Source organism: Erinaceus europaeus, chromosome 13 (genome assembly GCF_950295315.1).
Source record: "Erinaceus europaeus chromosome 13, mEriEur2.1, whole genome shotgun sequence".
Classification (NCBI taxonomy): Eukaryota; Metazoa; Chordata; class Mammalia; order Eulipotyphla; family Erinaceidae; genus Erinaceus; species Erinaceus europaeus.
The window spans coordinates 58,921,164-59,065,342 of NC_080174.1; the positions used below are offsets into that span (position 1 = coordinate 58,921,164).

Below are 144,179 nucleotides of genomic sequence, written 5' to 3' on the forward strand. Positions count from 1 at the left end.
AGCCGTTGTCTCCGCGTCTCTGTTCACCACCGTGAAGCTAGCCGGCCCGGCAAGAGCCCCGGAAATTTTAACAACAAGGAGAAGAGAATGGGGGGTGGGTGGGCAGGGAGAAGCTGATGGAAAAATCTTCCAGGCCTTAACATCTAAACAGCTGGAACAGGAAACTGGGAAGGCATTCCCTGAAACCCAGTGATGCAGTAGCTTTTGCATTGAGGCTGAGGGCTAGTATACGGTGTGCTTTCTGATTGGAGCTTGACTCTGAAAATGCAGCCTCAGAGGGAGGTAACTTGCTCAAGGTCACATAGTTGGCTAGTGGTATTGGATCCTGTTCTTTGACATTGTAAATATTATTATTTGCTGTTCCTGGGCATTGCACACACATGATTTCAATACTCCTGGGTTGATTTTTAAGATTATTGTTGCTTTAAAAATAGGCAAAGTCTTTTCATTATGTTATCTGCCCAGCCCATTTTCATTTTATTTGTTTCATATGAGAGAGAGAGAGAGAGAGAGAGAGATGCTGGGAGCTGGGAGCCTCAAGCATACTAGTCCTGAGCTCCAGCAGTTGGGTTTTCTTTGTGGTAGACAGTTCACACTTGCTGTTTCTGTCTCTGTATTTCCTACTTGCTCTGCCACATCTGTAGTCTCATTCCACTCTCAGCACTCTGCTGAGACTGCTCTCACCAAGGACATTATCCTATCTGTCTGATAAAACATTTGATAGCCTATCTATTCCTTCAATTATTTATTTATGGTTTCTCCTGAACAAGTTTCATTCTCTCTATATATCACTTTTATTAGTGACTTAATAATGATTTACAAAATTATAAGATAACAGAGGTATAGTTCTGCACCGTTCCCATCATCAGAATTCTGTATTCCCATTCCCTCCAGTGGAAGGTACAATAGTTCTCCCAAGATTGCAGATATGGGTTGACTATTATTTCTTTTTTTAAAATATATTTTATTTATTTATCAATGAGAGGTCTAGGAAGAGAGAGAGAGAGAGAAAGAACCAGACATCACTACGGTACATGTGCAGCTGGGGATCGAACTCCAGACCTTATGCTTGAGAGTCCAATGCTTTATCCACTGTGCCACCTCCCGGACCACTGACTATTATTTCTCTAAGTATCTGTCTATATTTATATATATTTGCCCATTTTCCCTGCTATGGCCCTGCCCTCTTTTTTCTTCCCAGTCACACCTACCTGAATTACTACTCCCAAATGTCCTTTCTCTTTTCCTTTTCTCTCCAGGTCCTCATGGAATTGGTGTTCAGAGCCCTCTGGTCATCTTCCTCTGTAATTTCTCCCCTGCTGGGAGTTTGGACCAAACATTTTTTTGGGGGTGCAGAAGGTGAAAGGTCTGGCTTCCGTAATTGCTTCTCTGCTGGACATGGATGTTGGCAGGTCGATCCATAACCCCAGCCTGTTTTTATCTTCCCTAGTGGGGTAGGGATTTGGAGAGGTAAGGTTCTGTGATATATTGGTGAGGTCATCTGTCCAGGAAGTCAGGATGGAATCATAATAGCATCTGCAACTTGGTGGCTTAAAGGAGGTAAGATATAAAGCAGGTCAAATGATTAATGAACAGGAACCAAAAAGTAGGAATAGAGCCATTGAGAATAGGGATCTTAGGGTAGAAAAAACTGAGCAAGTCAGTTTTAGGTATGGTCCCGGGAGCCCTTGATTTTTGTAGTTTTTGCTTGAGTGTGATAGCTAACGTGGAGGTGAACAAAAATATTGTCTGAGAAGATGGTGTCAGAGTTGAGAATCAGGCTAGATAGTTGGATTAGGGCAGGGAGTTGCTCCCCAACTTGAAGAAAAAGATATCTGAATAAAATGAACTGTTTACTTCATCCACCTGACCCAGGGCCCATATATATTTATATTTAGCACAGAACCATGTGTAGCATCTGCATCCCTCTTGGTCTGAACTCACAGTTCATGGTCATATCTGGGAACATTCTATGCTGTACTCATTTTAGGACCAGTCTTCCTCTAGTGGCAGAGTAGAATGACCCAGCCTCCCTTCAGAGGGTCCTCACCATTGCGACCTTATAGTACTCCTTCTGCTCTCAACTCGACAGGATGATAAGCCATTTTCTTTGGTGAGCTGTACCTGTCTGTCTTAGTTCACCAGGCTCCACAACCCCATGAGCTATATGGTCTTGGTGTTGCACTGAATGAGACTGTGGATTCTGAGTACTGGGAGGCAGAGACCATATCTGCCTTGTTTATTGTGGTTTCTAGCACAGGCTCAGGATGCAGGAGAGACCCCGAAAATATCTGTTGAGGAAGTGACACCAGAACTAGTTTGCGTGTTTCATGCACACTGCTTCCTATAAAGCACAGGTGGGGGATATCTGGTTCACAGGCCCTGCCGTCTTTCCAGAGTCCTTTACTTCGGTGCAATGGCTTTAATTTCTTTTCTTTTCTTCATCTTTTTTTTTTTTTTTTTTGGCCTCCAGAGTTATTGCTGGGGCTCGACGCCAGCACTACGAATCCACTGCTCATGGAAGCTATTTTTCCCATTTTGTTGCCCTTGTTGTGGTTGTTACTGTTGTTGTTGGACAGGACAGAGAGAAACAGAGGAGGGGAAGATAGAGAGGAGAGAAAGATAGACATCTGCAGACCTGCTTCACCACTTGTGAAGCAGCCCCCCTGCAGGTGCGGAACTGGGGTTCCAACTGGAATCCTTACTCCAATCCTTGAACTTTGCACCATGTACGCTCAACCCACTGCTCTACTGCCCAGCCCCTGGCTCTAATTTCTTTAGACAGGTGTGGCTTAGAGACTGTGGATATGAGTTTGATGCCAGACTTCCACCTTGACAATTTTAGATTATTGTGATGTTGGGAGTTAGAAATGTGAATATTTCAGCTTCTCAGTCTGTAGACAAGGGGCAAAGTGGTGCCATTTTATAGGGTTGCAGTGAGTCATAAATGAAGTAATCTAGAAAACATACTTCAGATGCTCAGAGAATGTTATTAACGGTCATCTCAATTTCCCTTTGTTTTGTCTGCAATACCTATAATAGCCACTAGATGGAAGCAGTGGCACTCTCTAATTCTAATTTTGAATCTAATCTGCAGAGGCTGGTCTCTTATTTGCTCTCACTTACCACAGTTTACAATTCTTATCTATAATTTCCTTCCTCCCTTTTCTTCTCTTCTCCTCCACCACCACTTCACAGGTTAGCACTTATGTTGTGTATGTTTTTATTTTTTTTATAATTTTTTTTGCCTCCAGAGTTATCGCTGGGGCTCGGTGCCTACACTACGAATCCACTGCTCCTGGAAGTTTTTTCCTTTTGTTGCCCTTTTCTTTTTTTTTTTTGATCATTGTTGTGGTTATCATTGTTGTCACTGATGATGTTGTTGGATAGGACAGAGAGAAGTGGAGAGAAGAGGGGGAAGACAGAGAGGGGGAGGGAAAGATAGACACTTGCAGACTTGCTTCACGCTTGTGAAGCAACTCCCTGCAGGTGGGGAGCCAGGGGCTGGAACTGGGATCCTTAATGCCAGTCCTTGAGCTTAACTCACTGTGCTACCTACTGCCGGACCCTCTGTTCTATATGTTTTAACTTTCTGTCAGTTTTACCTCCCTTTGATAGATTCTCTGACACTTCTTTCCCATTCTTCACTCACTAGGTGGGTTGTACTTTATGTCTGTGAAGCCCTGGAGGGCAAGACATCCCCGGGACATTATTCCTACAAAGAGCACACACACTTAGTGTTTGTTAACCGACCTGTCTTTCTATCCCCCCCCCCCACTTAAATTAGCCGTGTGACCTTGGGAAAATCACCTGTTCTGTCCTTAAATGAATATTAAAAGAAGGTCTCCTTCATGTTTGTGGTGAAAGTCCTGTGAGGAGTCCCAGCCCAGGCTGTAGATCCAGTTACCAGGGTCACCAAACACGGCCACCTGCCTACCAAACTATACTGGGGGAAGAGATGGGGCCCCATGATTGTAGATTCATCAGACATAAACTCAACAAAAAATTGAGAAAAAAATAGGATTTTCAGGGAGTTTTAAAAATTAATTTCTTTATTGGGGAATTAATGTTTTACATTCAACAGTAAATACAATAGTTTGTACATGCATAACATTTCCCAGTTTTCCATATAACAATACAATCCCCACTAGGTCGTCTGTCATCCTTCTTGGATCTGTATTCTCCCCTCCCACCCACCCCAGAGTCTTTTACTTTGGTGCCAATTCCATTTAAAAATTCTAGTCAACAGGACACAGCAGTATATTAAAAAGATTGTTCATCATGACCAAGTGGGGTTTATCCCAGGCATGCAAGGTTGGTTTAATATATGTAAATCAATCAACGTGATCCACCACATCAGCAAAAGCAAGACCACAAAACACATGGTCATATCAATAGATGCAGAGAAAGCCTTTGACAAAATACAACATCCCTTTATGATCAAAACACTACAAAAAATGGGAATAGATGGAAAATTCCTGAAGATAGTGGAGTCTATATATAGCAAACCTACAGCCAACATCATACTCAATGGTGAAAAACTGGAAGCATTTCCCCTCAGATCAGGTACTAGACAGGGCTGCCCACTATCACCATTACTATTCAACATAGTGTTGGAAGTTCTTGCCATAGCAATCAGGCAGGAGCAAGGAATTAAAGGGATACAGATTGGAAGAGAAGAAATCAAACTCTCCCTATTTGCAGATGACATGATAGTATATATAGAAAAACCTAAGGAATCCAGCAAGAAGCTTTTGGAAATCATCAGGCAGTACAGTAAGATGTCAGGCTTCAAAATAAACATTCAAAAGTCAGTGATTTTCAGGGATTTTAAGCTTTATACAAGAAAAGTGAGACCACACATGCTGGAGTACGGGGGTGGGGGTGGGGTGGGGGTGGGGGAGGGGTGAGTGGGGGGAGAAGGAGGGTTACTTAAATGTTGCAGCTTCCAGGTAGGCACAACAACTTTCATGGATTTCTAAGGCCCTGCCTTCACTTCCATTCTAAGCCACACCCACACTTGTTACCACTCCCATTTCTGTCCCTGCTTTGATGCTTAACAAAACCACAGCTGTTCCTGTCATCCACATGCTGTTGCCCATCTGTGCTCACTCCTGTCACTTGGCCCAGCTGACAGCATTTAATATGGTTTTCTCTTTCTCCAAAGGCTCATCTTTACCAAGTAGAGCCTGAAATTTACTCAGTGAGCTGGCTGAGTGTCATTTGACTGGAAAGCACAGCCTCAGCTTCCCTATCTCTGAAACACGTTCGTGTCTTCTTTCTCCCCATCGCCTCTGCTTCCTGATATCCTAGCTCAGTCTGGAGTGGGGCAGAAGGTCTGGTCCTGGCCAGTCCCAATGGACCTCTGCACACTGGTAATAGCTCTGTTTGAGTGATCCTAGCCATTATGCTTTTCCCATGAAAGCCTGGAAGCAATGTCCTTTAGGATGGTCTTCTAGGAGTGAAATGTCACCATCAAAGAGTTTGAGCATTTCAGGAGCTCATGTAAGGCACACGTTCATAACATGGTTTCTCTGTGGGTTGAATACATTTACTCTTTCTCTTTATTTACTATTTATTTTACTTGAAAGGACATACAGAAATTGAGAGAGGAAGAGGAGGTAGAGAGGGAGAGGGAATGAGAGGCACCTGCAGTGCTACTCCACTACGTATGAAGCTTTCTCCATGCAGGTGGGGTCTGGGGTCTTGAATCCAGGTCCTTATGCATGGCTGTGTCATGGCCCACTCCCAAATTCTTTCGACTTTTAATCCTTTTACAGTGTAAAGAGTGATGGGGAGGAGGATCCCAGGTTTCTGATTATAAGGGGATTAGTCCCACTCTGCATCCACCACCAAAGTTTGGGCTCTATCCCCCGCCTCAGCAATAACCACAGTTTTCTGTGCTTTCTTTTTTGCCAGATGCAAGGCCCTTAATCCTTTCTTCCCATTGTTTGCAGGCACCCAGTAATGGGTGTTATTTACCGAGTAGCTAGCAAGCATCATAGTTTACAGAACTGATCTCATTTGAGCGCACATGGTGCAAAGCGCAAGGACCCGCGGAAGGATCCCAGTTCGAGCCCTGGCTCCCCACCTGCAGGGGAGTCACTTCACAAGCAGTGAAGTAGGTCTGCAGGTCTTTCTCTCCCCCCCTGTCTTCCCCTCCTCTCTCCATTTCTCTCTGTCCTATCCAACAATGACAACAATAACAATGACAACAATAAGGCAACAAGGACAACAAAAGGGAATAAATAAATAAATAAAAAGAATCTCATTTGACTTTTTTCAGCCTTATCCAATTAGAACTAGTCTGCTTATTTTACAGAGAAAGAAATAGACTCAGAAGTGCCTTGCCCCAAAGATGAGAAGGTGGTAGGCCCTGCATTGGCACAGGGTCTGCTTCACTCCAAAGTTCTCCACTTTTCTTATTAGTACTACACAACAATCTCACCAATCAACCAGCAAGCACTATGTTAGTCACTGGGAGACTAGGAGTCAAATGTAGTCCTAGTCTTCTAGACACATTATTTTCTTTACATCTTTTAAAAATATTATTTATCTTTTGGGTAGAAACAGAAGTCTAGAGGGACGGGGAAATAAAGAAGGAGCGACAAAGAGAGAGACTTGCAACATGGCTTTTACTGCCTGAGGTGGGCACTGGAGGCTTGGACCTGGGTGTTGGAGCATTTTAACATGTACCGTCTACAGGATGCACTGCTGTCCGGCCACTAACATGGTATTTCATTATATGAGACTTATTTATTTAGTACTAGAACACCGTTAAGATATGGCTCACAGTAGTCCAGGAAGTGGTGCAGTAGATAAAGCACTAATTCTCAAGCATGAAGTCTTGAGTTCAATCTCTGGCAGCACATGTACCAGAGTGATGTGTGGTTCTTTCTCTCTTCCTATCTTTCTCATGAATAAATAAAATACTTAAAAAAAAAGATGAGGCTTATAATTGAATTTGTGACCTCATAGCCTCAGGCATGAATGCCATTTAAAAAATTATTAGAGACTTAATAATCATTAACAAGATTATAGTTTTTTAAAAATTATCTTTATTATTGCATAGAGACAGAGAGAAATTGAGAAGGGGAGAGGGAGATAGAGAAGAGAGACAGAGAGATACCTGCAGTCCAGTTTCACCATTTGTGAAGCTTTCCCCCTGCAGGTGGAGACCAGGGGTTTGAACCTGGGTCCTTGAGCACTGTAATGTGAGTGCTTAACCAGGTGTGCCACCACCTGGCCCCCTCAAGTTTATAGTTTTACAGGGGTACAATTCCATACAGTTTCTACTACCAGAGTTCTGTGTTTCATTCCCTCCATTGGAAACTTTCCTATTCTTTATCATTCAGGGAATATAAACAAAAATTCTTTAATTTTTTATTATCTTTATTTATTTATTAGATAGAGACAACAAGAAATTGAGAGGGAGGGGGAGACAGAGAGGGAATGGAACAGAGAGACACCAGTAGCACTGCTTCACCACTTGTCAAGCTTTCCCCCTGCAGGTGGGGACCAGGGGCTTGAACTTGGGTCCTTGCACACTGTAACATGCACACTTGCACACTGTAACATGCTCTTAACCAGGTGTGCCACCACCCAGCCCCTGAACAAAAATTCTTTTTATTTTTTATTATTTTTTTTATTTAAGAAAGGAGACATTAACAAAACCATAGAATAGGAGGGGTACAACTCCACACAATTCCCACCACCTGATCTGCATATCCCATTCCCTCCCCTGATAGCTTTCCCATTCTCTATCCCTCTGGGAGTATGGACCCAGGGTCATTGTGGGTTGCAGAAGGTGGAAGGTCTGGCTTCTTTAATTGCTTCCCTGCTGAACGTGGGTGTTGACTGGTCGATCCATACTCCCAGTCTGCCTCTCTCTTTCCCTAGTAGGGTGGGTCTTTGGGGAAGCGGGGCTCCAGGATATATTGGTGGGGTCATCAGTCCAGGGAACTCTGGTTGGCATCATGCTGGCATCCGGAACCTGGTGACTGAAAAGAGAGTTAACATACAAAGCCAAACAAATTGTTGAACAATCATGGACCTAAAGACTGGAATAGTGCAGATGAAGTGTTGGGGGGTATTCCCTGCATGCTCTTGTGTACTTCTGCTTTCGCGTATATATATTTTCCCTGGTTTATGGACACATGTGAACAAATGCTCTGTCTCAGGGGACCTGGTCTATATATAGGTTTGGGGACTTTATTGGGGAGTGTACTACCTGGAATGGAATTAGAGAATACTATGAAAGGAAATGTCTCACCTGAGTGATGAAGCTGAAGGGTTGTTGTTCCACACCTGAAGTCTCTGGACACAGTCTGAAGTGAAGCATGCTGGGGTGGCACTCGTTGTGTTGATTAGGTTGCGATCGGCAGATGCAATATTATTTGATATGGATTGAGAGAAGCATGCAGGAAAGTGGTCCCCCCCTAAGGTTCCAGGACTGGGGGAAATATAGGCTCTATAGTGGGAATGTGAGGTTCCTGCTGCCTTAGGGGACATATGATCAATATTTCCCCTTTCGTATTAATTAAATAGTGGTTTATATGACTACACTTAAATAGGAGTGTACTTAAACACTATTCCCACCACCAAACTACTGTGTCCCATCCCCACCCCACCCCCCCGAAGCCAAATGTCCACCCTCCCCCTCACCACAGGGTTTTTACTTTGGTGCCCTATTCTTGATTTAATCAGATCCTGCTTTTAGTTTCCCTTTCTGTTCTTCTTTCTCAACTTCTGTTGATGAGTGGGATCATCCCATACTCATCTTTATCTTTCTGACTTAGCTCACTTAACATAATTCTTTCTAGCTCCGTCCAAGATGGGTTAGATAAGGTGGGTTCATTGTTTTTAATAGCTGCGTAGTATTCCATTGTGTATATGTACCACAGCTTTCTCAGGCACTCATCTGTTGTTGGGTACCTGGGTTCCTTGCAGGTTTTAGCTATTATGAATTGTGCTGCTATGAACATAGGTGTACACACATCTTTTTGATTGGGCATTATGGAATCCCTGGGGTATATCTCCAGGAGAGGAATTACTGGGTCATATGGAAGGTCCATGTCTAGCCTCTGGAGAGAGGCTGGACCAATTTACATTCCCACCAGCAGTTCAGAAGTGTTCCTCTGTTCCCACAGCCTCTCCAACATTTGTTGCTGCTTCAAAAATTCCTTATGGGGTGCAGAAGGTAGGATTTCTGGCTTCCGTAATTGAAAAGCTTTTTTTTTTCTTTAAATAACTGTTAGACTAGACAGGGTGTTTTAAAGCTTTTAATCTATGCATGAATCAGGTGGGGAGCAGGGGGCTCCAACTGGGATCCTTATGCCAGTCCTTGTGCTTAGCACCACCTGTGCTTAACTTGCTGCACTAACACCCAACTCCCTGATAAGGTAGATTTTATTTCTAAAAGTATTATTAGAGAAAAAGAGAAGTCAATTCCTCGGGGACCAGGGGTTGGTGAATCTGGTTAAGCACACATTGTACTAAGCGCAAGAACCTGCGCAAGGATCTGGATTCCAGCCCCCGGCTCCCCACCTGCAAGGGAGACACTTCACAAACGGTGAAGCAGGTCTGCAGGTGTCTATCTTTTTCTCTCCTTCTCTATCTCCCCCTCCTCTCTCAATTTCTTTCTGTTCTATCCAATAAAATGGCTGCCAGGACCAGTGGTTTCACAGTGTGGGCACCCAGCCCCAGCGATAACCCTGGAGGCAAAAGACAAGGTTAAAAAAATAAGTTGATTTCATTACAACTAAATTAAAACAGGGACCATATAGCAGTTCTTGACATGTAGATTTATGATGTCCTGGTTTGCCCATGAATAAAGCCCTAAAACCTGCACAAAGCGAATGCTTAGTACTGTGTTATGCCCCATCCGTGTATATTCTGAACTTGTTCAGATGTGATGCTTTGTCTTCCTACAGAAGCTTGCTCTGTATGTGTTCCCCAACCCTGCCACTGTGGATGAAACTACTACATAACAAATGAAAGAAACTAAAGGCATGTTTTCTCACTGTATTAGTTCTGACTCCATACATTATGATATAGACATATATTCAGTAATGATTTGCAATTTATATAGCATATTTATAAGCATTTCTAAATGATGTTCATGCTGTAGCTCCCTGATAGAAGTAGCCAAAAGCAGGGTTTGAGTTTCAGACAATGGAATATCCCAAGAAGATTCCAGCAATGCTAAGCTCAGGACTAACCTATGTACTGGTGAGCCACTTTCTTCGATTTAGAAGATTTGGCCTTGAGGGGTGAATTGGAAAGTCAAGTCATGCTGATACAGGACATTGTATACTCATTGGATGACGTGTCTGCTTTTGACCTCTCCATCCTTGTAGAATTTGAAAATTCTAGGAGAGGAGAGACAGGACAGCATGGTTATTGGAGCTGTCCTGTCATAGTTACTGGAGAGCAAGTACTTCCCTTTGGTTACTAATCTGTCAGTTTGGGTGCCACTCTTGTGACTGAAGGCATGATGCTTCATGATGCTGTCCAGGGCCATCAAAGAGATGTGTTCAGTGATTTCCAGATGTGGATCTTGTGTGGTGAGCTTCTCCCATTTGTCCTGCAGCAGGAGATAAAGACCATCCCTATACACAAGTCTGTCTGTTCTTATTTCTCAAGGTTTTTCTTTTTCGTGTGTGTGTTCCTTGGGCTTGGCACACTCTTCCAAGTCATGAAGGCTTTTGTTTGAACCTCAGCTTTGCCTCTGATTTGCTTTGTTGACTTTGAACATATATGACTTTATCACTAAATCTCAATGCCCTTACCAGGAAGACAGGGATAATAATACCAAAGTCTTAAAATTGTAGCAGTATGAAGGGACACAATGAACTGTCACAGAATAAATGCTTAGTAAGGCATTTGCTATCACTGTATTTGCATGTTCATCTTTGGTTTTAATTTTAAAATAGAAAGCAGGCAAGGGGACAAGTGTGAGAAATGATAGCAATACATTACTCTGGAAAGTGTGAGCATAGCCACATCTGGCTTAAATCCAAGTTGAACGATGTACTAAGAAGTAACTTTTTGAGGTGATCTCATGTTTTTGAACCCATTTTATTAGCATGTCTTTGTGAATAGAGCTGAGGTCCTTTTTTTGTAGAACTCCTTGCGTAGCTCTTGGCACCTAACAGGTGATCAATAAAGAGCACCTCTATCATTTTCTCATGTTTTGCATCCTGTAAGTTACATTAATCCACATGGAAGCTAGGAATCTTCTGTCCTCTTTAGTACTGTGCTGGATTCCTATTAGTCACATAATTCAACTTTCCCCACCTCATTAGGGCAGGTGCTAATGGTTTAAAGTATAGCTGTTGACATATAGATACAACTTCTCATGTCACCAGACAGGTATAAAAGTGCTCCCCTCCCCAATCCGATGTCCTTTTCTACCATTATGCATCAGGACTCTAGTACCTCTCCATCCTATCCCTACCTCTTCTTTCCCAAAGTCCTTTGCTTTTGTGCAATATGCCACACATGTTTCACTTTTTATTTTCCCTTATTGTCTTTGTTCCACACAATGAGATCATCCAGTATTTGTCCTTTTTTGGTTTTATCTCACTTGACATGATTCCCTTAAGTTTTATCCAAGAGGGAGTAAATGATATAACTCCATCATTTTTAACAATTGTGTGTAGTATTCCATTATGTCTATATACCACAACTTTCTTAGACACTCATCTACTATTAAGTTATCTAGGTTGTTTCTGAATTTGGGTTATTACAAATTGTACTGCTATGAACATAAGTGTGCACAGATCTCTTTGGATAGGTGTTTTTGTTTCCTTTGGATATATCACCAGGAGAAGGATTATTGAATTATAGGGGAGGTTTATTTCTAGCCTTCTGATAAGGCTTCAGACTGTTTTATCCATAAGGTTTGGACCAATTTACACTCCCATCATCAATGTATAAGAGTTACTATTCTTGCACAGCCTCACCAGCACTTGGTGTTTCTGTCTTTTCAAATGTAAGACATTGTCATAGGTGTACAAAAAGGGGAAAGGGTCAAAGAGCTCCAGCAAGGAGAAGAGAATGGGGGGTGGGTGGGCAGGGAGAAGCTGATGGAAAAATCTTCCAGGCCTTAACGTCTAAACAGCTGGAACAGGAAACTGGGAAGGCACTCCCTGAAACCCAGTGATGCGGTTAGTTTTTGCATTGAGGCTGAGGGCTAGTGTACGGTGTGCTTTCTGATTGGAGCTTGACTCTGAAAATGCAGCCTCAGAGGGAGGTAACTTGCTCAAGGTCACATAGTTGGCTAGTGGTATTGGATCCTGTTCTTTGACATTGTTAATATTATTATTTTGCTGTTCCTGGGCATTGCACACACATGATTTCAATACTCCTGGGTTGATTTTTAAGATTATTGTTGCTTTAAAGATAGGCAGTCTTTTCATTATGTTATCTGCCCAGCCCATTTTATTTGTTTCATATGAGAGAGAGAGACAGAGACAGAGATACATACACACACACACACACACACACACACACACACACACACACACACAGAAAGAGAGAGAGAAAGAGAGAAAGAGAGAGAGAGGAGAGAGAGAGAGAGAGAGAGAGAGAGAGAGAGAGAGAGAGAGAGAGAGATATGCTGTATCAAGGGTGGAGCTGGGAGCCTCAAGCATACTAGTCCTGAGCTCCAGCAGTTGGGTTTTCTTTGTGGTAGACAGTTCACACTTGCTGTTTCTGTCTCTGTATTTCCTACTTGCTCTGCCAAATCTGTAGTCTCATCCCACTCTCAGCACTCTGCTGAGACTGCTCTCACCAAGGACACTATCCTATCTGTCTGATAAAACATTTGATAGCCTATCTATTCCTTCAATTATTTATTTATGGTTTCTCCTGAACAAGTTTCATTCTCTCTCTCTCCATATATATATATATATATATATATAATTTTTATTAGTGACTTAATATTGATTTACAAAATTATAAGATGACAGAGGTATAATTCTGTTCATTATTTTTAAAATTTACATTTCCATGATTGTCAGTTACTGATCATTTTTCCTATGTCTGTTGGCTTTCTGGATCTCCTTTTTGGAGAAGATTCTGCATATGTCCTCCCTCCCTCCATTTTTCAGTGGGATTGCTTGCTCTTTTACAGTTGAGTAAACCATTATTTCTTTAACTTGGACCTAGAAGTGGTGTGTCTCAGCTGCCAATCTGAGTATGCCTTTTAGTTGCAGGAATTGCTCTCTCACCCACTTTCTGTTCATAAGTTACACAGTCTGCACTCACCTGTGGCTTGGTGAGTTTTTTAAAAGAGATCCTAGTCATATTTTGTTGAGTTTTCAAGTGATTTTTATTGGTCTTCCTAGTTGGTTGGAGAGAGCAAAAACATGGCAGCTGCTACTCCATAGCCACACCCTTATTGATTTATTTTTACTTTTGTTTCCTTGAAGTTGGACTTGAATCATCAAAATATTTTGAAAGCTTGCATTAAAGAGAGTTCTGCCAACGTTTTTCTCTAAGTATTTGATAGTTTCTGCCCTAATACCCAAATCTTCCATTTACTTGGAGCTTACTTTTATGTGTGGTAAAATACAGTGGCCCAGTTTCATTCTTCTGCATGTTTCAACCCATTTTCCCCAGCACTGTGTCTTCCCTATGGGATATATATATGATCTCATGAAAGTTTATGCACCCTGCTTCAAATTATAAGATGCTTTCCAACATCTCACATATTTAATCTAGTTTATCATTCAAGCTTTAGATTCAGACATTTTCTTTAGGAATTCTTTCTTGACAGTTTCCAAGCATGGAGCTTTCCCCTATATTGTCTTCCCTTACATTTACCCCCAGTTGTAGTCACTATGATGAATCAATTCCCAAGTAGACAAAATGAAAGCAGAAGCTGTAAAGGATTTACATAGTTGAGCATAGCTTTCTGAAACAAAAGTAAGAGTAAGTAGTGGTAAAAGGGAATGCAGAAGGGCCAGGTGGTGGCATGTCAGGTGGTTGAGTGCACACATTACAGTGCTCAACAACCTGGGGTTCAAGCCCTGTGGTTCTCACCTGCAGGGGAAATGCTTCATGAGCAATGCAGCAGTGCTGCAGGTATCATTCTCTCTCTTTCCCTCTCTCCTGCTTGTCTCTCAATTTCTCTTTGTCTCTATCCAAAACAACAATACAAAATAAAATATTTTTTAAGTGGGAGATGCAGAAATATTCTCTGTCTACCAGGAAAGTCTCTTTTCCTGAGTTCAGATGAGAATGGAATAGAAGACACACATACCAATACTGGCTACAATGAACTTGTAGACAAGAGCAGCTTGGGAATCTGTAAAATAGAACAAAGGAGACAAAAGATGACATTAGCTGAAATTACTGATTAAATAAGAACCCTTCTATAAGCTTTCATATGCTTCAGAGGTAACACAAAGAGAGTGCATGGTGACCGGAATTTTACCCCCTTGATCCCCAGTCTCAAACAGAAACCAAGGAAGCTACAACTATAGGACAAGGGAACTTGTTATTCTCTCTATATTTCCAGCCACGGTGCCTGGAAATACAAAATTATTGTGAATAGTAGTAGGAAATCATATGGTTTCTTTTATGGAGGCTGAAGTGGGCCCAGGACATAAAAATCAAGTGTAAAATTTGTGACATTTAGTTTTTGCTCCTTTTCAGATATAGACATAAAGTACCACTACTTCCAATAAATTTGCATTTCTTGGCACTGGCAGCAGAGACATGCAGAGGAAGAGCAGTAGAGAGAAAGGCTGAGCCAAAAGCTGCTGAAACCAGGTCTCCATCTTTTCCAAAGGTATTGAGCTCTGAAGAATCTGGGAGATCTGATGAGTCTTCCTACCCCAGAACCCTCATAAATGTTAAGGAGATTCCCTTTTGCCAACATCAGGCTCTACTGAATGGTAAATCTGGAGAAGGGGAAAGATTAGAGGAAGGAACAGCCTGCAGGTTGGAAATTATTGGGATGTTGGTCCATTGGCCTAATTTCTGGAAGAACCAGATTTTCAAACTGGTGTTGTGTGCATAGCAAATAATGACCTCACACTTCCTTTATTGATATCAGAGCTGAGATTCCCATCCACTCACCTTTCTTCAGGTTCACAGTATAATTGCACAGAAAGTACAGTGTTCTCAGATATTCCCTGCCTGTATATATGCACAGTCTTCCTTTCTCAGTATCTCTCACCAGAGGATATATTCTTATTTTTATTCTATTTTATTTTATTATTTTTTGCTGCCAGGATTATCACTAGGTTTGATACATATATGATGGATCCACTGCTCTGGCAGTCACTTTCCTCCCTTTTTTTTTACTTGATAGGACAGAGAGAAATGGAGGGGGTGGGGGAGAGAGAGAGACATACACACATACACAGAGGAGAGACATCTACAGCAGTGCTTCACCACTGGTGAAACATTTCCCTTGCAGGTGAGGACCAGGGACTTGAACCTGGGTCTTCACCACGGGAATGTGTGTGCTCAACTAGATGCACCATCTCTCAACTTCAGAGGGGTACGTTTTTAAACAATTATTAAATCTCCACTGACACAACATCATGGCCCCAATGTCTACATTTACATTGAGATTCATTCTCAGTATTGTATGACTTATGGGTTTGGCCAGTTTGATAAACGTATAATCACACATATTCACCATTATGGTACCATGCATAATTATTTTACCTCCCTAAAAATCTTCTGTGCTCTGCTTATTCAACTGACCCAGCTCTTCCTTTGGTAACTACTCATCTTTTCACATCTCTAGAGTTTTGCCTTTCCCTGAATGCCATGTAACTTGAATCATATGGCATGTAGATTTATCAAACTTACTCCAGGAAGAAACAGAAATCAAGATAATGACAACTGGGAGTCAGGCGGTAGCGCAGCTGGTTAAGCGCACATGGCGCAAAGCGCAAAGATGGGCGGTGTAATGAATTGGGTTCAAGCCCCCGTATCCCCCCCACCTGCAGGGAAGTCGCTTCACAAGTAGTGAAGCAGGTCTGCAGGTGTCTGTCTTTCTCTCCCCCTCCTCTCTCCATTTCTCTCTGTCCTATCCAATGACGGCAACATCAACAACAACAATAATAACTACAACAATAAAAAAACAAGGGCAAAAAGTCCTAGCTATGACCATGGAATGTGAGTTCAGACCTACAGAGGTGCAGAGGTTACACAGGCCCCTGTGCTGAACATGGGCCCCAGATCAGATCAATGAAGTTTATAGTTAAGGGTATTTATATATTCTTCCTATTTTTGGGAGCTACTCTCTTCCCTGATCCAGCTTTCTAGTCCTATTTTGAACTCTGACATTATCTCCCCAGACAATATCTTTAGCTCTCCTGTATGTTAGCTGTCGGGCTCAGGCAAAAACTAGTGAAGTTATGGGCCCCTTGGAATATACCTAAAATAGACTTCCTAGCTTCCAACGTGAAGGCCCCAAATTTCATCTGATATATATATATATATATATATATATATATATATATATATATATATATATATATATATATTTTTTTTTTTTTTTAAAATATTTATTTTATTTATTTATTCCCTTTTGTTGCCCTTGTTTTTTATTGTTGTAGTTATTATTATTGTTGTTGTCATTGTTGGATAGGACAGAGAGAAATGGAAAGAGGAGGAGAGAAAGATAGACACCTGCAGACCTGCTTCACCGCCTGTGAAGCAACTCCCCTGCAGGTGGGGAGCCGGGGTTCGAACCAGGATCCTTATGCCGGTCCTTGTGCTTTGCGCCACCTGCGCTTAACCCTCTGTGCTGCAGCCCGACTCCCTCATCTGCTATATTTTTAACTCAGGATTCTGATTATTAAACAATTTGTTTTGCTTATATCTTAATGCTTTTCAACCACCAAGTTGCAGATGCTTCCATGATGCCAACCTGAATTCCCTGGGCAGATGACCTCACTAATGTGTCCTGGAACCACACCTCTCTGCTGGGAAATTGTGCCAATGCAGTCACATCTGCCATCTTGTCCCCTCAGGCTACTGCTAGTTCCTGCGAGAGTTGGGACATTCTCAGAGTGCCTGTTCAGCCATGTTGTGCCCTCAGGGCATTGTCTATATTCCCCACGATATTTGGAGTGCTTTGGTTACTCCTCCCCCCTCCCATTCTCACAAGAGTTATTATCCTATCCTGGAATGCTATGGTTACTCCTCCCCCTTCCCATTCTCTCGAAAGCTGCTCCTATAAAAGCCTTTCTTCCGCACCTCGCTCTCTTGCCAGCGCTTCACTCCAGTGTTCAGACGCAGGAAAGGTTACTGCGTGAGGCGGCCATTTTCGCTACCTCCACGTGGCCCAACATGCTTCTCTAGCACCCAACTCTGAGGTGCCAGCGCAAATAAAGATTTGTGTTTCCTCTTTGCTCCAGACCCCTCCTCTCTCTCTTCTCTGAGGCCTGCGCACAACAACACCTCTCCAGAGCCCTGCCCCACTAGGGAAAGATAGAAACAGACTAGGAATATGAATTGACCTGCCCATGTCCAGTGGAAAAGCAATTACAGTTAGCCAGACCTCCCACTTTCTGCTCCCTATGGTGATCCTGGGTCCATACTCCCAGAGGGATAAAGAATAGGAAAGCTTCCAATGGAAGAGATGGTATATGGAACTCTGGTGGTGGAAAGTGTGTGGAATTGTACTCCTCTTATCATTCAGTCTTGTCAATTATTATTAAATCAATAATAATAAGAAGAATTTTCACTGATCGCTGGTGGTAGTTCAAAGGTATTGTCACTTTGGAAGACAGTTTGCTACATTTTTACAAAATGGAATGGAGCATATGCTCAATATATGTACCCTTGATATTTGAAGACATAATTTGCTTTCTTCTGGCCTGTGGTACACAGGGGATCCAGGAGAGAATAAGGCAGCATACAACAAAGGTTATAGGAAGTTTATTGGAATAGACAAGTTAAGAAATAATCACCAAGAGGAGGGTGGACAGTAAAAAGGAGTCATGTGCCTCAAAGCTGAGTCAAAGAGAGGCATGTTAGCAAAGACAGCAAACTTGCATCAGGGGCAGATTTCTATCCTACTCACCTGCGGGGTGTGGAAATCTTTTCTTTTGGTATTCAGAATGACTAGAAGCTGACTGCTAGTTTTCACACCTGTAAATGTCTTAAGCCTGGGTTTTTCACTGGCCTAGTTCTGAACTGTTACAATTCTGTCAGCTTGGCAAGAATCTTACTTATAACTTTATGCCATAGTAGTATTTACCCAGATTAACTGAAAAATTATATCCCCACAAAAATTGTGCAGGTTTAATCAGAATTGTGGAAATTTGGAAGCAACTAAGGTGATCTTAAATGATTGAAAGAGCAAACTGATTTGTTTCTAGCCCACATAATAGAATATTATTTAACAAAAGGATTCATCAAATCATGAAAATATGCAGAGGGACTATAAATGCTCATTGCTAAGCTGAGAACATCAGTTTGAGAAATCTACAGACTATATGATTCTGTCTAAAAGCATTTTGGAAAATGCGAAACCATGGAGAGAGTAAAAAAGACCAATGGTTGTCAGAAGACTGAGGAAGGTAGGATAGGGGCTTTTAGGGCAGTGAAAATTATCCTGTAGGACATTATAACACATACAATTATACATTTGTCAAAACCTATAGAATGCAGAAAACCAAGAATGAATTCTAATGTAAACTATGGACTTGAGCTAATAACAATGTATTAATAATAATTCATCAATTTTATTTTATTTACTTAATTTCTGGTTATTGTTGGGGGTCTTACACATGATTTTATTACTCTGAGCAGATTTTGTTCAGTTAGATAGAGACAGACAGACAGACAGACAGATAGGCTGAAGCAGAAAGGGAAACATTTCTCAATGTTACAGTGTTTCCATAGAGTAGACTAGGGCTTGAACCTTGGGTGCTCTATGGACATGCAGGTGACTTGTCTTTGCTGGTCAGTGAGTGACTCATCTACTTTAACAAGTGGGGAAAGAGCATACTAGTTATGCAAAAAGAGAGTATAATGGTTATGCAAAGAGACTTCATGCCTAAGGCTTCAACAGTTCCTAGGTAGGTCAGAGTTAAGCAGTGGTCTGTCTTTTAAAAAAATTGCTAAAGGGTGGTGGTGGTGTTGATGAGACATTTGGGAATTCTCTGTATTTTTTGCTCCATTTTACTATAAATTTAATACTTTAGTCTGTTATCTTAAAAAAAGTACTTGGAAAGTATTTTACAAGAAATTTGTATAAATATTGGAAAGAGATGGTAAGGAAGTAGTGGATGTGTCCAACAAATATTTGATTACCTAAATTGATTTATGCTATTAGAAAACATCAACTGTTTAAAGAGGCCAAGATAAAGCTGGGATATTTCACAATCCAGTATGCAAATACAACTTGGCCACAACTGGGACTGATGTATGAGGTAAATTAGCAAGAAAAGAACACTAGTGTCATTATGAACTTGATACTGACTCACTACAGACTATTGTGTATTTTTGCTTTCAGGTATATATTTTGCCCTAATTTATGGATACATGTGAACATATGCTCTATCTTGAGGGATCTGGTCTATATCTAGGTTTTAGGACTTTGTTAGGAAGTGAATCCCCTGGAATAGAATTAGAGAATACCATGAAAGGAAAGGTCTTACCTGAGTAATGATGGTGAAGGGTTGACATTCCATGCCTGATGTCTCTGGACACAGTCTGAAGTGGAGCATGATGAGATGGTACTTGTTGCATTGATAAGGCTGGGATCAGCGGAGGCAATATCATTTGGTATGACTTGAGAGAAGCATGCAGGAAAGTGAGCCCCACCCCAGAGGTTCCAGGACTGGGGGAAATATAGGCTCTATAGTGGAAGCGGGAGGTTCCTGCTGTCTTAGGGTTTAAGAAGACAACAGCTAGTTATTGCTATAATCACAGTCAGTATCAAGTTCATAATGAAATAGTGTCTACTTAGACTTAGATACCCTCCTCACTTACTTCCTGTTACAGTTCTCTCACTCACTCCAAGCTAACCTTAGCAAAACAAGGACTGCAAAAGCTGAATAAGGGCAAGAGACTGGCATACTTTAATGATGACTCTTTAGACACTATCAGGCCACTCCACTAGCTGGGGCCCTAATCAGGGAGTCCTGAGATTCCCAAACAGAATTGATGGGCTTAGACCTCAAATAAATCCCTCTCTTCTTCTTTGTTACCAGTCATTTCTATCAGAAACAACAAAATAGACCTCTTTGTGGGCTCCCATAGGACCTTGCCCTCTACATGGATCAACAATGGTAGAGAATGTTCCATCCTCTGAAGGGAGGATGGACAATATACTCTATGCTACACCTGAGGAAGATGGGTTGGTATTGGGGCAGCATGGAATGTTCCTACTCATGACCACAGAATGTGAGCTCAGATCTAGAGGGATGCAGAGGTCACATAGGCTCTTAAGCTAATTATGGGCCCCAGATCACATCAAATTGATGGGGTTTACAGTCAGCAATATTTATACCCCTTTCCCATATTAGGGAGCCACTCTTTTCCCTGATCCAGATTTCTGGTCCTTTTTTCCAGCCATGACATCATGTCCCCAGACAATAACTTGGATCCACTGGCATACCACATTTCAGGTTCAGGGGAAAAAAGAAAAAGGACAAAAACAACCAAAAACCAAACCTAGTATAGCCACAGGCCCTTTGGAATTTAACTAAAATATGCCTATTAGCTATCTATAAAATGGAGGACCCCCCCAACTCTTCATCTGCACTATTCCAGCCCTTAGGCCCATGACTGATCTACAATTTGTTTGGCTTTATATGTAAACTCTCTTGGTTCCAGATGCTAGCAAGATGCCGACCAGATTTCCCTGGACAGACAACCCTACCAATATGTCCTGGAGCCTTGCTTCCCCAGAGCTCTTCCCCACTAGGCAAAGAGAGAGACGGGCTGGGAGTATGGATCTACCTTTCAACACCCATGTTCAGTGGGGAAGCAATTACAGAAGCCAGACCTTCAACCCTCTGCATGCCAAAATGACCTTGGGTCTTTGGGTTAAAGAATAGGAAAGCTATTAGGGGATGGGATGGGATACAGAGTTCTGGTGGTGGGAATTGTATGAAGCTATAACACTCTTAACCTAGGGTTTTGCCAATGTTTCCTTTTTATAAATAAAAAATTAAAAAAAAAAAGAACAGTAGTGTCTCATTTAGGCTTTCAGAGTCTTCTGGACTTCACATAAGGAGCTGATATAAGTCTGAGGGAGAGGAGAAAAGACTGGGAGAACTGTTTATCAAAACTTACAGTGAAAGCTAGAAGAAATAGAAACCCAGAAACCAATTCCTTTTACTATAGCAACAAAAACAATAAAATATCTAGGAGTAAACCTAGCCAAAGAAGTGAAAGACTTGTATATTGAAAATTATGAGTCACTACTCAAGGAAATTGAAAAAGACACAAACAAGTGGAAAGATATTCCATGTTCATGGGTTGGTAGAATTAACATCATCAAAATGAATATACTACCCAGAGCCATCTACAAATTTAATGCTATCCCCATCAAGATCCCAAGCACATTTTTTAGGAGAATAGAACAAATGCTACAAATGTTTATCTGGAACCAGAAAAGACCTAGAATTGCCAAAACAATCTTGAGAAAAAAGAACAGAACTGGAGGCATCACACTCCCAGATCTCAAATTGTATTATAGGGCCATTGTCATCAAAACTGCTTGGTACTGGAACATGAATAGACACACTGACCAGTGGAATAGAATTGAGAGCCCAGAAGTGAGCCCCCACACCTATGGACATCTAATCTTTGACAAAGGGGCTCAACCTATTACATGGGGAAAGCAGAGTCTCTTCAACAAATGGTGTTGGAAATAATGGGTTGAAACATGCAGAAGAATGAAACGGAATCACTGTATTTCACCAAATACAAAAGTAAATTCCAAGTGGATCAAGGATTTGGATGTTAGACCACAAACTATCAGATACTTAGAAGAAAATATTGGCAGAACTCTTTTCCGCATAAATTTTAGACATCTTCAATGAAACGAATCCAATTACAAAGAAGACTAAGGCAAGTATAAGCCTATGGGACTACATCAAATTAAAAAGCTTCTTCACAGCAAAAGAAACCACTACCTAAACCAAGAGACCCCTCACAGAATGGGAGATCTTTATATGCCATACATCAGACAAGAGGGTAATAACCCACATATAGAAAGAGCTTGCCAAACTCAACAAGACAACAAATAACCCCATCCAAAAATGGGGGGAGGACATGGACAGAATATTCACCACAGAAGAGATCCAAAAGGCCGAGAAACACATGAAAAAATGCTCCAAGTCTCTGATTGTCAGAGAAATGCAAATCAAGACAACAATGAGATACCACTTCACTCCTGGTAGAATGTCATACATCAGAAAAGGTAACAGCATCAAATGCTGGAGAGGGTGTGGGGTCAAAGGAACCCTCCTACACTTCTGGTGGGAATGTAAATTGGTCCAGCCTCTGTGGAGAACAGTCTAGAAGGCTAGAAATGGACCTACCCTATGATCCTGCAATTCCTCTCCTGGGGATATATTCTAAGGAACTTAACATATCCATCCAAAAGATCTGTGTACACATATGTTCTTGGCAGCACAATTTGTAATAGCCAAAATCTGGAAGCAACCCAGTTGTCCAACAACAGATGAGTGGCTGAGCAAGTTGTGGTATATATACACAATGGAATACTACTCAGCTATTAAAAATGGTGACTTCACCATTTTCAGCTGATCTTGGATGGACCTTGAAAAATTCATGTTGAGTGAAATAAGTCAGAAACAGAAGGATGAATATGGGATGATCTCACTCTCAGGCTGAAGTTGAAAAACAAGATCAGAAAAGAAAACACAAATAGAACCTGAACTGGAATTGGCGTATCGCACCAAAGTAATAGACTCTGGGGTGGGTGGGTGGGGAGAATACAGGTCCAAGAAGGATTCAGAGAACCTAGTGGGGGTTGTATTGTTATATGGGAAACTGGGGGATGTTATGCATGTACAAACTATTGTACTTACTGTTGAATGTAAAACATTAATGTACAAACTATTGTACTTACTGTTGAATGTAAAACATTAATTCCCCAATTAAAAAAAAAAGAAAAAAAACTCACAGTGAGGCTGGAGGTGCATGTTCGCCTGCATACTAACTTGAAACAAAGAGTTCATAGGGAAACATCTTTTTGTCCTAGAAAAATTAAGTAAATAGTCAAAATGTCCTTGGCTACTTCACTTATGGTAATTAAACAATTGACAAATGGTCAGTTGGGTCCAACATGAAACTACTTGTTAGACTTTTACTTAGATTTTAGAAAACTATATTTGAAATCTGAATAGGTCCCAGGTGGCTCAAAAGAAAGTGATGTTTGCTCTCCCTATTTGCAGATGAAATGATAGTATACATAGAAAAACCTATGGAATCCAGCAAGAAGCTTTTGGAAATCATCAGGCAATACAGTAAGGTATCAGGCTACAAAATTAATGTTCAAAAGTCAGTGGCATTCCTCTATGCAAACACTAAGGTAGAAGAACATGAAATCCAGAAATCAATTCCTTTTGGTAGAGCAACAAAAACAATAAAATATCTAGGAATAAACCTAACCAAAGAAGTGAAAGACTTGTATATAGAAAATTATGAGTCACTACTCAAGGAAATTGAAAAGGACACAAAGACTCTAAGGGGACTTACTTCAGCCTTTGTCTTCAGGTGCTCGCATCTACATTCATATGCATTTAAAAAAATTTTTTTTTTATTTAAGAAAGGATTAATGAACAAAAACATAAGGTAGGAGGGGTACAACTCCACACAATTCCCACCACCCAATCCCCATAACCCACCCCCTCCCATGATAGCAGTCAGGTAGAGAGGGAAATGCTTCTGATGCAGGATGCAGATACACTGGTGCTTTCTTCTATATTTAGTTGCTACTTTGTAGGGACACATTTTGATACCCTTCTCATTTTCTTTTGCATAGATTTCTGGCTACTCTCATGAGTCATTTAACAATGTTTTGGTCAATAATGGACCACATCTATAATGATGAGACTGACAGGCCATACTATAAATCTAGATGTAGAGTAGGTTATAACAGCTTGGTCATTTCATTTTCATTTGTTTAAGGACGCTCCGTACAGTCTTCTAAAGGGACTGCACCAGTTTGCATTCACACCAGCTGTGTAGAGTTTCTTTCTCTCCATAACCTCTCCAACACCTGTCATTTCCTGATCTGTTGATGGAAATCATTCTCTCAGGTGTGAGATGGTATCTCAATGTAGTTTCAATTTTCATTTCTCTAATGACAAATGAAGTGGACATTTCTTCATGTGTCTGTGGACTATGTGTATCTCTTCTTTAGAAAACTGTCTGTTGGGGGCCAGGAGGTAGCACAACTGGTTAAACGCTCACATACAGTGCACAAGGACCCAGGTTCAAGCCTCTGACCCTTACGGGCAGAGGGGAAGCTTCATGAGTGGTGAAGCAGGGCTGCAGGTGTCTCTTTGTCTCTCTCCCTATCTCTCTCTCCCCTGATATCAGTTGCTTATTGGATGTGTGATGTACAAACATCTTCCATTTACTGGGTTTTTACTCATTTACTCATTATCCATATGCAGTTTACTTTTGATGTGTAGGTCTTTAGTGTCACATAATTCCTTCTATTTACTCTTGTTTTCATTTCCCATGACCATTGAGTTGAGTCTCCAAATACATCTTTGATATGAAGATCTTGCAAAGTTTCATTGATATTTTCCTCTATATATTTTAGAGTTTCTTGTCCAATAGTGAATAAAGTTTTATACTTTCAAGTATGAGCTCCTAAGTTTGATCTCTGGAATTGCATGTGCCTGAGTAGTGCTATATTTCTCTCTCCTTCTTCCCCCAAATAAATAAATAAATCTTAAAAAAAGAATTTCCTACAGAGAATATATAGTAGTTATAAAAATTCCCAGCTTTTATTTACTTGAGATGTCTTGATTTATTCTTCAGTTTTGAGGAACAGTATGCCAGTAATAGACTTCTTGACTGATGCTTCCCTCCCACCCCAAGCACTTTAAATATAGCATTTAGTGCTTTCTGACTTTGAAAATTTTTGATGAGAGATTAAGAGAGGAGCTTATCGAGGATCTCTTGTATGTAACAAGTTATTCCTCCCTTGCTACATTCAATATTCTCTTTCTTTTTTGTCTTTAGATATTCTGGTGAGCTTCTTAGATATATACTTTTCATCAAGGTTAGGATGTTTTTAGTCACTATTTCTTCATATTATCTTTCTTTTCATTTTCCATTTTTGCTCATTCTGGAACTCTGAGAAGGTATATGCCACTTCAGCTTATGCATAAATTCCTTAATGTTTATTCACTTGTTTCTTTTGTTTTTCTCTCCCCTCAGACTTGATAATCTTGACTGTTTTAGCTGAAGTTCACTAATTCTTTTGTAAATTTCCTAAGAAATTTTTGTTTTATATAAGGTTGAAGCATAATTCTAAGTAATGTAATTCACCTTGTTCTTTAAAAAAATACTTCATTTAGATAAGATTGATATAGTATGTTTTACGTATTTTATGTATACAGCTTGATTAATTTCAAGTTTGCACTCATGAAGTCATCATTGCAATAAATGCCCTGAGCATTTCCTTTAGGGTCAAAAGTTTCTTCGTGCTCTACTTATTTCTATGTTAAGAAAATTTAACATAAGATCTAGTCTCTTGACAATATTAACTATATGTTATTTGTAGCAATAGGCATCATGGTATATAGTAGGTATATACAATGCAGATATTTCTAACCTATTTATCTTGCATAATAAGAGCACTGAACCTTTTGTAATCATCTTCCCATCTCTGTTGTCTCTTCTCTCAGCCTCTGGCAACTACTAGTGGAATTGCACATATTAAATATGCTTTACAAATATACACAGATAACATAAATTTACATATATCTTACATAAATTATAAAATACATTACCTATAAATACTTGCATGTATATATAAATGTGTATTTATCTATCTATGAATCATAGATAATATATACATAACCATACAATAAGTTTGGATATATTCAAATTTCTGTACAAGTGACATCACTATCCATCTACAAAACTTTTTCATTATCTCATACTGAAACTCTGTACCCATGGAACAATAACTTCTGATTCTCTCTCACTGGGTACTGGAAACCACTGTGCCACTTTCTGCTTCTGTTAGTAGTTTAGATTCTTTATATAGGGAATTATTTTTTCTTCTTTGTCTGAATTATTCTAATTGGCATAATATCCTCTAGAATTATCCTTGTTGCTTCAAAATAGCAGGGAAATGTTCTTTTATATGATTAAATAACAGTGCTCGTATATACCACAGTTTCTTCATTCCTATGTGTACTGACAGGCATTTAGATAGCTTCTATGTTGGCTTTTGTGAATAGTGCTACAACAAACATGGGGATATAGATATCTCTTTGAGGTTCTAATTTCAGTTACTTTGGAGATTATATATATCCAGGCAAGGGATTGCTGACTGTTATGGTAGTTTTATTTTGTAATTTATGGAGGAACTTCTATGTGTTCTCTAGAGTGAATGCATCAACTAAAATTCACCAGCAGTGCATAAGGGCTTTATTTTGTTCATGTGTGAATGAACCAATACTTAGGGTTTTTGGTGTGTTATTAATAGCCATGCTAACAGGTTGCCTTGTCCTAATTTCTTCATATCTCTGTTGGCAATTTGCAGATCTCTGGATAAGTATCTATTCAGATCCTTGGCCCATTTAAAAATAAGATAATTTTATCATTATTTTGATATTTAGCTTAGGAGTTTCTTGTGTAATTTGAATATTAGCTTTTAACAGGTATGAAGTTTGAAAATACTTTTTCCAATTCCATAGACTGAAGTTTTATTTTTCTTGTTTCTTTTGCTATGAAATAGTTATAAATCATTAAAAAATTACCATTTGGGCTTCACAAGAGTTGATAATACCAGGAAATTACTAGAGTATCATAATATTCCAAAAAAAACTTTATTATCTAATGCAGACTCTCCCAAGAAAAAAAAAGTCCATGTATGGCAACAAACATCTTAAATGCAGTTCAAGACAAGTAAAATAATGGGGGAAATTATAAGGAAAAAATAGAATCAAAGATTATTCTCCACAATATACAAAGAATAAGAAATGACAAAACACCCATAGAAAAATGAACATAGGTGATGTATAATCACTGAAGACAGATCAAGGATAATAGATTAATGGCTAATAACTATGCCATAGAAAATAACTTTAATATTCAACAATAGAAAAGTAATTAAATTATACCATAAATACTGAATGACCCTATACTAGCACTATAGAATACTTCCATAATTAGGAAAGGGATTTATTTTCACCAAATGAAAAATGGAAGAACAATATGAATATGGTCATATCTATAGGAATGCATACATACATATGTACAAGTGAAATATATAGGAAAAATATGAAATGATGCACATTAAATTGTTCTGTTTTTAGGAAAAACAGTAGGACTGTTCAAGATAGGGAGGAATAGGCTATATGAAGTGGAATTTTTATTTTCCATGCTTTTCCAGTGTTGGAAACCTTTAATAGTGAGCATACATTCACCAATTATACCCATATTATACCCATTATGTAAAGTGTAAACCAATTTTAAAACAACAGAAATTATGTGAGACTCACCCAACAAAATTCTTCATTCACAGTACTAGTAGTAGCTATTACCAAATAGAAATGATCTGAAAACCTAAAGTCACACAGAATAGTTTCAGGTGACACTCTGTATCCAATGTTTTGGGACAATGTGCAGTTCTACAGAGACCCTGACTAACCCCTTCCACCAAATGTTATTTCTCTTCATTGCTTGGCTACTAGCTATCATTTAACTTTAAAACAAAATGCTTATAATTATGGTACCCTGGAATCTATCATTTGGAGAGTTTCTTCAGATATAGGTGCACTCCATTTTGAGGTTTGAGAATAACCTGGGGCAAGAAGATAAGAGGCCTGGTGGGGTCTGGTGTCACCTTGAAGTGGAGCAGGATCAAGGCAATGGCTACCTTTAACTCAACCATGGCAAAATGCTGCCCGATACAATCCCTGTAGATGCAGAGGAAAAGAAAGGGATGTTATTAAAGAGATAGTGTTTATTTTCTTTAATAAGATACTAGAACAATAAATCTGACGTTCACAGTAAAGCAGTATTTTCACACTGAATACTATACAGACTATTAGATTAAAATTTTTTTTTTTTTTTTTATTGCCACCAGGGTTATTGTTAGGGTTTGGTGCCTGCATGATTAATCCACTGCTCCTGGAGGGCATTTTTCTCCTTTTTTTCTTTTCTTCTTCTGCTTTTTTCCTTTATTTGATAAGACAGAAAAATTGAGGGGGCTGAGTGGTTGTTCACCAAGTTAAGCACACATCGTGCAAAGCACAAGGACCAGCTGAGGGATCCCAGTGTGAGCCCCCGGCTACCCACCTGCGGGGGGGGGGGGTCACTTCACAAATGGTGAAGCAGGTTTGCAGGTATCTTATCTTTCTCTCCCCCTCTCTGTCTTCCCCTCCCATCTCAATTTCTCTCTTTCCTATCCAACAACAACAGAAAAAAAATTGAGAGAGGAGGTGGGGAGATAGACATTTGTGAAGCATCCCCCTGCAGGTAGGGAGTGGGAGTTCAAACTTGGGTCTTTAAGCATGGCAATGTGTATGCTTAACCAGGGGTGCCCCTTTAAATTATTAGACTTTGAACTCATTATTTGGTTCTAAGACATGAACCAAATGCATTACAATTATTCTCTCCGTACACAAGGTGACAGCTGGAGTTTCATATGGAATGAGACACAGAAATAACATAAAACCGTGGCAAGTGCAGCTGACAGTATTGTTGTGCACAAAAGGAGTTTGCTAAACAGTCAACTTAAAATTTCTCATGCTAGAGACAGAGAGAGAGAGAGAGAGAGAGGAATATCTGGTGAAGGCTGTGTTAATTAGTTTGATGGGGAGTGGGGAGTAATTTCACAGTATACGTTTATAGCAGACATTCATACTGTCATCATAATTTATACTCAAAATATCTTACAAGTTTATATGTCAATTTATAATGCCAAAAGACAAAGAAAGAAAGGGAGAAAGAAAGAAGGAAGTTGTTTCTCCTGCACTGGCAAGGCTATAGCTACATTGAGCTCATACACAACAGCTTGCACCAGGGAAAGCTTTCCAAGTCACAGCTCTACAGATGCTATTGAGGGCCACTGTCCTCTAGGAGACTAATTCCAGGTGCTCAAATAGACACCAAGTTCCAGTGGGTGTGAGTTGTTCTCCGGTAAACATTTGTATGCATTTTTAACAGCTTTAAATTGTCCTCACCTTGGTCCAGCTGAGAATGGCAAGAAGGAATAGGAGTGTCTCTGATCAGAATTTTCCAGAGAGAACCTCAAGGGGTCAAAGACCTGGAATGAAAGGCAGCATGAGGTTCCCAAGACTGTTCCCAAGACACCATTAACACATACCTTAGAGTCCTCTTTAGCTCGGATCAGCAAAAAACATACTGAGTTATGCGTGTATTCTCAAATGTTTTGGCTATCACATTTTACTTTATTAAAAAAAAAACCAAGTGCGAGAGAGAGAGAGAGAGAGAGAGAGACAGACAGACAGACAGACAGACAAAGAGAATGAGTGAGTGAGCACTGCTTTTCTCTGTTGGACAGTGGTCCTGGGGACTGAACTTGGGACCTCCCAGCTTCAAGCATGAAAGCCTGGTACATGGTAGCCACATTTTAAAGAGGTAAAAATAACTTTAACAACAACTTTTAGTTTGTAGAAAATGTCAACAAAGCAGATAATTATTTTTTATGCTTAAACTTCAAAATCCAGTGTGCATTATTCATTTCCAGTAGATCTCAATTCTGACTAGCAACATTATAAGAGTTTGACAGTCATATGTGTCTAATAGCTATTACACTGGACAGAGCATTTCAGACATGCAGACCCTCTCTGATGATTCCCAAATGACAGGTCTGCATACTGAGTCACGAGAAAACAGACATGCATAGTAACACCACTGTAGTAGTAGTATTCTCACTTTGAAGGCAAACATGCACTGATCAGAAGTCAAGTCAAAATGATTGTGTGATTGACTGCTAATGAGATATGCTAGTCAACTTCCCATTACACATAACAGATCTTAAACTTTAGAGATGTACGTAAAAGGAAGCACCCAAACAACACAAAAGACCCCTTTGTGGACCCCCAAGGATATTGCCCTCAATGTGGATCAGCAACAGTAGAGACTGTTCCATCCTCCGAAGGGAGGTTGGATAACATACTCTACCACCTGAGGAAGTCGGATCCTGAAATTGGGGCAGCTTGGAAAGTTCCTACTCATGAACACAGAATTTGAGTTCAGACCTATAGGGATGCAGAGTTTTCTCAGTGTTTCCATTTTATAAATCAAAATCTAAAAAAAAAAAAAAAAGAAGCACCCAGACCCTGTGAATGTTTAGAGTTTCAAGCCCACTGACCTTGGGTATAAGACATGTCTTCTTAAAACTTTGGGGCCCTGGTGCATGATGATGTAAAATGACTTAGGCTGTGGGTGAATGTAAGGAATTTTCATAGGGAGATGAGAACTTACATCCATGTATCAAAGACTGCACTGAAAGCCATTAACCTCTTAATAAAAATGATTAAAAAACAGACTAAACACACACACACACAGATACTGAGAGAGACAGAGAAAGAGAGAGAAAGATAGATAGAAAGATAGATACATGTTTTCTTTGGGCCTCTATAGATCTTTTTTCATCCTTTTTCCATCTTGACCTGGGCACCTAGAAGCTGACCACCAACTCAGTGGTGTTCTATTGGGTCTGACTAGTAAAAGCATTGATAGGAGACCTGGATGTAGGAGGGGAGAGCATTCAGGTTATTTATTCACTGTGCTTCTTCCTATCAGACTGTCAGATTGGCTGTGTAATTCATTGTGGATGATGGTCTCTGTCTGTTGGCCTCTCCCACCAGCAATATCTCTGTGGGTTTTGGAACTCTTTTCTCCATGTCCTATCCCTTCCAGAAGTGGTAAGCACTTCAGTGGCTATCTGCTTAATTTTGATTTTCCTAAATTCTGTCCATACTTTTGTAATACTTTGTTTGCAGAACTTTCTTTAAATTGGTCAGTTTGAGTGTGTTACCAATTTCCTGCCACAATCTTGATTGTTATGTCCAGTGAAAGAAGTTTTGAGTTGCTTGAATGGTTACATACTTCTGCAGTTATGTAGGTCAGAACTTGGAGGAGCTTGTTAGGTGGATGATTGAAGTGCAGGCGGTGGCAGTTTAGAGCAAATTGTATGGCATTACTGCAGTTGGTTCATTCAAAGCAAAGGCAAAGAAGAAATAAAAGAGGAGAGTTTTTAGGGATAAAGTTTTGCATTTTGGATTGTTGTGCTTATTTTTATTTGCTTTGTGTCATTTACCTGTATAGTCATTTCCATGCACAGTGAACAAAAATTAAACTGCACAGCATTTGTTTTTCAAGGTATTTACGTGTAAAACAGTCATACCTTTGGCTCTTCCCAGATGGCAGGATTGTGATGAAGACCCCAAATACTGAGAACCACAGTTATTCCTGAGAAAAGAAGGGCATAAGAGATTGCCTGAGAAAGAGCACCTTTTGAGGTATTATATTGCTCTTCAGTAAGACTTTTCTTCTTGGAAGGAAAGAACTAGTGCCTGGTAGTTTTGTGTGCTGTAGCTGATGGAGGACCATGGAGAGATGAGGTATAGTTATACTTTAGTTTCGAAAACAGCAATTTATATAACACGATTCTATACAAAGAGTCTGTTGGTACTGTGTCAAAAAAGATAACGTATTATGTTTTCTGTTGCCTCTGGAAATATTTTATATATATGCTAATGGATTACAAGGCACTCCCTGGGGATATTATGGGATCATAGGAGAATGATATCAAGCCCCTGGTCCTCACCTGCAGTGGGGGAAGCTTCACAGTAGTGAAGCAAGAACTGCAAGTGTCTCTCTTTTTCTTTCCCTCTCTATCTTCTCTCTTCTTTCTCAGTTCTCCCTGTTCTATCAAATAAAAGTAAGGTAAAAATAAAAATGGAAAAATTGGCTGTCAAGAGTATAGATTTATCGTGCAGGCCCCAAGCCCCAGTGATAACCATGGTGGCAACTTAGAAGAGAAGGAGAGAGAGAGATGTATGGAACAATAGCACCAAAGCAGTTCCAATGACAAGTTTCTGTTGGTGCTGTTCATACAAGGAAGATGAGGAAGTTTGGTAAATATCCATGTAATTTTTGGGGGATTAAAAAATGGGAGGGGATCTGAAGATTTGCTACTAGAAATAATTCTGGATTTGTTAACAAAATCACAGAAAGTGATAAGTTTTGATATTTGCTGTAAGCAGTCCTACTAGCTTGTTTCCAAGAGCAAGTATTCTAACAACACTGAGGTGGAGGTGGTAGGGCTATCTTATATTATTCTGTTGTCTCCTATTTGCTTGCTTTGTTCACTCAGTATTGCTCTGAAAAGCACTGAGGCCTGGCATGGCTTCTGTGTAAGTTCTAGCTCTGCCCATCTGCACACTGAAATTTCTTAGTGGGTTTCTGGCTACATCAAAAAGATTTATTTTTAAAAATTATTATTTATTATTAGATAGAGACAGAGAGAACTTGAGAGGAGGGAGAGATAGAGAGACACCTGAAACCCTGCTTTGCCACTTGTGGAGTCTCCCCCCTGCAGATGGAGGCGACCAGGGCTTGAACCTAGGCCCTTGCACACTGTAATGTGTATACTTTTTTTTTTTTCCCTCCAGGGTTATTGCTGGGCTCGGTGCCTGCACCATGAATCCACCGCTCCTAGAGGCCATTTTTTCCCCCTTTTTGTTGCCCTAGTTGTTGCAGCCTCGTTGCGGTTATTATTGCCATTGTTGACGTTGCTTTGTTGTTGGATAGGACAGAGAGAAATGGAGAGAGGAGGGGAGGACAGAGAGAGAAGGGGAGAGAAAGATAGATACCTGCAGACATGCTTCACCGCCCGTGAAGCGACTCCCCTGCAGGTGGGGAGCCGGGGGCTCTAACCGGGATTCTTACGCCGGTCCCTGCGCTTTGCGCCACGTGCGCTTAACCCACTGCGCCACCGCCCGAGTAATGTGTATACTTAACCAGGTGTGCCACCACCTACCTGGCCTCTACATCAAAAGTATGTCAAAGTATGTTGCAAAACACCATGTGTCTGTCAAGATCATGTTCCAAGAGGAAAAAAAGATCATGTATTTTTAAATAAAACATTTCACACTTAAATGGTATTATTATAGTGATGAAGTCAAAGTTCCCCTTCATTATCTTCTAGGTAAAGATAATGGTGCTTACGTCTCATGAACTCTCACTTTGGTCTCTACCTTAGCTGAATTATAATTAAGAAACAATGCCTTACAATGGAAGGAACCCTGGGTTAGGATTCTGCCAACCTGGGTTTTGGGAAGAGCTATTCTGCAAATAGCTATGCACTTTTGGGAAAGTCTCTGAAGCTCACATCTGATTACAGCATTGTCTCTAAGCTCTTAGTATTTGGCTAGGTATTTGGCTCTAATTCCACTGTCGTTAATATCTTTTTACTCCTCCAAGAGTTGAGAAATCAGCCATGTCTTTGCTACTGTGACCCCAGCATCCCACAGACTCTAGGAACTGCTTAGGAAAATAATGCAAAGACCTGCAGGCAAGGAGTGTCCATCAGGGAAGGTAATGGGCTTGCTGAGTTCTCTGGAAATGGATTGGATTGGAGGGGCCAATCGGAGAGACTCCTTGATGCACATTGTAGTGTACGACATCTCACTCAACTGGTCCCTGTGAGGACAAGGGAGGGAGAGGAGGGGGTTCAGACTCCATATTCAGTCATTAAAATATGTGCATTTTTCTATTTGACATTTGTCCCTGCCAAATATCATCTTTAGTTTCAGTTATTTTGCCAATTGGTTTATGTAAGACAATGTTAAAATGGGACTTTTTCCTACATTGGGTCACCTAAAGTCCCAGAGGCAGAGGGACCAAAAGATGTCAAATGTCCTCATTACAAAGTGAGGCACTTTGTGGTCCGGGAGGTGGCTCAGTGGCCACGGCACTAGACTCTCAAGCATGAGGTCCTAAATTCAATCCCCGGCAGCACAAGTACCAGAGTGATGTCTGGTTCTTTCTCTCTCTCCTGTCTTTCTATTAATAAATAAATAAATAAAAAATCTTAAAAAAAATACAGAGAGGCACTACATCTCGAGTTAATCATGTTAACTTGAAGGAATCATGTTAAGTGAGCTAAGTCCAAAGAAGAAGGACAAATACTGGCTGATCTCATTCATAGGTGGAAACTAAGTAGCAAGAAAGGAAAGGAAATCACAAGGTGAAACCTGAACAGGGTATGGTATATTACAGTAAAGGTCTCTGAGGTGTGGGGGTTGAGGGTGTCAGGGACCCAGTTACACGATGGCAGATGGTAGGTGGTGGGAGTGGCATGCAAACACTTTCCACAGGGAGATGAGAGATTGTTACCCATGTGTCAACAACTGCCCTGTAACACATGATTTCCCCAATAAAATTATATGGAAGAATGAAAATACAGAGAGGCACTAAATTATGGTAAAGAATTTGTTAGGATTACATAAAATATACTTTGCAACCTCATTATGTGAATCAAGAATGTATAAGAAATGATTAAAAATTAAAGAGAAAAGTTTTGAAAGTAAAAAGTAATCCTTTGGAGAAAATATCTGATCTGGAATGCAAAAATACTATGGAAAGTGATTTTCTCCTGCCCAATCTTTTTTTTTTTTACTTGATAGGACTGAAAGGGGAGGAGGAGAAAGAGAGGGAGAGAAGCAGATACCTACAGTACTCGCTTCACCACTCATGAAGCTTCCCCCTTGCAGGAACATCTGTTGTCTTTGCAAACAGCACAATTGAGAGGCAGTCATTAACAGCAAGGTGAACTCAAATGCTAGCAAAATGAAGCTGAGGTTTTTCATTTGGTAAGATCTTACTCATTTCTGTAAGAGGCAGTTTTAGTGTCATATCACCCAGAAAATTTCCTTGAGCTCTCCTTACCAGCTTAAGTGTCTGTCCTATAAGTCTCTGTGGAAGCCAGTCTATATTTTCTGTAGTTATCCTTAATAATTTTTTGATTAAATAAAAGAAAATTTATTCTTTCAGAGATTAACTGTCTCCTGGCCTTTCACACCACCTTCCATATATACTGTGCATCTTTTCTTCAATCTGCTCTATCCTTGCACAGGGCCTTGTGCTTCATACTTGGTACACTTAACCTGGTGTACATTTACCAGGCCCCCCAAAAAAACTCTTCACATGGTTCACATGTTATTCTGCAATTATTTAGTGTGTGTGTATTTCTTGGATTAGCATGTTAGTTTGTTGAAGGTAGGACCTACATCTTGCATGTATTTTATTTTATTTTATTTTTTTGATATAGACAGACAAGTTGGGGGGGGAGGTAAGGAGGGAGAAGAGATAGATATCTGCAGCACTGCATTACCACATCCTCCTGTAGGCGGGTAATGTGCTAATGTGCATGCTCAACCAACACCAGCCCCGCTTTGTAAATGCCTCAGTACTTAAAAAACTGTTCTCAGTCCATACTTGCTAAGTGCAGTAATAGTGAGTATCATCTAGTTCTGTGTCCAAACTCCAAAGTTAATTCTCAGAAGAGTAACTGGTGACCAAAAGGTAGGAGAGGATATCTACAATGAAGCTTAAGTGATGCGGTATTCACTTAGTCTCTCAGAAAAGAAGTCCCATTAAGGCCTACTACCCAACCTCCAAGGAATATCTAGAATTAAAATCCATATCCCTAATGCATTAGAACACTGGATGAAAGAAATAAGACATTTTATGTACAAAAAAAAATCACACAACTAAACAAGAAAAAACAAAGCGATGAAGTAGTTAACTTATGAATGAGTGAACTTCTTTTGCAAAAGACAAAAAGATAATTTTAGACCATGCTGAATAAGCAATTAGTAGCCTGCCTCTTCTGCCTCCACATACATACAGCTTGAAGCATGATAGTCAAGGTGCCATAGGAGAGAATAGAGCAAAATCCCAGAAGGAGAAGCAGGATGGAATGTTAGGGATGCAGCTCTCACCAGGTGATAGAAGACCCATCCCCCAGGATGCTCCTGATCTCATCCCGGCATTTCTCCTGATGCTCAGGATTCAGTGCCAGGTGGTAGAGGAGCCAAGAGATGCCCCCTGCTGTAGTGTCATGTCCTGCCAAGATGAATGTGTTCACTTCAGACTGTAGGTCAGTATCTGAGAAGCTGTCACAGTTTTCAGCCTAGAAAGCACAGCAAAGAAAATTTAATGCAATGTCAGTTTGCAGATGATTGGATTTCTGTTGCAATAATGATATTAGAAAACTAATAAGACTTTCTAATGAGAGTTTCTATTCACATTCAACAAACATATAATACGAACCATACTTTACTCAGAGCATAAAGTAGGACAAAAATTAAACAAGGAAAGCAGGTCTTGCAGAGCACCTCCACCCATTTTGTCATATATATACAGATTTGCCAACACTCTGTCCTCCTATTACTAGCCTACTCAGGAACTATTTTCCTGTGTTTCTCTAGATCCAATAAATTTCTATGAATTATCTTTGTGGTAATTTCCAAGTCCCATCAAATCAGCAAAAACTTGAATCTTATCTAACTTCTTCTGGTGACAAGTGTGGCAGAAATTTAGAAAGCTCTGGTAAAGTCAATGAGTCAATTTGTCCCCCTCCCCACTCACTCAGCTACCTACATAATTAACTAAATACATGAGCAGGCTCAAAAATTTGTAAACTTTACCTGAGCAGAAAGGAGAATATCCAAAAAATCAGGGTAATTCTTCTTCTGAGCATTATCTTGATTCTTTATATCCTTGAGGGATTTCTTTCTATCCCGGATTACCTTTTCTGAAATAGAACAACAACTTTTTAGTACCAATGTGATAGAAAAATCAATCAAAGTAATATAAATTATAGAGTAAACCAAAGGTGGAAATAGAGGACATCATGATGAATGTCATAAGCCAAACAGAGAAGAATGAGTACCTGATGATCTCATTCACAAATGGAAATATAAGAAACAAAACAAAGAGGCAGACTTCATAAAGCTAATATCGGTTTGGATACAACAAATGATACTCAATTCTTTTTTTTTATATTTTATTTATTTATTTTCTCTTTTGTTGTCCTTGTTGTTTTTCATTGTTGTTGTAGTTATTATTGTTATTGATGTTGTCATTGTTAGATAGGACAGAGAGAAATGGAGAGAGGAGGGGAAGACAGAGAGGGGCAGAGAAAGATAGACACCTGCAGACCTGCTTCACCGCTTGTGAAGTGACTCCCCTGCAGGTGGGGAGCTGGGGGCTCGAACCGGGATCCTTATGCTGACCTTGTGCTTTGCACCACCTGTGCTTAACCCGCTGAGCTACAGCCCGACTCCCATGATACTCAATTTTTAAAAAATTGGTAGAAAGCTTGTCAGGTAAAAAAAAAAAGGGACTGGCTTACTTAATGATGGCCTTTTTACTCACTGCCAGTCCACACCATCACCTGTGGTGCTAGTCTGGGAATCCTTGGATTCTCCCATACATTTAATGGGTCTAGACCTCTAATAGATCCCTTTCTCCATTATCACAGCTCACTTCCATGAGGAATGTCACCATCAGCCATCGTGTAGGATTCCTCAGGACTGTACTCTCACTATGAACTAGCAATGGTAAGATTGCCCCACTCTCTGATGGGAGGCTGGGTCATCCTACTCTGCCACTTGAGGAAGACTGGTCCTGAAATGAGTGCCCCCTAGGATGTTCCCATATGTGATCATGGACTGTGAGCTCAGACTGTGAGGGACTTGGTGGCTATACAGTTTCCTGTGCTAAATATAAATAGATATGGGTCCTGGATCAGATTTATGTGGTAAATAGTTAGTTGTATTTATATATTTTCTTCAAGTTTGGGAGCTACTCTCTGCCCTGATCTAGCTTTCTAGCCTTATTCTCAACTCTGACACCATCTTCCTAAACAATATTTTTAATCTGCCTGCAGGTTAGCTATCAAGATTCAGCAAATATTACCACAGTCATGAAACCCTAGGAACATACCCCAGAATAGACTTCCTAGCTTTTATCTACCATAAAACCCCCTTCCCATCTGCTTTATTCCTACTTTCTGGTTTCTGTTCATTAAACTTTTTGTCCTGCTTAATATCTTGTTCATTAAAATTTTTGTCCTGCTTTTTTAAGCCACCAAGTTGCAGATACTACAATTTCATCCTGAACTTCCTGGGCAGATGACCTCACTTATGTGTCCCAGAACTTTACCTCTCCAGAGCCCTACCCCACTAGGGAAAGATAGAAACAGGCTGGGGGGTATGGATCTACCTGCTGACATCCATGTCTACAGGAGAGGCAGTTATAGAAGCCAGACCTTCCATCTTCTGCACCCCATAAAGAATTTTGGTTCATACTCCCATAAAGGGAGAAATGTTAGGGGAAGAAGACCAGCAGGTGTCGGGAAATTGTGAGGATGTGGTAGAGCCTGGCAGGGCTTGACCTGAGGAGTGCATCTATTCTGTCTATCTCTCTCTACCAAGAGGTTGAGCAAGGAGGGACAGGAATAACCCCAAAGGTTTACCCTGTCTTATCAGACTCCCTGCCTCACAAAGCACCATTCATTCCTGATACTATGTCCTGCTCCCTTATTATCTACATAATCATTGTTTTGCCTGAAAGATCCCCACCTATTCCATTCCTTTGATCTATTTTCTTTCTACCCTCAAGACCTTCCCTGCCTGCAGGGTCTTATTAATCCTACCAGTTAAAACTCTCACAACAGTTGCTAAGGAAGTTCCTACCTTTCCCAGCCCCTTTTGCCTTTCTCCACTTCTTTCCTAACCATTTCTGTCTGACTTCCCACTTCGAGGTCCGATCTTTAAAAGCCTGGGCTCCCTGATCAATAAAGAATCGAATTGCCTTGCCACCACAGGCTCTGTTCATGAGTCACCCCCTTGCATTGCTGAGTGAGTAGCAGCCCAGGCTGGCTCCGGTTGTGATCTCTCCAACCCAGAGAGTATGCGCCCAGGAAGAGGCACCCCCACACTAGCCCGGCAAGCAGGCTCTGAATTCCAATTCTTTTTTTTTTTTTCTCCTCCAGGGTTATTGCTGGGCTCGGTGCCTGCACCATGAATCCATTTTTCCCCCTTTTTGTTGCCCTAGTTGTTGCAGCCTCATTGCGGTTATTATTGCCATTGTTGACGTTGCTTTGTTGTTGGATAGGACAGAGAGAAATGGAGAGAGGAGGGGAAGGCAGGGAGAGAGGGGGAGAGAAAGATAGACACCTACAGACCTGCTTCACTGCCCGTGAAGCGACTCCCCTGCAGGTGGGGAGCCGGGGGCTGAACCGGGATCCTTACGCTGGTCCCTGCGCCTTGCGCCACGTGCGCTTAACCCACTGCGCCACCGCCCGACCCCCTCTGAATTCCAATTCTATCAGGGCCCAAAGAAAGAAGAGGAAGAAGAAGAAGGAAAAAAAAAAGAAAAAAGAAAAAAAAGGGAAGAACACTCATCTCAGAAGTAGTAGGTGTGACTTAGAAAGGAAGAGAAAGCAGGACCATAGGATACAGATATCTATCTATCTATCTATCTATCTGTATCCTATGGTCCTATGGTATATCCTATGGTAGATATAATTTACTCATATACATATATGTGTGTATATATATATACATATATATATATATACACATATACACACATATATATATGAGTAAATTTATATCTACAACCTTTGGAGAACTATTGCAGTTTACATTGGAGGGAATAGGGACACAGAAAGGAAAAGATATGGAAATATCCCTGTTATCTTACAATTTTGTAAATCAATATTAAATTACTAGTAGAAAAATTAAAAATAAAAAGAATATTAAAAAATAAGCAAAAAAAAGACAACAAAGGATGAATCCTCAATGGTTTGTAGTCTATCATTGCAGACTTAGGGGTTCTGAAGGGAGAAAGGACGAACACTTGAGGGGAAGTTGGGAGCCTAAGCTCCCCTGGTGGGACAGAATAATGGTTTGGTTGAGGGCTAAGTACTGATCCCTATCTTGGGGAAGTGTGGAAATGTACCCTTGTGAAACAGCAATCCTGTTGATCAATAAAGTGATACTGGAGTTGGGGGAAAAATGTCTGATATAACATACAGGCAGACAAACAGACCGTGTGAATGGAGTATATGAATTGACTAGAGGCTAGAGATACTTCCTAAATATGATCAAATAATTTTTGACAAGCTTACTACAACCACTCAGTGAGAAAGAATAGTCTTGCCAATAAATGATGTTGGGAAAACTGGATACTCACATGCAAAAAGGTAAAGTTGGGTCCCTACCTAGTACTACATGTGAAAATTAACTGCAAAAAGATGAGGGACTGAAAATACATATTTTCAGTGAACTTGTGTGTGGCCCAGGCTGGAGCTCCAGCACATGAGAGGAACCTCTGGTGCTGTGGCCTCTCTCTCTCTCTCTCTCCTTGCCTATAAGTCTGTTTCCAACTGAAAGAGTGTCTCCAAGTGAAAGAGTGGCCTGGGAGGGTCAAGGAGATACCATAATGATTATGTGAGGATCTGACATCCTAGACTTAATTCTAGGTCCCACTATGAGCCACAGTCGAGCAGTGCTATGGTAAATAAAATAAAATGGTGTGGAGTGGTGGATTCATGCTTGTGCAAGGCCCTGGATTTTTGGGAAAAAAAAATCAAGAACTTGAATGTAAGGCCTAAAAAATTAAAAATTGTAGAAGAAAGCATGCATGGGACAAAAGCCCCCAGACTCTGGATTTGGTAATGCATGGATATGATACAAAAGGAACATATAACAAAATGAAAAAAAAAAAAGACACATTTGACTTCATAAAAACTGAAAATACATTTACATCAAAAGATATTATCTGGGGGCTGGGAGGCTGCACACTTGGTAAGAGCACATGTTACCATGCATGAGATTCTGGGGCTGCAGCTCCCAATCCCCACTTTTGGGGGTGAAGCTTCATGAGAGGCTAAGCATGAACTCCAGGTGTCTTTTTGTCTCTCTCTTTTTGCCTCCAGGTTTATCACTGGAGCTTGGCATTATGAACCCACTGCTTCTGAAGGTCACCCCCCCAATTTTTATGAAGGGACAGAGAGAATCGAGAGGGGACGGGGAAGTAGAGAGGGAGAAAGATAGATAGCTGCAGACCTGCTTTATCACTTGTGAAGCTTTCCTCCTCCAGGTGGGGAGCAGGGGCTTGAACCCGGATCTTTGTGCTTCATACTAAGTGTGCTTAACCAGGTGCACTACCGCCTGCCCCCCTATATCTATCTATCTATCTATCTATCTATCTATCTATCTATCTATCTATCTATCTATCTTTCTATCTACCTACCCATCATCATCAGCATTATCTATCTATCTATCTATTATCTGTCATTACCTCCTTCCTTCTCAATTTCTTTCTATCAAATAAAAAAAAATGGCCTCTGGGAGCAGTGGATTAATCATAAAGGCACCAAGTCCCACTTATAACACTGGTGGAAAAAAATTATCTGTAGCGAAAAACATATATATATATATATTTGAAGAACATATATATATATATATATATATTTGCCTCCAGGGTTATTGCTGGGGCTCAGTGCCTGCACCATGAATCCACTGCTCCTAGAGGCCATTTTTTCCCACCTTTGTTGCCCTTGTTGTAGCCTTGTTGTCATTATTATTGTTGTTGTTGTTGATGTTGTTTGCTGTTGGATAGGACAGAGAAAAATGGAGAGAGGAGGGGAAGACAGAGAGGGGGAGAGAAAGATAGACACCTGCAGACCTGCTTCATTGCCTGTGAAGCGACTCTCCAGCAGGTGGGGAGCCGGGGGCTCCAACCGGGATCCTTCTGCGGGTCCTTGCACTTTGCGCCATAACCCGCTGTGCTACCGCCTGACCCCCAAAGAACATATTTTTAAATCATATGTGATTAACATTTATTATAGAGAATACCTATAACTCAAGCAACAAAAAGTCAAACAACTGAGCTGGAGAATATAGCTTAGTGGTGAAGTGGTACTTTACATATGAACTTGATCCTTATCATCTCCCACACCACATCAAAAATTAAAAAATGGGCAAAGAACTGGAATAGATTTCTTTCCAAGAAATGTATACAAGTGACATTGAGTACATGAAAAGATCAGCATCACTGATCATGTGGGAAATGCAAATAAAAACTGCAAACTCCTAGAAAATAAGAGAAAATCTACGTGAAATTTTAATTTTAATTAATTAGTTATTTAAAAAAAATTAACCCACAGAGGGGTCCATCATGTTGTTACTGATGGAGATGACCAGTGTCAGTGGCAAGAGGGATCTGTTAGAGGTCTAGGCCCATCATGTCTGTGTGGGAATCCTAGGATTCCCTGACTACAGCCCCAGGTGATGGGGTGGCCTGGTAGTGACTAGAGAGTCATCATTAAAGTATGCCAATCTATTGCCCTTAAAAAATTGTGTTTTGGGAGTCGGGCTGTAGCGCAGCGGGTTAAGCGCAGGTGGCACAAAGCACAAGGACCGGCATAAGGATCCCGGTTCGAACCCCGGCTCCCCACCTGCAGGGGAGTCGCTTCACAGGCAGTGAAGCAGGTCTGCAGGTGTCTATCTTTCTCTCCTCCTCTCTGTCTTCCCCTCCTCTCTCCATTTCTCTCTGTCCTATCCAACAATGACAACAACAATAATAACTACAACAATAAAACAACAAGGGCAACAAAAGGGAATAAATAAATAAAATAAATATTTTAAAAATTTTGTTTTATTCATTGTATCAGCAAATTGTCACTAAACCTTTACTCATTCTTAAAAAAAAATTAACAAGATATATAGAGAGCAGAGCACTGCTCAACTCTGGCTTATGGTGGTACTGGGAATTGAATCTGGGACTTTAGAGCCCCAGGCATGAACGTCTTTTCGCATAACCATTATGCTGTCCCCACTGCCCAACAATGGCTTTTTAAAAACACTATCAAAAGCATGATTTATGAGAGAAAAAATTCATAAGCTGGACTTCATTGGAGTTCAATATACTATAGTGAAGGAAGATACTAGATGGTGTTAAGTATGGTGTCAGACACAAGGGTAAGAAACTATACACATGTAATAATAACTATCTTATAAATCATTATCCCCACCAGTACTGTATGAATGAAGCTTAAAAAAGTAAGTTTTGGGAGACGCCTGCAGCCTCAGGAACTCCTGCGCTAGGTCGGATAGCCAGTGGAAGTCCTTGTGGGAGAGCACCAGCCTGACAGACTCCAGGAACACCAAAGGAGACCACCTGGGACCAAAAAAGGACAGGACTAGAACAACTTCAGGAACCCACCAGATCATCGGTGAGTGCAAACACGTGTGGCTGGTGGACAGAAAGGAGCCTAGGGAGAGATTGGGTGGCTGGTAACAGTCCGGCAGTTTATCAGTTAAGGCACCACCTCCAGTCTGTTTCACCAACAAGGGGACAACCCAGGAGAGGAGAGAACTTCCCTGGGACTCACCAAGTGCAACTATGAGTCTCCATTGCTACCGTCCTCAGAGTCCGGAGCAGTGGCAGGGAGGCCCTGTGCTGACACCAGGGGTCAGAGAACTAAGCAGGAAGATCTATATATCAGGAGATCTATACCTTGGTGGCATAGCGGTGGGGCTGTGAAAGTCTCTTTGCATAACCACTGGATTATCTCTGCCACACCCTGCTTTATCTCTTGGTCAGGAGTCAGTGATTAAGCTAAGAAGCCTACTTATAGTTCAAAAGCCCTCAGGCTCCCATAGCCTAAAGGGAAGAAAAACCACAAAAGAGGCTTTTAAGCCACTGAGCTCCAAATCAGGGGTTAAAATACTATTGAAACAACTGTTAATTTACACAACTGTGAACCCTTTAATTACCTTACTTAGACACAAGTCAATCCAGGCAAGAGTGATCAGTAATTTGAAAAGTACTGAGAGAGGGACCTCATAACATACTATATAAAATGGTTAAACCAACAAGAAGAAATACTGGAGAACTGAGCTAGGACAAGAGTCCAGCTAAAAGCCCCCCAAAGGGTGAAGCACAAAACAATGAGGTCAACATCCAAACACTAGTTAAGAAAATAATCACAGGAGTGAGTAAAGAGTTTGAAAGAATTATCATCAGAAATGCAGAAACAACAAATGAGACTGGAAGAAAACACTAATTATCTCAAGGTTATTAGAAAGCTGAAAGCTGAAATAGCTGAGCTAAGAAGACAACTAGCTGAACAAGCTAAAACAGTATCAGAACAGGATAACAAAATAGATGAACTCCAGAAAACAGTAGAGGGAAGAGAGAATAGAATCAATGGGGCTGAAGACAGAATTAGCAAGATCGAGGACGAATTAGAGACAACTAAAAAAGAAGAAATCTCAAGAAGAGATTAAGAGATACTGAAAACAAACAATGGGATGACATCTTGCAAATTATAACTATTGATAAAACTCTGTATACTTGGAACACTTTCCTATTCTCCCTTTCTTTATTTTTTCCCTTCTCCTCTTCTTCCTCCTCCTCCTTCCTCACCAGAGCATTGTTCTGGATTATAGTGACATTGGGGATTGGACCTGGTTTCATCAAGCCTCAGGAATGAAAGTCTGTTTCATAAATCACTGTCTTGTATCCCTGACCCTCTTCCTTCTTTCGAATGTATGTCCATAATTACTCTGTCCCCTGTTCCCTTCTTATGTTCTATGAATGTTTTTAGTTTGTCACAGCCATTAAAAAAAACATAGGCCATTTTTTGAAATCTTACTTAATTTCTAAGTTGTATATCATATCATATATGTATATATGACATGTTTATATGAGCAGTATTCACATAAGAGTTACAAAGAAGAACCATTGATAGATTTACTTTTCTTTTCACATTGTGGTTTATTCCTTAAGGAAGACACACCAGAACTGTGACACAGTATGGACTTGTGCAATTTAAGCCCCCCAAATTACCTGCATACTGTTGCAACACTTCACTTATCTCTTGTAAGCGGTGGCCTTCAGGGCTGAACTTGAAAATTATGTCATGGTGATGTAAGAAGCTGTACAGGTGGTAAAAAGTGATTTTGCTGGAGTCAAACATTGCTTTTACATAAGTATCATGGTTACTAGAAGAGAAATGTGGATAACATGTCAGTAAATGACTTGCATAATGGTTAATAAGTATATATTTTTACCCTCTTGTCACTGACCTGTTTATTTGGCAGTTGGTCTCTTGGCTGAAAGCACATTTCAGGAGTATATCTAAGGTCATCAAGCTGATGTGCTCAAAGACTTCTACGCCTGTGTCCCGAGTACCACAAATTTCCTCCCATTTACCCTAGCACAGAAGATCAAGGTCAACATCATCATAACTGGACTGCCTTTACCTGAAGATGACTTTGGTTTAAGACAGGGGAGACAACAATGAACATGTAAGTAACTAAGTCAAGTGCCTTTTCAGCAGGAGGAGGAGTGGACACATGCACCCAAACTGGTTGGTGAAAAAGAGCAAACTTGGGTGGGGTAGATAGCATAATGCTTATACAAAGAGACTCTCATGCCTGAGATTCTGAAGTCCCAGGTTCAATCCCCTGTACCTCTATAAGCCAGAGCTGAGCAGTTTTCTGATGGAAAGAAAGAAAAAGAGAAAGAAAGGAGGAAAGAAAGAAAGAAAGGAAGGAAGAAAAAAGAAAGAGAGCAAACTGGGTATCTGGTAAATACCTTAGATATTTCAGTTGTTACTATGACTGTCAAAACAGCAGAATTTTAGCAAAGAATACAATCTCAGATATAAAGACCCACAATTAATTGCAAAGGATTTTCTTTAGAACTTCCTTCATCTTCTGTTCCCTATTCCTAGAAATTTACTCTATAACTACTCTCAACCAACACAACCATACTTAACACACACTTGTACATTTAAAAATATTTTTGATTCTGAAGTGGGAAACAAAGAGAAGCCATAACTAGAAACAGCTACCAAGAGCTGGATCCTAACCAAGGATTACCTGGGTCTAATTTTTATACCCCACAACAACTACTCACACTATCAGAAATATTTTTGTGGCTTATACATCCACAAAAATTACTATTGGGTAGACAGTGATCAGAGGTCATGTTTCTGAGGTGTAATGTACAAGAATGAGCAAAACAACATGACATATAATGGAGGCACCAGATCACCCCTACAATCCACAAGCAACAAAGCTGGTGGAAAAGAAAAATGTTAGGAGAGATGAAGTGTTGGGGAAAACAATAGAAAAGAATGTGACCATTTGTTTTTGTTTGGCCCACAAGCTGGACCTACGCAATCAAAGGCTTCTCATTCTTTTCCCCTGGGAATGGGTATTTCTAAAAGTTGCTCAGCCTTAAAAAATGGCAAACAGAATTTGTTGAGATTAAATGGATGTATGCATGGCTGAATGCAATTAATACTTCTGTGAAACTTTTGAGATTTGATGGGGGATGGGGCCAAAAACTCTTGCAATATACTGTGATCACACAAGACAAAGCTTCATTCTCTTATTCACTGAAACTAACAACGAGATCTTCATCTTTTTTTTTTTTTTTTATCACCACCGAAATACTCATAGGAAAGGCTTATAAGAACACCTATTATTCAGTGAATACCCGTATATTGGTTAGTTTCTATAAATCACTCACCTTTGACTTTCACCACCCACTAAAAATAAATGTTTAACACATTTCCTGTTGGAGGCTTACTTTTTTTTTTTTTTTTTTTTGCAACAGATAGAGCACTGTTGTGTCTTTACTTACCAGCATTATGTTTACAGATTGGGTCATCACATCGACATAGGATTTCAAGGTGTTAAAACTGAATGCAGGAGTTACTAGATGACGATGCTGGAACCACTCTGGTCCATCTAGACTCACAAGTCCTTTTCCTTGAGAAAAAAGGGCAGAAAACTTCAATCTATTTTATTAGATAAGGGAGGAGACATCATGGAGTGACCATAACATACAGGTCACCACAACATAAAAGAATATCAAAGTAGTGTTTATATATTAAGATTGAGGTGCATTTTGATACTTATATTTGGGATGGATATAACTAGCATTATGAGAACAGCCTATATTTTGAAGTCTGATGAGAGTGCTAATATTAGAATCACCTGTATAGTAGCTGAATAACTTTATGAGACTGGGTTTTCTCAGTGATAAAGTGTACTAATAAATACCTACTTCATTGTGATGTTTTTAGATTAAATAAAGATGTATACACAAGGCAGGTAGGCTGCTTTCGAGTTCATAGTAGAAACACAACAAATACTTCTCTTCTCTCCATTCTAACCCAGCCCATAACCTATAGTGTAAAAGCAGAATTTTAGAGGAAATAGATTATTCATTCTAGGATTTCCCCTCTTGAGTCTTAGCCTATGCTTCACACCAGCAAACAATACAAAATGGAAACACTCACAAAGGCTAATGCCTCACAATCTTCTGTTACTGCAAGTTCACTAAAAACTTGGCTTTAAAAGGCCCTTGATACCACCCTATCCATCCTGGGACCCTAATCAGGGGGTCCTGGGATTCCCACACAGACATGATGGGCCTAGACCTCTAACAGATCCCTTTCTCCACTGTCACTGCTCATCCCCATCAGGAACAACACAATGGACCCCTTTGTGGGCTCCTATAGAAACTTGCCCTCAATGTAGATCAAGAATGGTAGGGAATGAATGTTCCATCCTCTGAAGGGAGGTTGGGCAACATACTCTACCTACTACCAGAGGAAGATGGGTCCTAAAATTAGTGTTAGTGTAGCCTGGAATGTTCCTAGCTGTGACCACAGGATGCAAGCTCAGACCTACAGGGATGCAGAGGTTACATAGGCTCCTGTGCTGAATATGGGCCCCAGATCAAATGGATAGGGTTTACAGTTAACAATATTTATATACTTTCCCCATATTTGGGAACTATTCTCTCCTCTGATCCAGCTTTCTAGTCCTTTTTCCAACTATGACACTATCTCCAGATAATACCTTGGATCCACCTGCATGTTAGCTGTCAGACTCAGGCAAAAACTAGTAAAGTCATGCTCCCCTTGGAATATACCTAAAATAGTCCTACTAGTATTTTCCAAAATGAAGACTCCAAATCTTCATCTGCAATATTCTTGCCTTTAGGTTCATGATTAGTCAACAATTTGTTTGGCTTTATATCTTAACTTTTTTTAAAGCCACCAGGTTCCAGATGACATCATGATGCTAACCTGACTTTCCTGGGTAGACGACCCCACCAATCGGTCTTGGAGCTCCGCTTCCCCAGAGCCCTGTCCCAATAGGGAAAGAGAGAAATAGGCTGGGAGTATGGATCGACCTGCTAATACCCATGTTCAGTGGGGAAGCAATTACAGAAGCCAGATCCTCTACCTTCTACACCCCACAATGATCCTGGGTCCATACTCCCAGAGGGATAAAGAACAGGGGAGTTTTTAAGGGAGGGGATGGGATATGGAGTTCTGGTGATAGGAACAGTGTGGAATTGTACCCCTGCTATCCTATGGTCTTGTCAAATATTTCCATTTTATAAATAAAAATTAAAAATAAAATAAAAAGCCCTTGACATTTATTGCTATGCAAATGACTTCAACTTATTGAATACTGGGTAGGGGAGATAGCAGAATAAGTTATGCAAAACGACTCTTAAGCCTGAGACTTCGAGGTCCCAGCCAGGTTCAATACCCCCTACCACCATTAACAATAGTAGCAGTGCTCTGGGAAAAAAAAAAAAAGAAAACTGAACACATACAGGCTTACCATGCATAGTCTGGGTTATTTCAAAACCAGCTCTTAATACTAAATACTAAAAATATGTGTTTTAAATCTCACAGCATCTCAGACATGTAGTTTTCATCCTCATTTTCAAGTATGAGGAAATGGAGGCTTAAAAGAGATTAGATTCCTACACACAAGTCACCCTCAATGAGTCAGTAGGTGGAGGAAAAGCAAGATTTAAATCTAGGTATTTCTGAATCTAAATTCAATATTCTTTCATTTAATTCCCTCCTTGTCTAACATAACTACCAATTATATGATAGCAAACTACACTGTGGAGAAAAATTTTACATATGAAAATAGAGAAGGTTCAAAAGGGGAAGGAAAGAAAAAAAGAGAGACTATGTTAGTCTCATTAGACTATAGTTTTTTTTTTAAAAATATATTTTACTTTTATTATTATTATTTTTACATTTTTTCCCCTTCTGTTGCCCTAGTTGTTGTTGTTATTGCTGTTGGGTAGAACAGAGAGAAATGGAGAGAGGAGGGGAAGACAGAGAGGGGGAGAGAAAGATAGACACCTGCAGATCTGCTTCACCACTTGTATAGTGAACCTGTTACAGGTGGGGAGCTGGGGGCTTGAACCGGGATCCTTCTGTTGGTCCTTGCACTTCACGCCATGTGCGCTTAACCCGCTGTGCCACTGCCTGGCTCCCTTTTTAAATTTTTATTTATAAAATGGAAACACTGACAAAACCATAGGACAAGAGGGGTACAATTCCCACCACCAGAACTACGTATCCCATCCCCTCCCCTGATAGCTTTCCTATTCTTTATTGCTCTGAAAGTATGGACCAGGGTCATTATAGGGTACAGAAGATGGAAGGTCTGGCTTCTGTAATTGCTTCCCTGATGAATGTGGGCTTTGACAGGTCGATCCATACTCCCGGCTTGTCTCTCTCTTTCCCTAGTGGGGCGGGGCTCTGGGGAAGTAGGGATCCAGGACACATTGATGGGGTCATCTGCCCAGGGAAGCCCGGTTGGCATCATGGTAGCATCTGGAACCTGGTGACTGAAAAAAGAGTTCACATATAAATACAAATTGTTGACTAATCATGAACCTAAAGGCTATATTGCAGATGAAGACTTGAGGTCTCCGTTTTGGAAACAGCTAATAGTCTATTTTAGGTTTATTCCAAAGGGCTCATGACTTTAATACAAAAAAAAAAAAAAAAGGACAGATCAACATATGTGCTGCCTTGAGAATGAGATTTTTGGTAGAGACATGGGTGAGGATGGCTCCTGGGAAGTTGCACCATGTTATAGTGTGCAACACACACTCCAGATGCTTTTGTGTTCTGATTTGAGTTTCTTAGGAATGTTTTATTATGGACAAGAAACTTGAGGCAAGAAAGTGAGTCACCCCTCTGATTTGAATTACATACCAAGACATGGCATCAAGAACTTATACAGGAACTTGGACTTGGGATCTGTGGAGTCAAATAGAGGCAGATAAGACACTAGAGGAAATTAAAAAAATTTGGTGGAAGTTCTTTTAATTTACATGCACCAACCACAAGTACTGAGCAAACGACAGTTCAAGATCACTTCCTGTAGCCTTTGGCAGTCTGTAAATCTTTGGGAATCAGAGAACTGTCACCCCCAGGAGACAGACTGTATACAAACTTTGTGTGCCAAAAATCTTACCTTGTTTTCTTTTCTGCCAACAGAAACAGATTGTCTGAGGGCTACAAATGTTCCAGAACAAGAGTTGGGACAACATATCTTATTTTACCTTTTTTTTTTTCTCTTAAATAAATTCTCTAACAACTAGAGCAGGGTCTATCCCAGAGAATGAGGTACAAATGACATGGGGACAGGGAAAGGATCTTGTGAAGTTTACCATGGTGGTGTTTTTTTATAGCTTTATCCTGTAAGAGGTGAGCGTGTGACAGATCAGAGTTGGACTGGGAAACATGAAGAGTATCATAGAGATGGTCTTTTTCTTTCTTTCTTTTTTTGTTTAGTGATTTAATATTGATTCACAAAATTACGAGATAACAGGGGTACAATTCCATACCATTCCCACCACCAGAGTTCTGTGTCCCCATTCTCTTCACTGGAAACTGTAGTAGTTCTCTCAAAGTCACACATATGGGTTGAAAATTATTTCTATAACAACATACATACACCCATATTTTTAAATTGGTCTTGCCTTTCCCTCTTTTCTAAGTCACAACTACACCTGTTAACACTCTCAAATGTCCTTCCTTTTTCCCTTTTCTTTCTCCATGTCTTAAGGTCTTGATGGAATTGGAGTTCAGAGCCCTTTGGTCTTCTTTCCCTAACATTTCTCACCCTCTGGGGGAAACCTCACCTCCCCAGAGCCCTACCTCACTAGGGAAAGACTGAAACAGGCTGAGGGGTATGGATTGATCTACCAATGCCCATGTCCAGCAGAAAAGCAATTCAGAAGCTACAACTCCCATTTTCTGCACTCCAAAAAGAAGGCTGTTTTCTTTTATTAGGTTCTACTAAATGTAACTGAGACAATGGTACATGGGAGAAAATTTAGAATAATATGCCTGAGTTTTTACAGAGTTGAGGGATCAATAACTGAATATTTAAATGTTGTGCTGCCTGATAGTTACTGAATCTCTGAGCACTGGATAAGGGCATTAGATTATTTGTGCCCCCAAAGAGAACACAGCTGAGAAATATATATAAACCAAACACAAAATCTAGACCACATTCAAAGACACTAGATCAGTACATTAGTGACCTAGTGTTCAGGTTTAGATAATGAATCAGCAGAAGCAGATCCACTTCTGAATTCCCCTGAAGACTTATGCTTATGAAAGCGACAGTGGGTGGGAACTATAGATGACACTGAAGTCAAAAAACCAAGACAGGCAGAAGAAGTGATCTGATGTTGACAAAACACTAATCTAAGGGATTCTGAACCATGCAAGGGGCTGAGTCCACTTAGTAATCTATCAGGCTTGGGTCTCCACACTTCATTCTGTATTTATTAAAGAACAAGTACTAATCTGCTTCAAAATTCTGTTAGAGTTCTTAAGAGCTATGTATCACGCCCAGGAGGATTAGGTTTTAGAGATCCAACCCCTTTCTTACCTGTTCTGCTTAAAAATGTCTTTGCATAGTCAGGGTCATATACATAGAAGAATGCCTGGAAGGGCCCAACCCAGCAAGGAAATGCACAGGGGTATTTTTCAACAAACTCCTCAAGCTTCTCCATTTTACCATCTTGAAGCAGCTGCAGTTAAAAAAAAAAAAGTGTGGTATTGACATAAAGGCAGATATACAGATCAGTAGAAGAGAACTGAAAATACAGAGTAAGCCTTCAACTGATTTTTGACAAAAGGTCTCTCAGTATATACATGCTTTTGTTCCCTATTCCTGGCTTGAAGTTCTAAACTCCTGTAATCTTGCACTTCTCTAAATAGTAGGAATACCAGTTGTATCTTTTGTCCAAAAAGGCAAAAGATGGTGCAGTGGATAAAGTGTTGGACTCTCAAGCATGAGGCCCCAAGTTCAACCTCAGCAACACATGTGCCACAGTGATGCTCTGACTCTCTCTCCTTCTTATAAATAAATAAATAACTCTTAAAAAACAAAAAGCAAAGCAAAGCAAAACAAAACAAACAAAAGAAACCCAAAAACCCAGGCCCTAACAGTTTCCAAATCCCTTTAAGTATCTTGGGTGAGAGCAAACTATCTATGAGGGACTTAGCATAGTCACAAAGACATAAAGTAGAATGGTGGGTGTCAGGGAAGGGAGGGCACAATGAGAAATTATTATTTAATGGCTTTAGAGTTTATAATATAAAAAATTATAGGGATTTATGATGGTGGTGGAAATACACTTACACCTGTGTGAATGCATTTAATACCATTGAACTGCGTACTTAAAAACGGTTAAGATAGTAATTTTTTATTTTACAAAATTTTTATTTATTTTTCATTTTTATTTTTTATTTGTGATTAATAGTAGGATACAAGATTGTAAGATTACAGTGTATAGTTCCACACCACACCCACCATGGGGAAGTTGTGTCTCTACCCTCTTACCTCCCAGAGATAATCACCATATGTTCCACTGTCTTAGACTGTTTGTTTTGTTTTGCAAGTTCATGTGTATCAGTTCTTTAGATTCCACATGAGTGCAACAAGATGGTAAATTTTATATGTGACTTATTACAATAAAAACATCGGAACTGGGAAGTGTTATGCATGTACTAAATATCGTATTTACTGTTGACTGTAAAACATTAATCCCCCAATAAAGAAATTTAAAAAAATTGGAAAAATCAGTAAGGTATAAGAGTTAATAATCATCTTGAAAGCTAGAAGACTGTGATGTGTTCAAAATTATGAGTAAAAATGATTTCCAAAATATAATTCAATATTCAGCCAAATTATCATTTAAGTTTAAAGTTACAGTATAGATATCTACAGACACTCAAGAACTAAAACATTTACTCTTCACTCATCCTTAAGAAGCTACCCATACAAATAATGAAGTAAGTTGTAATAAATAAAAACTAGTATTCAGGAGATAGGTTGATATGATACAGAGCAGCTCATCACCTGTGTACTAGATTTAGAAAGCAAGCACTTGAATAAGGGCAAAAGACTGGTATACTTTAACAATGACTCTTTAGTCACTACCAGTCCATCTCATCAGCTGGGGCCCTAGTCGGAAGGTTCCCTGGGGTTCCCAAACAGACGTGATGGGCCTAGACCTTGAATAAATCCCTTTCTCCATTGTTACTGGTCATCTCTATCAGGAACAACACAACAGATCCTTTTGTGGGCCCACACAGGACCTTGCCCTCAACATGATCAACAATGGTAGAGAATGTTCCATCCTCTGAAGAGAGGCTGGACAACATACTCTTATCTTCCACCTGACGAAGATCGGTTCTGAAATTGGGGCAGCTTGGAACGTTTCTACTCATGACCACACAATGTGAGCTCAGATCTACAGGGATGCAGAGGTCACATAGGCTCCTAAGCTGCATATGGGCCCCAGATCACATCAAATTGATGGGGTTTACAGTCAGCAATATTTATATATCTTTCCTATATCTTTATATATCCAATATTTATATATCTTTTGAGAGCTACTCTCTTTCCTGACCCAACTTTCTGGTCCTTTTTTCCTGCCATGACATTATCTCCCCAGACAATAACTTGGATCCACTGGCATATCATATTTCAGGCTCAGGGGCAAAAAGAAAAAGGACAAAAACAACCAAAAACCAAACCTAGTATAGCCACAGGCCCTTTGGAATTTAACTAAAATATGCCTACTAGCTATCTATAAAATAGAGGACCCCCCCAACTCTTCATCTGCACTATTCCAGCCCTTAGGTCCATGATTGGTCTACAATTTGTTTGGCTTTGTATGTAAACTCTCTTGTCAGCCACCAGGTTCCAGATGCTAGCAAGATGCCGACCAGATTTCCCTGGACAGACAACCCTACCAATGTGTCCTGGAGCCTTGCTTCTCCAGAGCCCTTCCCCACTAGGCAAAGAGAGAGACGGGCTGGGAGTATGGATCTACCTTTCAATGCCAATGTTCAGTGGGGAAGCAATTACAGAAGCCAGACCTTCAACCTGCTATATCCCCTAATGACCCTGGGTCCATACTCCCATAGGGATAAAGAATAGGAAAGCTATCAGGGGAGGGGATGGGATATGGAGTTCTGGTGGTGGGAATTGTGTGGAGTTGTACCCCTCTCATCCTATGTTTTTTTTTTTGTCAGTGTTTCCTTTTTATAAATAAAAATTATATAAAAATAAATCAACAAATGAATAAAATAAAATTTTTATCCCATTAAAAAAAAAAGAAAACAAGCACTCCACACAGAATAAGAGTTGGAGGTCTGTGGGAGAAATAGCTCCATCGTCAAGAAAATTTGTGCTGACAGACTGATTGTTTCAATGTTTGGAAATGTTATTGAGTTGAAGCTTGACAAGCCTATAATAACATTTGGAGAAAATGTTAGTGCTATATATTAATAAACTTAGCATATAATAAAAAAAGAGAAAGTGAATTACATCACATGGGAGAAAAATATGGCAAGCCTATAACAACATTTGGAGAAAATGTTAGTGCTATATATTAATAAACTTAGCATATAATAAAAAAGAGAAAGTGAATTACATCACATGGGAGAAAAGTATGAGAAAAAGGAACAAGAGCAACCATTACATCAGCAATAAATAGAATTAACATAATAAAAATAATACAAATACTGATTTTCATCTAACTAAAATGTGTAAAGTGGAAGTGGTATGAACTCTTTCTCACTATAAGGGTGTCATTAGATGAGTATTTAAAACTAAATTTAAGAGATTTAATATAGTATTTTATACATAGGAATTTAATAAACAGATAAAAGAGCTGAAAGTGGTAGCTTTAGGGAAGAAGGAATAGGTAAGAGTGGGGGAGCCAGGATATCATGTAGTAGCTCTGCTGGGAACCACCTTCTCACTCTACCATATCTTCTGATTCTGTTTAGCTTTCCACAGACTTTCTTTTCTCCTCAGGAGGAAGCATAGTACATAGAGGTGGGAACATAGAGAAATGTACTTCTCTCCAACACCACCTTGTCCTCAGGCTACTCAAAAGCACTCATTCTCTGCATCTTGCTCTACTTTGTGGTGGTAGGTACACATCTGACCAGGGGTCCTTTGAAAGCAGTTTCCTCCTTGTAACTCTAGTTACCTTCACACAATTGTCACTTAACAGTTGGTTGAATGAATGAAACAAAGAATTGAGGGTGAGATGACTTTAGAGACCAAGAGAGATGAGAAGTTTCCATTAGTTCAGGCTTCAATTAGTCAAAATGTTCTGGAGTAAATGACTTAACAAAACATTTTAGGAAACAGAAAAAAAATGTGTTTGTTGTTCAGTTTTCTGTGATGAATAAATGTCATTTGTGTTAACATAATAATTATTTATTTATTGCCACCAGGGTGATCACTGGGGCTCAGTGCCACCCTTCCAATGGCCACTTTTTCTTTTTCCTTTTTCCTCTTTTAATTTTTATTGGACAGGACAGAAAGAAATAGAGAAGGGTGGGGAAGATAGAGGGAGAGAGAAAGACACCTGCAGACCCGCTTCACTGCTCCTGAAGCATCATCCCCACTGCAGGTGAGGAACTTGACTCCAACCAGGGTGTGGCACAAGCAGCCCCATAGTGAAGCGGGGTGTGGTAAGGCCGGCGCATAGTATATAGCTTCAAAGCAACACATGCGGAAGATTTTTAAGAAATGCAGTAGACAAGTACTGTGAAATATCATGCTCAATAATGTGGGTGCATTACTATGGATCCACAAGGGAGTCTGATGGACAGCACCAAGTAGCTCCATGGTGATGGGCAGAAAAGATGCTATGATGTTCCTCCCTCACCCCCACTAAAAACAATTATTTGTTTGAGGGGTTAGAGGAGAGAAATTGACATACCAGAGCACTTCTCAGCTTGGGCTGTGATTCATACCTGTGATTCAACCTGAGACTTCCGGGGACCCCAGGCACACAAAACTGGTGCTCTACTGCTGCACTTTTCCTGTCATCCTCCCTCTCTTCTTCTCTCCTTTCACTCTCCCTCTCTCTCTTAAAAACAATATAAAGATAGCTTCATTTTTAACAGCTGAGTAGGGCGTCTGGTGTATAATGGTGGAAAAGGTCTAAAGTTGGGGGAAAGTCTTGCACACACTTATCACAAGGAGATGAGAAATTGCACCCTTGTGTCAACAATTGTACTGTAATCCATTAATCCCTAATAAAGAAAAAAATTCAGTACACAAAGTACAAGAGACTGCTGAAGCAATTAGAGACGGTTACACCCGATTCAGTCTCTTTAAATCGCCCCCTCCCAATCTCCCAAAGCTTCCTCTCTAGAGCTTCTGGGGCTTTCCGCTTCCTTGTAGGGCTCTGAGGGCGCAGGTTTGGAATAACGCACCGATGGTGAGAGCACAAGTTGGGGAAACCAAAATGAAAACAGAATAAAAAGGTCTTAGTAGAAGGGCGGGAATGGAAGAAGGGAGGTGGAGTGGTGAGATGTGGCTGCTTCCCTGCCAGCAGGGTTTCCAGCCTCCTCTGTCGCCCCTCCCCGCCATCTACCTTCTGGTGGCCGTAGAACCAGTGGGTGGGGGGCGCAGGGAAGTGGCGCAGCTCTCTCAGCAGCCGCTGCCTCCGCAGGTAGAGCTTGATGGCCTGCAGCAGCCCGAGGGCCAGGCAGAACACGAAGGCCAGGTACAGGGGCCGCGCCCAGCGCTTCTCCAGCCAGGACTCCATTGCTCAGCAGCTGCTGATCGCTCACCGGCTCCGCCTGCCCGCGGAGAGCCGTGGGGGAGGTGAGCCTTCTGGAGTCCGGCTCCCAGCGGGGATCACTTAGCCCACCATATCTCTGTGCCCTCCGGGAAACTCCCCGCTTGCCCAGGAAGGTGGAAGAGCGGTGGGAGGGACAGCTCAGGCTTTGCCAGAGGAGGCAGGAGAGAGAGTCCCCGGATAGCTAAGTGATGCAAACCTTTATGCAGAATGACTGTTAAACCCTCCTGGAGGATTTATGCTTCTTCTGTGAGTTTCCAGTCTCGGGGAGGAATGAATTTAGAGTTTGAACTAATGTTAAGGTCTCCATTTGTCTTCTTTGTTACAAATACATAGTCAACTGTTTTTTTTTTTTTAAGTAGTGCTTATTTTTAAATATTTTATTTATGCTTATTTTTATGAGAAAGAAAGACACAGAGAACGTTGCTCAGCTCTGGCTTACAGTAGTGCTGTAAATAGAATATGAGACCTTGGAGCCTCAGGCATAAAGGTCTTTTGCATAACCATTATATGTTGTCTCTCCAGCCCCAGAGTCAACTGCTTTTTGTTTTTTTTTTCTTTCTAGAGACAACTGTTAAAAGGAAGATTTCCCACTTTGAAATGCTACCAAAGCATGCAGGGCCCTAGGGGCTGGTGGGCATGTATGGTGTGGCTTGTCTAGTGGAAAGATAGGGAATGTTTTATAAACTGCAGCTCATTAGGATGTCTAGCCAATGTTCACTATATCCTATGTTAAACAGTGAGCAGAAGGCACTGAATGCAGGGGTGTGCCAACCAGTTGAGTACACACATTACAGATTACAGTGTTCAATGACCCTAGTTCAAGTCCATGCTCCCCACATGCAGGGGGAATCTTCAGGAGTCTTGAAGCAGTGCTGCAGGTGTCTCTTTTTTTCTCTCTCTCCATCTCCCTTTCCATTCTCAATCTTAATATTTCTTAATATCAAGAAGGAGGAAAAATACATTGAACACTAAGTTAGGAAAAGATGCAAATAAGCATTATTTAATATTTCTACTATATAAATATTGTCAGGGCTCACTACATAATTTAGGGATTCTAGTACAAAATTAAGACATGGTGTATGTTGCTAAAATTTTCTAGATGATAACATCATTAAATCAAGAATGCACAGGGGACCAGGATGTGTTTTCAGTATAACACATGTTATAAAGCTCAAGGATGCAAGTTCAAGCAGTGCTGCAATAATCTATTTTTAAAATTTATTAAAAAATTTTAAATGTTTATCTATTGGATAGACATAATCAGAAATTGAGAGGGAAGGGGTTTATATATATATATATATATATATATATATATAGAGAGAGAGAGAGAGAGAGACAGAGACAGAGAGATAGAGAGGGAGACAGAAAGAGAGACAGAGAGACACCTGCAGCACTGCTTCAGCACTTGTGAAGCTTTCCTTCTGCAGGTGGGGACCAAGGACTTGAACCTGGCTCCTTGCGCTTTGTAAGATGTGCACTCAACCAGGTACACCACCACCCGGATCCTGCAATAGTCTCTTTTCCTCTCTTCCCTTTCCCTCTCAATTTCTTTCTATTCCTGTTTAAAACACACACACACACACACACACACACACACACACACACACACACACACACACCACATACACACATTTCGAGCACAAAACCATGTGTACTTACTCAGGTCCCATGGTCCATGAAGCTATTCCTAGATACAAGAGACACACTAAAACAAATAAATAAATAAATAAAAATCCTCAAGGGGTTGGGCAGTTGAGAATTCTAGAGGGTGAATGAGTTGCAGGAGGTGGTGTGACCAGCTTGGAGGGAACTAAATCTAGAGAGAGAGAGAGAGAGACAAGCAGACAGAGGGACCTGAGTATCATGGGGCAAGAAAACAGGGTCAGTGGTTCATCTGGTTTAGTGCACACATTACCATGTGCACAGACTCGGGTTCAAGACCCTGATCCCCACCTGCAAGGGGCAAGCTTAATGAATGAGTATTGAAGTAGTGCTGAATTTTCCTTCTTAGTTTCTCCTTCCCCTCTTAATTTCTTTCAATAAAATAAATAAAAATAAAATTTAAAAACTCAAGAGCATATACTATAGTAAAATGTGGTAAAATGACTCAAAAGTAATGATTTTATGTATTTATTATTCCCAATTGGTGAATGAGGGTCCTACAGATCTGACTTCCCAGCTGCTGTCCTCGCTCCCATTCTCCAGTACAGGTACTGTCCACTATGCATGCTCCCATTCATGCATTCACCAGATGGTCTTAGAAGTGCTTTAGGTTATGTATGAATTGAGTAGGAAGAAGGATATAGAAAGGAGAGACTGGAGATCAGAAGACCAGCTAGTCTTAAATGGTTTGAACTGAGGAATTAGGAAAAAAGAGAAATATTCAGGGTTGGGTGTTAGTCATATATAAGAGGAAAATTTTTCTTCCTACCTAACCAGGTTCTGTAGTTAAGTCTATTTCTGGATTCTTATTTTCAGGTTCTCATTGCAAAAGAAATTGACAAGAGACAAAAAATTTCTAAGACAAGGCTTTATTTGGGTTTATGTTAGGGTACAAGGGAGTTAGCTTAAGCTACAGGTCCATGTACTGGTTTCCTGAAAGAAGCCCATGCCATGATTTTAAGGGTACAAGGATAGCTGGTGACTAGGTGGGAGTGTTACAAACCATATTCAGAGAGATAACCTAGATTATATGGGCACATTGTTTTTTTTCCTTTTTAAAAAATTTTTTATTTATAAAAAGGAAACACTGACAAAAATCATAGGATAAAAGGAGTACAACTCCACACAATTCCCACCACCAGAACTCCATATCCCATCCCCTCCCCTGATAGCTTTCTTATTCTTTATCCTTCTGGGAGTATGGACCCAGGGTCATTATGGGGTACAGAAGATGGAAAGTCTGGCTTCTGTAATTGCTTTCCCACTGAACATGGGCGTTGGCAGGTTGGTCCATACTCCCAGCTGTCTCTCTCTTTCCCTAGTGGGCAGGGCTCTGGGGAAGCAAGGCTCCAGGACATATTGGTGGGGTCATCTGCTCAGGGAAGGCCGGGTGGCATCATATTAACATCTGGAACCTGGTGACTGAAAGAAGAGTTAACATATAAAACCAAACACATTGTTGGCTAATCATGAACCTAGAGGCTGGAGTAGTGCAGATGAAGATTTGGGGGTCTCCATTGTGTAGATAGTCAGTAGGCCTATTTTAGTTATATTTCCAAGGGCCCATGACTATACTAGTTTTATTTTCACATGTATTCATAAATTAGGACAAAATATATACCTGAAAGCAAAAGTGCACAATAGTCTGCAGTGAGTCAATATAGGGAGTAAGCAAGTAGAAAGACCTAAAAAGACACCATACAGTTCCTAATGAAATAGTGTCTACTTAGACTTAGATACCCTCCTCACCTACTTCCTATTACACTTCTTCAGTCACTCTAAAGCTAACCTTATCACAGTAAGGACTGTAAAGGCCGAATAAGGGCAAGGGACTGACATACTTTAACGATGACTCTTTAGTCACTACCAGTCCACCCCATCAGCTGGGGTCCTAGTTGGGGAGTCCTGAGATTCCCAAAAAGACATGATGGGCCTAGACCTCGAATAAATCCCTTTCTCCATTGTTACTGGTCATCTCTATCAGGAACAACACAACAGATCCTTTTGTGGGCCCCCATAGGACCTTGCCCTCAACATGGATCAATAATGGTAGAGAATGTTCCATCCTCTGAAGAGAGGCTGGACAACATACTCTTATCTTCCACCTGACGAAGATGGGTTCTGAAATTGGGGCAGCTTGGAACGTTTCTACTCATGACCACACAATGTAAGCTCAGATCTACAGGGATGTAGAGGTCACATAGGCTCCTAAGCTGCATATGGGCCCCAGATCACATCAAATTGATGGGGTTTACAGTCAGCAATATTTATATATCTTTCCTATATTTGAGAGCTACTCTCTTCCCTGACCCAACTTTCTGGTCCTTTTTTCCTGCCATGACATTATCTCCCCAGACAATAACCTGGGTCCACCTGCATATCAGACGTCAGGCTCAGAAAAACAAACAAACAAACAAAAAACTAGTATAGTCACGGGCCCTTTGAAGTGGGCACATTCTTAGTACCCTACTAACTCCCAACAAAGAAGACAGCCCAAATAGACCAATCCCAAGTGTGAAAATTTAATCAGTAATCAAGTCTGCTAAGAGAAAAAGTCCAGATCCTGATGGCTTCACTAATGCATTCTACACAACTTTCAGGGAAGAACTAACACTGTTCCTATATAAACGCTTCCGAAAAATTGAAGGGGGGCATAGGAGAGATGCTTACAATTATTCTACCAGGCTGTTATCACTTTGATCCCCAAGGCAGAAAAGGACTTGAAAAACAAACAAACAGTTACATACCTATATTCCTGATGAACATTGATGTAAAAATCTTCAGTAATATATTGATAAATAGCATCTGAGAATATATCAAGGGGATAGTCCATCAAGATCAAGTGACTTCCACCCTATGGATGTAGTAATAGATCAAAGTATGCTAATAAATCACTATAATCCACTACACCAACAAAAAGAAACGTTGAAACCATGTGGTCATATAAATGATGCTGAAAAAAGAGTCAAGAAGATTCAATATCCATTAATTAGAAAACCCTTAATAAACTGGGAAGTGAAATAATATCTTTTCACATAAGAAAGACTATGCATGATAAACCCAAGGCTAGTATCACCCAATGGCCTACATAAAAATATTACAAAGAAACACAAAAACCAAACAAAGGACTAAACAAGAAAAAAAAAAGTTATAAACAACAAGTGTTAGTGAAGATATGGAGAAAAAAAACTGGTACTGTGTTGGTGCGGATAGAAACTGGTGCATCCTCTATCGAAAACAGTATTGAAAGTCCTTAAACAAATAAAACATAACCTCATGATCCAGCAATACCAGTTCTAAGTATTTATCTGAAGGATATATAAACACGAACTCAAAAGGATATACACACACTTATGTTCATAGCTGTTTTATTCATGATAACCAAAAATACATAATCAAGCCATCAAGAGATGGCTGGATAAAGAAGTTATAGGATATATATTCAAAGTGAGATAGTTTGGTTACTCCCTCCTCTAAGAGATGGTTAGATCTTCTCTTCAAAGAACACAAATATTTATTATTGCATAGAGACAGAGAAATTGAGAAGGAGAGAGGGAGATAGAGAAGGAGAGAGAGAGACAGACACCTTCAGACCTATTTCACCACTTGTGAAGCTTTCTTCCTGCAGGCGGGGTCAGGGGCTTGAACCTGGGTATGTGTTTACTGTAATGTGAGCGCTTTCCCAGGTATGCCACCATGTGGTCCCAGTCAACTTCCTTATAGCTTAATTTTTAATCTAGAATATAAGGATTTTTTAAAAAGTGATTTTTTTTTGTTTTGCATTAGTCTAGTACTTTATTTAAAAAACAATGCTTAAAGTAATGTTGACTTTGTTATTGCCACCACAAAAAACTAAACTGTGGTGGTCTGGGAGGTGGCACAGTGGCTAAGGCACTAGACTCTCAAGCATGAGGTTCTGAGTTCAGTCCTGGCAGCACATGTCTTTCTCTCGCTTCTCCTATCTTTTTCATTAATAAATAAATAAAATATAAAAATTAAACTGTGTAGAAAGTCCCACTTTTTAACAAGAAATGCATGATTTATAAAAGCTTTAAGGTATACCAATGATTGGCAACGTAGGAGGTGGCACAGAGGCCAGAGCATCCAACTCCCAAATGAGAAATCTGGAGTTTCTCCCCGGGCATTGCATGCATCAGAGTGATGCTCTGGTCTCATCTCTGTCTCTGTCTCTACCTTTATCTTTATCTCTATCTCATCTCTTTGTCTCTTTCTCACTAGTAGATAAATAACTTTTAAAAATTATTATTATTTTAAATTTGTATCAATGATTTACAAAATTATAAAATAATAGGGGTACAAATTTCATACCACTCTCACCACCAGAGTTCTGTGTCCCCATTCCTTCCATTGGAAACTACAGTGGTTCTCTCCAAGGTCATTGACATGGGCTGACTGTTATTTCTCTATCAGTCTACCTGTCTATATATTTTTTCCTTATTTTCTGTGGTCTTGCTTTCTCTCCCTTTAAAAGTCACATCCACACCTGTTACTACTTCCAAATGCCCTTCTTTTCTTCCGAGTCTTTCTCCAGGTCCTTATGGAATTAGAGTTCAGAGCCATCTGGTCATCTTCCCCTAACATTTCTCCATCTCTGGGAGTATGGACCACAGTTCCTTTTTTTTTTTCCCTTTAATATAATAGTTTGTACATGCATAACATTTCTCAGTTTTCCACACAACAATACAATCCCCACTAGGCCCTCTGTCATCCTTTTCCAGGAAATGTACTCTCCCTTCCACCTACCCCAGCATCTTTTAGTTTGGTGCAGCATACCAACTCCAGTCCAGGTTCTGCTTAGTATTTTCTCTTCTGATCTTGTTTTTTTTTTTTTTTTGACTCCCATCAACCTACTTTCTGATCTTGTTTTTAAACTTCTGCCTGTGAGTGAGATCATCCCATGTTCACCCTTCTGTTTATGACTTATTTCACTTAAAATGATTTCTTTAAGCTCCATCCAAGATTGGCTGAAAATGGCGATGTCACCTTTATTTTATTTTATTTTTTTGCCTCCATGGTTATTGCTGGGGCTCAGTACCTGCACTTCTCTGTTCCAGTCTCTTGGAAACAGAGCTGGCAGTCAGCTGAGGTAAAGAACAAACACCTCATCACAGACCCCTGCAAGCGTCAACCCGGCTTTGACCTAGCACGTTATGATTGGGCCCTCCTCAATCGCTATTGAACAGGCCATGGCCGGTGCGCCGCTATGTTCCATCGCTGGGGAGCCAGAGATGACCCGAACTGCCCCTGTGGCTCCAGACAGACTATGACCCACATAGTCAATGACTGCCACCTCTCCAGATTCAAAGGAGGTCTCGAAACTTTACATCAGGCTCAACCTGATGCTGTTGACTGGCTACGGAAGAAGGGCAAATGCTAGAAGAAGAAGTACCTGCACCATGAATCCATGGCTCCTGGAGGCCATTTTTTTCCCCACTTTTGTTGCCCTTGTTGTAGCCTCATTGTGGTTAATATTGTTGTTGGTGATGTCATTTGTTGTTGGATAGGACAGAGAGAAATGGAGAGAGGAGGGGAAGACAGAGAAGGGGAGAGAAAGATATACACCTGCAGACCTGCTTCATTGCCTGTGAAGCAACTCCCCTGCAGGTGGAGAGCCGGGGGCTTGAACCGGGATCCTTCCACCGGTCCTTGCACTTTGTGCCACATGCGTTTAACCTGCTGCACTACCACCAACCTCCTGAAGTTACCATTTTAAATAGCTGAGTTGTATTGCATTGTGTATATATACCACAACTTGCTCAGCCACTCATGTGTTGTTGGACACCTGGGTTGCTTCCAGGTTTTGGCTATCACAAATTGTGCTGCGATGAACATGGGTATACACAAATCTTTTTGGATGGGTGGGTTGGGTTCCTTAGGATATATCCCCACGAGAGGAATTGTAGGGTCATAGGGCAGTTCTATTTCTAGCCTTCTGAGAGTTCTCCAGACTGCTCTCCACAGAGACTGGGCTGAACTACATTCCCACCATCAGAGCAGGAGGGTTGCTTTGACTCTACAACCTCTCCAGCATTTGTTGCTGCTACCTTTTTTGATGCATGACATTCTCATTGGAGTTAAATGGTATCTCACTGTTGTCTTTACTTGCATTTATTTTACAATCAATGACTTGTAGCATTTTTTCATGTGTTTCTCAGCCTTTTGGATCTCTTTTGTGGTGAATATTCTCTTCATGTGCTCTCCCCATTTTTGGATGGGGTCATTTGTTTTCTTGTTGTTGAGGTTGGCAAGCCCTTTATATATTTTGGTTATTAAACTCTTGTCTGATGTGTGGCATATAAAGATCTCCTCCCATTCTGTGAGAGGCCTCTTTGTTTGGGTTTTGGTTTCTTTTGCTGTGTAGAAGCTTTTTAATTTGATGTAGTCCCATAGGTTTATACTTGCCTTAGTCTTCTTTGTAATTGGATTTATTTCAATGAAGATGTCTTTAAAATTTATGCAGAAAAGAGTTCAGCCAATATTTTTTCTCTAAGTATCTGGTAGTTTCTGGTCTAACATCTTAGTCCTTGATACACTTGGAATTTACTTTTGTTTTTGGTGAAATATAGTGTTTCAGTTTCATTCTTCTGCATGTTACAACCCATTTTTTCCAACACCATTTGTTGAACAGACTCTCCTTTCCTCATTTAATAGTCTGGGCAGCTTTGTCAAAGATTATATGCCCATAGGTGTGGGGGCTTACTATAGGGCTCTCAATTCTATTCCACTGGTCAGTGTGTGTATTCATGTTCCAGGACCAAGCAGTTTTGATGACAATGGCCCTATAATACAATTTGAGATCTGGGAGTGTGATGCCTCCAGTTCTGTTCTTTCCTCTCAACATTGTTTTGGCAATTCTAGGTCTTTTATGGTTCCAGATAAACATTTGTAGCATTTGTTATATTCTAAAAAATGTGGTTGGGATCTAGATGGGGATAGTATTAAATTTGTAGATGGTTCTGGGTAGGATATTCATTTTGATGATGTTAATTCTTCCAACCCATGAACATGGAATATCTTTCCACTTCTTTGTGTCTTTTTCAATTTCTTTGAGTAGTGACTCATAATTTTCAGTATATAAGTCTTTCACTTATTTGGTTAGGTTTATTCCTAGATATTTTATTGTTTTTGTTGCTATAGTAAAAGGAATTGATTTCTGTATTTCATCTTCTTCTAACTTAGTGTTTGCATAGAGGAATGACACTGACTTTTGTATGTTAATTTTGTAGCCTGACACCTTCCTGTATTGCCTGATGATTTCTAAAAGTTTCTTGCTGGATTCTTTAGGTTTTTCTATGTATACTATCATGCCATCTGCAAATAGGGAGAGTTTGACTTCTTTTCTTCCAATCTTCATCCCTTTAATTCCTTGCTCCTGCCTGATTGCTATGGCAAGAACTTCCAACACTATGTTGAATAGTACTGGTGATAGTGGATAGCCCTGTCTAGTACCTGATCTGAGGGGAAATGCTTTCATTTTTTCACCATTGAGTATGCTGTTGGCTGTAGGTTTGCTATATATAGACCCCACAATCTTGAGTAGTTTTCCACTTATTCACATTTTTTGTAGTGTTTTGATCATAAAGGGATGTTGTGTTTTTTCAAAGGCTTTCTCTGCATCTACATCTACTGATATTATTTCTTTTGAAATCATCCCATACGTCTCTGTTGTTAATTTCAGTGTCTTTTAATCTTTTTTGAGATGTCTTACTTTTCTTAGTTTTCTCTAATTCATCCTCAATCTTACTAATTCTATATTCAGCCTCATTTATTCTATTCTCACTCCCCTCTACTGTTTTCTGTAGTTCATCTATTTTGTAACCCTGTTCTGATGCTGTTTTAGTTTGTTCAGCTAGTTGTGTTATTAACTCAGCTATTTCAGCTTTCAGCTCTCTAATGACCTTGAGATAATTAGTGTTTTTTTCCAGAGTCTTATTTGTTGTTTCTGCATTTCTGATGACAATTCTTTCAAACTCTTTACTCACTCCTATGACTATTTCCTTAACTAGTGTTTGGATGTTACCTCATTGTTCTGGGCTTCAACCTTTGGGGGGGCTTTTAGCTGGACTTGTGTCCTGGTTCATTTCATCAATATTTCTTCTTGGTTTTACCATTCTGTATAGTACGTTATGAGGTACCTCTCTGTACTTTTCAAATTACTGATCACTCTTCTGGATTGACTTGTGTCTAAGTAAGTTACTTAAAGAGTTCACAGTTGTGGAAATTAACAGTTGTTTCAATATTATCTCAATCCATGAGTTGAAACACAGTGGCTGTTAAAACCTCTTTTGTTCTTTTTCTTCCCTGTAGGCTATGGGAGCCTGAGGGCTTTTAAACTATAAGTAATTTTCTTAGCTTAATCACTCACTCCTGACCAAAAGATAAAGCAGGGTAGGGGAGAGATAACACAGTGGTTATGCACAGAGTTTCCCACACCCTTAGGTTCCAAAGCACCAGGCTCAATTCAGCTGCTCTTTCAGCAGCCAAAGCCAAGCTGAAAGTACTTTGCCCTGTGAGTTTCCAAGCAAGTCCCATTTATACTCTGTGGGTTCCATAGCAGTTATTCGCCATGTCTCCCCAATTCATCAGGAGCCCCATGTCTAGCCCATCAGGGTTTAGATCTTCTTCTGAGTTTCAGGGCCAGTTCTCTTCCCCCCAATGTCTGCATGGGGCCTCCTGGCTGCTGTTCCAACCTCTGAGGGGAAGTAATAATGGAGACTCACAGTTGCATTTGGAGAACCTTAGGCAAGTCTTCTCCTCCTTTCAACAGTCTTTTTGTTGGTAAAACAGATTGGAGATGGCTGCCTCAACTGGTAAACTGCCAGACTGTTACCAGCTGCTCCAGATTAGATATGGCCTTTCACCCCAGGAATCTCTCCTTAGGCTCCTCTGTGTCCACAAGCCACATGTGTTTGCACTCAGTGGTAATTTTGTGGGTTCTCAAAGTTGTTCTAGTCCTGTCTTGTTGTGGTCCCAGGTGATCTCCTTAGATGACAAATAACTTTTTAAGAAAATAAAACAGACATGAACTTTTTAAAGCAAACATGAATTCTAGTTAAAAAAGTTGCAGCTGCCATAGTGTCTGCTTTCTCTCTATATATTTTGTATAGTGCTTTTACAAGGCCTTTTATTAGTTGGACATCTTCATCTGAAGTTTTCTTGCAGAAAACATACCCAGAAACATCTCAGTGTGAGACAACAGGTTATGTCAGGTTACTGGGAGGCAGATATATTCAAGGAAGAGTGTGTGAATCCATAGCCTCAGACTCCATAGCCTCAGAGTTTGGTTCTGGATCTGAAGAAAATGTTGTATGTTGTTCTGATTAAAAAAATAAAGTTCTTTGCTCAGTGCCTAGAATGCATAAGTACTCATGAAATGTTGGCTATTATTATAGTACTATGATGTGCTCAGTTTTGATGAGGAAACTGAGCATGCAGGAAAGAAAAGAGTTACAAATTGTATCCAGGTTTTCTGATACAAATCTCTTGCCATTCTCTTCCTCATGCTCTACGTAAAAGTCAGGTAATAAGCCAAATTAGGGAAAGAGTGTCCAAGAGTCCTTGGGGCATGTAGCAAAGGTGGACAGAAAATCAAACACTGGGAGTCGAGTGGTGTGAAGGGCAAGAAACAGCATAAGGATCCCGGTTCAAGCCCCTGGCTTCCCACCTGCAGGGGAATCGCTTCACAGGTGGTGAAGCAGGTCTGCAGGTGTGTATCTTTCTCTCTCCCTCTCTGTCTTCCCCTCCTCTCTCCATTTCTCTCTGTCCTATCCAACAATGAACAACATCAACAATGGCAATAATAATAACCACAATGAGGCTACACAAAAAGGGGGAAATAATGGCCTCCAGGAGTGGATTCATGGTGCAGGCAGTAACTGAGCCCAGTAATAACCCTGGAGGGGAAAAATTAAAAAAAATAAAAAAGATGCATTACTTTAAAAAAAAAAGAAAATTATGTTAAGTGAGCTAAGTTAGAAAGATAAAGATGAGTATGGGATGATCCCACTCATCAACAGAAGTTGATAAAGAAGATCAGAAAGGGAAACTAAAAGCAGGATCTGACTAAACTGAAAGTAGGGCACCAAAGTAAAAACCCTGTAGTGAGGGGGAGGGTAGACATGTGGCTTCCTTAGCTGGTGGGAGGGTGGGTGGGATGGGACACAGTCTTTTGGTGGTGGGAATGGTGTTTATGTACACTACTAGTAAAGTGTAGTCATATAAATCACTAGTTAATTAATGTGAGAGGGGGAAAAATTGATTGTATGTCTTGAAGTTTTTAAAACACAGACTGAGTCTTTTTAATACTTAGGAGTCTTTGGTATGCGGACTCTCTCAAAAGCCTAGACCAAGTAGATCAGAAGCAACAGGTGGCACAGCTATATACAAGATACTGGGTACTGTACAGCAAACCCTAACAAAGGGACTTTTCAAAGTTAACCCAGTTACCAAATAACGTGATGAAAACAATAACTATCCATTGTCTTTTTGAACCCTCAGACAGCGGGAACCTCACATTTCCACTATAGAGCCTATATTTCCCCCAGTCCTGGAACCTTAGGGAAGGGCCCACTTTCCCACATGCCTCTCCCAGTTCATATCAAATAATATTGCATCTGCCGATCACAACCTAATCAACGCAACGACTGCCACCTTAACATGCTTCAGCTCAGACTGTGTCCAGAGACTTCAGGTATGGAACGACAACCCTTCAGCTTCATTACTTGGGTGAGACCTTTCCTTTCATAGTATTCTCTAATTCCATCCCAGGCGGTTCACTTCCTAACAAAGTCCCAAAACTTAGATATAGACCAGGTTCCATGAGATAGAGCATATGTTCACATGTATACATAAACTAGTGCAAAATATATACCTGAAAGCAGAAGCACACTAGAGTTTGCAGTGAGTACCCCCCCCCCCCAACACCTCCTCTCCACTATTCCAACCTTTAGGTCCATGATTGCTCTACAATTTGTTTGGCTTTGTATGTTAACTCTCTTTTCAGCCACCAGGTTCCAGATGCCATCAGGATGCTGGCCAGGCTTCCCTGGACTGAAGACCTCACCAATGTGTCCTGGAGCTCTGCTTCCCCAGAGGCCTACCCTACTAGGGAAAGAGAGAGGCAGACTGGGAGTATGGACCGACCAGTCAATACCCATGTTCACCGGGGAAGCAATTACAGAAGCCAGACTTTCCACCTTCTGCAACCCACAATGACCCTTAGTTCATATTCCCAGAGGGACAGAGAATGGGAAAGCTATTGGGGAGGGGATGGGATATGGAGATTGGGTGGTGGGAATTGTGTGGAGTTGTACCCCTCCTATCCTATGGTTTTGTTAATGTCTCCTTTCTTAAATAAAAAATAAAAAAAATAATGTCAAAGGAGATAAAAAAAAAAAAGAAAAGAAAAAGCAATCACTGACCTGGGGTGTGGGGATTGAGGAAACAAATGTGAGTGGTTTATGTAGTTCTGACCTTATATTTGGACAGGATGCAGGATTTAGAGGAAAATGATGAGATTTGAGGTAGGCTGAGAAAATGGGTGATAGTAGTAAGAGATTAGCTGGTATGGTTCTGGTGAGGAAGGAATGGAACCCACTGAAACAGAGACTTGTAAGGAATTCTCCCTAAAATTACTGTTTTCCTGTCTAAATTATGAGCTTTGGACTTGACATTACTATAGGTGAAGGATCATTGAGCTATATGAGAAGGGGAAACTGGGAGTGTGTGCTTGTGGGAGTTATCACTGTCAGCTGAGAAAACTTTTCATTATTTTCCAAAGTAGATTCTCCACAATTAATCACTTCCAATCTTGCAGCCACTGGTGATTCTCCTCCAAAGGTGGGTGGGGCAATCCTTCCTTGAGGGAGGATTGATTTAAGCTGGAGAGATCAGAGGCAGTGAGGGACATTGAGCCTTCAGAAGCTGAGCACCATGGCTGAGTCTGTGCTGATTGTCTCCAGATCTCTGGGCAGCATCTCTGGGTTTCTGCAAGTGGCCTCCCTGCTTGGCCTGGTTCTGCTGCTGCTCCAGGCAGCCCAGCTCTACCTGAAGAGACAGAGGCTCCTCAAAGCTGTACAGCAATTCCCGTCCCCTCCCTCTCACTGGCTCTATGGACACTCCAGGGAGGTAGGAAGGAGCTGGGTTGGAATGGGAAAGGAGGGAGGGAGGGCTCTCAGAGGGTGGTCATGGTACAGGTTTCAAAGAGGCCTGACTCCTCTTCTTTCAGAGAAGGGGACAATAAGATTATCAGTAGAGCAGAACCAGAGATAAGTATTGGAAACAGGCAAAGTCCTATTAAGGCTGACACAATACCTCTTTCTCTTTTCCTTCCTAGTCTCCTCCTTGACCCCAAGTTACTCACTGCTTTCCCTTCTTGCCTATGTGTTCTAGCTTTAGGTCTGTAACCATACTACACCCCCAACTTGGAATGGCTTTTCTGTCCTACAGCCATCTGAAAAAGTCCATCCTGAAGAAGCAGTGGTTCTTGGTGAGGTGGGCTGCCAGCATGGCCGGGGGCTAGAATTCAGATGGAAGCAGCAAAGGACTTTATGCCACACAGAGAAATTCACAAGATGATGACAGGCTGTAGGAAGTCACAATTTCTCTTTAATTTTTTTTATTTATAAAAAGGGTTAAGCGCACATGGCACAAAGCACAAGGACCAGTGTAAGGATCCCGGTTAGAACTCCCCACCTGCTGGAGAGTTGCTTCACAGGTGGTGAAGCAGGTCTGCAGGTGTCTAATTTTCTCTCCCCCTCTCTGTCTTTCCCTCCTCTCTCCATTTCTCTCTGTCCTATCCAACAATGACGATAGTCAAAAAAATATATCCATTTGTCTGTAAATTTAAGACAAACAAAACAACAACAAAAGCCCCCCCCCACAATACCTGCTTAAGGTAAGATATATTGCCAAATAAATGGTTTATGTAAATTCTGTGACTTAAGAAAGTTTTACAGCATGTACACAGCCCCAACAGTGGGACAGGACCTGTTCTAGGTCAACTTTTGTACAAATACTTAAATCTCCATAGAAAAAGCCAGGTCATAAGAAACAATACTGAATTTATTTATTTATTTATTTATTTATTTATTTATTTCATCAGAGCACTGCTCAGTTCTGGCTTATGCTGGGAATTGAACCTTGGACTTTGGAACCTCAGTCATGAGAGTCTGTTTGCATAATCATATGCTATTTACCCCTGCCCACAATACTGAACTCACTTATTTTAATTTTTATTAGCAATTTACAAAATTACAAAATAACAGGGGGTACCACTCCACACTGTTCCTATCACCAGAGTTCTTTGTTCCCATTCCCTCCATCAGAAACTGACAGTCATTATCCCAAGGTCACAGATATGGGTTGACTATTATCTCTATAACCATCTGTCTATCTATATGTATATATTTTCCCTTTTTTTTTCTTCCTATGGTCCTTTCTTCTCTTCCTTTTTAAGTCACAGCTATACCTATTACTACTTCTGAATGTCTTTCCTTTTTTTTTTTTTTTTCTTCTACTTTCTCTGGGTCCTGATGGAATTGGGTTTCAGAGACCTCTGGTCATATTCCCCTAACACTCTTCCCTCCTCTGGGAATATAGACCAAAATTCTTTTTGGGATGCAGAAGGTAGGAGGTCTGGATTCTGTAATTGCTTCTCTGCTGGACATGGGTGTTGGCAGGTCAATCCATACCTCCAGCCTGTTTCTATCTTTCCCTTGTGGGGTAGGGCTCTGTAGAGGTGAGGTTCCAGGACACATTGATGAAGTCATCTGCTCAGGGAGTTTGGGGTGGAATCATAGTAACATCTGCTACTTGGTGTCTGAAAGGCAGTAAGTTATGAGGCAGGACAAAATGTTTAATAAGTAGGAGCCAGAAAGTAGGAATAGATCAGATGAGAATAGGGAGTTTAGAGTCGTAAGAAGCTAGGAAGTCTATTTTAGGTATGTTCCCAGAGACCCACGATTTTAGTGATTTTTGCCTGAGCTTGTTAACATGAAAATGAGCTAAAAATATTGTATGGGAAGATGGTGTCAGAGTTGAGAATAGGGCTAGAAATCTGGATTAGGACAGAGAATAGCTCCCAAACTTGAAGAAAGTATATAAATACAATTAACTGTTAACCCTACCAATCTGACCCAGGGCCCATGTCTATTCACATTTAGCACAGGAGCCTATATAGCCTCTAAGCCCCTGTCAGTCAGTGTTTGCAGTCCACAGTCACATCTGGGAAAATTCTAGGCTGTACTCATTTCATGACTAGTCTTCCTCGAGTGGCAGAGTAGGATGACCCAGCCTCCCTTCGGAGAGTGGGGCAATCCCTATCATTGCTAGGGCAAGGTCCTAGAGAGGCCCTTGAAAGAACTTATAGTGACATTCCTGATGGAAGTAACGAGTGATGGCGGAGAGAGGTGTCTGTCACAGAGGCCCATGGTATTTAGAGGAGAGTCCTAGGTGATAGGGTGGCTTGGTAGTAATGGTAGTCAAAGAGGCTACTATTAAGTAACCAGTCTCTTGCCCGTATCTAGCTTTTTTAGTCCTTTTTTAAAAATTATTTTTATTAGTGATTTAATAATGATCAACAAGATTGTGGTGTAAGAGGGGGTACAATTCCATACAATTCCCACTACCAGAGTTCCATATCCCATCCCCTCCATTGGAAGGTTCCCTATTCTTTATCCCTCTGGGAGTATGGACCAAAGATCTTTATGGGGTGTAGAAGGTGGGAGGTCTAGCTTCTGTGATTGCTTCTCCACAGGACATGGGCATTAGCAGGTCTAGCCATACCTCCAGCCTGTTTCTATCTTTCCCTACTGGGGCAGGGCCTTGGGGATGTGGGGTTCTAGGACATATTGGTGAGGTCGTCTGCCCAGAGAAGTCAGGTTGGCATCATGGAACTTGGTGGCTGAAAAGCGTTAAGATATAAGAGAAAAAAATGTTTAATAATTAGAACCTAACAGTAAGAATATAGCAGATGAAATTTGGGGTCTCCATTTTGGAAGAAGCTAGGAAGTCTGTTTTAGGTATATTCCAAGGGGCCTGTGACTTTACTAATTTTTGACTGAGCCCACCAGCTACATGAAAGTGGGCTAGGAGTATTGTCTGGGAAGATGGTGTCAGAGTTGTGGATAGGACTAGAAAGCTGAATAAGGGCAGAAAGATGCTCCCAAATATGGGAAAATTGCATAAATACCATTAACTGTAAACCTCGTCGATCTGATCTCAGGCCCATGTCTATTCAGATTTAGCACAGCAGTCTGTGTAACCTCTGCATCCTTGTCAGTCTGAGCTTGCATTCTGTGGTCATAGCTAGGATCATTCTAGGCTGCACTTATTTCAGGACCAGTCTTCCTCAAGTGGTAGAGTATGTTGACCCAGCCTCCCTCTGGAGAGTAGGGCAATTTCTACCACTGTTGTTCTACATTGAGGGTAATGCCCTATAGAGGCTCACAAGAGGGTGTATGATGTTTCTGATTGAGATGACCAGTAATGATAGAGAGAGGGCATCTGTTAGAGGTCTAGGCCCATCATATTTATATGGGAGTCCAAGGATTCACTGACTAGGGCCTTGGATGATGGGATGGCCTCTTAGTGACCAAAAGCGTCATCATTAAAGTTTGCCGGTCTCTTGCCATTATCCAGCTGTTGTAGTCCTTACTTTATCTGGCACAGTTGGACCTAGAGTGATTGAGGGAAGTGAAATAGGGAATAGGTGAGGAGAGTATCTAGGTATAAGTAGAAAATATTTGATTAAATACCTTATGGTGCCTTTTTTTTTTTTTTTTTAGATCTTTCTACTTGCTTGTTGCACTTATTGAGTCATTGTAGACTATTGTGCCATTTGACTTTGCATTTTCCCCCAACTTATGGATACATGCGTACAAGTGCCCTATCTCATGGGCACTGATCTTTATCTAGGTTCTGTAAATCTGTTAGAAAGTAAGCCACTGGAAATGAAACTAAGGAGAGCGATGAGCTAGAAAATGCCTCACATGAGTATTGGGGCTGGTTAAGATCCCACGCCTGGCATCTCTGGACACAGTCTGAAGTGGAACATGTAGAGGTGGCACTGGTTGCATTGATTTGATTGCGATCAGCAGATGCAGGATCAGATGGTATGAATTAAGAGAAACATGAAGGAAAATGGGAAAGCCCCAGAGGTTCCAGGACTGGGAGAAATATGGGTTTTATAAACAATGAGGAAGATTCCTTGCTGTCTTAGGTTAAAAAAGGCAATCGATAATTAAAAAAATTAATTAATTAATTAATTCCCTTTTTTTGCCCTTGTTGTTTTATTGTTGTAGTTATTATTGATGTCATTGTTGTTGGACAGGACAGAGAGAAATTGAGAGAGGCAGGTAAGACAGAGGGGGGAGAGAAAGATAGACACCTGCAGACCTGCTTCACTGCCTATGAAGCTACTCCCCTGCAGGCAGGGAGCCGGGGCCTTGAACTAGGAGCTCGAACCAGCATCCTTATGCTGGTCCTTGCTTTGCGCCAAGTGCACTTAACCCACTGAGCTACTGCCCAACTCCCTAATAGATAATTTTTATTATAACCAAGTTATTTGGGAAATTGATTTATTTTGAAAAATCCCATGGTTAAGATTTACTGTACTATACAAGACCTTACCATGATTTGTGTCATTTAATACTATTTACAAATAACTATATCTTTTAAAAAATATTTATTTATTCCCTTTTGTTGCCCTTGCTGTATTTTTATTATTGTAGTTATTATTGTTGTTGTTGGATTGGACAGAGAGAAATGGAGAGATCAGAGGAAGACAGGGAGGGGGGAGAGAAAGACAGACACCTACAGACCTGCTTCACCACCTGTGAAGTGACTCCCCTGCAGGTGGGGAGCTGGGGGCTCGAACCGGGACCCTTACTCTGGTCCTTGTGCTTTGCGCCATGTGTGCTTAACCTGCTGTGCTACCGACCAACTCCCAAATAACTATATCTTATATACTGACAAGACAGGTTACTTCTGTTCTCCTTGGTCTAAGATTATAGGTGATTTAATATTTCAAAAAATTTACTATTAGAAATGCATTAACAATTTGAGCCCAATGTTAAAATTCAGTTAGTTTACTCATTTGAAGCCTTAAATGCTTAGATTGAAGGAATATATACTCAGAACTGAGGTCTATGCTCAAGACAATCTGTTTCCCCTCTCATATTGATTAAATAGTGATTTATAAGGCTATAGGTTAATAGGAGAATATATTAACATAATTCCTTCTACCTAATGTCTGTGTCCCTCCCCTCAGGCCCCTTAAAATGGAGCTGGAAATCTACCCTTTTCCCCTGCCAGGGTTTTTGTTTGTTTGTTTATTTTTTTACTTTGGTGCAATATTCCAAACTCAGTCAAATTCTACTTTGTGTTTCCCTTTCTGTTCTTCTTTCTCAACTTCTGTTTATGAGTGGGATCATTCCATACATATCTTTCTCTTTCTGGCTTATCTCACTTAACATAATTCCTTCTAACTTCATCCAAGATGGGTTGAAGAAGGTTGATACATTATTCTTAGTAGCTGTGTAGTATTCCATTGTGTATATATACCACAATTTTCTCAGCCACTCATCTGTTGTTGAACACCTGGGTTATTTCTAGGTTTTGGCTATTATGAGTTATACTGCTATGAACATAGGTATACACATATCTTTTTGGATGGATGTTTGACTGCATAGGATATATCCCTAGGAGAGGAATTATTGAGTCATATAGAAAGCCCATTTCTAGCCTTGTGAATGTTCTCCAGTCTGTTTTTCACAGGGGTTGGACCAATTTACATTCCCCCCAGCAGTTCCTTTGTCCCCACAACCCTTCCAAGCATTTGTTGTTTTTGGTTTCTAATGTATGACATTCTCACAGGGGTGAGCTGGGATCTCATTGTTGTCTTCATTTGCACTTTTCTGTGTAGTCCCTTCTTTATCTGACAAGCCTGAATACTGAACTCTTATTTCTGCAGCTAGATCCAGAAATATCTCCCTATGACCATCAAGTCATTTACTTAAAACCAAAAGGGGAACTAGCAGATTTTTAATTGATTTGTCTTTCCCTTGGTGACAGTTTGAAGAGAATCAGGAGCTGCCACAGATACTGAAATGGGCAGAGAAGTTCCCATGTGCCTTTCCTCGTTGGATGTGGGGGACCAACGTCCATGTCATAGTTTATGATCCTGACTACATAAAAGCGATTCTGATGAAACCAGGTGAGAGCATAGCCTGCGCCCTCATAGGAGCAGGTCTGTCCTGGCCTGTGAGACTCCAGAAAATAGCAGCAGTTCAGCCATTATTCCTGACTTTCTACCAACATCCTCCCCAGGTCACCGGTCAGTCTAGTCAATAATATTTACTTAAGTGAGTGCTTAAATAGCTGTGTGAGAACAGATTTATTTTTTATCTCCTCTTCCACCTCCTCCTTTTCATTCTTATTCTTCATCTTCCTTTTTAGGCATTTTTTTATTGGGGGGTATTAATGGTTTGCAGTAAATAGTTGTTCATACATGTGTAAAATTTCTCAGTTTTCTGCAAAACTCTCTCATCCCCAGCCTAGGTCCTCCTCTGCCGTTTTGCACCAGGACTTGAAATTTCCGTCTTCCCCCTGAGTCCTTTACTTCAGTGCATACACCATTCTCTCTCCTGCTTTCTCTCTCCCTTTCTCTCTCTCACTCTCTCTCTCCATCTCTCTCTCTCTTTAACCCATGGAGTATGTTGGAAAGATACTGGTATTTTGGTGGTGAGTATGGCATGGTACATACTTTGTATAGAGGTGTGAAATTGTACTTCTGAAACACATACAGTCTTATAAACCAGTGCCACCTCAAAAACAGAGGCTTAAAAAATTACCATAGGGCTTAAAGATAATAGGCTGACTTGGTTTTAAAAAGATTTATTATTGATGATTTAACAATGGTTTACAAAATTATATTTCAGTAGTATGATTCATACTCATGCCTGGTGTGTATAAATCACCACATCCTTTATCAAACTAGCTTTTTGTCTTCTCTACCTGTGGCATGTCCTCAGGCCTGGCATGGCTATGCCACCATAAACTATAGGATAAAGCGCCATAATTGTCTGACTTCTTCACTGGCACTGAGACAGAGCCTAAGCTCCAGTAAATTTACCATCCTAATTTACTTCTATTGCTGGAAAACTAAGTCTGATTCCCACAGTGACTATCAGGGGGCCAATGGGAAGCAACTTGAGACAGACTGTTAGCAGACCAGTATCAGGAAGGGTTGGCAGCCCATCGTGTGGAGCCCAGCTGTTTCCAGGGGCACATACTTTGTTTGGTCTCCTCTAGTTTCTTTTTTTAAAAAATTCTTTAATTTAATTTTTTATTTATAAAAAGGAAACGTTAACAAAACCATAGGATAAGAGGGGTATAACTCCACACAATTCCCACCACCAGAACTCCATATCCCATTCCCTTCTCTGACAGTTTTCCTATTCTTTAACCCTCTGGGAATATAAATCCAAGGCCATTGTGGGATGCAGAAAGTGGAATGTAATTGCTTCCCCACTGAACATGGGTGTTGACAGGTCAATTCATACTCCCAGCCTGCCTCTCTTTCCCTAGTGGAGCAGGATTCTGGGGAAGCAGAGCTCCAGGACACATTGTCTGTTCAGGCGAGTCTGGTTCGCATCATGCTAGTGTCTGGAACCTGGTGGCTGGGAAAAGGACCAGAAAGCTGGATCAGGGAAGAGAGTAGCTCCCAAATATGGGAAAGGTGTATAGATATTGTTGACACTAAACCCCATTGATTTGATGTGATTTGGGGCCCATATTGAGCTTTGGAGCCTATGTGATCTCTGCATCCCTGTAGATCCAAGCTCACATTCTGTGGTCATGGGTAGGAGCATTCCAAGCTACCCCAATATCGACCCATCTTCCTCAGGTGTAGCATAGAGTATGTTGTCCATCCTCCCTTTGGAGGATGTGATATTCTCTACCGCTGTTGATCCCAGTTGAGGGCAAGGTCCTATGGGGGCACACAAAGAGGTCTATTGTGTTGTTCCTGATAGAGATGACTGGTAACATTGGGGTGAGGGATTTATTCGAGGTCTAGGCCCATCATATCTGTTTGGGAATCTCAAGACTCCCCGAATAGGGCCCCAGGGTAGCCTTTTTCTTTAAGGGCCACTGTCTCATGTGGAAAATATTGTGATAACTGGGTTATTGTTGCTTGCCATCTGGGCTCCAGCCATGACTGACAACGACCTGTCACCTCTGGCCCTGTGCTGCTGCAGCATCTGCAAAATAGCCTTCAAGTGCACCCTGCTGAGGGTCTCCTCTAGTTTCTGCAATGACCTCCTTTTCCTTTCAGAACCAAAGCCTTCTGCTGTCCGCAAAGTCCTTGATCCCTGGAGTGGTAAGTATATCTGCTTAAGACTGGGTTCACTTACCGCTTTGGTGTTTCTGCCCTCATCTCTGAATTGAAACTCCTTTTGTTTTTTCTTTTAAAACCTTACCCACTTGAAATGGTGGTAAGAGTATTCTAGAAGATCAGTTTCTTCCACATCACTTTTCAACCTCTCCAAGATTCATAGTCTGGATTTTATATAATTCCTTCTGTGACCTGTCTCCTTACAAAATTTCCATCTTTAATAATAACATCCTATGTATAAGTTAAGTTGGGAAATTCACATCCCCTAAATGTACTGGCTGTTTCATGAAGGAGAGAACGCATGATGCCAGAATATGCTATTTTTGCACATAGACTGCTTCAAGCTAAAGGCAAGTAGGGCCACAAAGTCTTGGGAAGAACTTTTTACCCACACACTTAAAATACTTGAAAGAGTTTAGTTAGAGTTATTCCAGGTAGTTGGTTATCACTGGGGTAAATGCTGATGAATATATTTAAAGGTGACAGAATGTGGATAATTGGTAAAGGCTGTGTGATCAGATTACTAATTGAAGTCATTGTTTTTGGACGGCAGAGCTAACAGTCGCTGGGTAAACATTTGATTTTCTCATTTCCTATGAATTGATTTCCTTCACTTTTAGTTCTAGGGCACTGGCCTTTTGCTTTATATATAAAGGCACATCACCTCATAGTGTTTGTTTTAGCATCTGCTATGTCTATGTAAATCCATCTAAGGATATGCTTAAAATGTTTTTATTTCTCCTGTTGTCTGTCTGATGTTCACTTAATAATTTTCCACTCAGAAAACTCTTGTGGGAGGGCTGAATGACAGCTCACTGCATAGGGTGTGTCCTTTGCCATGTGGCTCACAACACCAGGAAAAGCTCCAATGCTGTGGTGATTCTCCTCCCCATTTGAAGAAATAAAAAGGAATGAAAAAGATAACCTGGGTGTAGAGAAAGCACTCACCTGACATTCTCAGCTTACTTAAAAAATACATATATGGAAGGAAAGAGGAAAATTTTTACTTTTCAACACCTACCATGCCCATTCTGACAACCTTTCCTTCCCAAGTTGCCCCCAGCCATTCCTCTGACACCTTGTATCTTGTACAAACACATATCTGTGATCCAGGGACTGGTTTGATCCTGTTGGATGGAAAGACTTGGTTTGAGCACCGGCGGATGCTGACCCCAGCCTTCCATCATGAAATCCTGAAGCCCTACGTGGGGATCATGGTCGACTCTACGCGAGTGATGCTGGTATGTTTGATCCTCCTGCACTGCACACTGCTATGCACAGAGCAACTCAGACTCCGCTCCAGACATGTATTCCTTAGACAAGTCTTAGACACAACTACCTTGAGTAGCATGTCCAAGATTCTTTTTTTTTTTTTTTTTTTTTTAGTTTTTATTTATAAAAAGGAAACACTGACAAAAACCATAGGATAAGAGGGATACAACTCCACACAATTCCCACCAGAACTCCATATCTCATCCCCTCCCCTGATAGCTTTCCTATTCTTTATCCCTTTGGGAATATGGGCCCAGGGTCATTACGGGATGCAGAAGGTGGAAGGTCTGGCTTCTGTAATTGTTTCCTCGCTGAACATGGGCATTGGCAGGTTGCTCCATACTCCCAGCCTGTCTCTCTCTTTCCCTAGTGGGGCAGGGCTCTGGGGAAGCAAGGCTCCAGGACACATTGGTGGGGTCGTCTGCCCAGGGAAGGCTGGTTGGCATCATGTTAGCATCTGGAACCTGGTTGCTGCAAAAATAGTTAACATATAAAGCCAAACAAATTGTTGATTAATCATGAACCTAAAGACTGGAAAATTTCATATGAAGAGTTGGGGGGGGGTGTCTCCATTTTGTAGATAGTTAGTAGTCTTATTTTAGGTATATTCCAAAGAGCCCATGCCTATACTAGTTTTTTTTTTTTTCCTGAGCCTAACATCTGATATGCAGGTGGATCTAAGTTATTGTCTGGGGAGATGATGTCATGGCTGGAAAAGGGACCAAAAATATGGATCAGGGGAAGAGAGTAGCTCTAATTTGGAAAGTAAAGGCACATGTGATATAAAATTAATAGTGATCTAGATATTACCTGGCTGACATGGACTTGAAAATTGAAATCTAAGAACTACATTTCTCAGGAACATCTGCATGGTCTGTAGGACCTAACACAGAAGAAGCCGACCTTCACATAGGCTGGTCAGAAGTCACCTTGTAAATTTGGATTGGCCAGCTATGGGCAACTAGAGTGGGAACTGCAAAAGCTTTAAGTTAATTCTATGTTTCCTGATTTGCTCTATTTACTCACATTGTCTATGGCTATGCCACTGGATTCAGGGGGGTGATTTCTGAGATGTTTTAACCCTATTTCTCTTTAATCTTGGTGCCAATAAGAATTCTCAGTTTGAATTCTCTAATTCCAATACCATACTAGTTAGTCATAGAATCTCTCTCTCCTACCTCTCCACTCCCTGTTTCACTTGACTAAACCATACTAAATTTACCCCTTCCCCTCATCCATGTCCCAACCTTATCTGCTGACTAATTCTCACTGCCACATGACCTGGCATGTTCTACCCCCTTCTGTGGCTATCTGACTTTATCTGGAGCTGCTTATGACTCCATATGGGAGACAGAAAAGGAATAACCTACAAGAGACCTTCTGAGTGAAAGGAGTCACATTTCCCTCACTCTACAGGACAAATGGGAGGAATTCATCAGTCAGAACACCTCTCTGGAGATCTTCAGACATGTCTCTTTAATGACCCTAGATGTCATCATGAAGTGCGCCTTCAGCTACCAGGGCAGCGTCCAGACAGACAGGTCAGTGATGGGCTTCAATTGTGTGTCCTTATTCTAACTGAGAGGTGTGGACCTGAGAAGCAGATAGGGTAGCTGAGAAACAGAGAAGCACAAAGCAACATTAAAGCACTATACTCAGAACAAAGTTACATTTCACTTCAGAACAAAACTTGTTCTAGATCCCTAATTCTGGTATAGAAGGAACTCTGGCTGTTCATGCCACTGAGGGAGTACCATTTATGACACCAAATGGGAGATCTATAAATAATAAAGCTGTGCTCCTTTGCTTTGTCTCTTTTGATCCGAAATTCAAAGGACAAAGATCCTGAGGGAACAATGAAATTGTTCAAGCAAAAGGCCAAGCGGTAATTAAGCAAAAAACAAAAAAACAAACAAAAACCACCAGCAGCAAAACAAACCAAAACCAAAACAACAACAAAAAACAAAACCCAAACAAACAAAACAACCAAGATAAGACAAAACAAAATGAATCAAAAACACAAACCGAAAACTGTGGTTCCAAGGGGGTATAAGCAGAAATAACAAAGCTTTCTTGCTGTCTGTCTCTTGTGCTTGAGGAAAGCTCCTAGAGTCCCACTCCTCCCCCAGGTCAGAGCTTGTCCTCTCTAGTCTCTTCTCTATCTTTTCCTTCAGACACTCCCAATCCTATGTCCATGCCACTGAGGACTTGAAGAAACTATTTTCCTCCCGAATAAAGAATGCTTTGTATGACAGCAACATCATCTATGGGCTGACACCCGAAGGCCGCAGGAACTCCCGTGCCTGCCAGATAGTCCACGAATACACAGGTTGGATTTGCCCCTGCTCCCCTCCTGCATCAGGCACATCCAAAGGGTCTGGTCCTCATGCCTCAGACAGAGCTGGGAGCTTGCAGATTCCTTAGGAATGGTGGCAGGCCGTGTGGGGAATGTCTCTCATGCAGGAGGTCAGAACCAAGGTGTTGGGGCACAGGATATTTGCAGGAATGAACATGTATCACCTTGTTGGTGATGGTTGAATGAGACCATCCCCATAGCATCCAGGGGGCTCCATGGGCGGAGCTCTTGAGGGGAGACAAGACCTATAACAAGATGGTGCTGGAGCCCTCAGTTGATGTGCACACCCACTCCCACACTCATCCCCACCCACCTGCACCCAGATTGCAGCTTGGGGACAATCTGGGCTACTGTGGTTGCTGCATCTGGGCAGCCAGTGTTCTCAGCTCTGCCTGGGTCCACTGTTCTGGGACAGACCAAGTGATCCGGCTGAGGAAGGCTCAACTGCAGAAGGAGGGAGAGCTGGAGAAGGTCAGACAGAAGAGGCACCTGGATTTCCTGGACATCCTCCTCTTTGCCAGAGTGAGTGTGTGATAGAGAAACTGAGGCTTTGTCCAGATGCTCTAAGGAAGGGGCAAACCCTTTGCTGTCACTGTCCTTCCCCAGATGGAGAATGGGAGTAGTTTGTCTGACAAGGAACTCCGTGCAGAGGTGGACACATTCATGTTTGGGGGTCATGACACCACAGCCAGTGGCATCTCCTGGGTTCTGTATGCTCTGGCTTCCCACCCTGAGCATCAGCAGAGGTGCCGGGAGGAGATCCAGAGCCTCCTGGGGGATGGTGCCTCCATCACCTGGTGAGTGTCCCAGCCATGTGGAGCCCTGCCTGCCTAGGGGAGGAGCCCCTGGTGTGCCCATGCCCTTCCTGCCCTCATGATGGGCTTTGTTTCAGGGACCACTTGGACCAGATGCCCTACACCACCATGTGCATCAAGGAGGCACTGAGACTCTACCCTCCAGTACCACGCATCAGCAGGGAGCTCAGCAAGCCCATTATCTTTCCTGATGGACGCTCTTTACCAGCAGGTGAATATTTCAACTCATTAATTTTTAATAGTAAATACTTATTCATTTATTTTTATTTGAGAGAGAGAGACAGACAGACAGAGAGAGAGAGAGGAGCTTGGCTGTTGGTGTTGTTGTGGACTGAACCTGGAACTTTGGATCTTCAGGCATGAAAGTCTTTTGCATAACCATTGTGCTGTTTCCCTAACCCTCATTCATTTCTTAAGTACACCCCCCCCCCTTAGCACACAGACTATCAGGAAGTTATATATTTGTTGGCAGGCTTGACTGTGTGTAGGTTTTGCTTCTCCTTCAGGAAAAGTAATACCTGCTTGTGGTGAGGAAGAGGTAAGTCTAATGTATGACATGTTGAACTCAGCAAAGGCTCAAAAACAAATGATGTTCTCTAAATATCACCTCAGAATTATAGATCTAATTATTTTTTTCCCTTACATGAAAGGACTGGATGAGGTCAAACATGAACCAGAGGGAGATGTGCTTCTGTTTATAGGGTTCCAGCCTAATGAAGGAGAACATAGAATCCATGGCTATCAGCCAGATTTTCCATTTGATGGCCATATTTGACATCCAGGTAGATTTCGAGGTCACCACTTGGATCACTTCTCCGCTGGGTCTGAATCCTGACCTCATTGCATCCTATTGCCCAGTCATGGGAGAGTCATGTCTCAGGTGTCTCATTTGAACAAAGGATGTATGAGTGCTCCATGAGGATTAATGTGAGGGCTGAAGTAATTGTTACATATTTCCTTTTTTTTTTTTTTTTTTTTTTTATTTAAGAAAGGATTAGTGAACAAAAGCATAAGGTAGGAGGGGTACAACTCCACACAATTCCCAACACCCAATCCCCATAACCCACCCCCTCCCCTGATAGCTTTCCCATTCTCTATCCCTCTGGGAGCATGGACCCAGGGTCGTTGAGGGATGCAGAAGGTAGAAGGTCTGGCTTCTGTAATTGCTTCCCCGCTGAACATGGGCGTTGACTGGTCGGTCCATATCCCCAGTCTGCCTCTCTCTTTCCCTAGTAGGGTGTGACTCTGGGGAAGCTGAGCTCCAGGACACATTGGTGGGGTCTTCAATCCAGGGAAGCCTAGCCAGCATCCTGGTGGCATCTGGAACCTGGTGATTGAAAACAGAGTTAACATATGAAGCCAAACAATTTGTTGAGCAATCATGGATCCCAAGCTTGGAATAGTGGAGAGGAAGTGTTAGGGAGGTACTCACTGCAAACTCTAGTGTAGTCCTGCTTTCAGGTATATATTTTGCAGTAGTTTATGGATACGTGTGCACATAAGCTCTCTCTCACAGAAACTGGTGTATATCTAGGTTATGGGACTTTGTTAGAAAGTGAACTACCTGAGATGAAATTAGAGTGTACTATTAAAGGAAAGGTCTCACCTGAGTAATGAAGCTGAAGGGTTGTCATTCCACACGTGAAGTCTCTGGATACATTCTGAGGTGAAGCATGTTGAGGTAGCAATCGTTGCTTTGGTTAGGTTGTGATCGGCAGATGCAATGTTATTTGGTTTGGATTGGGAGATGCATACGGGAAAGTGGGCCCTATCCAAGGGTTCCAGGACTGGGGGAAGTAGGGGCTCTATAGTGAAGATGTGAGGTTCCTGCTGTCTTAGGGTTCAAAAAGACACTCAATAGTTAATATTATCATCACATTATTTGTTAATTGTTACATATTTCCTAAAGGATCATGGATGCAATTATTTAACCAGAGTTGCTCCAAAAAGTAAGCTTCTGATCTTTTTCAGATTTCTTTTTTTTAAAGCAAATTTTATTGAGGAAGCCTTAGTTTGTAATTTGTAGATATACAGAATTATAATTTGTGGGTGGAGGAGGCAGTATAATAGTTATGTAAACAGATTCTCATGCCTAAGGACATAGGTTCCAGTTCAGTTCCCCTCTTCCCACCCAACTTACCATAAGCCAGAGCTGAGCAATGCTCTGGTATAAAAAATAATAACAATAAATAAATAAAATAATAAAAAGTAAACAGAATTATAATTTGTCACTATGAGATATATTACATTCTGACCACCATAAAATGTCAAGTTTCCATTCATATTCATAACATTGACCCTTTTTATATATGTTTTAAAATTTTCTTTATTGGGATATTAATGGTTTACAGTCAATAGTAAAATACAATAGTTTGTACATGCATAACATTTTCACATAACAATACAACTAGATCCTCCTCTGCCATCATGTTTCAGGACCTGAACCCTCCCCACTACCTCAGACTCTTTTACTTTGGTGCAGTACACCAACTCTAGTCCAGGTTTTTAGACTGGACTAAGCCTTCCTTTCTGATCTTGTTTTTCTTGCAGCGTTCAACTTCTGCCTATGAGTGAGATCGTCCCGTACTCATCCTTTTGTTTCTAATTTATCTTACTTAACATGCTATCTTCAAGCTCCATCCAAGATGGGGAAAAATAAAAGGTGAATTCACCATGAACCTGAGATCTTGGAGCCTAAGGAATAAGAGTCTTTTTGCATAATCATTATGCCATCTACCACTGTTCACATTTCTCAGTTTTCCACATAACAATTCAATGACCCTCTAGGTCCTACTCTGCCATCATGTTCTAGGATGTGACCCCCCCTCCCCCGAGTCCTTTGCTTTGGTACAATACACCAGACCCAGTCCAAGCTCTGCTTTGTATTTATTGTTCAACTTGTTTTTAAAATTTGGATTCATGTTATTGATGATGTCTTTAAAATTTAGATGTAAAAGTGTTCTACCAATATTTTACTCTAAGTATTTGGTAGTTTTTGGTCTAACATCCAAGGAGTGTTGAAATTCACTACAATTACTGTGTTGCTGTTAATATATTGCTGTAGCTCTTTCAGTAGATGTTTGATGTACTTAGATGACTTCTCATTGGGTACATAGATGTTAATAATTGTTAAGACCTCTTGATTGATTAACCCTCTGAGCATTAAGTAATGTCCATCTCTATCTCTTAAAATTTTACTTGTTTTAAGGCCTATTGTGTAAGATTGAGAATAGCTGTTCCTGACCTTTTGTTGTGGTTCATTGGCATATATGGTAGCTTTTCATGCTTTCACTTTGAGTCTGTGTTTGTCTTGTTGAGTTAGGTGGGATTCCTGCAGACAACATATGGTTGGGTTGTGTTTTATGAGAGATCTCCCTACTCTGTGCCTTTTAATGGGTGAATTCAGGCCATTGACATTTATTGATATTATAGAATGAAGATATTTTAATGCCATTATTCTAAAATTTTAGTGTTCTGATATATGGCATGTTTATGATGATGTGATTGTTTATAAGAGACCTTTCAGAACTTCTTGCAGGGCAGGCTTGGTGATAGTTGATTCCTTCCACTGTTGCTTGGCTGAGAAGGTTTTTATGCATCCATCTAGTTTGAATGACAGTCTAACTGGACATAGTAGTCTTGGTTGCAAGCCTTTTTCATTGAGCACTTAATATATATTTTTCCATTCTCTTCTGGCCTTTAGTGTTTGTGTGAAGAAATCTGTGGCAATCTTATGGGTTTTCCTCTGTAGGTGACTCTTTGTTTTTCTCTTGCAGCATTCAAAATGCTTTCCCTATCCATATTCCTTTTCATTCTAAATATGATATGTCTTGGTCTTTAAGCCTGGGTTAATTCTGTTTGGGACCCTCTGGGTTTCTTGAATCTTTATGTCTTTTGTATTGTCCACAGTAGGGAAGTTCTCAGCTATTATGTACTGTAGAATACTTTCTTTCCCTCCCTCTCTTTCTTCCTCTGGTAAGCCAATAATAAGTATATTATTTATTTTGAAGTCATCCCATATGTCTCTGTTGTTGTTTTCAGTATCTCTTAATCTCTTTTTGAGATCTCTTACTTCTTTCTTAGTTTTCTCAAATTCATCCTCAATCTTGCAAATTCTGTTCTCTGCCTCATGTATTCTGTTCTCTCTCCCCTCTTTTTTTTCTGTAGCTCAGCTATTTTGTTACCCTATTATGATAGTGTATTAGCTTGTTCAGTTAGTTGTGCTCTTAGCTCAGCTATTTCAGCTTTCAGTTCTCCAATTACCTCAAGATAGTGTTTTCTTTTGAAGTCTCATTTGCTGTTTCCGCACTTCTGATGATATTATTTTCAAACTATTTCTTACTCCTATGACTACTAGCTCAATTAATGTTTGGATCTTTTAAAATTTTTTTAAAATTTATTTTATAAAGGAGACATTAACAAACCATAGGATAAGAAGGGTACAACTCCACACAATTCCCACCACCAGATCTCCTTTTCCCATCCCCTCCCCTGAGAGCTTTCCTATGCTTTATCCCTCTGGGAGTATGGACCCAAGGTCATTGTGGGATGTAGAAGATGGAATGTTTGGATCTTGTCCTCAAAATCCTTTGGGGGAGTTTTATCTGAACTTCTATCCTGTTTTAATTCTCCAATGTTTCTTCTTGGTTTAACCATTGTGTATGGTGTCTTATGAGGTTCCTCTCTCAGTACCATTCAATCCACTAATCACACTTGCCTTATTGACTTGTGTCTGACCAGGGAGAGCAGAGGGACACAGCTACTGCTACTCTGTGCTGGTTATTGATGGCCAGCAGGTTGTGCTATTGTGATCTCTAGATTTCTCCTGCTCGTATGATCTGTGGTGGGTGGGATGGGCTGGGGGGGATGGTTGCTTTGGTCTCTATTGTGATCACAAATGTTCATTTATATGTTGTGTCCTTGCATTAAATTCAGAAGTCTAAATACCTCCTGAGTCAAAGATTGAGAGGATTTAAGCCCCTCTTTTCTTCAAGCACTTAGAACAACCTTCATTGCTAGCTGCACTTAATGTGAAATCACCAAAATGGCGCAGCTCAGCACCTTGCCATCCAGAGCTCTGACCTGACTTCACTGTTCCTTGACTCCTGCCCCTTTTTGCCCCAACCACATGCAAGCACTCACCTGAGGCTCCAGAACTTTCAGCTGTAGATTATAACTTCAGTTGGGTCTCTTGTTGGATTTATTTATTTAAAATGTTACTTATAAAAAGGAAACACTGACAAAAACCATAGGATAAGAGGGATACAACTCCACACAATTCCCACCACCAGAACTCCATATCCCATCCCCTCCCCTGATAGCTTTCCTATTCTTTATTCCTCTGGGAGTATGGGCCCAGGATCATTTTGGGGTGCAGAAGGTGGAAGGTCTGGCTTCTGTAATTGCTTCCTCGCTGAAAATGGGCATTGGCAGGTTTCTCCATACTCCCAGCCTGTCTCTCTCTTTCCCTAGTGGGGCAGGGCTCTGGGGAAGCAAGGCTCCAGGACACATTGGTGGGGTTGTCTGCCCAGGGAAGGCTGGTTGGCTTCATGTTAGCATCTGGAACCTGGTTGCTGCAAAAATAGTTAACATATAAAGCCAAACAAATTGTTGATTAATCATGAACCTAAAGACTGGAAAATTTCATATGAAGAGTTGGGGGGGGGTGTCTCCATTTTGTAGATAGTTAGTAGTCTTATTTTAGGTATATTCCAAAGAGCCCATGCCTATACTAGTTTTTTTTTTTTTTTTCCTGGGCCTGACATCTGATATGCAGGTGGATCTAAGTTATTGTCTGGGGAGATGATGTCATGGCTGGAAAAAGGACCAGAAATCTGGATCAGGGAAGAGTAGTTCCCAAATATGGGAAAGGTGTATAAATATTGTTGACTATAAACCCCATCCATCTGATGTGATATGGGGCTCATATTCAGCTTAGGAGCCTATGTGACTGCTGCATCCCTATAGATCTGAGCTCACATTCTGTGGTCATGAGTAGTTGTTTTGGGAGGAGAGATGAATCGATTCCTGTTATTCTATGGCCATCCCTCCTGAAGTCTGCATTAGAACTGCCAGGCAGTAGTGAAGAGGGAGCTGGGCCACCACAACAGGCCAGGGGCAATAGAGGGGAGGAGGTATGCATGGTGTGTGTGTGTGGGAGGATTTGGAAAGGGGCTGCAAGAAGGGGTGCAATGCACAAGGCTGTGGAGCATGTGCCCCCTTTTTATACATTTATCTCAAGTCCCTTTATCCTCTTGTATTCTTCAATTATTTTCTCTACCTCACAGTTTCTGTTGCCTTGTTCATTTGCTTTGATTATTTAAAAATACTTTTTCATGAGTTATTTTGTTTTATAAGCTAGTTACATACCTCACCAATATAAATGTTAGGACACCTCAAGCACCACCTAAGTGTCTTCTGTCCTTACCCCTTTACAGGTCCCTTCCTGCTTCCCCCTTAGTGATCCCAGATTTGCAGACATAGGCTAATGCTTTATGTATGTTTTAATTCTTTATGTATGTCCCTTAAGTTCTACATATAAGTGAGATATTTCGGTATTTGTTATTTTCCTTATGGCTTATTTCATTTAGTATGATCCCCTAAATTTGTATCTCTGTTGTAGCCAAGGTAAAAATTCATCTTATTGAAGATGAGTACCATTCCATAGTGTTAATATGTAACTTCCTTTTAAAAAAATTTCTTTATTGGGAGATTAATGTTTTCCAGCCACAGTAAATACAACAGTTTGTACATGCATAACATTTCTCAGTTTTCCACATAACAATACAACCCCTACTACGTCCTCTGTCATCCTTTTCCAGGACCTGTACTCTCCCCTTCACTCACCCTAGAGTCTTTTACTTTGGTGCAATACACCAACTCCAGTCCAGGTTCTACTTGTGTTTTCTCTTCTGATGTTGTTTTTAAACTTATGCCTGTAAGTGAGATCATCACATATGCATCCTTATGTTTCTAACTTATTTCACTTAACATGATTTCTTCAAGCTCCATACAAGATGGGCTGAAAACAGTGAAATCAACATTTTTATAGATTCCACTGTGTACATATACCACAACTTGCTCAGCCACTCATCTGTTGTTGGAAACCTGGGTTGCTTCCAGGTTTTGGCTATCACAAATTGTGCTGTGATGAACATGGGTATACACAAATCTTATCAGATGGGTGTGTTGGGTTCCTTAGGATATATCCCCACAAGAGGAATTGTGGGATCCCATGGTAGGGATCCGTTTCTAGCCTTCTGAGAGTTCTCCAGATTGCTCTCCACAGAGGTTGGGCCAATCTACATTGCCACCATCAGTGCAGGAAGGTTGCTTTGACTCCACAACCTCTCCAGCATTTGTTGCTGCTACCTTTTCTGATGTATGACATTCTCACAGGCGTTAAAGGGCATCTCATTGTTAGTCTTTATTTGCATTTATCTTACAATAAATTTTTAGGAGCATTTTTTCATGTGTTTCTCAGCCTTTTGGATCTCTTCTGTGGTGAATATTCTGTTCATGTCCACTCCCCATTTTTGGATGGGGTCATTTGTTTTCTTGTTGTTAATGTTGGCAAGCTTTTTATATATTTTGGTTATTAAACTCTTGTCTGATGTGTGGCATATAAAGATCTCCTCCCATTCTGTGAGAGGCCTCTTTGTATGGGTTTTGGCTTCTTTTGCTGTGCAGAAGCTTTGTGATTTGATGTAGTCCCATTGGTTTATTCTTGCCTTAGTCTTCTTTGTCAATGGATTCAGGGGGTTTATAGTCAACAATATTTATACCCCTTTCCCATATTAGGGTGCTACTACTCTCTTCCCTGACCCAGCTTTCTGTTCCTTTTCCAGCCATGACATCATCTCCCCAGACAATGACTTGGATCCACCTACATATCAGGCTCAGGGAAAAAAAAAAAAAAAAAAACTAGTATAGCCACAGGCCCTTTGGAATATAACTAAAATATACCTACTAGCTATCTACAAAGTGGAAGACCCCCCCCCCCCCAACTCTTCATCTGTCCTATTACATCCTTTAGGCCCATGATTGTTCAACAATTTGTTTGGCTTTGTATGTTAACCCTCTTTTTAGCCACCAGGTTCCAGATGCTAGCATGATGCCAACCAGACTTCCCTGGACAGATAGCTCTACAAATGTGTCCTGGAGCTCTGTTTCCCCAGAGCCCCACCCTACTAGGGAAAGAGAGAGGCAGACTGGGAGTATGGATCAACCTGTCAACATTCATGTTCAGTGGGGAGTCAGTTACTGAAGCCAGACCTTCCACCTTCTGCATCCCACAATGAGCTTGGGTCCATATTAATAGGAAAGCTATTAGGGGAGGGGATGGGATACAGAGTTTTGGTGGTGAATTGTGTGGAGTTGCACCCCTCTTATCCTATGGTTTTGTCAATGTTTACTTTTTATAAATAAAAAAAATTATGCTGAAAAGAGTTCTGCCAACATTTTTCTCTAAGTATCTGATAGATTCTGGTAACATCTAAGTCCAAAAATATACAAATACAAAATACATAATGCAAAAATAATACAAAATACAAAAATATAATACATAATACAAAAATACTTTTGTATTTGGTGAAATATAGTGTTTCAGTTTCATTCTTCTGTATGTTTCTAGCCATTTTTCCCAACCCCATTTGTTGAAGAGACTCCCCTTTCCTCATTTAATAGTCTGGGCAGCTTTGTCAAAGATTCGATGTCTATAGGTATAGGGGCTTGTCTATAGGTATAGGGGCTTATTTCTGGGCTGTCAATTCTATTCCACTGGTCACTGTGTCTATTCATGTTCCAGGACCAAGCAGTTTTGATGACAATGGCCCTATAATACAATTTGAGATCTGGGAGTGTGATGCCTCCGGTTCTGTTCTTTCCTCTCAACAGTGTTTTGGCAATTCTAGGTCTTTTCTGGTTTCAGATAAACATTTGTAGCATTTGTTCTATTCTTAAAAATGTGGTTAGGATCTAGATGGGGATAGCATTAAATTTATAGCTGGCTCTGGGTAGTATATTCATTTTGATGATGTTAATTCTTCCAACCCATGAACATGGAATATCTTTCTACTTCTTTGTGTCTTTTTCAATTTCCTTCAGTAGTGACTCACAATTTTTAGTATACAAGTCTTTCATTTCTTTGGTTAGGTTTACTCTTTGATATTTTATTGTTTCTGTTGCTATAGTAAGAGGAACTGATTTCTGGATTTCATCTTCTTCTAACTTAGTATTTGTATAAAGGAATGGCACTGACTTCCTGTATTGCCTCATGATTTCCAAAAGCTTCCTGCTGGATTCTTTAGTTTGTTCTATGTATACTATCATGTCATCTGCAAATAGGGAGAGTTTGACTTCTTCTCTTCCAATCTGTATCCCTTTAGTTCCTTGTTCCTGCCTGACTGCTATGGCAAGAACTTCCAACACTATGTTGAATAGTACTGGTGATAGTGGGAAGCCCTGTCTAGTACCTGATTTGAGGGGAAATGCTTCCAGTTTTTCACCATTTAATATGATGTTGGCTGTAGGTTTGCTATATATAGACTTCACTATCTTGAGGAATTTTTCATCTATTCACATTTTTTGTAGTGTTTTGATCATAAAGGGATTTTAACTGGGTTTTGTCAGAGGCTTTCTCTGCATCTATTGATATAACCATGTGGTTTTGGTCTTGCATTTATTGATGTGGTGGATTGCGTTGATTGATTTCATATATTAAACCAACCTGCATCCCTGGGATAAACCCCACTTGGTCATGATGAACAGTCTTTTTAATATACTGCTGTATCCAGTTGGCTAGAATTTTGTTCAGTGTTTTAGCGTCTATGTTCATCAGAGATATTGGTCTGTAGTTTTCTTTTTTGGTTGTGTCCCTGTCTGCTTTTGGTATCAGAGTGATGTTGGCTTCATAGAACCTGGAAAGGAATTTTCCAGTGTCTTCAATCTTCTGGAAGACTTTTAAAAGTAGAGGTATTAGTTCTTCTTTGAAGGTTTTGTAGAATTCATTTGTAAAACCATCTGGTCCAGGACTTTTAATTTTGGGAAGGTTTTTGATAACTGTTTCAATTTCTTTGGCTGTGATGGGCCTTTTCATATTATCTATTTCCTCTTTATTTAATTTTGGAAGTTTTTAGGTATTTAGGAGCTCATCCTTTTTTTCCAGGTTCTCTAGATTGGTGGCATATAGTTGTTCATAGAAGCCTAATATGTAACTTTCTTGTCCACTCATTTTTATTGGATATTTGGTTTGTTTCCCAACAACCTTGGCTATTTTAAATAGAACTGCAATGAACACAAAGGTACTGATGTCTTTTCAGATTAGCATTTTTGGAGGCAGCTATGTTTACCACTATACCACCAAACACACCTCAGATTAGTTAGATTAGATCAGTTTTTGTATTCCTCAAATAGATACCCATTAGAGGAGTTGCTTGGCCCAATGGTAGTTCTGTTTTCTAATTTTTAAAGAATTTCCATCCTATCTTTCATAGAAAATCTCTAATTATTCTTGCTGTTTTCATCCTTCATTATGGCTATCCTTTCTGAATCTGTGCATATGTGCTTTGCCATGTTACCCTACATCTCTTGCAACAGGTTCATTCTATACACAAATTGGCTATCACTGTGACCTCCAAGGCATTTGTGCATGCCTAGTGCTGGTGTACAGACCAAAATCAACCCCATAAATATTGTTGGTTTTCTCTTTTTTTTTTTTCTTATCCCACAGACATGACACTTCTTCTCTCCTTCTATGCCTTGCACCATGATCCGAAGTTGTGGCCAAACCCAGAGGTATGATGTTGATGGCCCTGGAAGGTGGGTATGTGTGATCTTTCCTGACTAACTCTTCCTGCTAACACCTGAGATTCCTGTTCCTTTTGGTTTGGAAGAATGGCTGGACACTACTTCTCCTTACCATGTTGATCTCTGTGCAGGTTTATGATCCTTTTCGGTTTGCACCTGGTTCTTCTCAACACAACTATGCTTTCCTGCCCTTCTCAGCAGGCTCAAGGTGAGGCAACAATTACTTGAGTGGTTGGGAAGATCTCTGGGTACATGCCATCATGATCCCTGAGATCTCCCACTCATGTACTGGTGCTTATAATTAGGGTTCTACCTGTTTTTTTTTTTGTAAAAGTGGCATTTTTTAAAATAGAATTTGTTTATTCATGAGAACAATAGGAAGAGAGAAAGAACCATACATCAATCTAGTACATACACTGCTCTTTTTGGTTTGAACTCAGGACCTCATGGTTGAGAATTCAACGTGGCACCAGAAAAATATGACATTTGAGACCATTGGTCTTTCTCAGTAGACACCCATAATTCAGTTGCAGTAGCTGTTCTGAAGGTTGGTGTAGTCTGGCATTTTCCATACTTTGAGTGTACTATTCACACTTAGATTTTAAGGGATACCTTAATGTTGGGTATTTGTTTATTTTCAGATATTTAAGTGATCAGTCAAACTAAAAGTCGTTTTCCCTCTTCCTACATTTCAGTCCACTCCAGTCTACATAATTAACTTCTGAATCTCCAAGAAATAACATGGATGTTTGCAAATTTTGAGGATTTCCACCCACCTCCCTTTTACTAAATGTTTAAATCATTTACATGAAAGTTTGCAGTAACATTTAGAGAAAAAATTTTGCCTTTTCTATTTTTTCAATATATACTAACACAGCTTTGATGAAATCAATGTTCACATATAAATTTGACCATTTCTTAGTAGCCAACATTTTTTTCCTTGGTTAGAAGCATCTTTATTTGTAGTAAATATATAAGGAAATGGAGGTTTATGCAAATTATATTGACTTCCTCAAGTTGACTGACATGTCAGGCTAAGCCTAAACTTTGTGTTTGTAAGTATCCATGCCCTCTGACTGTTACCTGGAAGCCCAAATTCTTTTTAAATGGTTGCTTAAAACCTCTTTTAATTTAATGTCAAAATTCTTCATGTGAAGTGGGTTTTACCTGCTGTCATCATACAGTGTACATAGTCCAACAGTTGCAAAACAAAAAACAAGGGCAACCAACTATTTTGAAACAAAAACAAATATTTGTCATATGACATGGTGTATTATAGGCTCCAGGTTTTTATTTCCTCTTAGATACTGGTAGCAAATCATATGACTGGCATTAGAGGACAAGGGAGCACTAGGAATCCTCAGTTATCCTTTATCTGATTCCTTTCTATTTAAAAAATTCAATTCAATTAACTTTATTTCAACATTAAAGTATGCACTACTCCTGTCTCTGTGTGTCAAGTCCTATTCTAGGAGATGGATAGCTTCCCTACTTCCAAAGGTTGACAGTCAACAAATACTTCATAGTTTACAGTCAACAAAATACCCCTGCAGAATAGTCTTTCTTTTACTCATTCATTTGTGGGAAGGTTGATGGATGTTCATGTTCTTGGCACTGTGCTGGGAACTAGATGTTTATGTACGCTTTCATAAAACACCAATGTTGACTTAGGGTCCAGGGAATTGGAGGTTTGGCTGTGGAGGGAGTAAGGACAGGCTTCATTGGATTAGCTCTGGGAATGTAACAGAGATGAGGGAAGTCTTCCAGTGATTTCAGTATGAGCTGAACAGGAAGTGCAGCTTCACAGCGAAGAGGTGAGAGAGGCAACACCCCATAGAGGGGTTGATGCCAGCTGAGGCATTAACACATGTCCTGCTTGTGGTGGAGGCCACAGTGGGGCCTGAGATGGCTCCTGATGACTTCCATCTAGAAGGAGGAGAGGTAGGAGACAGAAACTTAGAGGTAATATGCAGGTGAAGAGAGAGGGACCATAAGAAAGGTTACTTCTATAACAAGACTAAAAGGCTATAGCAGCTGGCTTACTGAGAGATGGAAGAGGTAGGAATTTGTACCACAGTTGGTGGGAGACAGATGACAGACTGAGCCTCATTAATCTGTTGGTTCCATAAAGCCTACCTGTTACGATTCTCACTTTTTTAATACAGTCCTGTCAGCTCTCTAAGGATCAGGTTACTTGTGTCTCTCTCTTGATGCTGATGGCTTCAGAATGACTTTGAGGTCCACCAGGCCCTGATCTGACACTATATGGTGAAATCAGCAAACTGTAGGGAGGAAAATTAACAGTTAACTTGTTTTACTGATTTCATTGATTTGACTCTGACTTAGGTCACTAACTGTCCTGGAAGGATTTAGGTTTGCTGAGAGAAGGATGAGTTAGCATCTAGTCCTGAAAGAGAGCTAACCTCTGTTACAATTCAAACCACCACCTAGGTTAGGGGTGTGATCTATAGGGAGGGACATGGGGCTAGATCACAGGAAGGATACTCTCAGTGTTATTCCAAGAGACATTTCCTGTCAAGTGCTGCCTACCTCAGGATGAGGTTGAGACCACTTCTCATTTCATTCTCCCTCCTGTCCCAGGAACTGCATCGGGAAGCAGTTTGCCATGAAGGAGATAAAGGTGGCCGTGGCACTGATTTTGCTCCGCTTTGAGTTGTCACCGGATCCCTCTAGAGTTCCAATTCTTGGTGCAAATATTACACTGATGTCAAAAAATGGGATCCACCTGCATCTCAGGAAGCTCTTGTAACCATTGTGAGGACAAAAATGTTCTCTGAAAGCCTGCCATCCCGTCCTGCCACCTTCTCTTGTCTCTTGCCTCTCTCTGCCTACTTACTGCATTCTTACTGCTTTTTTCTTTTCTGCTTGCCTGTTCAGCATTAGTTTTCTCTGCTTTTTAAATAAATTACTATAGACTCAAGTTCATAATATTACCATTTAAGAGTCATAAATCTGAATGTGTTATACTGGTCACAACCCAAAATTGCAGAAGACTGAATAGAGGTTCTCTTTTTTCTTGAATTTTTTCAGCTTTTATTTTTAATTTTAATTTTCAGCTTTTAATTTTGCTCTTCATATCTTTCAATGATTAGGTTAGATCTTTTCAGAATACATGGGTGTATTATTATTTTTTTCAATTTCAATTTTATTTATGTCTCAAGGTAGAGGCCAGAACTTCACTCTGGCTTTTATGATGCCAGAGATTGAACTCTGGATCTGATGTGTGCTTAAGCATGGCTGACCCCCCCACCCCAGAAGTTCATCTGTCAGTCTCCCCTTGGCAAGCCATCCTTGTGGTCCAACGAGATGTGGCAAGAGTACACGGGGGGGGGGGGGGAGGAGTTCCAACCTTCCTATCAGTCTCACTGCATCACCCACCCCTCCCCTCTTTCTGGTGGGCTTGCCTCCCTTATTTTTCTATTTCCCTGTTCCTGCATCACCATCCATACCCTCTCATTGCCTTGCTTTCTTTTCTCTCGTAAGGAGATATTGACCTCATTGGCCAGCTGGCTACTTCCCCTGCACATCTACCCCTTTATAAACTTGTGACTGCATCAATAAACATGTCCCATTCCCTGCAATGGGACTCTAAAGAGGTCTGCGTATTGTCCACTGCCACGATGTGCTGGAAGACCCCTTTAGTGAACTTGCTCCTGCCTCATTCCCCCCGACGAACCCAGACAGAACTCAGAATCTCATATTTATCAGTCTAGCACCTTACTTACTATACCACATCCCAGGATGCAAATTTCTTTTTCTGGGGCTGGGTGGTGGCGCACGTGTTACAATATGCAAGGTTCCGGCTTCTAGCCCCCTGTTCCTACCTGCAGGGAAAAAGCTTCATGAGTGTTGAAGCAGGGCTTCAGGTGTCTCATTGTCTCTCTCCCTCTCTATCCCCCCATTCCTCTCAATTTCTGACTGTTTCTATCCAATAAATAAATAAAGATAATAAAAAACCCCCACAAATTTCCTTCTCTTAAGTTCTACAGACTACAGATATTAGCCACATTTTCAAACATAGCTATCCTAGACTAGTGTTTAACTAACTTGTGAGTACTACAACAAATTGAAACATAAAATTAATATTCACAGTTTACTCCTTATTTACTTTACATCTATCTATACAGATTCCATAAACTGTATTTTGTCTGAAAGTAATGACGATATAAATTTAAACTTCCCCTCAAAATCCTGCATATAATTGAAAGTGCGTTAACTCTTTCCCCCCTAAAGACAGTGAAAATTCACTGGTTGGTGTTCACTCCCCTGCTTTGTACCCTATAACTTGGGTGCTGTGATGTAAGGGAACTCTCATTAGTATATCTTGTATGAAGGAACAATTTTGGTATGTAACAGACTTTATCATAACAGATTACAGAACACACACACAATTATAGTGCTTTTTCATCGTTCAAGTGATTACAGACACAATACATCTCTACCTTCTTCTACTACCCACTCCATGCTCACTTCACTCTGAGTGAATCAGCCGGTTCTGGTTCTTTGCCTGATGGGGTGGATGAAACTTTCATTCTTGAAGAATTGGAACCATTGTTAATCTTTCTTAAGTTGGGTTGTGGTATTTTCTTTTTCTTTTTTTATAATTACCCTTATTTATTGGATAGACAAAAATTGAGAGGGTAGGGTGAGATAGAGTGGGAGAGAGAAAGAAAGACCCCTGCAGCACTGCTTCACCACTTGCAAAGCTTTCCCCTTGTAGGTGGGGACTGGGGGCTTAAACCTGGGTCCTTGCACACTATAACATATGCATTCAGCCAGGTGCACCACGACCAACAGCTGTGTCATTTTTATATTTACCTTATGACTAGACATAGTAGTGCTAAGGGATGCACTACATTGTCATCTGTATTCTAGAGTACATACTCCTTACCCTTAGTGGTAAGGAACCTACAACTTCACCTTGGTAATCAGATCAGTCAATATAGCATATACCTCAGATTCAGAAGCATGAAGAGCTCAAAGTGGTCTGATGGCACTTTTACTGGTGCCCTTTTCATTTTTATCAACAGATTAAAAAAATTTTATTCATTTATTATTTGATAGAGACAGAGAGAAATTGAGAGGGGAGGGGAGTAAGAGGAAAGTAGACAGAGAGACACCTGCAGTCCTGCTTCACCACTTGTGAAGCTTTCCCCCTGCAGGTGGGGACCAGGGGCTTGAACTTGGGTCCTTGTGTACTGTAACACATATACTTAACCTGGTGAGCCACCACCTGGCCCCTTATCACCAGATTTCTGCTCAGTGAATCCTGGCATTGGAGGAAGCAATACTATATACTGGATGTTGATTTGCAGCAGATACAGCCTCTTGAAGGGCCTTTATTGAACCCTGCATTTATTGCAGTCTACAATCGGATGTTATTTCTTGGGTTCTAGAATGCATGTCAAAGGTAGATGAATTTAACAACTGGATAAATGATTCAGCAAAATTTAGGGATTTGATGTCTCCAGTTTTGTTAGTATCTTTCTGTATGTCCCCATTAAAATCTTCAAAATCCTATCATTTACCATCAATATTCATACTTAAAGGATATGTTCTGTACCAATGGGAATGCAATTTATATTGCAATTCACACATTGTATGATGAAACTATGGGCTTAATTTGAAGAAATCTTAAAGCCACTTTCTGGGAAAACATAGAGACATTCAGGTCACTGAGTATGGTTTGAACACAGCTATGAATATTTGATCTCTTATTGTGATTATTATTTTTAAACAGAGTTATAGCTATGGCTAGATACCAATGGCCATTTTACACCTTTCTTTCCCTTCCTTTCCTTTCCTTTCCTTTCCCTTCCCTTCCCTTCCCTTCCCTTCCCTTCCCTTCCCTTCCCTTCCCTTCCCTTCCCTTCCCTTCCCTTCCCTTCCCTTCCTTTCCTTTCCTTTCCTTTCCTTTCCTTTCCTTTCCTTTCCTTTCCTTTCTTCCTCTTTCCTCCCCTCCCCTCCCCTCCCCTCCCTTCCCTTCCCCTTCTCTCTTTTTTCCTTTTCTTTTCCCTCCCTCCCTTCCTCTTTTTTTTTTCCTTCAATAGAGACAAAGATAAATTGATAGGTAAGAGTGAATAGAGAGGAAGAGAGAAAGAGAGACACATGTATCATTGCTTTAATGCTTGTGAAACTTCCTCTTTCCACAGGTAGGTGTTGGGGACTTGAACCAAGGTCCTTGTGAATAGTAATGCATGTGTTCTACTGGGTGTGCCATTACCAGGCCCTTTTAATATTTGATCACATTCTTTCCTTCCCTACTTTCTCAAGTTCAGTTAGGAGCAAGCATGCATTCCTATCTTTTCTTTCTTTCTTTCTTTTTTCTTTGCCTCCAGGGTTATCACTGGGACTTGGTGCCTGCACTACGAATCCACTGCTCCTGGAGGCCCTTATTGTTGCCCTTATTGTTTATTGTCATTGTTATTATTGTTGTTGGATAGGACAGAGAGAAATTGAGAGAGGAGGGAAGACAGAGACCTGACTCACCGCCTGTGAGGCAACCTCCCTGCAGGTGGGGAGCAGGGGGCTCAAACTGGGATCTTTATGCCAGTCCTTGTGCTTTGCACCATGTGCGCTTACCCAGCCGTCTACCACCACCCAGCCATCTCATTCCTATTCTATTCATACCCCCTAGTGTGATTAAAAACATTGGAAGTATAAAATATGTGGTCTCTGGAGTCTTAAAATTTTCATAAGTATTTAATTAGTACCAACTAAAGATGTTTACTTTTTCCACATCGTGCCCCTGAATATCCATTTTAATATTGGCAGAGTTTGTATCTTTATAATAAGGTTAGAGAATAACTTCTAAGGAATCCAGAACCAATTCGGAAAACCCATTCATTCACATGAATTTGATTCATCCTCCAGGTCATTTCTGGTATTAAAAACTAACAGTCAGGATTGTACCAGTGAAAAAGAACCAGTACCATAGATAATTATGAAAAATTAAAAGTAAAAGACTGACCAGGCAGGAGAAAAATGCCTGAGCCTGAGTCAGGAGCTGCCTCCTCCTGTCTCCTCACGAAGCAGCTGAGTTTAAGAGGGACTCATGTGACTGCATGGAACATGGCAAGGAGGTGAGGGGCAGGAGAAGATCCTGGTCACTAGTTCCAAAAATCTGATGGAATGGACAGGAAATTAGGTCTTCACTCACCACTCCACTGGAGGAAGAAGACATACACTTCTGGGTGCTAGGATCTTCAGAAACAGAAAAAAAGTGGTCAAGAAGAGACTGTGAGATTCTTGCTAATAAATAGGACAGTGATCTCAGCTGCCCAGACCTCACTGTGCAGGCTAGTGCTCCCCCTGCCATGGTGCACTGAGCCCTTTGCTCTCAGGAAGTCCCAACTGTCTTTGAAACTCTCTTCCTCAACTGCACACAAACAGCATAGTAAGGCACATAGATTTTTTTGAAGCTAAGGAATTGTCTGAACCACAGTGTTGGGTATAGGGGAACTACTAGATGCATGACATCATCTGTGTGGTGCCCAGGCTTCCCATCTGCTGAGTCTGAAGTGGCAATTTGTTCAGGTCACTCAGGAATTCAGAAGTACCAGTTGTGTTTCATGTCCCAAGGGAAGAGAGAAGGCCTCCAGGCAGCCCCTCAGAGATGCCTCCCTCTTCCTCACCCTCCAGTCAGTCACTCAGTCCTACACATCTTTGAAAAGTGTTCCCAGTCCAGCCCCATGGTCACTGCTTGAAGTCTAAGTCTCCTGCTATTGTGCCTGGTTTAGCTTCCCAGTGCCAAACTGACTAATCCACTTACTTCTGGTTTCTACAATTAACCCTCTATCTGTAATGCAGCCAGAAAGCTCTTTCTTCTTCAGAATAAAGCTTTTTCACTAGAAGAATTACACCATTTTGCTATGCAATAAAAAAACACTTGCATCTCACCTTGTGCAGTCATTGTGTGTGTTTTTTACTGAAAATTTAACAGTGGGCAGAACACTGTCTAGACATCTTAGGGGAATGAGGCTAGTGGGTGCTACCTTTTCATTCCATGGTGGGGGGTGAGGGCAGAGACTGATAGTACACAAGTCAATGACTGAGTAAAAATGATTATAGACAGTAGTAAGTGCTAAGAAGGAAATCAACATAAGACTGAGAGAGACTAATAAAAAGTGTCTGCTTAGAGTGACTAGGATGACTCCTGGCTGGAGATGACACTCAAAGTGATCTAAAGGATGAAGAGCTGACCATATGAAGAGGAAAGACCATTCCAGGAAGAGGGAACATCACACAGAGGTTCTCAGGTGGTAAAATTGTGAATTCCTCTAGGAGCTACCTCTGGTGGGATGACTGCTTGTGATAGGGTTAGAGAGAGCATCCAGAGGGTGGCATGCACTACATGACAGGGTGTTGTAAGATGAAGGAAGGTAAGCGAAAACATTGGCACTTCAGAAATCAAATTGGAGTCAGTGATGGTCCTAACTCTTGAGATGTACTTGCTTTACCATATTGAAAATCTCTACTAACATTCCTAAGTCTTAGTAATTGTCTTGTGGTTAAATAAAGCTAACATAAATAATGAAAACTAAGGAGCTCTTATTATTGTTATTTGGAATATTTAAGCACCTCACCCTTTGCAGGGTACTGAGGAAAGTGAGGTTATAGAATCACTTCTCATTCCAAATAAGAAGTGAGATATGAAATATTCCTGGAGAAAAATAAACTTGATATTTCTGTGCCTTACACCATATGGAAGTATAAGCAAATAATTAGTTTTTAAAGACCTTTGTCTGAGAGATGCAGTCTTTATAGAGAAGTGAAAATAAGTAAGATAAGATAAATCATGTCCATACTAAACTCAACTTTGTCGAACAGGTAAAAAAAAGTTACCAGTTTTGTTTCCTGCTGTAGGAATTTGTTTCTATGTTTGTTGTTTACTATTCTTTTGATGTAATGCTGCAGTGAATTAGACTTACTCATTCTATTCAGAACATCTTGTCCTCATTATTACCAAACATGTATACTTCTTATCTAAGGACATAGTAAGTGTTCACTAAATATTAACGAATACCAATACAATGAACCTATGTATTTATATGTATTTGTATTCATTTATACACACACATCCTTATGTGTGTATGTGTGTGTTTGAAAAACTACAGATTCTGACAGGGAAGAGAGAAAGCAAACCTTAATTTGAACTAATTAACAGTCTCCAAAACCTTTCTTTCTTTTTTTAGGAGTAATATTATTTAAAAAAATTTTTTTATTTATAAAGTGGAAATATGACAAGACCAGCCCCTCCCCTAATAGCTTTCCTATTCTTTATCTTTCTGGGAGTATGGACCCAGGGTCATTAGGGGGTGCAGAAGGTAGAAGGTCTGGCTTCTGTAATTGCTTCCCCACTGAACATGGGTGTTGACAGGCCAATTCATACTCCTAGCCTGTCTCTCTTTCCCTAGTGGTGCAGGGCTCTGGAGAGGTGGGGCTCCAGGACACATGGTGGGGTTGTCTGCCCAGGGAAGTCAGGTTGGCATCATGGTAGCATCTGGAACCTGGTGGCTGAAAAAGAGTTAAGATATAAAGCATAACAAATTGTTGAATAATCATGAACCTAAAGGCAAGAATATTGTAGATGAAGATATGGGGTCTCCATTTTGGAAAAAAACTAGTAGGCCTATTTTAGGTATATTCTAAGGGACCCATGACTTCACTAGTTTTTGCTTTAGCCTGACAGGTAATATGCAGGTGGACCCAGGTTATTGTTTGGGGAGATGGTGCCATAGTTAGAAAAAGGACTAGAAATCTGGATCAGGGGAGAGAGTAGTTGCCAAATATGGGGAAAGTATATAAATATTGTAACTGTAAACCTCACCAGTTTGATCTGGGACCCATATTCAGCACAAGAGCATATGTAAGCTCTGCATCCCTGTAGGTCTGAGCTTGCATTCTGTGGTCTTGGCTGCACTAATTTCAGGACCCACCTTCCTTGAGTGGTAGAGTATATTGTCCAACCTCCCTTCAGAGAATGGAACAGTCCCTACCATTGTTGACCCACACTGAGGGCAAGATCCTATAGGGGCCCACAAAGGGGTTCACTATGTTATTCCTGATGAAGATTACCAGTGACCATGGAGAGAGGGATCTGTTAGAGGTCTAGGCCCATCATGACTGTGTGGGAATCCCAATACTCCCTGACTAGGGCCCCCCAAATTTTCTAACACTGCCCTCTTTTCTTTTCTTTTTTTCCTCCAGGGTTATTGCTGGGCTCAGTGCCTCCACCATGAATCCATCGCTCTGGAGGCCATTTTTCCCCCTTTTTGTTGCCCTAGTTGTTGTGGCCTCGTTGCGGTTATTATTGCCATCGTTGACGTTGCTTTGTTGTTGGATAGGACAGAGAGAAATGGAGAGAGGAGGGGAAGACAGATAGAGAGGGGGAGAGAAATATAGACACCTGCAGACCTGCTTCACCGCCCGTGAAGCGACTCCCCTGCAGGTGGAGAGCCGGGGGCTCGAACCGGGATCCTCAGGCCGGTCCCTGTGCTTTGCACCATGTGCGCTTAACCCACTGCACCACCGCCCGGCCCCCTCTGCCCTCTTTTCTATGGGTAAAATACAGGGGTTGAACTAACTACAGGAAAGAATTATGATTCAAGATCCCTTAGATAGAGGTGGATAAGGATGGAAAGTAACCCTAGACTTCTGAAAGATTGCTAGGAGTGGATTTAAGTAGTCCAGTTTTTGTGTTTGAAAAACAACCTAGTATTCATGGGAACAAGGAAATAATTCTGACATAGGGGAAGGGTGAGCGGGTCAGATACCATAGTGGTTGTGCATAAGACTTTTGCGCCTGGGACTTTAAGGTCTCAGGTTCAAGCTTGAGCACCACCATAAACCAGAGCTGAGTAGTGCTCTAGTAAAAGAAAAAAAAAACTTAGTGTATGGGTTGTGTAATGAATAACCAGTTGGAACATATAGTAAGGAAGTAGGCATTCAAAGTAGAAGATCTGTGGGTGAAGAGCAGGTGATTCCTCTTAAATCAGGAAGTAGGCAAGGATGTCCGTTCTCACCATTTATTATTATTTTTTAATTTTTTTATTTAAGAAAGTATTAATTAACAAAACCATGGGGTAGGAGGGGTACAATTCCACACAATTCCCACCACCCAATCTCCATATCCCACCCCCTCTCCTGATAGCTTTCCCATTCTCTATCCCTCTGGGAGCATGGACCCAGGGTCATTGTGGGTTGCAGAAGGTGGAAGGTCTGGCTTCTGTAATTGCTTCCCCGGTGAACATGGGCATTGACTGGTAGGTCCATACTCCCAGTCTGCCTCTCTCTTTCCCTAGTAGGGTGGGTCTCTGGGGAAGCAGAGCTCCAGGACACATTGGTGGGGTCTTCAGTCTAGGGAAGCCTGGCCGGCATCCTGATGACATCTGGAACCTGGTGACTGAAAAGAGAGTTAACATACGAAGCCAAACAAACTGTTGAGCAATCATGGACCCATTTCTATTCAACATAGTCCTAGAAGTCCCTGCCATTGCAATCAGGCAAGAAAGAGACATTAAAGGAATCAGAATTGGAAACAGTGAAGTTAAATTCATTATTTGCAGATGACATGCTGCTATACATAGAAGGCCTCCAAGACTTTGGCAAAAACCTACTGGAAATCATCAATAAATTCAGTGAAGTAGCAAGTTACAAAATCAATACTCATAAATCTGTGGTATTTCTATTACACTGCTGGTGGTAATGCAAACTGGTACAACCACTATGGAGAATAGTAAGGAGAATTCTTAAACAAATACAAATGTAAATCCCACATGACCCAGAAATTCTACTACTAGGGATATACCCAAAAGATACAATAACACTGATCCAAAGGGATATATGCACCCCTGTGTTCATAGAAGCTTTATTCATATTAGCAAAACATCTTCAAACAACCAAAATGCCCTTCGACAGATGACTGTATAAAAAGCTATAGAACACACACTCAACAGTATTATGAAGCAATAAAAAGATGATATTGTGCCCTTTGGGATAAAGTGGATGGAATTGGAGAAAATTATGCTTAGTGAAGCAAGTGAGGTGAAGAACAACTAGAGAATCATTTCACTCACACGCAGAATATAGACAGTTGAATATAGGAATGTGGAAAAACAAAATGTCGACTTATGTTTAGGACCATGGGAGAACTATGGTGGTCATCTATGGGGATGGGAACACATTTGTGGTCACAGAAGTGGTTAAAAAAATAACCGATTTATTGAGGATCTTGTGGGGGTTGTATTGTTATATGGAAAACTGGGAAATGTTATGCATGTACAAACTATTGTATTTACTGTTGAATGTAAAACATTAATTCCCCAATAAAGAAATTTAAAAAAGTGATTTACATGAATATATATATATCCCAACAATACTGTTTGTAAGACTTGTGAGAACTATGGTGGTTTCTTTGGGAGGTGGAAGGGGGGGATACAGAAATTTGGGTGTGGGTGTGGTGTGGAACCATACACTGTAATCTTACAATCTTGTAACAAGCTATTAATAACAAATAAAAATTCATTATTTTTTTTAAAAAGGAGAGGCCAGGAGGTAGTGCTCCTGATTTAAGCATACACATTACAGTGTGCAAGGACCCAGGTTCAATCCCTTGGTCTCCACCTGCAGGGGCAAAGCTACATGAGTGGTAAAGCAGAGCTTCAGGTGTTTCTCTGTCTCTCTCCATATCCCCTCTCAATTTCTCTCTGTTTCTATCCAGTAAAATATAAATAATAAATGGAAATGTGCCATTTGGAATGCTGCCATTCAAGGAGGTTTTTCTGACAATACATTTTGTTTAATGAGCATCGGGTTTTATACCGGAGGGGGGAAAAAATCATACAAAAAGTAAGAAAAGTGAACTTTTCTCATTTCTTGTTTTTTTTTCCATTAGGTTTCATGCTGGGACTTAGTGTGTTTATGATTCTAACACTTCAAGCCATCTTTTTTTCTCTTTTCTCTAGAGAGACAGAGAGACACTTGCAGCCCTGCTTCACCACTTGCAAAGCTTTCCCCCTTCAGGTGGCGACTGGAGGTTCAAACCTGGGTCCTTCGCACTTTGTAACATGTGTAATCAAGCAGGTGTGCCACCATCCAGTCCTACTTTTGTTCTTCTTGTAATAAGCAATGAACGCAGGATATCACACATACACATTGCTACGAATTAGTCTCACAGTCCTATTATTTCATTCTTTTTTATTTAAAGAGTGAGAGAACATAAGAAAATACCTCATTACTCCTACACCATCCATGGGGGTTTCCCTGGTACTGTCCCTGGAACTCTTCTAATGTTCCCGAGGTCCTAGGGTTTAAATTCAGGGCTTAGAACTTGTTAAGTCAGTATCCTGACAGGGGAGTAATGTCTTGGTCTCATAGCTTTTATTTGCTCTTGAGTTTTTCCAGTTCACTACTCAGTCCTCCAATTCAGGTCTTAAAATATTTGTTATGTAGATTAGTATTTTGCCTTTATTATAGACAGTGAATTCAGTAAGTATTTACTGGTGAATGAATAGGTCAATGAATGAACATTCCTAGGGGCTATTAGGAAAGGGATTTTATCATACCTTATAGAAGTAGAAACTAAGTCTCACAGGTGAAAGCATAGCCTCCTATGTTGTGAGTCTGACTTAGGAAGGGCCTCCTGAGTCCAAGGCCAGTGCTCCATCTACCTGCACACACACAATTGATTCCTAGACTGTGCCAGTCCCTGGGAACATTGCAGAACTGAGTGAGGCAATTACAGGGTCTGTGAAGGTTTCTAATTAGATAGAGGACTCACAATAATTGTCTTCCTCAGGCCACATTTCTTCCCCTATCTCAAATTATTTGCTCTTCTCTGAAATTGGGATAATAATATTAATAATAATAATAAACAATAATACCCAAATTCTCAGCAGTTGATAAGTTGGACTGTGAATTCTTCTCATCTTGTTGCATGTCTAGTTTTCTTAGAGCTATGTCTTGACACCTTAAAGTTATCTGGCATTCACTGAGTGACTCTTGAGAAAGCTGATGTAGAAATTTTCATATGCTCACAGCATTTAGCCAGGTGAGTTGGGAAAACTTTCCTCCTATTTATCAAGGTTGATTATTCATAGTTAATAACCACTGGTGACTGAACTCTGAGCTCTGCACCAATGATCACCTTCCACAAAGGTGGGTGGGACAATCCTTCCTTGAGGGAGAACTGATATGAGCTGAAGAAATCAGGAACAGTCAGGAATAGCTATAGCTATTCAGAAGCTTTGCACCATGACTGAGTCTGTGCCGAGCCCTCCCAGATACCTGGGCAGCATCTCTGGGCTCCTGCAAGTGGCTTCCCTGCTCAGCCTGGTTCTGCTGCTGCTCAAGGCAGCCCAGCTCTACCTGAAGAGACAGAAGCTTCTCAAGGCTGTCGAGCAGTTCCCATCACCTCCCTCCCACTGGTTCTATGGACACTCCAGGGAGGTAGGGAGGAGCTGGGTGGGAGTGGGAGGGTGAGGAGAGTTGGCCGTCAAAGGATAATATATTATTGGGCAAAGCCTCTGTGTGTGATGGTGGTGGTGGTAGTGAGATTCCATGTTATCTTTCAAATCTTGACTCTTTATTCCATTCCGAGGACCTGTTTCTTTATAGGGAACAATTGCTGGTGTCCCAGAGCTGTCAGAGGATCCTTTCTCAGCTCATCCTAGCAGGTTTCTACTGTGAGGACAGTGACTGACTTCTTGAGTTTCCCAGTTCTACGCCTCAGCTTTTCTCACAGAATAAGTTTTCTACATGCTTCCTGCCTGTTCACTCAGTTCCATTCTCTCTGCCTGGCTCTGAGCTTACCTGGGTAAATAGACATCACTCTGACAAATGCCTGCTTTTCTCATTTGCTTTTGTCTCTCAGCCTTGGGTCTCTGATTACAACATGCTCTTTATTTAAAATGATGTGTGCTTCACCTATCCATCTAACCTAGCTCAGTCCCAGCCACCTCCTCCAAATTGTCCTTAATATGTTTCTGGGAGCAGAGGGGTCTATGTTTTCTCATGACTGTCCTATTCATGAAGCAATGTGAACTTGATCCAGCTACTTCATCTGCAGTGCCATAGCTGTGAGATCCTGGGAGAGATAATTTCTAGCTCAGCTTTATAAGCCAATAGCCTCTAGGTCATTGGTGATTTATTGCCAGAGTAAGTTCATAATGAGGAAACTTTTATTATTGACTTCTGAGTTATGTCCTGTTCCTCAAAGCATTTCTCCAGAGACTCGACTTCTCACTGTGAAAACATTAGCAACACTCTATTGTTCTAACTTCTTGTTCTTTCTGTTTCCCTACTAAACTGGAAACTCCACATAGATAAGGACCTATAGTTGTAACTTAATTCTGTAGCTAAGTCATAGTCTTGCACAGAATAGATGTTTAATTAAAATCTGTGCTCAGTGAAGAAGCCTGGCCCACAGTTAGATAAGTTTTCTCAGGGATGGCAATTTCTTTATGAGGGAAGGTGCAGGCAGAGGTTAGTTGCCTGCGGAGCAGAGAGTCTTTTTGAGTTCAATAGAAGCAGTGAAATAAAGGAGAGCTGACCCAGTGGAGCCTGTGTAAGCTCAAGTATCTGTGAGAATCCCTGGGGCAGCAAACCAGAGCCGAGTCTCAAAAGCTGAAGGGAGGCAGTTGCTCTGTGGCAGAGAGCAGGGGAGCACCAGCTAGAGGCAGGAGCCTGTGCACAGGCAGCTAGTGAGGCTCGGCGGGAGTGAGCAGCAGCAGCAGCAGCAGCAGCAGCAGCAGCAGCATCTGTGTTGGTCCTAGGGAGGGCAGCTGCCAGCGTGGCTGAGGCCAGAATTCAGATGGGAGCAAAGGACTTTGCGCCACACAGAGACATTCACAAGATGATGACAGGCAGTGGGAAGTCACAAAGACATTTCTTTTACTAATCTGGGAAAATGAGGTAAAATCTGAAACAGTAAATTAACAGTTCATACCATTTTCATAGATGCACATCCAAACTTTGCTCTAGTGAGCACACATTCCATGTAAAGAATAAAATATGCTGACAGTTTGCTACTTAATTTTCACTTAATCATATATATGCTCCAGCACCATTTTCTACTAATATGTACTAACATGAAATGATAGAGCATCTAGCATGGCAAATTGTATTTAAAAGCAATCAGACAGTTTGAAAGATAAGCCTTTTTATTCCCTACATAAACAAAGCTGAATGACAAGGCTGTCTCTCAAGCAATATTTCAGGTCATCAAAATCCTTAAGTAAATATCACACTAATGGGCCCCACGGTGGCAAACTAGGTTGAGCATGCATGTTACCATGCACAGAGACCTGGGTTCAAGCCTCCAGGTCTCCACCTATGAAGGCAAGCCTCACAAGAGGTGAGCAGTGCTGCAAGGGTCTCTCCCTCTCTACTTTCCCCTTCTCAGTTTCTCTTTGTTCTGAAAAACAAACAAACAAATACTTTAAATGTGATGCAATGCTGGCACACGTGGAGAGGATCCTCTCACGTGGAGAGGATCCAGTCAGGGGGTAAGTCACCAATCCTCCCTCACTGGCTCTCAGGACTGTGATTCAGAAAGGAGGACTTGGGGAGTACTCTGGTATGAACACTCATTTATTTGGAGATGGGTACAGGTTTATATAGAGAGTTAAACAAAGAACATTTTTCACATATGTCAGAAATTACAGATTTCTTAAAGGTCAGCTTACCCCTACAGTAGGGGGCTGGTATGACAAAAATTGATGTGTTACATAAAGGTCAAAATGATTATTCTTCATGATGCAGGCAGGTTAATTATCCAAAGGCATCTGAGAGAAGCATAGGGGTTAAACAAGTAAAGTGAGGTAGAGAAAAGAAAAACAAACATTTATGTAAATCATAGATATCAAAAAACACTAGGAAATAGAATTTGGGGTTTTCATTGTCGGGTGTTAGGGGTGTATGTTAGAGTGTGTTCTCCTTTATGATCAAAAGGTGAAGTAGATGTGTGAACTTTGAGTGAACCCTATGTAGGCAACCATTTGGCCTGTTGCTAGCAGGGGCAACTAAGTGTGAGAGATCTGTAGGCTTTCTGTGAGCTTGAGAGACTAACAAGGAGAAACTGAGTCCGGGAGACTTTTCCCTCTTGGCTCATCTCTATAAGGAGAGAGACTAACAAGTGGGGTGTCTTTCCAGACCTCCATCCAAGGATGGGAGAGCATCCCTAAGCTCTACCAAGCTTTCACATAGTCCCACAGCTAATGACATCTAAAATTCTACACAGTGACTTGACCCCTGACCCAGTTCAGAATTCAGTCATTGGCCCTACCAACAATGAGACCAAATAGAGCCTGAGGTGAAGCCTGAGGTAAAAAACACTGAGGTTGGATCAGAATCCAGGTCCTAAGACAAACTCCTGAACTTTCAGTTCTGTTGATGTAGACCTCCTGCCTGTGACCAACATGCCATTCACCCTCATTCCAAACATGGAAGCTGGACAATACTTAACTTAATTTTATTGTTCCCTGGTGACAGTTCCAAGAGGATCAGGAGCTACAGGTGTTACTGAAATGGGCAGAGAAGTTCCCATGTGCCTTTCCTCGTTGGCTGTGGGGGACGAGGGCCCACCTGATGGTCTATGACCCTGACTACATGAAGGCGGTTCTGGGGAGATCAGGTGAGAGCCCAACCTGCACCTTCACAGAAACATGTTAGTCCAGTGGGTACCTGTCCTAGTCTGTGAGACTCAGAAGATAGTGGCAGATTTCCCAGACTTTCTACCAACTAATGTTATAGCCCACAAGTGTGCCTAAGCCAGCAATATTTACTTAAAATGTATCAGTTGACTAGAGTCATATTAATTTTATGTAATTTAAAAAAAACCTCACTTCTTTTCTTTTAAGAAATATTATTTAATTGTTTAGTATTGTATAGAGACAGATATAAAATGGCAAGGAAAAGGGAGATAGAGAGGAAAAGAGACAAACAGATACCTGCAACACTTCTTCACCACTTTCTCCCTGCAGGTGGGGACCAGGGGCTCAAACCAATTTCCTTGCACACTATAATATGGGTGTTTAACCAGGTGCATCACCACCTGGTCACTTAATTACTTTTTAAATTAAATTGTTATGAATTGTTATACATATTAACTCACAATCTATGCTGGAATCTATTGGTATTGTGATGGTAGGCATGGTGTGGTAATCTAGGTTTGTAGAGGTATGAAATTATAGCTCAAAGACACAGGAAAAACCAAAAAACTACCTAAGATCTTCTGGTCAATTTCCTTCTGTACTGCTTGGCATTTGCCTTCTGAGTGGGACCTGCCCTCATAAAATGTAGAGAAACCACACAGTCTTTTGCCTTCTCCACTGGCATTGAGGGCAAAGCTTTTGCTCTGCCAAATCACCATCTTAATTCCGTTCTGCTGCTGGGATACCAAGGCTGACTCCCTGAGCTCACAGTGACTAAAGAAGAAAGAGGGACCAGGTGTAGGAGGTGGTGGAAGGTGGCTGGAGACAAACTGACAGGCATCTGGAAGCAATGGGAGCTCAGTTCCTCCTGGAGGTATCTGTATTTTTTTTTGCTTCCTTTTAGTTTGTACAATACCTTCCTTTTCCTTTCAGATCCCAAAGCTCTTCATGGTCCCTACAGACTGTTCATTCCCTGGATTGGTAAGTACAATACCCAGAAATGCCTCCAGTATGGGAGGAAGAGTTGTCTACTTGGGCTATGGGTAGCAATATCACCAGCCTTACCACTGAATCAAGATGCCTTTCACTCTTTGAATAAGCACTTACCCCCTTGAAATGAAGTTGAAAATATTATAAAAGGTCAGACTCTTACATATCACTTTTTAGTTTTTACTAATATTCACAGCCTGATGTTTATTTAATTCTTTCTTTGAACTCTCCCTTTTCAACCTCTACCATCCAGAGGCTGTAAGAGCATCTTATGAACAAGCCAACTTGGGAAATTCACTTTATCTAAATGTATTGAGATTTACAGGATGGATCCAAAATATGACATTTTGGCATATGGATTCCAAAGAGTCACTTTGGAACAAATATCTTAGGAAAAGTATTTTAATTTAATATTTATTTAAAAATTTTTTACTTATAAAAAGGAAATACCACTAACACCAAGGATAATAGGGGTACAACTCCACACAATCCCCACCATCACAACTCTGTATCCCATCCCATCTCCTGATAGCTTTGCTATTCTTTATCCGTTTGGGAATGTGGACCCAGGGTCATAATGGGATGCAGAAGGTGGAAGGTCTGGATTCTATAATCGCTTCCCTGCTGAACATGGGCATTGGCAGGTTGATCCATACTCTCAGCCTGTCTCTCTCTTTCCCTAGTGGGGCAGGGCTCTGGGGAAGAGATGATCCAGGACACATTGGTGAGGTTGTCTACTCAGGGAAATATGGTTGACATCATGGTAGCATCTGGAACCTGGTGGCCGAAAAAAAAAAAAAGTTAACATATAGAGCCAAACAAATTGTTGTCTCATCATGAACCTAAAGGCTGTAATAGATCATATGAAGATTTGGAGGGGTCTCCATATTGTAGATAGTAGTTCTATTTTTGTTATATCCCAAAGAGCCCATGACTATACTATTTTTTTTTCTTTTCCTGAGCCTGACATCTGATATGCAGGTGGGCTCAATTTATTGTCTGGGAGATGATGTCATGCTGCAAAAAGGACCAGAAAGCTGCATCAGGGAAGAGAGTAGCTCCCAAATATGGGAAAGTTGTAAATATTGTTGACTTTAAAATCCACTGATTTGATTTGATCAGGAGCCCATATTCAGCTTAAAAGCCTATGTGACCTCTGCATCCCTGTAGAGCTGAGCTCACATTCTGTGGTCAAGTGTAGGCACATTCCAAGTTGCCTCAATTTCAGGACCCACAGGGAGAAATTTTTACACCCATCTTTGAGTACCTAAAAGAATTTAGATATTATTCTTATTTTCATGAGCTAGTTCTGTTTGGACTTAATTATTTTCTTTATTGATTTAATAGTGATCAATAGACCAGACCTCAGAATAAGACAGTGTAAAATCCACATAGTTTCTATCACCAGAACTCCGAATCACATCCCCTCCTTTGAAAGCTTTCCAGTTCTGTATTCCTCTGGGTGTCCCAGGAATTTTATTCAGTGTAGAAGGTGAAGGTCTGGCTTCTGTAATTGCTTCCCCACTGAAGATGGGAATTGGCAGATCAATCCATACTCCTAGCCTGTCTCTCTCTTTCCCTAGTGGGGCAAGGCTCTGGGGAAGTGGGGCTCCAGGACACATTGGTGAGGTTGTCGGCCCAGTTAAGTCAGGATGGCATCAGGGTAGCATCTGAAATTTGATGGCAAATTGTTAATAATCAGGAGACTAAAGGCAAAAATATAGCTGATGAGATTTAGAGTCTCCATTTTGGAAAACATTAGGAGGCCTATTTTTCGTATATTCCAATGGGTCCATCCATGACTTTAAAAATTTTTGCTAGAGCCTGATAGCTAACATGAAGGTGGGTCAAAGGTACTGTCTGGGGAGATACTGTCAGAGTTGGAAATAGAACTAGATATATAGATCAGGGAAGAGAGTAGTTCCTATATATGGGGAAAGTATATAAATATCATTAACTGTAAACCCCATTGCTTTGATCTGGGGTCCATAATGATTGGAGCTAATTCTAATAAGCACTAGTGAATATGATAGACTGTAGACTCTTGGTCTACTTCTTAGGGTCACTGTATTTTGGTGGCACTAGTGAAATTTACTTTCCAAACAACTGATATTTACATCTCCTGAGACCTGACTTACTTCCCTTAATTTCCAGAGTTTTGGACCCTTTTCTTTACTCCTAAAGATTTATCAATTGAAATGGAATTAGAGAATCCCATGAAAGGAAAGTTCTCACCCGAGTAATGAAGCTGAAGCATTGACATTTCACGTCTGAGGTCTCTGGACACAGTCTGAAATGAAGCATGCTGAGGTGGTACTTGTTGTGTTGATTAGGTTGAAATCAGCAGATGTAATAGCATTTGGTATGAATTGAGAGAAGCATGCAGGAAAGTGAGCCCCACCCTAGTGGTTCCAAGACTGGGGGAAATACAGGCTTTATAGAGGAAGCAGGAGTTTCCTGCTGTCTTAGGGTTTAAGAAGGCAATACATAGTTATTGCTATAATCAGATTATTTGGCAATTGGGTTAACTTGGAAAATCCCTTTGTTAGAATTTGCTGTACCATATACAACATCACCATAATTTATGTTTGACATTATTTGTATATAGCTGTGTCTTATAGAGTAATGCCACCGGTTGCTTCTTGTTGGGAACATGTGTAAGCCTGATAGAGCTTAGGGATGGAGGTCTGAGAAGATAACCTCTTGGTAAGTCTCTCTCAACTGAGGTGAGCATAAGGGGGGAAACTCAGACTTGGTTCTTTCCTTCTTGACTCTCAGGCCCACAGATACCCCAGTATTTCCCTCCATTAACTGCAGGCCACATGGCTGAGATTCACTCATTCAAAGTCACCTTCTGATCACAGAAGAACACATCTTATCACACACTTCATCACACACCTCAGACCCCAGACAAGAGAAATTCCAAACTATATGGCTTTTGATATTCAGCTTCTTTCTGTCTCACCCTACGGGTTTAACCCCTATGCTTCTCTCAAATACCTTTGGATAATTAAGTTGCTTGTGTCATGGAAAATGACTGTCTTGTATCTCATCAATTCCTGTCATACCAGCCCCCTACCTTAGGGGCATGCATAAGAAACCTGTAATTTCTGTCATATTTCAACAATAATTACCTCCATTGCTTTGCTATTTAACTCATGTCCACTTTGCTAATAAATGGACTCTAGGATTCTGGGACTCTAGGACTCAGATTCTAGGCACGCTAAGAGTCCCCTGGTGTCTTTTACTTCGTGTCACCCCTGTCGTGAGCAAGAAAGAACCAGCCCATTACCTTTCCCCTGGAGACCACCCCGCCAGAGAGGGAGAGTTACCCCGAAAGCTTCTGTTCTCCCTGGTCTAATCTTTTAAGATAGTCAACATATCAAAAACTCAGCCTATGGTCTGTGCATTAAAAACTTAGAGACATTCTGTCAATTTTCCCTCTCATATTAATTAAGTAGTGATTTATATGACTACAAGTTAATAGGAGTGTACATAATTACCATTCCCACCACCAAAACACTGTGTCCCATCACACCCTTCTCTTAACCCCGCAAACACACACACAGTGAAGAAAAACATCCACCCTTACCCTCAACCCAGAGATTTTTACTTAGGTGCCCTACTCCAAATTCAGTCAAATCCTGCTTTAAGTTTCCCTTTCTCTTCTTCTTTCTCAACTTCTGTTTATGAGTGGGATCATCCCATACTTGTCTTTTTCTTTCTGACTTAGCTCACTTAACATAATTCCTTTTAGCTCCCAGAGAGATAAAGAACAGGAAAGTTATCAGGGGAGGGGGTGGGATATGGAGATCTGGTTGTGGGAATTGTGTGGAGTTGTACCCCTCTTATCCTATGGTTCTTGTCAGTGTTTCCTTTTCATAAATAAAAATTTTTTAAAAAGAAAAGAAAAAGAGACATCTGCAGCCCCATTTCACCACTCGTGAAGCTTCCTTCATGCAGGTTGGGGCTTGAGAGGCTTGAACCTAGATCCCTACACATGGTAATGTGTACTCTCAACTGGGAGTGCCACTGTCCACTTTCCCCACAATTTATTACTCTTAGAAAATGATGTTTCATCTTTATTCATAATTGCTAAAACTTGGAAATAACCAAGGTATTCTTCAGCTAAGTGATTGGATAAACAAACTGGGATCCTAAAGGAAAAGATCTATCATTTCATGAGATATATGGTAGATACTCAAATGCATTTTATCAAATGAAAGAAAGTAGTCTGGACTGTTCCAGGAGGTGGCGCAGCAGATATAGTGTTGGACTCTCAAGCATGAGGTCCTGAGTTTGATCCCCCAGCAGCACATGTACCAGAGTGATGTCTTGTTCTTTATCTCTCCTCCTATCCCTCTCACTAATAAATAAATAAAATATTAAAAATATTAAAGAAAGACTTATCACTGTATGTTGTCTATCTCTGGAATCTTTCATGTCTATTTAAGTGCTGCTTTATCAGCATATAATTAAATTTCTTCTTATCCGTTAATTTGTCAGATGTCAGTTTGTATTCCACCTGAAAAGCATCTAGAGGGGTGCCACTGTCTCGTAACCTTTTTCTGGCTAGCTGTTTTCAGTCATCTCTCTGATGCTTAGTCTTTTTCCTAAACATTTATCTTTGCCTCAGGGTATGGTTTGCTCCTGCTGAATGGACAGCCCTGGTTTGAACACAGGCGGATGCTGACCCCAGCCTTCCACTACAACATCCTGAAGCCCTATGTGGGGACCATGGCTGACTCTGCTCGAGTGATGCTGGTGAGTCTGTTCTTTTTTTTTTTTTTTAATTTTTTATTTAAGAAAGGATTAGTGAACAAAAGCATAAGGTAGGAGGGGTACAACTCCACACAATTCCCAACACCCAATCCCCATAACCCACCCCCTCCCATGGTAGCCTTCCCATTCTCTATCCCTCTGGGAGCATGGACCCAGGGTCATTGAGGGTTGCAGAAGGTAGAAGGTCTGGCTTCTGTAATTGCTTCCCCGCTGAACATGGGCGTTGACTGGTCGGTCCATATCCCCAGTCTGCCTCTCTCTTTCCCTAGTAGGGTGTGACTCTGGGGAAGCTGAGCTCCAGGACACATTGGTGGGGTCTTCAATCCAGGGAAGCCTAGCCAGCATCCTGGTGGCATCTGGAACCTGGTGATTGAAAACAGAGTTAACATATGAAGCCAAACAATTTGTTGAGCAATCATGGATCCCAAGCTTGGAATAGTGGAGAGGAAGTGTTAGGGAGGTACTCACTGCAAACTCTAGTGTAGTCCTGCTTTCAGGTATATATTTTGCAGTAGTTTATGGATACGTGTGCACATAAGCTCTCTCTCATAGAAACTGGTGTATATCTAGGTTATGGGACTTTCTTGGAAAGTGAACTACCTGAGATGAAATTAGAGTGTACTATTAAAGGAAAGGTCTCACCCGAGTAATGAAGCTGAAGGGTTGTCATTCCACACGTGAAGTCTCTGGATACATTCTGAGGTGAAGCATGTTGAGGTAGCAATCGTTGCTTTGGTTAGGTTGTGATCGGCAGATGCAATGTTATTTGGTTTGGATTGGGAGATGCATACGGGAAAGTGGGCCCTATCCAAGGGTTCCAGGACTGGGGGAAGTAGGGGCTCTATAGTGAAGATGTGAGGTTCCTGCTGTCTTAGGGTTCAAAAAGACAATCAATAGTTAATATTATCATCACATTATTTGTTAATTTGGTTAACTTTGAAAAGTCCCTTTGTTATGGTTTGCTGGACAGTACCCAGTATCTTGTATATAGCTGTGCTATTGGAAGCTTCTAATCTACTTGGTCTAGGCTTTTGAGAGAGTCCCCATATCAAATACATAGCCTATATATTAAAAAGATTCAGTTTGTCTTTTGAGAAACTTTGAGACATACAATTGATTTCCCCCTCTCATATTAATTAGCTACTGATTTATATGTCTACATTTTGCTAGGAGTGTACATAAACACCATTCCCACCACCAAAGGACTGTGACCCATCCCTCCCGCCCACTCCCACCCCCCACTGGCCCAGGAAGCTACATGCCTACCCCTCACCACTGGGTTTTTACTTTGGTGCCCTACTTACAATTTGATCAGGTCCTGCTTTTAGTTTCCCTTTCAGATCTTCTTAGTCAGCTTCTGTTGATGAGTGGGATCATCCCATACTCATCTTTATCTTTCTGACTTAGTTCACTTAACATAATTCCTTCTAGCTCTGTCCAAGATGGGTCAGAGAAGGTGGGTTCATTGTTCTTGATAGCTGCAGAATCTGTTCTTTTTCTTACCTGCACACACCCATGCACAGAACAGCTCAGACTCCACTCCCAGACAACCCTTTGAATGTGCCACTCAGATACATTGACAGGCTCAGATCTTACTGTGAGTAAGGATTCTCCACAAAGCAGCTCAGCAAGATGTTATCCACGCAGCAGTTTGGGTCCACATTTTCCTCAACACTTGCTGGACTGGCTTTACAGGCGGGAGACAGATGACCAGAAACTCACGGCTGAGCTGTACGCATTATCTCTTTATTCATGTGGAATGCAACACAATCTAAGCCATCTAAACTTTATATAATCACAATCTTGTCCTTATATGTATATATATACTCACCAAGTAGGGTGAAAACAGCATGTGACATAGAGAGGGTGGAACGAAAAGTGACTGGTGCAAATCAGGGTGTACTAAGAGAGGGGGTGGAACAAAAAGACATCATGAAGCAGTGGGGATTAAACCAATGCCCTGCCTGCAGGCAGGTGCTTATTTAACAGTGGTTATGTAAGTAGAATACAGTGTTAAGCAGGGGGGATAAAACCAATGAAACAGAAGGGGTCTTAGAAGCATACCAAGGGTCTTAGAAGCATACCAACAATTCCCCCTTTCTTTTTAACTAATGACCACACAGGAGTGTGGGATGAACATAAACCTATATTTTTCAGGCATTTTCAAAAGAACTGGCACAAGACATGGAGGAACAAAATAGGAGAGCAGCAAGAACCAGTGTGATGCCAAGGGGAGCCCTGAGGGGGGCGTTTCCTACCTCAAAAGGTAGTGCCTAGCAGATGAAAGGGCATTTTTTGCCTCTGGGGGCATCTATTGCCTCAAAGGGCATTTCCTGCCTCTGTGGGCATGACCTAGTAAGGAGGGGGGGTTTCCTGTCTCTGGGGACAGGGCCTGCAGGCGAGGGAGCATTGCCTATAGAGTCCCAAGGTTCTGGATGCAAAGTCCATGCACTGCTGCTGTCAGTCTTTGAGAAACCCAGCAGCGTAAAGGGAAACTACTGTAAAGTTGTGTAAAGTGTCCAAGAGGTGTACCAGTAAGTCCGATGGAAGTGTCAGTCCAAAGCAGATGACCACGGAAGAAATGCCAGGGGATGAAACACTGCACGTCTGTCTCGATGGGGAAGGTCAGCCACCGGAATTCCACTTTTCTGTAGAGAGTTAGCTTTGGAGTCTGTGAATCAGTTTCTTCAGGTTGTGCCAGGTCACATCATTGGTTTCTGGGGGTGCATTGTAGTCATGCCATCTTGTGGGCAATGTCACAGAACAGGGGTCCAAATGGATTTACGGGGATTTCAGTTGAGCAGATGCTTTTTCATGTGAAGACTTGACAGCTGTAATTCACTTACTTGTCAAACAAAATTTGTAGCAGATTAGAAGTTTACTATAATTGATAACTCCATTATAATTGGAAGTCCTTTCTAGTATGATTTTAAGGTTGTTTAAACAGTTTAAATTCAATAAAACTTGGAAAGGTAAACAGAAGAACCATGGTTAGAAGCCTTAGGCATGAAAATCATTAACATAATCATTGCACTATCTGCCCCACCCATAACTCATACAGTTTTCAGGATTAAACGTTTCAGATTTATGCCAAGATATAAAAAAATATCAAAGGAGGAAAAAACAATTTTTTGGATTGTTTCTGGATGTCTCTAGAGATCATGGCTGCATCCAGCACTTTTTTTTTTAAGTCAATGTCATACAAAAATTCAGTCATTCAAATCAATCAATCTTATGAAACGCAACTGAAAGCAGAAAGCAAACTTAAGATATTTAGAAAGAACAATGAAGGGAGAATCAAGAGAAAAGCCGTAGGCAGCTTTTGCTTCTTTCACCTTGAACCAGATTATCCAGATCTCATCATGTAGCATCATGAGTCCCCGGAGGGCATCCTAGTCCAAAAAGCTCATTGAAATTCCATTTAGGGTGCTTCTGATGGTTCCTGGTGGATTGCTGTAGGCACCCATTTTAAAAAACGTCTTCCCATCGAAGAAAGAATCGAATCAGGGGAGGGTAGAACTAACCATGTGTCTCCATTTTTGGGGACTGCCAAGGTACTAGGTAATGCTTTTCAAGTTAGAGTAGTCCTTCTCCACAGGAAACATGTGAGAGGAAGTCCAGAAAGCCAGGGGAAATCTCCGTGCATTTCCCAAGCTCTAGGATCACGGTCATAAAGAACCAAAGTATGGCCTGGAGCAAAATGTAGTCCTTCTCCTAGGGAACATGTGAGAGGGAGTCTAGAAAGTCCCAGGAGAAATCTCCTCGCATCTCCCAAGCTCTATGATCATGGTCATAAGGAACCAAAGTTCCCAGTCAGGGAACCAAAATGTGGCCCAGAGCAAAATGTTCCAGAAACAGAGAAACTGTCTCATGAAGAAACAGTAGAGGCTTTGGGAAACCTCTTCATAAGTTTAAAGGCAGGCCATGATGGCTTTACTTATCTGGTCTTCTTTGGTCTGCTGCATGTTTGTGGATCCGAGATTCCTGTCCCTGTTTGAGGGCACCATTATGCCGGACTGGCTTCACGGGTGGGATACAGATGACCAGAGACTCACGGCTGACCTGTACGCAGTATCTCTTTATTCATGTGGAATGCAACACAATCTAAGCCATCTAAACTATATATAATCATAATCCTGTCTATATATATATATATATATATATATATATATATATATATATATATATATATATTCACCAAGTAGGGTGGAAACAGGATGTGACAGAGAGGGTGGATCGAAAAGTGACTGGTGCAAATCAGGGTGTACTAAGAGAGGGGGTGGAGCAAAAAGACATGATGAACCAGTGGGGATTAAAGCAATGCCCTGCAGGCAGGGAGGTGCTTATTTAACAGTGGTTATGTAAATAGAATACAGTGTTAAGCAAGGGGGATTAAACCAATGAAACAGAAGGGGTCTTAGAAGCATACCAATAAACACTCACAGTGAAGTCATGGTGGGAAAAACACCCCCCATCCCTCTGTCAGTGCTTGAGCACTGTGAACCAGAGCCAGGCCATTCCCCTGGGAAGCAGGACAACCTGCCCCTGGCTGGACTGACAGCATTCACTTAGTTGCACTGCGCACATCCCAGGGTCACTCACTAGACTCTGGCTGGGACCCAAGACCTGTGTGAAATGGAGCCTCTCCATGGAGTGAGAGAGAGAACAGGTTCACTGGAGCCAGGCCCTCTGTGGCATCACCTCTCATCACAATTCATTCCTTACAACTTGTGTGGGATGTGCTCGGTGAAGGAAAGGAATTGGAAGTCCCTGAAGTTCCTGCTTTTGGAGACATGTACTAACTCCCTAGGAATTTTCTGCACTTGATATTATTGTAGGAGACCTTATGTCTCCCAAAGTAATAGGGGCATTTTGTGTCTTTTAGTATAAAAATGACTACTATACACTAATATCTATAAGGCTTCCATAAAACCAACAAGTATATTAATTAATTGCATGACAATAGGACTTCATTGCCTTATATTAATTGAGATAAATGGCAGTCAGAAAAAAAAATCACTGTGACTGCTTCCTGTACCCACCAATCCTCAAGTTCTTGGTGGGTTCAGGGAAGATCCACTATTTCCACCTGCAGCCCCTTCTTCTCCATGCTTCTTCCTCTTTTTTACCCCAGTCCTTGGTCTCCTGGTACTTATGGCTCAGAGTTCAAGCGCAAATTCCAGCTTCCTCTCGAGTCTCTTAATTTGCTTAACATTCTCCCTCGCCCGCTTCTAGCTTTAGTTTCTTTGTTGCTTGGTACCAAGAATTCTGGGAAATGTGGTCTTTCCAATCAACTTACACATCTTAACAACTTAAAATCTTGAAGCAAGACAATAGCCTAGTAGCAACCTATAACAACCCCTCGGTTTGAATTTCTCCTGTTCATTAGGTCTTCTCAGATCTTAGGCAGGAGATCAGTCTCCTGTCCCTGAGAAACCAGGTGTTCTGGTTTGCCCAAATGTGCTTATTATCACACTTTGCTAAAATAATTAAGAAGAAATCGACTGTATTTTACTGTTCACTATAAACCATTAATTCCCTAATAAAGAAGTAAAAAATTAAGAAGAAATTTCAGATTATTATAGGATAATGTTATATTTTACACAGAGACCACTTTGCAAGCCTTAATGTTACAGTCTTAATTAGCTTTCAAGCATCTTGTCTGGAAAGTAAAATTTCTAAACAGTATATCTAAAGAGAGAAGAGGAATAGGCTGTGAGCAGAGACCTTCTGGTAGGAAAAGGTGATTGTCCCCTCACTGTACAGGACAAATGGGAAGGACTCGTCAAACACAACTCCCATCTAGAGATCTTTGAACATGTCTCCTTGATGACGCTGGACACCATCATGAAGTGCGCCTTCAGCTACCAGGGCAGTGTCCAGACAGACAGGTCAGTGAGCAGGTTAACCTGTGTGTTCTTATTCTTTTTTTTTTAATTTAATTTTAATTTTTATTTATAAAATGGAAACACTGACAAGAAACATAAGATAAGAGGGCTACAGCTCCACACAATTCCCACCACCTGAACTTCATATCCTATCCCTTCCCCTCATAGCTTACCTATTTTTTATCCCTCTGGTAGTATGGACCCAGGGCCATTATGGGATGCAGAAGGTGGAAGGTCTTATTCTAACTGAGAGGTGTGGACTTACCTGAGATACACATAGGGTATATGGGGCATGAACTGGTGCAAAATAATAAGGTTCAGTTACTAGAATAGGAAAGGTTACATTCCATCCCCACCAAAGCTGGTGCCAGATATCTGATCCTGGCATAGAGAGAAGCCTGACAAGAGAAGACTCTTGCACCTATAAAGAATGGAGGTCCCTAAGGATATGAACAGAAAAGACAATGCTTTCATGTGGTCTGTCTCCTTGGTTAGAGGAAACCTCCTTCCAGAGTCCCATCCTTCCCCTGGTCAGAGTCTGCCCTCCTCTCCAGTCTCTTTTCACTCCTCCTCCTTTAGGAGCTCCCAGTCCTACATCCAGGCGATTATAGACCTAAAGAACCTGTTTTACTCCCGACTGACGAATGCCTTCTACCAGAACGATCACCTTTATGGACTGACCCCTGAAGGCCGCAAGAACTATCGTGCCTGCCAGATGGCCCATGAACACACAGGTTGGAAAAGCCCCTGAACTAATCCCTTCCAGCATCAGGTACATCCAAAGGGTCTGGTCCTCATGCCTTAGGCAGAGCTGAGAGCTCGCAGATTCCTTAGGAATGGTGGCAGGGTGGTGTGGGGAATATCTCTCGTGCAGGGGGTCAGAACCAAGGAGTTGGGGCATAAGATGTTTGCAGAGATGAGCATGTGTCACCTTGTTGGTGATGGTTGAATGGGACCCTCCCTGTAGCATCCAGGGGGCCCCGTAGGCTGAGCTCTTGAGGGGAGACAAGACCTATAACAAGATGGTGCTGGAACCCTCAGCTGATGTGCACAACCACTCCCACACTCATCCCCACCCACCTGCACCGAATTGCAGCTTGGGGACAATCTGGGCTATGCTGGTTACTGCATCTGGGCACCCAGTGTTCTCAGGTCTGCCTGGGTCCACTGTTCTGGGTCAGACCAATTGATCCGGCTTAGGAAGGCTCAACTGCAGAAGGAGGGAGAGCTGGAGAAGGTCAGAAAGAAGAGGCACCTGGATTTCCTGGACATCCTCCTCTTTGCCAGAGTGAGTGTGTGATAGAGAAACTGAAGCTTTGCCCAGATGCCCTAAGGAAGGGGCAAACCCTTAGCTGTCACTATCCTTCCCCAGATGGAGAATGGGAGTAGCTTGTCTTACAAGGACCTCCGTGCAGAGGTGGACACATTCATGTTTGCGGGTCATGACACCACAGCCAGTGGCATCTCGTGGATCCTGTATGCTCTGGCTTCCCACCCTGAGCATCAGCAGAAGTGCCGGGAGGAGATCCAGAGCCTCCTGGGGGATGGTGCCTCCATCACCTGGTGTGTCCCAGCCACTTGGAGCCCTGCCTGCCTAGGGGAGGAAACCCTGGTGTGCCCATGCCCTTCATTCTCTCATGATGGGCTTTGTTTCAGGGACCACTTGGACCAGATGCCCTACACCACCATGTGCATCAAGGAGGCACTGAGACTCTACCCTCCAGTACCACGCATCAGCAGGGAGCTCAGCAAGCCCATCACCTTCTCTGATGGACGTTCCTTACCTGAAGGTGGGGACTCACTAAACTCATGACTTAAAGACACACAGTATTTTAAATATTTAAAGTGAATCTAGTCTACTCTCTTTAGTTATCCCCCCTCTTATGCAAACTACAGTAATAGTTGAAGTGATAAAGGTGTAGTTGAAAAATGTTGAAATAACTCAAACTTAGCTTTCATTGAGTTTTAAAAAAAATGTTTATTTATACAAAGGAAACACTGACAAAAACCATAGGTTAAGAGTAGTAGAACTCAATACAATTCCCAAGACAGAACTCTGTATCCCATACCCTTCCTTCATAGCTTTCCTATTCTTTATCCCTCTGGGAGTATGGACCCAGGGTGCAGAAGGTGGAAGGTTTGCTTCTGTAAGTACTTCCTCGCTGAACATGGGCGTTGACAGGTCGATCCATACTCCCAGCCTGTCTCTCTCTTTCCCTAGTGGGGAGGGGTTCTGGGGAAGCTTGGAGCCAGGACACATTGTTGGGTTCATCTGCCCAGGGATGTCTGGTTGTCATCATGGTAGCATCTGGAACCTGGTGGCTAAAAGGAGAGGTGAGATATAAAGCCAAACAAATTGTTGAATAATCATGAATCTAAAGTATGGAATAGTTCATATGAAGAGTTGGGGAAGGTCTCTGTTTTGTAGATAGCTAGTAGGATTATTTTAGTTATATTCCAAAGGGCCCATGACTGGTATATATACAAAATGGAATACTACTCAGCTATAAAAAACAATGAACCCACCTTCTCTGATTCATCTTGGATGGAGCTAGAAGGAATTATTAAGTGAGCTAAATCAGAAAGAAAAAGACAAGTAAGGGATGATCCCACCCATAAACAGAATGTGTAAAAGAAGAACAGACAGGAATACTCAAAGCAGGATTTGGAGTAGAGCACCAAAGTAAAATCTCTGGATTAAGGTGAGGGTGGATGTTTGCCTTTACTGTGTGTGGGGGAGGGTGAAGGGGACAGGATGGAATGGCACACAGTCTTTTGGTGGTGGGAATGGTGTTTATGTACACTCCTATTGACTTATAGTCATACAAATCACTATTTAACTAATATGAGTGGGCAAAAATTAATTGAATGTCTCAAACTTTTTATGCAGAGACCACAGGCTGAGTCTTTGGAAGGTTGACTCTATTAAAAGATTAGATGAGGGAGAACAGAAGCAACTGGTGTCATTGACTCTACTGACAAATGCAATCCTCCAAATGTGGCCTATATTCTTTTTCTCAAGAATATAACTATCAATTATAATCCTGATACAATGGATGAACTCAGGGAAAGGGTAGATATTGCTCTTTCATTCTGTGTTCTAGTCAGATGAGTAGATATTGAGAATCCACTGTTCTGAGTAGGATGCCCAGGAGTAGCAGGGACCGACACCAGCAGATTGCTACATCTGACTCCTCTGGAATAGCAGGAGGCAACCTCTTGGCTCACTTCTTTGCTAGATCTGAATCCCCACCTCTCCACATCCTACAGTGTCATCACCATAAGCAAGTCACTCAATCTCTGAGGCTTAGGTGCCTTATCTGAACCATGGACATATGAGTACTTCCATGGAGGGATAGTGTGAGCACTGATTTAATTTAAGCACATTCTCTGTTTGCTTACAACTGCAGTTCATTAATCTGGTTGTTACTGGGGAGTGGCTACAAAAGTAAGCTTCCAATTCTGTTATTCCATCTGTCCTCATGGGTATCTTCTTCTTTGTTCCATCTGCCTCTCATGCTGCAGTTTAACTTCATTTGGAATGACTCTCTTTACAGACCTCATGACTCTTGTGCATGCACATGGCCACTGCTGGTTGAGGGACCAGAAGCTTCTCCATGGGTGTGATAGTTCTCTTTTTCATCTCACCCCACAGGAGTCATATTGTCTCTCTCCATTTATGCTTTGCACCACAACCCGAAGGTTTGGCCAAACCCAGAGGTATGATGGTCAGGGGAGGTGGGTGTGGGAGAATCTCTGCTCTTCCCCTCCCCTTTGTGGCTTGGAAGAAAGGTTTGCCACTAGCTCACTTGCCATGGTACTGTCTCTGCAGGTGTTTGATCCTTTTCGTTTTGCACCTGGTTCTGATCGGCACAGTCATGCTTTCTTGCCCTTCTCAGCAGGGTCAAGGTGAGGTCTTTTGCACTTGAGTGTTTAGGGAGTCCCTTGGGGGCATGCCCTGATACATGTGACCGCCTATCAACTTGCATAGTGATGTTTGCAGTTATGACGTTATATGGTACTTCACCAGGAACGGGGCACGTGTGTGAACACAATTTCAGGACACTCCGTGATGACACTGACCCATTTGTATTTCTCAGTGGAATCCTGCAATTCACTGTCAGTGACAGCTCTGCAGTCATTGTATTCTGATTATTTTCCGTACTTCATAAGTACTGCTTTTAAAAACGAGTACTTTTCATAAAATTCCATGTCAATAAACTCTTTTGACAGAAAATTGACTGATCATTCACCCTAAATTGACTTTTTCTCTCATCCCACATTCTCAGTCCATTCTATCATACTTCACTTAGCAATCCACTGCTCACATAGCAGTGATTTGGAGGTATGTTTAGGTGTGTAGTTGTTTCCTTTTCATACTGTTCATGGCATCTCTATGAAAGGTTTCAGTAGATGTTTGTAGGAACTCTTACATCAGTTTCCATACTTTTTATCTGTGCAGTCCATTCCAACACAACTTTGACCCTTCTATGTTTGCTTAAAGGCAGAACGTTGCCTACTGGCAAACCCTTTGTATGAAGGATTTGACTGCTACAGTTCCATAGTCCACATAGTATAATGTTGACTGAAAGGATACAAGTGTGGAAGATCAAGTCTTTGAGAGAATATCCAGTACTCAGTATAGGGCACACTGCTCTTGAAAGAGTCCTAGCATACAATATGCAGCAAACTTGAAGCAGCTGTTGAGCTGGACTAGGGCTCTTCAAATGGCTGCTGTGAAAGTCCTCCCTCCATTGCTGCTGACTCACCAGTGATAGACTCACTTCAGGTGTCAGTAGTTGCTAGGAGACATTTGTTTCTGGAAACTACAAAGTAATTGTTCCAAGTAGTTTTTATTGATAGAAACAAGCTCCTTTTGACTCTTTGATTCTTTAGTGACTCTACCTTCACACAACTGCCATGGTCTGATTTGATCCAGAATGGTGCTGGCATTTAATTTTTCCCCCAGACTTGAGTTCTTCTTATATTTCTGATTTAAGTCAGTGACTGCCAGTAAAAGGCAGGGGAGGAGCTGGGGTGTTGAATCCTAGGTTTACTTTACTTTTATTTTATTTTATTATTTTGGGGCATATTTTCAGTTCATTTAATTTCATTCCAACTGTACAAGTTTAATGCTGGGAGAAAGCTCACCCACTAGAGCCCTTGGTCCAGGCTGTCATTGGACAGCCTTAAAGATGTGGAAGGAGAGATAGAGGGAAGACTCAACATGAGCTGAGCAGGGTGATGTTCAGAGGTGAGAGAGGCAACACCCTATGGAGGGATTGATGTCAGCTGAGGCATCAGGACATGTCCTGCTTGTGCTGGAGGGCACAGCAGAGTTAAACTGATCTCTGGCTTTCTTGTAGAGGGAGGCGAGGCAGGAGACAGAAACATGCAGGTGGAGAGAGAGAGTGATGGTAGAAAAGGACAGTAGAGCTGAAAGGAGACCAGAAATGCTTGGCTGAGGGAATGAAGGAAGCAGGAGTTTCAGCTGTTAAGTTAAATCAGATAACACAGTGGATTATTAAGCTATAGCCCTTCCCCAAATACTCTATTTTCATTTTCTCTTTTTCTAAATCTTACCTACAGTTTTTGTTTGTTTGTTTGAGCCAGATCCCTGCTCAGCTCTGGCTTACATAGTGCTGAGGACTGAATCTGGGATCTTTGATGCCTCAGACCAGAGAGTCCTTATAATTACTGCCCTACCCTCATTTTAATTTCCTTAACAACTCTGACTTGCAAAGAATTCACATGACTTAATTTCTTCCACAGTTCCTTAATGATGACGACGTGACTTTGTGACCCATTCAGTAGTTACCCTGTCTTTACTTGCCTGCATTTTGCAAAAGCAGAAGCAGAAGCTGAAGCAGCTGAAGAATTACTGAACAAATTATATCTTTAGTGATTCCCTTGATTTGATTGTGGTTTGGAGAACTGACCCTCCTCAAATATAATGTTCATTTCCCATTAGGAGTAGGGTTAGTTCCTAGAAGAGAGGTAGGTTTCTCAGAGGTCAGGAGAGAGTTTGTCATCAACCTGAAAAAAAAAAAGTAGAAGTAAACCAACTGGCTCAAAGACTCTGTGCAAACTAATGTTTATCATTGGGAGAGTGGGGCACAGAGCATTGGTGGTGGAACCAGTGTGGAGCTATACCTGTCATCTTATAATCTTGTATACAAGCCGCTGTTAACCACAAATTTAAAAAGTGACTGAGAAAAATGAAACAAATTAAAGAGAGAGTTCGTAAGCTCTACCATGTGCAGTGGAGTTGTATAGTCCTGAAAGGGTAGGTCTGAGCTGGGTCAGGAGGAGGAAGCTGGATGCTCCGTTCCATGCAGGGACTCTGTGGCAAATGCTGCCCAGCTGAGAAAGGTGTTGAGTGCCCCTCTCATCTCATTCTCACTCCATTCCCAGGAACTGCATCGGGAAACAGTTTGCCATGAATGAGATGAAGGTGGCTGTGGCCCTGACTCTGCTCCGCTTTGAGCTGATGCCGGATCCCTCCAGGGTCCCCATTTGCTGCTCAAAAATTGTGTTGATGTCGGAGAATGGAATTCACCTGTATTTGAGAAATATCCAGGAACCCCTGTGTGAGAAGGACAGGATTTGAGACTTTGCTTTCTAGGCCACCTTTCCCTGTGTTTTTCCATTTGTCCTGCCAGTTTGGTCTTGTATCAACTTCCTCTGGCAACTGTAACTGGACTACAATAAAATTTTCCCTCAAAGACAATGAAGACATTCGATGGTTGTGTTTACTCTGATACTCTGTCACTTGCATGGTGTGATATAAAGGATCTATTTTTAATGTATCTTTCAATACATTATTAATACATTTTATTTTAAGAGACTACTAGCAGGAAGAATAATTTGAATATAGGGGCGAGTGGTGAAGCAGGGCTGCTGGTGTATTTCTGTCTCTACCTCTCCCTCCCCTCCAGATTTCTGGCTGTCTCTAGCCAATAAATAAATAAAGATAACTAAATAAATTTTAAAAACAGAAAAATTTGAATACACATAGATGCACTTGCCAAACAGGTATGTTTGTAACAAATAAATAAGTACTTGTAGCAGTCACTGTCCTTTGTACTACTAGTTATGGTCTTAGGTGGCATTTTTTCCCCTTTTATTTGCTTTATTTTAATGAGAGAGAGAAAAACACACACCCCAGTATACTGCTCAGTTCTGGTTTATGGTGGTACAACAGATTAATTCCACTTCACTAGGCCAACAACATAAAATTGCAGGGGCCAGTGACAAAATTCTGTCCTAGTAATTTTAGTAGGAGTAATAATGAGTGTTACCAGGACCACTTCCATCAGGATTTCTGTACTCGTGAATCCTTGCCATCAAAGGAAGTAGCACTATTCACAGCTGATGCCTCACTTAGTAGTAGGGATATTTCCAGAGAAAAGTGCCTTTAGACAATTTTATGATTGTGTGAACATCGCATATTGTAATTACACAAACCTAAATGGTCTATCTGACTCCCTACCAAGGCTACATGGGCTAATGTCCAGGAGGCACTGCTCTATATGTGGTGTCATTGATAAATAAGAAAACCAAAGTCATGAAGAACACATACCTGTATGAAACACTGATATAAAGCAATTGCAGCCTTCTCATAAGCATCACCAGAGACTGTGCTACTGTCACCCACCTGATGTGGTAGAACCAAACTGACAGGTTGTTTTCCTGACTCTTGAGTGGATGATTAGATTAGATATGCTTAGCAACTGGCAGACAAGACTCAGGAGTATTTTAGAGTTTGATGACTCTATTTAGCCTGAGTACCCATTTATTGGGGAAACTGACGATCCTTCCTAGCCGACTGAATCCACATGGATCCCAGTCACTTTCAAAGCCAGCAACAACCAGACATCAGGCTCAACCTGACGCTGTTGACTGGCTACGGAAGAAGGGCAAACGCTAGAAGAAGAAGCCTGGTTCTTCTCAGCTGTCCCTGTTTCCAATGTTCATACTGCCCAGACATCTTAATGTTCTCATCTAAAACAGTATAACCTGGGGGTCCAGGCACCTGGCTATCATACACATTTCAGTGCACAAAGACACAGGCTCAAGTACCTGTTGCCACTTGCAGTGGGAAAGGTTCATGAGTGGAGAAGTAGGGCTGTGTTTCTCTGTCTATCTCCCTCACCACCTCCCCTTCCCTTCAGACCACCCCTACTCTTTCAATTTCTCTTTGTCTCTATTCAATCATAAAAAAATAATAAATACAGTCCCAATAAGGGGGAATTTTTTTTGTATCTTTTATCACATATGGCAGATAGTTATTCTGTACTTAGTTTTCAGATGTTGACCTGGCATAAGGCTTGTCTTTACAAGGCATAAGGATGATTGTCACAGGAGACAGAGAAACTCTCAGGTCATTTATGCATAGTATAGACTTAGATAATGATCCTCTAACTTCACTGTCCTGAGGATCTCGGCCTCATCTGCCAGGACCTAAAGTGAGTTGTCTTGTCATCTCTAACAGGTTAATTTTGTTTCTTTTAAAAAACATTTTAGGGGAATTAATGCAAGGCAGTTGTTGTCATATAAGTACAGATTCTCTTCCCTGTGTGTCAGTTGTCTGTGAACCATTCCCACCACCAAATACAGTTTATTTTTTTATCATCATCCACTGGGTTTCCCTTATATGAAACAACTAAAAGAGATAATTGGTTAAAAATTTGTGGTGTAAATAAACAGAGTGGATTATTACTTAGATGTAAGAAATAAAGAAATAATTCTCTCAACATGTTCTTTAGAAATGTGTTGTTATTATTAGTTTGTTACAAGATTGTAAGATTAGAATGTATAGTTCCGCACCAAACACACCATCAAAGTTCCCAATGATAGCCACCATTGTAGGACATATTACATATAGGGCACTATCTAGATGTCTCAGAGGAGTGAAACAGACATGGTGTTGTCCTTTCTTCTATGAGGGAAGACTGATAATAAAGAAGTCATCAATTCAGTGAAACTATTGCATGCAGTAGTAATATCTGAGAAGGAAAAAAAAAATGCTAAGAATGTACCCACTTAGACAAAGTGATCAAAATGACCTCTGGTTGGAGAGAACAGTCAAGTGAACCCAAAGGAAGGTGAGGAGCTGACAATGTAGAGTAGGGAAGATGTGCTGGCAAATATCTCAGTTGGATAGTGTACTGCTTTGGAAATAATACAGGTTAGAGTCTGGATCCCACAGCATTGAAGCAAGCTTAAGTTTGTTTAGTGGTATCTTTTCTCTTTTCCTCTCCTCTCCTCTCCTCTCCTCTCCTCTCCTCTCCTCTCCTCTCCTCTCCTCTCCTCTCCTCTCCTCTCCTCTCCTCCCCTCTCTTCTCATCTCCTCTCCTCTCCTCTCCTCTCCTCTCCTCTCCTCTCCTCTCCTCTCCTCTCTCTCTCTCTCTCCTTCTTCTTCTTCCTTTCCCTCTCCTTTGAAAATGAGTAAGGTGGGACTTCTGGAGGTGGGGCTACAGAGTAGCAACAGCTTTGTCTCTCTCCCTTCCCCAGTCAACTAACAATAACAAATAAGATCACCTGAGAATACAACAAGACAAGACTCAGAATACTTTGAGAAAACACCAAGTCCAGGTGAGTACAAACACATGTGACTCATCAACAGAAAGAGGCCTAAGGAGAGGTTCCTGTGGCTGAAAGGCCACACTACTTGGAAGCAAATAGTACCAATCTGGCAGCTTTCCAGTTGAGGTACCACCTCCAGTCTGAGTTTTACCAACAAACTGCTAACAGGAGGAAAGGATCCCCTAAGGCTCACCAAATGCAACTAGGAGTCTCTGTTGCAACTGTCCATTAGAGGCTGGAGATGTAGCAGGGAGGACAGGTGCTGACATCGAGGGCAGAGACCTGATCTGGCAACTCAGTAGAAGACATACATTCACAGTGGTCTGGAAGTGCAGCTGTATAGTGGCAGCCTTTACACATTGTTCTCCCCATGAATTTGGACATGAGATGAATAATTGCCCCAGAACCCACAGAGTAAAAACAAACTTTTTTTTTTTTTTAGAAACTCACATGGCCAGGAACTGCTGGCCAGCTTAGTTCTGGCTGCTGCCAGAGAAGCCAAATTGGGCCGGGGCTTTGGACCCTCGGGGCCTGGGAGTATCTGTGCATAACAACTATGCTATCTGTCTCCCACTTTGTTTTATCTCTAGGTTAGGAGTGAGTAATTAAGCAAAAAAAATTTTTAATTATAGTTAAAAATCCTGCAGACTCCCAAAGCTTAGAGGGAAGATATAGAACAAAAGAGGGTTAAATAGCCACTGTGCTTCACCTCAAGGATTGAGACAATATTGAAACTATTATTATTATTATTATTTTCCTCCAGGGTTATTGCTGGGCTTGGTGCCTGCACCATGAATCTACCACTTCTGGAGGCCATTTCCCCCCTTTTTGCTGCCCTTGTTGTTGTAGCCTCATTGTGGTCATTATTATTACCATTGTTGATGTTGTTTGTTGTTGGACAGGACAGAGAGAAATGGAGAGAGGAGGGGAAGACAGAGAGGGCGAGAGAAAGATAAACACCTGCAGACCCGCTTCACTGCCTCTGAAGCGACTCCCCTGAAGGTGGGAAGCTGGGGGCTCGAACCGAGATCCTTATACCAGTCCTTGCGCTTTGCGCCACATGTACTTAACCCACTGCACACCGCCCAACTCCCCAAACTATTATTTTCTATAACTGTGAACAGTTTCAGTAACTTACTTAGACACATGTCAATCCAGGCAAGTGTGATTAGTGGGTTGAAGAGTACTGACAAAGGGGCCTCATAACACAACACACACAATGATTAAGCCAAGAGAAAACTTTGGAGAAATGAACCTGGACAAAGACCCAGTTAGAAATTCCCCAAAGGGAGGAGGGAGAGGAAGATGGCGGACTGAGAAGTCGCTGACAGCGAGCGCTCTGACCGCATCGTCGGCAACGGTAGGATTTTCTGCCTTTAGCAGGCCAGTTAATAAGGGGTGACACCAAAAAGTGAATACAATTTAATTTGGGTTAAGAATTAGAGTAAAGGTGACACGGACTAGCGGGGCTCCAGAATTCCCAGGGCGCCGGGCAAGGCGAGTGCGCCGGGCATTGTCCTCCGCCCGCCCAGGAAGGCGGCTCCTCCGCCGGTTGCAGAGCGCGGCGGGCAGAGGACCCGGAGAGAGCACTTTAGCTCGGGGGCTTTCTCTTGGGAGTCTCTAGGGTCCACCGCGACCCTGAGAGCAGATCCAAAGACTTCTTGAGTATAGCTCTCATTGGATCAAAGGATTAGGAGCTAGTTTTCATTTTTGAGAAATCCTTTAAAAAAGTCTGGAGGGGGGGGTTTCCCGGAAGATGGAAGACTGAGAAGCAGCTAGCCTTGGAGCTCCGGACACATCTCATGTAAACAATAGGAGTTTCTGCCTTTAGCAGGCCAGCCAATAAGGGGCCATAGCGGTGACACCAAGGAGGTGGCTATAACTTAATTTGGGTTAAGAATTAGAATAGGGGAAAAAAATTCTTTTTCTTCCTTTTAATTTTCAAGCGTACATCCTTCCCGCTGCCCCCCCCCCCATAAGCAGTGCCTGGGACCAGCTACTAGCAGGATACCCCATACCACCAAACAGGGTTTTTTTTTTTTTTTTTTTTTAAACTCACTGATACACATTTGGGAAGTTCCTTGCACTGCTCTTTAATTACAACCCTTCTTATCTTCTCCCTTTTCTCTCTCTTATCTCTCTCTATCTGTTTTTTTTATTTTTTTATTTTTTTTATTTTTTTAAATCTTGTCATACACTTCTTTCTTCTTTGCCTTTCTGAATTTGTGAATTACTTTGGGGAAGAAATCTGACCCAGAGTGGACTCTCTATGTGTGTATCTCTGCTCTAGTTCCCTTTACATTCTTGTTACCCCTAGAATATACACTGGATAGTAGATTTGCATAACTGTCTATTCTTGCTATCCTCTCTTTCTTTTCTCTTTCTTCACTGGGATTTGGTTACTATTTTTTCACGGACTGGAGAAATTGTTTGGCTAACTGGTAACGATTAAACTCCTTCAATACTTACTTCAGTTGCTACTGTAATTCCGGAGGTTGGTGAGTGCAATTGTCATAAAGGTATTTAGTACAGTGTTACTTGTGCTCAAAACACAACAACTGAGGAACAACAGAGCATTAAAAAAAAAAAGAGAGAGAAACACATAAAAAAAAATGGGTAGATTAAAAACAAATAAAACTGCTACCCCAATGAATGAAGACAAGAGCCCAGAAGAAACCACAAATCAGTCAGAAGTAACCATAGATAAGAGAAGTATGCAAGCAATAATAAACTTATTAATCACAGAAATGAAAACAACATTGGAGGAAAGGAATGGCAGTATTAGGGAAACAACAGTTGAGACCCCCAAGGAAAATACTGATTATCTTGAGACAATTAGAGAACTGAAAGCTGAAATAGCTGTAATGAAGAAAGAAGCTGAGGCAAGGGAAAGCAGACTAACAGAAGCAGAAAACAGAACTAGTCAGACAGAGGATGAGTTAGAGAAAACTAAGAAAGAGGTGAAAGAGCTTAAAAAGAGATTGAGAGACACTGAAAACAACAACAGAGACATATGGGATGATCTCAAAAGAAGTAACATTCGTATAATTGGCCTGCCAGAGGAAGAAAGAGAGGAAGGGGAAGCAAACATTCTAGAGGAAATAATACAAGAAAATTTCCCAGACCTGAATAACAGAAAGGATATCAAGGTGCAAGAGGCCCAGAGAGTACCAAACAGAATCAACCCAGACCTGAAAACACCAAGACACATCATAGTCACAATGAGAAGAAGTAAGGATAAAGAAAGGATCCTAAAGGCTGCAAAAGAGAAACAAAGTCACATACAGGGGAAAACCCATAAGACTTTCTGCAGATTTCTCAACTCAAACTCTAAAAGCCAGAAGGGAGTGGCAAGATATCTATCGAGCCCTGAATTAAAAAGGGTTTCAACCAAGGATAATATATCCTGCTAGACTTTCATTCAAGCTAGATGGAGGGATCAAAACCTTCTTAGACAAACAACAGTTAAAGGAGGCAACTATCACCAAGCCGGCCCTGAAAGAGGTACTAAAAGACCTCTTATAAACAAGAACATCACTATAATACATGTAATATATCAGAGTAAACAAATTGTTTTTTAGAACAACGGCACTACAATACATTAAATCCATAATATCAATAAATGTCAATGGCTTAAACTCACCCATCAAAAGGCACAGGGTGGGGGGATGGATCAGAAAACATAACCCAACCATATGCTGCTTGCAAGAATCCCATCTGTCACAACAAGATAAACACAGACTTAAAGTGAAAGGATGGAAAACTATCATATAGGCTAACGGTCCACAAAAAAGGGCAGGAACAGCCATTCTCATCTCAGACACGATAGATTTTAAATTAAATAAAGTAATAAAAGATAGGCAAGGACATTGCATAATGATTAGAGGATCAATCAGCCAAGAAAACTTAACAATTATTAACATCTATGCACCCAATGAGGGACCATCTAAATACATTAAACACCTACTGAAAGAATTTCAAAAATACATCAATAGTAATACAGTAATAGTGGGAGACTTCAATACCCCACTCTCACACTTAGACAGATCAACAAAGCAGAGAACCAATAAAGATAAAAGAGAATTGAATGAAGAGATTGACAGACTAGACCTCTTGGACATTTTCAGACTCCTCCACCCCAAAAAAACTGGAATACACCTTCTTTTCAAATCCACACAACACATACTCAAGGATAGACCACATGTTAGGCCACAAAGACAGCATCAATAAATTCAAGAGCATTGAAATCATCCCAAGTATCTTCTCAGACCACAGTGGAGTAAAACTAACATTTAACAACAAACGGAAAATTATTAAAAGACATAGAATTTGGAAACTAAACAACATGCTCCTTAAGAACCACTGGGTCAGAGACTCACTCAAACAGGAAATTCAAATGTTCCTGGAAACTAATGAAAATGAAGACACAACCTATCAAAATATTTGGGACACAGCTAAAGCAGTACTGAGAGGGAAACTTATAGCCATACAATCACATATTAAACACCAAGAAGAAGCCCAAATGAACGACCTTACTACACACCTCAAGGACTTAGAGGAAGAGGAACAAAGGAACCCTAAAGCAACCAGAAGGACAGAAATCACTAAAGTTAGAGCAGAAATAAACAACATCGAAAATAAAAGAACCATACAAAAGATCAATGAAGCCAAATGTTGGTTCTTTGAAAGATTAAACAAAATTGACAAACCCCTAGCCAGACTCACCAAACAAAAAAGAGAGAAGACTCAAATTAATAGAATTGTAAACGATGCAGGAGATATCACAACTGACACCACAGAAATCCAGAGAATTCTGCGAAACTTCTATAAAGAACTATATGCCACCAAGCTAGAGAATCTGGAAGAAATGGAACAATTCCTAGAAACCTATGCACTTCCAAAACTGAACCAAGAAGAACTACAAAATCTAAATGCACCAATCACAGACAAAGAAATTGAAACCGTTATTAAGAATCTCCCCAACAACAAAAGTCCTGGACCAGATGGCTTCACAAATGAATTCTACAAAACTTTCAGGAAACAGTTAATACCCATACTTCTTAAGCTATTCCATAAGATTGAAGAAACAGGAATACTCCCTTCCACCTTTTATGAAGCCAACATCACCCTGATACCAAAAGCTGATAGGGACAGAACAAAAAAGGAAAACTACAGACCAATATCTCTGATGAACATAGATGCCAAAATATTAAACAAGATCTTGGCCAACCGGATACAGCAACACATCAAAAAGATTGTTCATCATGACCAAGTGGGATTCATCCCAGGAATGCAAGGCTGGTTCAACATCCGTAAATCAATCAATGTCATTCATCACATCAATAAAAGCAAAGCCAAAAACCACATGATTATCTCAATAGATGCAGAGAAAGCCTTTGACAAAATCCAACACCCGTTCATGCTCAAAACTCTACAGAAAATGGGAATAGATGGGAAATTCCTCAAGATAGTGGAGTCTATATATAGCAAACCTACAGCCAACATCATACTCAATGGAGAGAAGGTGAAAGCATTCCCCCTCAGATCGGGGACTAGACAGGGCTGTCCACTGTCACCGTTACTCTTCAACATAGTATTGGAAGTTCTTGCCATAGCAATCAGGCAAGAGAAAGAAATCAAAGGGATACAGATTGGAAGGGAAGAAGTCAAGCTCTCACTATTTGCAGATGATATGATAGTATACATAGAAAGACCTAAAGAATCCAGTAGAAAATTACTGGAAGTTGTTAGGCAATATAGCAAGGTATCAGGCTACAAAATCAATGTACAAAAATCAGTGGCATTTCTTTATGCAAACACTAAATCTGAAGAAGAAGACATCCAGAAATCACTCCCATTTACTGTTTCAGCAAAATCAATAAAATACCTAGGAATAAAGTTGACCAAAGAAGTGAAAGACTTGTATACTGAAAACTATGAGTCGCTACTCAAGGAGATAGAAACTGATACCAAGAAATGGAAAGATATCCCATGCTCATGGATTGGAAGAATAAATATCATCAAAATGAATATTCTCCCCAGAGCCATATACAAATTTAATGCAATACCCATCAAAGTTCCACCAGGCTTCTTTAAGAGAATAGAACAAACACTACAATCATTTATCTGGAACCTGAAAACACCTAGAATTGCCAAAACCATCTTAAGGAAAAGAAACAGAAATGGAGGCATCACACTCCCAGACCTTAAACTATATTATAAAGCCATCATCATCAAAACAGCATGGTACTGGAACAAAAATAGGCATACAGACCAGTGGAACAGAATTGAAAGCCCAGAAGTAAATCCCAACACCTATGGGTGTCTAATCTTTGATAAGGGGGCCCAAAGGATTAAACAGAAAAAGGAGGCTCTCTTTAATAAGTGGTGCTGGGAAAACTGGGTTGAAACATGCAGAAGAATGAAATTGAACCACTTTATCTCACCAGAAACAAAAATCAACTCCAAATGGATCAAAGACCTAGATGTCAGACCAGAAACAATCAAATACTTAGAGGAAAACATTGGTAAAACACTTTCCCACATACACCTCAAGGACATCTTTGATGAATCAAACCCAATTGCAAGGAAGACTAAAGCAGAAACAAACCAATGGGACTACATCAAATTGAAAAGCTTCTGCACATCCAAAGAAACTATTAAACAAACAGAGAGACCCCTCACAGAATGGGAGAAGATCTTCACATGCCAGACATCAGACAAGAAACTAATCACCAAAATATATAAGGAGCTCAGCAAACTTAGCTGCAAAAAAGCAAATGACCCCATCCAAAAATGGGCAGAGGAAATGAACAAAACATTCACCACAGAGGAGATCCAAAAGGCTAACAAACATATGAAAAACTGCTCTAGGTCACTGATTATCAGAGAAATGCAAATCAAGACAACACTAAGATACCACCTCACTCCTGTAAGAATGGCATACATCAAAAAGGACAGCAGCAACAAATGCTGGAGAGGATGTGGGGACAGAGGAACCCTTTTACATTGCTGGTGGGAATGTAAATTGGTACAGCCTCTGTGGAGAACAGTCTGGAAAACTCTCAGAAGGCTAGACATGGACCTTCCATATGACCCAATAATTCCTCTCCTGGGGTTATACCCCAAGGACTCCATAACACCCAACCAAAAAGAGGTGTGTACTCCTATGTTCATAGCAGCACAATTCATAATAGCTAAAACCTGGAAGCAACCCAGGTGCCCAACACCAGATGAGTGGCTGAGAAAGCTGTGGTATATATACACAATGGAATACTATGCAGCTATCAAGAACAATGAACCCACCTTCTCTGACCCATCTTGGACAGAGCTAGAAGGAATTATGTTAAGTGAACTAAGTCAGAAAGATAAAGATGAGTATGGGATGATCCCACTCATCAACAGAAGCTGACTAAGAAGATCTGAAAGGGAAACTAAAAGCAGGACCTGATCAAATTGTAAGTAGGGCACCAAAGTAAAAACCCAGTGGTGAGGGGTAGGCATGTAGCTTCCTGGGCCAGTGGGGGGTGGGAGTGGGCGGGAGGGATGGGTCACAGTCCTTTGGTGGTGGGAATGGTGTTTATGTACACTCCTAGCAAAATGTAGACATATAAATCAGTAGCTAATTAATATGGGAGGGGGAAATCAATTGTATGTCTCAAAGTTTCTCAAAAGACAAACTGAATCTTTTTAATATATAGGATATGTATTTTTGATATGCGGACTCTCTCAAAAGCCTAGACCAAGTAGATTAGAAGCTTCCAATAACACAGCTATATACAAGATACTGGGTACTGTCCAGCAAACCATAACAAAGGGACTTTTCAAAGTTAACCCAATTAACAAATAATGTGATGATAATATTAACTATTGATTGTCTTTTTGAACCCTAAGACAGCAGGAACCTCACATCTTCACTATAGAGCCCCTACTTCCCCCAGTCCTGGAACCCTTGGATAGGGCCCACTTTCCCGTATGCATCTCCCAATCCAAACCAAATAACATTGCATCTGCCGATCACAACCTAACCAAAGCAACGATTGCTACCTCAACATGCTTCACCTCAGAATGTATCCAGAGACTTCACGTGTGGAATGACAACCCTTCAGCTTCATTACTCGGGTGAGACCTTTCCTTTAATAGTACACTCTAATTTCATCTCAGGTAGTTCACTTTCTAACAAAGTCCCATAACCTAGATATACACCAGTTTCTGTGAGAGAGAGCTTATGTGTACACATATCCATAAACTACTGCAAAATATATACCTGAAAGCAGAAGTACACTAGAGTTTGCAATGAGTACCTCCCTAACACTTCCTCTCCACTATTCCAAGCTTGGGATCCATGATTGCTCAACAAATTGTTTGGCTTCATATGTTAACTCTCTTTTCAATCACCAGGTTCCAGATGCCACCAGGATGCTGGCTAGGCTTCCCTGGATTGAAGACCCCACCAATGTGTCCTGGAGCTCAGCTTCCCCAGAGTCACACCCTACTAGGGAAAGAGAGAGGCAGACTGGGGATATGGACCGACCAGTCAACGCCCATGTTCAGCGGGGAAGCAATTACAGAAGCCAGACCTTCTACCTTCTGCAACCCTCAACGACCCTGGGTCCATGCTCCCAGAGGGATAGAGAATGGGAAAGCTACCATGGGAGGGGGTGGGTTATGGGTATTGGGTGTTGGGAATTGTGTGGAGTTGTACCCCTCCTACCTTATGCTTTTGTTCACTAATCCTTTCTTAAATAAAAAATTAAAAAAAAAAAAAAGAAAGAAATTCCCCAAAGGTAGAAGCACATAAGAATGAGGACACAAACACTAACTGAGGCATTAATCTCAGGAGTGAGGAAAGAGTTTGGAAGTAATATCATCAGAAAAAGGTAAAACTGCAAATGAGACTCTGAAGGAAACACTATCTCAAGGTAATTAGAGAGCTCAAATTGAAGTAGCTGAGCTAAGAGCACAACTAGTTGAACAAGCTTATACAGTATCAGAACAGAGTAACAAAACAGCTGAGTTAGAGAAAACATCAGAGGGGAGAGAGAACAGAACAAGTGAAGCAGAAAACAGAATGAGCAAGATTGAGGATGAATTAGAGAAAACTAAACTAAGAAAGAAGTAAGGGATCTCAAAAAGTGGTCAAAAGCTACTGAAATCAACAACAGAGGCATATGGGATGTCTTCAGATGAAGAAATATATGCACTGCCAACGGAAGAAAGAGAGGGAACGGAAGAAAGCTTTCTACAGGACATAATAGCTGAGACCTTCCCTACTCTAGACATGATAAAAGACACAAAGATTCAAAAAGATCAGAGGGTCCCAAAAAGAATTAACCCAGACTTAAAGATACCAAGACACATCATATTTAGATGAAAAGCAACAAGGATAGTGAAAGAATCTTGAACATTTAAAGAGAAAAACAAAGTGTCATCTGCCGGGATAGCCTGAGGGTGCTTCTTCCCAAGCTAGTGCTCTCTGGGTTGGAGAGAACTCAACTGGAGCCAATCTAGGCTGCTGCGTGGGAGAGGGATCAGGAACTCATGCCGCACTAACTTCTCAGGAGATACACTCTGGAACCCTCGGAGCCGGAAAGAAATTTCCAAGTGTCTTTAATCAGAAGAGCAGCTGTTTTTATACTCTCCAAGTAGGGTGGAAACAGGATGTGACATAGCAAAAAGTGACTGGTGGAAGATCAGGGTGTGACAAGGAGAGGATCAGGGAGAGGGGGCGGAGCAGGTGAGAATTCTACCACTAAACCACCTAAACACTGGAGGGAGTGTGGTGCTTTATGTAAATATAAAAGTGATTTATGTAAATAGACCACTTTGAATGGGATCAAACCAATCCCTATATAGGCATACCGGTGCTTGGTTAAGCAGAAGCCAGGGGGAGCTGGCATACTACTCAACATCATCTACAGAGGAATACCCATAAGATTAGCAGCAGATTTCTCCACACAAACACTAAAGGCCAGAGGAGAATGGCAAGGTATATATTGTGCTCTCAATGAGAAAGGCTTTCAACCAACACTACTGTATTCCACTAGATACAGACTAGATGGAGGCATAAAAACCTTCTCAGACAAGCAACAGTTGAAGGAATCAACTATCACCAAGCCTGCCAGCAAGAAGTTCTGAAAGGTCTCTTATAAACAATCACATCATCATAAACATGCCATATATCAGAACACTCTAAAATTTTAGAATAATGGCAATAAAATATCTTGATTTTATAATATCAATAAATGCTAATGGCCTGAATTCACCCTTTAAAATGCATAGAGTAGGAACATCTATCAGAAAACACAACCCAACCATATGTTGTCAGAAGGAATCCCACCTACCTCAACAAGACAAACACTAACTCAAAGTGAAAGCCTGGAAAGCTACCATACAAGCAAATGGACCACAAAAGAGGGCTGGAACAGTTACTCTCAATCTGACATGACAGACCTTAAAATAAATTAAAAAATTAAAAATAGGAATGGACATTACTTAATGCTCAGAGGATCAGTCAATCAAGAGGTTTTCATGATTGTTAACATCTATGCCCCCAATGAGAGGCCATCCAAATATATCAAACATCTATTGAAAGGGCTACATCAATATATTAACAATAACATAGTAGTAGTAGGGGATTTCAACACTCCTTGGGTGTTAGACCAGAAACTCTCA

General features: G+C 41.1%; 3 protein-coding genes and 1 long non-coding RNA gene across 9 annotated transcripts; 3 read left to right on the forward strand and 1 right to left on the reverse strand.

Moving 5' to 3' along the window:
• Positions 1 to 27,008: 27,008 nt before the first annotated feature.
• Positions 27,009 to 57,358, reverse strand: LOC103111994 (cytochrome P450 4X1). 3 transcript variants are annotated; one of them, XM_060205947.1, is made up of 12 exons: positions 57,049 to 57,358; positions 52,026 to 52,167; positions 50,336 to 50,380; positions 46,930 to 47,057; positions 45,363 to 45,490; positions 45,124 to 45,212; positions 36,903 to 37,009; positions 36,195 to 36,385; positions 33,758 to 33,891; positions 31,592 to 31,656; positions 29,400 to 29,482; positions 27,009 to 28,130 (listed from the first exon to the last, which is right to left on the reverse strand). In XM_060205947.1, the coding sequence occupies exons 1-12, from the start codon at positions 57,220 to 57,222 to the stop codon at positions 27,959 to 27,961; spliced, it is 1,458 nt and encodes a 485-aa protein (XP_060061930.1). In that variant the 5' UTR covers positions 57,223 to 57,358; the 3' UTR covers positions 27,009 to 27,958. The 3 variants fall into 3 exon arrangements, with proteins under 3 accessions (XP_060061930.1, XP_007521411.1, XP_060061929.1); XM_007521349.3 differs by having other exon boundaries at positions 45,124 to 45,278; XM_060205946.1 differs by lacking the exon at positions 50,336 to 50,380 and having other exon boundaries at positions 45,124 to 45,278.
• Positions 31,619 to 45,809, forward strand: LOC132542846 (uncharacterized). Of its 2 annotated transcripts, XR_009553815.1 has the most exons (3): positions 31,619 to 31,706; positions 43,307 to 43,504; positions 45,378 to 45,809. It is a non-coding gene; the product is annotated as an uncharacterized LOC132542846 (long non-coding RNA). The 2 variants fall into 2 exon arrangements; XR_009553814.1 differs by lacking the exon at positions 31,619 to 31,706 and having other exon boundaries at positions 42,930 to 43,504.
• Positions 57,359 to 70,772: 13,414 nt separating the features above from the next.
• On the forward strand, positions 70,773 to 97,608 carry LOC103111995 (cytochrome P450 4A11-like). The gene is made up of 12 exons (XM_007521350.3): positions 70,773 to 71,067; positions 77,014 to 77,155; positions 79,277 to 79,321; positions 80,450 to 80,577; positions 82,025 to 82,149; positions 82,783 to 82,937; positions 83,380 to 83,486; positions 83,571 to 83,761; positions 83,857 to 83,990; positions 94,509 to 94,573; positions 94,717 to 94,793; positions 97,187 to 97,608. Exons 1-12 carry the CDS (start codon positions 70,873 to 70,875, stop codon positions 97,353 to 97,355), a joined length of 1,533 nt encoding a protein of 510 aa, XP_007521412.1. The 5' UTR covers positions 70,773 to 70,872; the 3' UTR covers positions 97,356 to 97,608.
• An 11,228-nt stretch (positions 97,609 to 108,836) lies between these two features.
• On the forward strand, positions 108,837 to 130,647 carry LOC103111996 (cytochrome P450 4A6-like). Of its 3 annotated transcripts, XM_060205973.1 has the most exons (13): positions 108,837 to 109,054; positions 112,097 to 112,238; positions 113,191 to 113,238; positions 117,884 to 118,011; positions 123,796 to 123,920; positions 124,497 to 124,651; positions 125,099 to 125,205; positions 125,290 to 125,480; positions 125,574 to 125,707; positions 126,139 to 126,251; positions 127,573 to 127,637; positions 127,750 to 127,826; positions 130,332 to 130,493. In XM_060205973.1, exons 1-13 carry the CDS (start codon positions 108,860 to 108,862, stop codon positions 130,358 to 130,360), a joined length of 1,509 nt encoding a protein of 502 aa, XP_060061956.1. In that variant the 5' UTR covers positions 108,837 to 108,859; the 3' UTR covers positions 130,361 to 130,493. The 3 variants fall into 3 exon arrangements, with proteins under 3 accessions (XP_060061956.1, XP_007521413.1, XP_016042850.1); XM_007521351.3 differs by lacking the exon at positions 126,139 to 126,251 and having other exon boundaries at positions 108,839 to 109,054; positions 130,332 to 130,647; XM_016187364.2 differs by lacking the exons at positions 126,139 to 126,251; positions 127,573 to 127,637; positions 127,750 to 127,826 and having other exon boundaries at positions 108,839 to 109,054.
• Positions 130,648 to 144,179: the final 13,532 nt, after the last annotated feature.

Excerpts from the sequence above, each read along its gene's own strand:
- LOC103111994 (XM_007521349.3), bottom strand. The coding sequence starts at position 57,222 with ATGGAGTCCTGGCTGGAGAAGCGCTGGGCGCGGCCCCTGTACCTGGCC. Across the intron at positions 37,010-45,123 it reads AGTGTTGCAACAGTATGCAG|AAAAGGTAATCCGGGATAGA; the intron begins GTAATTTGGGGG and ends GTTCTATTTCAG. Across the intron at positions 36,386-36,902 it reads ATATTCTCCTTTCTGCTCAG|GCTGAAAACTGTGACAGCTT; the intron begins GTAAAGTTTACA and ends TGTGCTTTCTAG.
- LOC103111995 (XM_007521350.3), top strand. The coding sequence starts at position 70,873 with ATGGCTGAGTCTGTGCTGATTGTCTCCAGATCTCTGGGCAGCATCTCT. Across the intron at positions 71,068-77,013 it reads TCTATGGACACTCCAGGGAG|TTTGAAGAGAATCAGGAGCT; the intron begins GTAGGAAGGAGC and ends CCTTGGTGACAG. Across the intron at positions 83,991-94,508 it reads TGGACGCTCTTTACCAGCAG|ACATGACACTTCTTCTCTCC; the intron begins GTGAATATTTCA and ends CTTATCCCACAG.
- LOC103111996 (XM_007521351.3), top strand. The coding sequence starts at position 108,860 with ATGACTGAGTCTGTGCCGAGCCCTCCCAGATACCTGGGCAGCATCTCT. Across the intron at positions 123,921-124,496 it reads GGCAGTGTCCAGACAGACAG|GAGCTCCCAGTCCTACATCC; the intron begins GTCAGTGAGCAG and ends CTCCTCCTTTAG. Across the intron at positions 125,481-125,573 it reads GATGGTGCCTCCATCACCTG|GGACCACTTGGACCAGATGC; the intron begins GTGTGTCCCAGC and ends GCTTTGTTTCAG.